We start from the raw sequence: 135,984 nt of genomic DNA, 5'->3' as shown, positions 1-135,984 counted from the left end.
ACACATGGCCCCTGGTCCCCATCAGTCCCAGTACTCTTGACTCGTCATGCCACGTGAATTGCCAATGAGATAGCTCTTAGGATGAAAACATAATGATAATAACCAGCCCTTTTCCCTAAATGAAATGCAGCTGGATTTCTTTGCCATCTTTCACCTCAGAGTCAAAATCAAAGTCTCTGGATATAGAGTTGGGGGGACTGGAAATAGGAAACAGCATATCATTTCAAACGGTTTCAGAAGGCAGGAGGCTGGAAAGGTGTTGGACCTGGGAGGACGGGGGCTGGAGGGAAAAATCACAGAACGAGGCCCTAGTTCCAGTCCTGCCAGTGACTTGCTAAGTGATCCAAGGGAGTCATCTGTTCTCTGAGCTTCAGTTTCCTCATCTGCCAAACAGAGGTTTTAGCTATTTCCTCCTAGTCATCTCTAGAAAGCTGTTACTAAAACACGTTAGAAATGGTCAGGCCAATAGTTTAATGTTGGTAACACAATGTGAAATATCCTTATCAATAAATGAAATAATACTGGTCAGGGCTTACTGCTATGTCCGAATTTATTGCTCTGTCTGAATTTAGAGGCTCAGGTGGGGAAAGGTGTTACCAGATTGATAAAATTCATATTTGAGTCATCGTCCATGACATGCGCTAGCACCTAATGGGTTCTGGGCTCTCTTTTTGATACTTGGGGATCCAGAGTTCGTTCCTCATGAAACTTACACCTTGAAAAAACACACTTTAAACGTACGGAGTCATCAAGTAACTCAACAGTCAAGTAACTACAGGAATAGAAGGAAACCAAGAGATGAAGTGGTCAGCTCTGTAAGGAAAGTCAACATAGCCTACCTCCTTAATCATGACTTACCATATTCAAGACTGTGTCCCTCAGAATCGTTGCTGCTTCAATAGGAAGGAATAGAAAAGAAACTTGGAAAAATAAAACATTTTTGAGTGAGATAAAAAGCAGAAGGAAACCCACAGTTAATTTAACTCAAAGTACTGGGTTCAGTGAGTGTGAGCATAGTAGGTTCCTTTACTCAAGACAAATGTCTGTTCAGAGTTAAAGCAGGAGCTGGAAAACCTTAAGGCAAACAGAAGTCAAATTTTCAGAGAGGTACAAACAAAGGTCATGGATACAGAGGGAAAGGAGCAATTAACATGGGATGGGGGGCAGATGGGAATCAGTGAAAAGTTTACAGAGGAGATGGCATTTTAGTGAAGCTTTGCAGGATTCGTATTTCAGCCGATAGAGGAGGAGAGAGACTGGAGAGCCATCTAGCCAAAACTCAGGCATGAAAATACATTGGGTGTGGGGAAATGCAGTGGGGAATGAGGCTGGAAAGATAAGCTATGATGAGATGACAAGCCCAGTCTAGGATGACACACGTGAGGTGCCTGGGGTGCACAATTTAAGGAGGCATTCACTCTCAGGGTCGGACAAGCAGGGCTGGCACAGTGGCTTTGGTCATTAAGTAGAGGGTTGATGTCAAAGTCTCCCACATGAGAGACTTCTGCTTCTGGTAAGATGGAGTAGATGGACCTTTCCCTATGCTTCCCACTAACTGCAGCTAAAAACCCTGAACATATAAAACAAACGTAAGACTCTGACAGATGGAGAGATGAAAACAGACAAGCTTAGTCATCTTGAGATCCAAGGAAACATGGTGGTGGGTCCCCTGGATTTTGTTTTCACTTCATATTTCCAGACTTGGAGCCGAAGAAGCTGGCAACCTGGAAACACCAGTGTGTGCAGACAGAAAAAGCCCAACAAAAGCCTGCTGTTTCTAGCCAAAGGACCAGGAAACAGGCAGCCTAGAAAGAAGGAAATAACAGCTGTGTTCCAGCCAAATGCCACAGAAAAAACTGTGGTCCCACTTCTCCTCCCCTTCCTGTCCCCCACAGCAGAGACTACATGCAGAAACTAGACTTCCATTTTCACCAGGCTCTAAAGAGGTGTCCCAACCCCCTCTCTCAGGTTAGTGCCCGAGAAGCCTGAGTAGAGCTGAGACCTGCATCCCTTCCCAGCCCCTGTGGTGTCAGTGGAGACCTTGGGAAGTCTGGACTTCCACCCTCATCTGGTGGAGATGAGGCACTGTTCCACCTAACTGACGTGGTGATACTAGAAGAAGCCTAGTGGAAATTCAGGACTTTATCTCCCAGCAGTAACAAAGCCACCTCCAATGTGGTGTCATTGGAGACCAAAGCACGAGGGGTTTTTTCTAAAGTCTTTACCATAAGAACCTAATTGAGTTCCTATAGGTAACAATCATGAAAGTGTGCCCCCCACCACCAAAAACAAAACAAAACAAAACTCAGCCTCCAGGAGGATTTTGGTTTTGTTTTGTTTTGTTTTGTTTGTTTGTTTTCTCTCTCAAGCTAGTCCTCATTCAGCCTCCAGCAATTCATCAATTACTATTTAATTGTTCCTACCCATTGCTGGCTCCAGCAGTGACTTCTTCTCCTGGTGTACTGTATGCCATGATTCTCTGTATTCACCTGTCTCAACTTTTGGGGGTGGCTATTTTCCATGTGACTTCAATTCTCTTGTTAACTTAAGAAGACTTGTTGATTTTGTTTGTTCCAATTTTTTTTTCTTGTTTTGAGGATGACAGTTCCCGAGCTGTTTACATTTTGGAGTGGAAATTGGAAGGTCTGTGTTCATTTTTATTTACTTTTTCTTTCGGTTCCTTAGACTGGATAATCTCAATTGACCTGTCTTCACTTTCCTCTCCCTGCTCAAATCTGTTGTTAAGCCCCTCCAGTGAATTTTTTTTTTCATTTATTGTACTTTCGAACTCTAGAATTTCCATTTGGTTCTTTTAAAAATAATTTCTCTCTCTATTGATCTTCTCTATTGGAGACATTATTCTCATACTTCCCTTTAGTTCTTTAGAAGTGGTTTACTTTGGGAATTTCCCTGGTTGTCCAGTGGTTAAGATTCTGTGCTCCCAATGCAGGGGTCCTGGGTTTGATCCCTGGTCAGGGAATTAGCTCCCGCATGCCTCAACTAAGAGCCCACATGCTACAACTAAAAGATCCTGCACGTGGCAGTGAAGATCCCATGTGCTGCAATTAAGACCCAGTGCAGCCAAATAAATAAATAAATAAATATTAAAATAAAAAGAAGTGGTTTACTTTGGACATGTTTAAAATAGCTGATTTAAAGTCTGTCTAGTAGAGCCAACATCTGGGCTTCTTCAGGGAAAGGTTTTTTTAAAATTTTTATTGGAGTATAGTTGATTTACAATGTTGTGTTTCAGGTATACAGCAAAGTGAATCAGTTAGACATATACATATATCCACTCTTTTTTCTTTTCTTTTCTTTTTTTTTAGATTTCTTTTCCCATATAGGCCATTACAGAGTACTGAGTACAGTTCCCTGTGCTATACCACAGGCTCTTAATAGTTATCTATTTTATATAAGGTAGTGTATATATATCAGTCCCAATCTCCCAATTTATCCCCCCCCCCAGGGAAAGTTTTTATTGACTGCTTCCCTCCTCCCCCTTTTTATGGGCCATGCTTTCTTGTTCCTTTGCATATCTTTCATTCTTTTGTTGAGAACTGCACATTTAAAATAATATAGATAATATAGAGTTCCCTGGTGGCCTAGTGGTTAGGATTCCGGGCTTTTACTGTCATAGCCTGGGTTCAGTCCCTGGTTGGGGAGCTGAGATCCTGCAAGTCACACACCATGGCCAAAAAAAAGCAAGAAAAAATAATATAGCAACTCTAGAAATCAGGTTCTCCCCATTCTCCAGGGTTTGTTGTTATTGTTTGTTTAGTGACTTTTCTCAACTAATTCATTGTAAAGCCTGTATTCTTTATTGTGTGTGGACACTGAAGTCTCTGTTGATTAGCTTAGTAGTCAGCTAATGATTGGCTACTAAGCATTTAAGATTACCTTAAATGCCTGGACCCAGTATACCTCCCAGTCTTTCATGAGGGGTTCTGTGTGCCTACTGGGGCATGCCTTCAACAGTATCAGCCAAGCAGTTGAAAACTCTCCCTTTGCCTTCACTTCCTGCTTGGGAAAAGCTTCAAGGTCAGCCAGGGTTGAATGCATAGGGCCATCTCATGTCTTCCTTGAGCATGCTCACAACCCTGCATGCACACAGCTCTATACATGTGCATGGACTTCTAGACTCCCACAGATATGTCAGAGCTGTTCAAAACCCCTATGAACATCTAATTTACCAGCTTTTCCTTTAAGCGTTTTGGCTAGTCTGTCAGTTGCCCCAAATAATCCAATGCCTCAAAGAGCCAGGAAGTTAAAACATTTTGTCAAAAGTTCTGTGAGGAGAAGACTTTTTGCACTGAGTGGACTCCAAGTTAGGTCAAATGCAAATAGCTTTGCAAGCAAGTGACGTCTTCCAGAAAACCAGCAGATGAGTCAGATAATGACAGTTCTTTGGGAATGAGACTCTGAAAGGGCTCTACCTCTGTTCTGCTCCCTCTGGTGACTGCGTTGGAATCTAGGCTATTGAAAATAAGGCTACCATAGAGCTGGAGAGTGAATGATGGAACAGTGCCACAAAGCATGCTGTTCAATACTGAGATTCAGTTCTTAAATAAATGTTTCCTGAGCTGCTGAAAGCTTATAGTTAGTATCCAGAGTCAGAAAAACCTGATTCTGACAATTTCTTTTTTTGCCAGATTTTTCATTGCTTTTACAGAGGAGAGAATTTTCAGAGATCTTATGTCACCATTTTGGGTTATATCTCCCCTGCAGTTTGTAACCTCACCCAGGGTTTGGCCAGAGCAGCAAGGAATAACCCTTTGTAGTTAAAGTAATTCCCTCATTTAATGGAACCAGCTTTGCTGGTGTGAGTACCTTGAAATCACAGAAACCCGATTTAGAACAGATATCCTCTTCAAATTGCTTTTTGAAATCTTTTTGTCTTAACTATAAATTATGATAATATTCTGAAGTCAGTGAACCTATATCCAAATCCTGTTCAAAGCTACAAGTATATACTATTTCATTGTGTTGCTAAAACATAAAGTCTAACCAGTCTTCTATGACTGTACTTTTAGATATGGGTATTTTCAGATATTAGCCTCCCCACATCACTGTCTTTTTATTTTATTGAAATCCCAAATTCGCTTTCCCACCCCCCAAATTTGCTTTTGATTAACAGTCAAACCTTAAATGGTCCTCTGAGAGAAACAAAATCTGAAAAGGTGAGATTGAAATTAAATGATTTAAAATAGTATTGGGGCATTCACATTTCCATTGGTGCTAAAATATATCTGAACATGGAATGGAATTCAGAACTCCATGAAAGAGAGCTGGTGACAAAAGAGGTGATGTCACACAGCCTAAGGCCTGATAGGCATACAAGTTGGAGATGGACGGTGGTTGTCCATTCTGGTCGCACTGGTGGAGACTGTGCTTCTAAAAGCGAGCTCTTCAAACTTACATCTCAATTACTCCTAACAGGATAATTAGAATTTTCTTTCTCAAATTAAGGGTTTGAGAAATTCCTGATAAGATGCACTGTTCCCTGAAGTTGATTTTAATTGTAATTTTTTTAAACTGTCAGCATTTATCCAGCATTGATGGCTTAGATGCTCGTAAGTATGCTTTGGCAGTTCGATTGTTTATTCCTCTCTTCTGGCTCACTTTTCCCCAGTTTCAGGGAGTCAGATTAAACAAATTGCTTCTTCCACACAAATGGGACTTCCTAGAAAGATTTAGCGTTTAGGAGGAAAAATGGCAGTTGTCAGAGGGAGAATTGAAAGCTTCCTTTTCCTGAAACACATATCACTTACAAAATAGATTAGTATATTCTTAGTATTTTTGAACATAACATTTAAAAAAAGTCATTCCCTTAATAATTGCCATAGAAGATTTTTAAGCCTGATGTACAGGCAAGGGTTTAATTCTGACTCTGAAAGGGAACATATTTCAGGAGGCCCAGGTGTTCGGGAATAAAACCATTTGCTCAAGCGCAGGCTGGTTATTTACAGCTGCACTTTACTGCATGTGAAAGAGAGAAAAAGATTCTTCCCACTTTCTTTCCTTCCTTCTCTCTGGACTTTGCATTTCAGTCCCATCTCATTTAGAAATGAACCCTTTCCCCCCGTCTCTGGGCCAGCTTAGAGTCCTGGACCCCCCCAAGAAGACACATTTGTGTTTTACACGCATAAGGATCTGTGGTTTGGGTTCATTCTTCCTCCACTGAAGGAAGCATATTGAGGTTGCTACGTGTCTGTGGGGAGGGAAACCACATTCACTGCTTGCCTGCACTTCTCTGCCTAGGTAAAACTTCCCAAGTTAACACAATTATGTTCTGCATTTGTGGCGGTATCTTTTGGCTGTGCTTGTGCTGACGGCTGCTGTTTTCTGTCTTTACTACAAAGTAGCCAATGCATTGAAGTGAGTGATGTGGGTAAGAGTGGCTAACACTCCCTCAGATGGGATCCTGGGGTTCTGTGCTTGAGTAGGGTCATTCCTTGCCCCATGGCCGCACCCTGGGTGAGGTCAGGAACTGCGGGAGGGTTTTCTTCGCCTTCCTGTTTGGGGCTGTGAGCTCATAAGTAGAATGTTCTCAGCCAGGTGGCTCTGTGTTGCTTTGCTGTCACTTGGCCTCATTGAGTTTACCCTCTGCTGGCTAATTCCACAGCACTGCAGACTGAAGACTGTGTGAATGAGTCTCTCTGCCTGTGTTCACTCAGAGGACGGGCTGAGTTGATCTTCTCTTGCCTGAGTTGGGGAGCTCTCAGTGTGTCCTTGGCCTTGGGGACAGTGAGGTGGGCCTATAGGACTTTGGGGAAGCTGAGTTGTGTGAAGATCCTGGGGTTTGCCTAACAAGGGAGTGTAGATCAGAAAAGTGAGCATTAGATTTTGGGGAAAGGAACCTTCAAATATGGGAGAGATTGGTTGTCAGAAGCAGTGGTGTTCCCATTCATTAACGTTCCAAGGAGGCAGCATAAGTTGTTGAACAGAGTCCTGCATCAAGCTTTCAATGACCTGCCTTTTATTTACAGCTCCTCCTCTGCTTGTATGTGTTTGATCAAGGCACTGTGTTTCTCCATGTCTCAGATTCCTTATCTAATAATGGGGAGAAAAAACAAACAAAAAAGAAGCAGTGGTGTTCCCATTCTAGGGAAGTTAGGCCTGTGTGCTGGAAGGTGAATCCCAGCACCCAGGGGACGGCTGACTTTGGCACCTGTCATGCTCTGCACTTGGAGGACGTGCCGTGATCATCTCGTGACCCACACTTGCAATTCACTCTCCCTTATTTGCTGTAACCTGATTTTACATTTCTGGCAATGTTAGGAGAGAAAGGGATCAGACAGGACCTTGGGACGGGGGCGGAGCACTTTAGTCTTGGGCTGGTGTCATGTGTCTGATTGGCTCCAGCCCCAAACTTTCCAGATACCCCTGACAATTGTAACAGATGGACTGACATGAAAAATTCTAATCCTATGCTCTGTGTATGTCTTTTCTTAAGAGTTCCAAAGGAACCTACTTGTTCAGCCTTAGAAAATGATCCAGCCATGGTCACCCAGGACAAGGTCACTGTGGCCATCACCAATGGGCCTTATCCCAACCTCCGATGCTGTGATGAATGTAACTTGTATGCTGGCTTTGATCCCCTGCCGCGGTGCTTCTGTGATGCATACGAGGGAATCTGACTTGGGTGGGTACATATATCTTTGTGAGCAGTATTTCTTTCTTAGTAGAATGTTTTATTATTCAAGTCAAGTTCTGTCTCTTTGGTTTACATTATATGATGTACTATGTAACATATTTATGTACTTTTGAATAAATGAAATATTGAAAATAATCCTCCCTGCCTCCAGTATTGCTGTTGTTTGTTATAAAAGTACTTAAATTTGTGTAGTACCCACTTTGGGACTTGGGGCAGCTAGCTTATAAAGTTATACTGCAATATAAGGAGAGTTAGAGTAGAAAATACACCTATATATCCAACCCCAGAAAAAGAATATTGATCTTAGAGTGTTTCTAGTTTCAGACCCTGCTAAACTTCCCACACTCAGCCCTCCTCCTTCTAAGGGTTTCATTCACTCTCATCCAGCTACTCTACCATGGGCAGTTGTTACACTGCCCTGGAGGGAAACTCCATTCATCCCAGAGGGAGAACAGCCAGATGGGCTACCTCTGGGTTGAGGTTGCCTGATCTGTGCAGTCATGGGGTTGAGCTCTGTGGTGTCAAAAGGACATTTTAAAAACCTGAGATTCCTCCTCCTGCTATCCTCCAAATCTTCAGAAGCAGATTTTTTTCTTCTTTTTGGATCACTGTAACACTGATTATTGCTGACTCAGCTGTCAGTGTCTTTAACTGCAAACAGGAGCCTCCCGCCGAATGGTGCAGCCCAGATCCTCCTGGTCTCAGCAGTCGGCAGGAGGGTTGCGCCCCTTGTCACTCCTGCTCGTCCGCTCCCTTCTGTTCCTGCTCTTTCCTCTGAGCCTCTGGAACCCCCTTCTAACCATAGACTCTCCATTTGTAACCACAATTTGTTCTGTTTTTAAAAAAAAATTTTGAGATGTTGATAGCACATATTTAATTTTTTTTTTTTTTTTTTTTTTTTGGTGGTACGTGGGCGTCTCACTGTTGTGGCCTCTCCCGTTGCGGAGCACAGGCTCGGGACGCGCGGGCTCAGCGGCCATGGCTCACGGGCCCAGCCGCTCCGCGGCACGTGAGATCTTCCTGGACCGGGACACGAACCTGCGTCCCCTGCGTCGGCAGGCGGACTCTCAACCACTGTGCCACCAGGGAAGCCCCTATGCGGAATTTTTTATCCACGTGGATCTCCCAAACACACTGGATGTCTGTTGGGTAGTCTCCTGGATGCAGCGGACTGGAAAATGAGCCAGAGAGACTAGAAATGACCCCTCCACAAGAGTTACTTCCTCCTGAAATGACAGGAAAACGGACGCCAGGATGTGCCTCCATGGCATCACTTATGTGATCCCACTCACGACTGCCTCACAGCCAGCAGCCTGGTGGAGTCAGGCTGCCGTCGGATGGATCTTTAGCCTAAACGTCTCCTGGGAAGGAGAGTCCATTCAATCTAATTCTTATGGGTCAAAAAGTATGAATGCATGAGCGCTCCCTGCCTTCCCCCCTCTATCCTCTGATGAAGAAGCTATTATCTTTGTCCTGTGTGTTCCCTCTCTCCTCGCTCTTCCTAAAGTGGACGGGCTCTCGCTTGCTGGGAGAGAGGCAGAGCGGATGGACAGGAGGGTTTGGGAAAGAGAGACAGAGACCGAGGCCGGATGTGCCTGGGGGAGGGGCGAGTCGGATGAGGCTTGGCTCTGAGGAATCGGAGGTGGAGGAAATGGGGCTGGGATGGACTGTTTGGGGAGGTTATGACTGGGACCGCCCTTTAACTACTTTTTCATCACTTTTTCTGGGTAGATTGTGTTTCCTTCAACTCAATAGCTACTGCAACTGGAACTTACAGGTTTTGGATTTGTAAGAATTAAACAAGGGGCTTTCCTGTTGGCGCAGTGGTTAAGAATCCGCCTGCCGATGCAGGGGACACGCGTTCGAGCCCTGGTCCAGGAAGATCCCACATGCCGTGGAGCAACTAAGCCCATGCGCCACAACTACTGAGCCTGCACTCTAGAGCCCGCGAGCCACAACTCCTGAGCCCACGTGCCACAACTACTGAAGCCTGCGCGCCTAGAGCCTGCGCTCCGCAACAAGAGAAGCCACCGCAATGAGATGCCCATGCACTGGAACAAAGAGTAGTCTCCGCTCACCGCAACTAGAGAAAGCCCGCGTGCAGCAACGAAGACCCAACGCAACCAAAAATAAATAAATAAATAAATAAATTTTATTTTAAAAGAAAAGTAAAATCTAATTCTTCCATACTAGTCATATTAATATCAGTTGATACACACAAACATACATATGTAAAGCAGCATGCCACACAAAAAAGTAGAAAACTTAGAATTGTCAAATTATTTCAGAGGAAATTTGAAAACATAATGTTTTATTGACCTTGTGGCCAAATTATGAAGATGCTTAACTTTCTTCTTTCTGTTCTCCCGTGACTACCTTGTAATCCTCCCAGAATCGCACAGATTCCTGGCCTTTCCCGTGATGGATGGTGGGAAGTGGTGACGGGCACAGAGCGCTAGTGTTGACTGCGCTTGTAGGTTACAATAACTCGGCCTCGTCACGCTGACGCTGAAATCCCGAGGAGCTGGCAGGGGGTGATGAGCTGGTGCCCATCGTGGGGGTCCACTGCTGGATGGTGCCCAGAGGAGGCAGGCTGAGAACAGCCAGACGGACCGAGCCACATTCCCTTCAAGTCCCTTGTCACCCTCCTGCCTGCTCTGACCTGGGCAAATCCACATGCCCCCTTCCCAGCCTGAGAGTCAGCATTTACAATTTTATACAAAACTTATTGTTCCCCTTCATTATATATGGATGTCGGCCAATATTTCATAATAACTATAAATGGAGTATAACCTTTAAAAATTGTAAATCACTCTATCATATACCTGTATCATAATATTGTGCATCAACTAAACTTTAACAATTTTTTTTTAAACATAAAACAACAAGAAGTCAGCATTTACAGGCATTAGAAGTACTAATGCCACGCCCCTCGGCAAGGCTGTAGTGAGGACAGGGACGCTCCTCCGATTGAGTCCTGGCTGCCCTGCCTTCTCGTGGAAAGGGCTGCAGCAGGATGGGCTTGAGCAGCAGAGAAGCAGCCCCTCAGCCACGCTGCACCAGCCTCTCTGTGCCTTGTCCTGAGCACACCGCCTGGCATCTCCTATGATGGTTCTCTTGGCATGGAGTTATTACCATGTCCATTTAAAACAAGCGGCTACCTGTTACGTGATCCTGAGAAGCTGTGGAAAGACCCAGAAGGAAAAAAAGAGATAGTGATGACCTCCAGGGGAAAATAGTCTCATCTACTAGGTTAGCAAAATGTAAAGGGTCTCCTTAGAAATGTCCATGTACTTAGTGCAAACTGAGAAAAGTCTGAAGGTGCTGAGAGAATTCCTGTGGTAGGTTAAAGAAGGCCACAGATTCTCGGACATGCGTCTCGTCACGAGGTGGGTCCCCTCCCTTGAACCTGGGTGGGTTCTGTGACAGCTCTGACCAGCAGAGTATGGCAGAAGCGATGCTGTGCCTTAAGACACTGGCAGCTTCCACTTCCTGTCTCTGGGAACCGTGGCTTGCTTGTGGCACCCTGAGCCACCCCGTAAGATGTCTAATTACCTGGAGAGACCTTGGGAATATGAAGAGGCCCCGAGACCGCCTGGAAAGGAAGAGGGCCCTTGGCTGAGCCCATCCATCCAGCTGTCTCCACCAGGACCCCAGGCATGTGAGTACAGCTGTCCTGGACTCTCCAAACCAGCCACTAGGTGACCCTGCTCAGTGCTATGTGAAGTGGAAGACTCTCCCAGCCAAGCCCTGCCCCACAAAACCGTGACAGACAACTAAGTGGTTGTTGTTTTCAACCACTACGTTTTGGAGCAGCAGCATACGACCAGGATGGCTCCTTTCATGCAGTATGGTCTTTCTCGTTTCCCCATCATCCAGGTAATTTTCAGCTTAGCTGAGTTACATTAAGTGAGAAAACTACAGATGAGCCTTTATTTGAATATTCACTGCCCTTGACCCCAATGCTGGCCCTTTAACTTTAGATGATCTTTCCCCTCTCACTCATGACCCTAACACATAAGGCTGGCCGTCCCCCCAGGAACGCTCAGAACACATCAAGGTCTTCTCCAGGCAAGTGACCGACACAGGTGCTTCTGCAAATGACTTGTGACGTGTGGTGTTTTCTGAGGTTGTGTGGGGACAGCCAGATGCATTCAAAGGGTGAGAGATGGGGTTTGAAGATTCCTGTTCTATTACTTTCTACTAACTGAGTTATCCTGGACAGGCTTCTTGATCTCCCTAATCCTCAACTGTAAGGATTAAATAAATTAACTTATGCAGAAACCATAGCATCATGCCTGCTGCTGTGCAGATGCTTAGAAGTGTCTGTTGCAATGAAACAAAATGCCTTTTCATTTACCTTCAGCATCATTTCAGAATTTACATCATGTGCTGTCTGATTTTTCTAATCTTTGGTTTTTATTACAGAGGAATATTGTTCAATCATTAACTTAAAAGATCTTTGAAAACAGGCAAAAGATTCCCAAGAGTATGTACTCTGAGGTCAAACTGATTAGTGTCAAAGCTTGGTTCCACCATTAACTGGCTGAGTGATCCCAGGAAAGTTACTTAACCTCTCTGCATCTCAAATTACTCTTTCTGTAAAATACAAGATGCCTTTTTGCAGCATTGTCCTGAAGATTAGCAATAACCTGAGCTAAACGTCTCCCCTTCTTTGTGTTAGTTTTGCCTGGTCTTTGTGTAGTTAGGGCCAATGAACAGGTGTGGTAAGTGAGATTGGTGGTCAAGGGGCCTGACAGCTTTGGTTCAAATCCACTGGCTACCCCTGGGTATGTTACTAACCTTCTATATCTCAGTTTACCCATCTGGAAAATGGGAATAATCAAAGTACTTTAAGAGGTTATTGTGGGGATTAAATGAGTTATATATGTCTTGATATATAAGGGCTTAGAACAGTACCTGAAAGCATCTATAAGTATTTGATGTTATTATTATTATAAAGTTGTCAGGACTAGAAAAAATATGGCCATACCTGGAGGTGTGGGAGGAGGCAGGTCCTCTGAATCTGAATGCATAAAGAAAGGCAACAGGTCACTTCTTTAGTGAATCCAAAGTGTGGAGGAGGTGGGGTAACGGGTGCAGGTGGGGATGAAGAGGAGAGGATCATGGCCTTTCTGGGCACAGGGCTCAGAGCGCTGCATCCTGAGTAACTCTAGCCCTCCTCCGGCAGGGTCCTTGGCCTCAGCGGGTCGGGTAGAGCAGCTGGGTCAACTCTGCCCCAGGGTCGCCAGGGCTGACTTACCCACGGCCCCTCTTATGCAGGATCACCTGGACTACTTGTTAAGAATGCAGATTCCAGAGCCCCTTCCCAAACCTAGTTCATCGTAATCTCTGGGGGTGGGCCCTGGATTCTGCATGGCGAGGCCCTGGGGGTGCTGTTTCACACCAGCATTCGAGACCTCCCATGGGCAACCCATGTGCAACTGGGGGCTGCCCGCGGCAGGGCTTGTGCCTGAGCCCAGGGCCTGGCGCGGAGTAGACACTCGAGGATTGGTTGACGACAGAATGAGCAGACGGATGGACAGATGGATGGGTGGATGAAAATTCCATCTGGGATGCATAGTGTCAAAATGTCTTCAACCACGACATCTGAAATTACTGCCTGAGAGGAGAGAGGATACCTGAGCAGATGACACTAGCGTCCTCGTGGTGGCCGCTGTTGTGCTCCGACCAGCCCGAGTGGGTGCACTGGCCCAGGGAGCGCTCCACCCGGCGCACTGCAGCTTATCCAGGAAAGTGGCCCCGGAGCCCGGGCCGAAGTGGGCCTTCCCGAGGGCGGACACAGCCCGACCGCACCCCAGCTGTCGGCACGCGACCTTGGCTTCGTTCAGGTCCCACAGGTCGTCGCACACGGTGCCCCAGGCCCCCCGGTGCAGGACCTCCACGCGTCCTGAGCACCATCCGGAGTCGCCCGCCAGCCGCAGCTCCCGCCAGTCCCCTGCAGACAGAGAGCTGGTGACCGTGGACTCTGGGCGCGCCGCTCACGTCCCTTGAGCTGGCCGAGCTCCCTACCCCACACTGCTGTTAGGGCAGGAGAACTTGGTAAAAGGTCAGGCAAGTAGTCAGCCTCCTAGCTGGAGGTTGCTAAGTCATGAAAATCGTCCAAACAACATTTAGCCTAAAACGTCCATTAATATCTATTGGGCCAGAGCTGTATGCCAATCTCTGTTGGCTAAATGCAGAAAAATGTAGTAGGTAACTTGTACAGTTTTTTGTGATTCTGTGAAGTGCTTTCGTGTGTGTGTGTGTGTGTGTGTGTGTGTGTGTGTCCACCTTCACCTTCATAATAACTCAGGAAGGTAAGCAGAAGAGTATCAGTGTACCAGTTTTATCTATGAGGACACTGATAGTTGGAGAAGCAAAGTGACTTACCCCAAATCCCACATCTGGTAAGTAGCTGATCTAAATTCAGTCCCCCATTTTTGTTCTTATTTCTAGAAAGGTGATGTACTTGTAAACTTGAATATATAGAATATAAAGTTTTGTTGTAAACTCAAAAACGTTGTATTTTTTATACCTATTGGTGTTTCCTCTTCCCTAGAGGTGATGGGGGTAATCGTTATTTCAGCAGCTACAGTAAAAAGAAAACATCAGTTAGTGGTGAATATACAAAACACATAAATAGAAACAAAACTAAATCTGAGTAAAGGGAGAGCTTATCTAGCCCTCCAAACCAATGTCTAGTATCTCTTTGTGAAATATAAGAAGCCAGTTCTAAAGGGCTTGGTGAATTTCCAGCTTAAAGACGTGTTTGCTCTAATCTGGAATCTAACTCTGGTTCACCACACATTACGTACAAATGAACATCAATTTCCTGATCCATAAAACTGGAAATCAGATTTGACAAAGAAGAGGAATGAGGTTTACTAAGAAGTGAATAAATTTTAAAAATTACCATAATTTTCCCAATTCAATAAATACTTCATCATTTTGGGAAAAATTAACTCGCCACAAAAAATATTGAAATAGGAAAAAATTTAAATGCCTTTTATAATAGCATCAAAAACCATGGAATTCTTATGGATAAGTCTGATAAGTATGTGCAAAATTTGTACATGGAAAAATCCAAACTACTGATGAGATAAATGAAAGACCTCAGTAAATGAAGGGATACATTATGTTGATGTACCAGAAGACTTGATATTGTTAAGATGCCAATTTCCTCCAACTTTATATGAGTCAATCCAAATCAAAAATCCTAGCAGACATTTTTTTGTAGAAATTGATAAATTGATTCTAAAATATTATATTTCTGAAAGGCAAAAAGCCTAGGTTAGCCAAAACGATTTTGAAAAAGTAGAAAAAAGAACAAAGTTGGAGCACTTACACTACCCGATTTCAAGAATAACTCTAAAGCTACAGTAATCAAGCCAATGTGTTATGGGCATAACAACGGTCACATAAATCAGTGCAACAAAAGAGGAAGTTTAGAAATAGACCATGTATTAATGGTTAGTTTATTTTTGACAAAGGTGCCAAGGTATTTCAGTGGAGTTAGAAGAGACTTCTCAAAGGAATAAAGACACAGACGTAGAAAATGGACTTGAGGACATGGGGAGGGGGAAGGGAAAGCTGGGACAAAGTGAGAGAGTAGCAGTGATATATATACACTACCGAATGTAAAAATAGATAGCTAGTGGGAAGCAGCTGTACAGGGAGATCAGCTCAATGCTTTGTGACCACCTAGAGGGGTGGGATAGGGAGGGTGGAAGGGAGACGCAAGAGGGAGGGGATATGGGGATATATGTATACATATTCACTTTGTTATACAGCAGAAACTAACACACCATTGTAAAGCAATTATACTCCAATAAAGATGTTAAAAAAAACAACAACTGGTGCTGCAACACAATTGAACATCAAAATGTAACAAACCAAACAAAAACCAGAACAAAAACGCTTCACCCTTACCTCTACCTTATCCAGAATTAACTTGAAGTGGAGCATAGACCTAAAAAGAAATAAAATGAGGGCGTAGAATTTCTTGTACTACTTAAGTGATTATTTTTTATCTCTTTTCACTGAGTGTCAAAATCTAAATTCACATAAATTGTGTACCTGATGTATGTATGCATACTTTTTAAAAAGCCTGTTTCTATTTTCCACTTCTCTCCAAATGTCACATTGTTTATATGCCACCTTGAAAGATGCCATCTGAGTGATGTGCATATGAAAAGACCCATTTAAAATATTACCATCACCTTGAGTCACAGAGACAAAGAACAAGAGTCCTGCCAGAAAGACATGTTAGCAATGTTTGCATTGAGAGGGGCTGAAGGCGCCTTCTACCTTCCTTGTCTGTTGTCTCAGACCTGCTGGACCCTAACCCTCACCTTAAGCCAAGAACAGTTCTCAAATATTTCCTGTTGTAACAAAGAATCTGCACTTTCCAGGTCTGAGTGCCAGTGCTGTAGATGAGCACCACTTTTCATGTTCAAAATGATCCTTTTATTAAAGGTGATCCTGACACATCCCCACTCAGATACATTAAATTCCAGAGTAACGCAAGATTAGCAAATTCTGACATAGAGACAGTGCAGAGCTCTTCCTTCAGAGTTCTCCCTTCATCTGGTTCCACGGGACCCTGGATCTACCCAAATTCTGTCTCTTTAGGTTCCTGGCATAAAGTGACATACTGGATACAAAGGTGAGATTGCTCCTTCTCCACGTCAGGCTGGGAACTGGGAAGTTCAACTGTGAATCCCCCTGGGGTTACAGCACTGGCCCCAGGGACTCTTCTGGAGGGACAGGGCAGAGAGGAGCTGAGCGGCCAGACCTGGCGTCTCCAGCTGAGACTGTCTGCTGCTGGGGTCCGACAGTGGTGAGTGCTGAAGAGAGGCCACCGAGCAGATGCAAGACTCTGGGATTCCAGGATGAAGGAAACCCCCGTGGGACAATGGCAAATTTTACTTCCTTCCTCCTGTTGGAAAATCTCATTCCTACTTCTGTTCCACTGCAGAAGGGAGAGGCACGTGTGAGAGATCAACACTCCCCTGTATATGCCTCAGCAGCCGGGCAGAGACCTCTCGCCAACACTGAGTCACCCCACTCAGCAAATGCCCTCAACCTGCTTCTCTTCACCCATCTCTTCTACCGCTCCAGGCCCACTGCAGTTTGTAGAGTCTATTCCGGGCCAAAAATTAATAGAAAGCCAGGGAGGTGGATAAACTTGCATAGCCTTTCCCCAAATTCTCATGCACCTTATCTCTGAACACCCATAGTTTGCCCCATGGGAAGTTTCTCTGAGCCCCTGGCTGTTAAGAATCTTCCCAATGTTGCCAGAATACCACCTTTCTTGCACCAGTTATAATGTGGATTATATTCTACACTGACCTTCTATATACCTGTCTCACCCCATTTTGTGAGATCTTCTGCAAGAGACAGACCCTGTCCTGTCTTGTTCATCTGTGTTTCCTCAACATCTAGCAGAGTTGAGCTCATGGCGTGCTTGAGTGGAGGCATGCGTGCACACATGAACATATGTATGAATGTGTGAGTACCAAAGAAAGCATATCCAGAGAAAAATGTTCTCCCTTACAGAGTATTACATTTAAGTAGACATTTAAGTAGACTAAATATCCTGCTTTGATACCCCTATAACATGCATCTATAACGGGCAGTAATGTCAATACTTGCAAAATATACAGAGCAAACATTTAATGGTTAATCCACTCTCTAGGGTGCTTCTGTGGATAAGAGAAAAAAAAAAGTGAAAAGTTTGTCCACCCACCAGTCAAATGCCAGTCTCCTGCCATCACTATATCCCGACCCTACATGTGCCAAGTCTTTGCCTCTGTATTTGGTGGCTCCTCCTTGCCCTGGGGACTCAGCTCCGCCACTAGATCACATGACCTTGAGTAACTCCTCTTCATCCCTTTTTTTTTTTTTAAACTCTCCACAGGTCGAATGAGCGCCCTGGCAAGCCCTGCATCTGGTGAGCTAGTTGGGATGTACCTCCCAGACATGGCCAGCTCCTTTTCTCTCACATTCTCTATTTGGTTGTTTACTTCTCAGATAGAGTATGTAGCAACCCGGACAGGGGACAGAGCTGAATAAGATGTCAGGGGGCCATGGGCACAAGACAGGAATGGAGCCCGGACTCTGCCTAGTCATACCCTTCCCCAACCTAACCCATCTCCTTTCCCATTCCTTCCCATCATGGAGGGAGAGTAACACCACAGTCCTGCAATCTTGACTTGGTGTCAAGTCAAGAAAGGACGGTCTTTTCTCCTATTTTATCTGTGTCCAGATTTCACAAGGAGTGACTGGCAGGAAGGAGCGTTCCAAATACAGGAAGCTGTCCATCCCCTTGTCTCCTGCTTTGTCTGGTTGCAGTGGGACCAGCAGAATCGTGGTCTGGTTTGCCTGACACCATCTTCACGCCAGACTAATACAGGAAGTTGTTATTTAAAGATAAGGGAAACCGCAATTAACGCCCTCCCTCCATAATCTGATAGAGTCTTGGAAAGGCTAAGTCATTTCTGCATTAGCCTATGGAAAGGTAAGATGATCTTCAGCCTGATTCTCCACATGAGTTCAGGCATTATCGCAGCTACAAGCATAGGCAGGTACTTCCAGCTTCATGGGAAGAGGGCAGGTTTCATGAGCACAGATTTAGCAGTGACTCTAGCGGTGACAGAGGGACAACAAAGAAACCCAATGCACCCTACAGCAGAAAGCCAAGGAGGCGAGGGTAATTTGAAGCTAGAAAGGGGTCATTTTAAAAAGAAAACACTTGAATGCAAATCTGTAGAGATAGAAAGTAGACTAGTGGTTGCCAGGGGATTAACTATAAATGAGCATGAGAGATCTTTGGGGGGAAATATTCCAAAACTGAATTGTGAATTATACAATTCAGCAAGTTTATTAAAAATCATTGAATTGCATGTCTAAAACAGGAAAATTTTTTATGGTAGGTAAAGTATATCCTATGGCCCAGGGCTTCTTGGTTCACTTACAGCTCTATCTTAGCTATTTTTTTTTTCATTCCACAAATATTTATTGAGTGCCTCCTATGTGTCACAGACCATGCTGGGACTGCAAAAATAGCAATAAATAAGATTTTTAAAGTTCCTGGTCTCTTGGAGCTTACATTCTAATGGGAGGAGTGAGATAGTAATAAAGATAACTACAGATCGCTATAAGACAGTAATTCTTAACCCACATGGTAGGACCTCCTGGAGGGCATCCAAACATCCCAGTGCCCAGGCCACACCCTATCAGACTCTCTTGGGTAGGATCTTAATAGCAAGACAGGCAGCCAAAGGAGAATTCTCAAAGCCTCCTTTCAGACTGAGAATGTGGTGTTGCACAGTGGTCTCCATTAATCGGTGAGGAAAGGGCTAGGGAAGACCCTCCTTCTTGTGCCCTGGTGTCTGTTACCTCAGCTCACCTCCGTGGGGCAGATTCCACTGGGGAGGGGGAGTCCTCCTTGGTGGGCCTGAAATTCTGGTGGGAAAAAATAAAAAACACATGCAGGCAGGAAAATCATCATCCTGGCCTAGATTCTGAGGTCTGATTAGATCACCCTTTTGGGACTTGACCTTCCCCAGATAATAATCTGTTCCCCCTCAGTCAGAAAAAAAAGAATTAGAGACCCTGCTTCTGACACCTCCATGTGACCAAGCATTCCCCAGAGGTCTAAATGGAAACAGGCCTCGCCTTATCCATAGGTTCCACTGTTCTGGGTGGACCTTCCAAAGAGGCTCCCAAAGTGGACCTATTCCTAAGTAACTATTTGTAACAACTCTGCTTGAGCCAGCATCTCCTCAATCCTTATGCCAAGAGGAAGCAGACAGGGAGCTGGAAACTGGATTTATTTTTTAATTTTAATTTTATTGGAGTATAATTGATTTACAATATTGTGTTAGTTTCAGGTGTACAGCAAAGTGGTCCAGTTATACATATACATAAAATTGTTCTTTTTTAGATTCTTTTCTCATATAGGTTATCCCAGAATATTGAGTAGAGTTCCCTGTGCTATACAGTAGGTCCTTGTTGGTTATCTATCTTATATATGGTAGTGTGTGTATGTTCATCCCAAGCTCCTGATTTATCCCTTTCCCTCATGCTCCCGCTTTGGTAAACATGTTTGTTTTCAATATCTGTAAGTCTGGGAAACTGGATTTTAGAAACAGGTTGGTGCACAGCAGGTGAATCCTGACCACAAGTCCTCTGGGCTGACTCCATGGGGGTCCCTGTGGAGGTTGTGTGTCATCTGATTCCTCACAGGGCCAACCAGCTGCCTTTCACACTTTTCTGTGTGTGGGATTCACCTGGGGAGCTTGTTGAATTGCAGATTGTGACTCAGTTGATCTGGGACAAGGCCTGAAATTCTTCATTTCTAACCTGCTCCCGGGTTATACCACTGCTGCTGGTCCCCTAGCCACACTTTGAGTAGCACCCCGTGCTGAGTAGTCCCACACATTGAGTTGCAACTTTGTTCCTCTTGGACCAGCAGCACTGGCATCCCCTGGGAAGTTGTTAGAGATGCAGATCTTTAGGTTCCACCCCAGACCTACCGAATCTCTGCATTTTAATAAGATCTCCCCGGAGGGTTATATGCACATTAATGTTGGAGAAGCACTGACCTAGAAGACCTGTCCAGGAGGCTGGTCTGCCTAGAGCCAACGGCTTTGTAATGGGGACTATGATTTTAAGGCACACAGCTTCTCATATAAAGTCTGGATATAATGCAATGTTAGAAAGGAGCACCATTCTCATAAGCCAAGGGGGCTATCTCCATAGGGAATCTTAGCCCCGGAGTAGGGGGATGGCTGGTGGGTCTTTGCAGAGCCATCTTTCAGTGAGTGGCAAGATCCACCAGAAGGAGCCAGAGCCTAGGAGGTGACTGAAGGGACAGATGTGGCAAGGGAGGAGGAGAAGCCCGGACGTTTTGTGTATGACTTGCACACACAAACACACACACACACAACCACACACATGTACACATACTCCTTGATAGCCATTATAATAAATTGGAAAATATACTTAAAGAAAAAGAGGTAGAAAATGAACATTAAAGTTAATAAGATGAGGGTAGGAAGTTAAAGTTCAAAAGAAAACCGTTTTTAGAGAATAATATAAGAGAAATCATAAATATATATGCAATATAATATAGGAGAGTATCATGCCTACCTAGGATAGGAAGTGATTTCTTAAACAAGACATGAAAAGCACTAACCATCAAGGAGAAGACTCATAAACTGGAGTGCAGCTGGCATAAAAGAAATCTTTAAGAAAGGAGAGAGGCCAGTCAAGAATAGGAGCAGATATTTGCAACATAGGTTACTGGCAAAGGGCTTATATCAAGAATATGTAAAGAAGTTGTACATATCAATAAGAAAAAAATTATTAGAAAAAATTGACGAAAGACTTGTTGAATAGACATTTCACTAAGGGTAATCTCAATGGGCAATAGAAAAAGTGTTCAACCTCATCTGTAATCAGAAAGTGTAAATTAAAGCCACAGTGAGAGATCACAAGATACCCATTAGTGTTGGCAAGAGGGAATTCTCATACTTTACTGGTGGAATGGTGAATTGTAGAGACAATTTGGAATAGAGTTGAAAATTCTCTAGGAAATCAAAGCACACATATCCTAGGGCTCAGCAGTTCCACTCTTAGGTATGCACCTGACAGAATAAGTGAAAGGAAACATGACAAGAATGCGCCCCAAATTTAAAAAAAACCAACCCAAATGTAAACAACAGAAGACTGATTAATAAATGACTCTTCTCTTTGAAGAGAAGGTGGCTTCTCTTTGTTGCAGAGCACAGGCTCTAGTTGCTCGGGCTTCAGTAGTTATGGCACGTGGGCTCAGTAGTTTTGGCTCGCGGGCTCTAGAGTGCAGGCTCAGTAGTTGTGGTGCATGGGCCTAGCTGCTCCACAGCATGTGGGATTTTCCCAGACCAGGGCTCGAACCCGTGTCCCCTTCATTGGCAGGCGGATTCTTAACCTCTGTGCCACCAGGGAAATCCTATTCTGTGAAGGTGTTTTTGGATGAGATTAACATTTAAATCAGCAAACTCTGAGTAAAGCAGATTGCCCATTGCTCCATAATGGGGGTGGGTCTCATCCAATCAGCTGAAGGCCTGAAGAGAACAAAGACTTATGTCCCCTGAACAAGAGGAAATTCCGCCAGTGGACTTGAATTTCGACATGGGCTCTCCCTGGGTCTCCAGCCTGCTGGACCACCCCTGCAGATTTTGGATATTCCAGCCCACACTCATGTAAGTTAATTCCTTAAAATAAATTTCTCTCTGTCTCCAGATCCCACCCCAAACCTATCATTGCCATGGTGACATCACTTCTGTGCAGAGTGGCAGGGTGCCCTTTCTCACTCTCCTTTTCCCTGATGCCTGGAGGAGCTGAGTCCTGACAGTGCTACCCTTTTCTACCTGGACCTGCTGGGACAAGGCCATAGCTTCTCCATCTCAATACCTGGAGGTAACCAGGCTGCTGGTACATGGCCATCCCTAGAATATCCCCCATCAGCCCACAGTCCACTGCTGATGTCTCTGTGTATTTCCTTCTAGTCTTTTTTCCTCCTGCATATTTGTATATTGACAGCATCCAGATCATACTCTATATAAGTTTTGTATTCTATCTTTTTAAAATATCACATTACATCATAAGCATATTATTGGAAATTTGACAAAGACTTGATTTTTTGATAGGCCCATAATATTCTATCATGTATCATCCATTGGTTGTTCCACAAATATCTGTTGAGTGCTCGCAATGTGCCAGGTGTTGTGTGGCTTGTGCAAGCAGTTGACTGTAGGACAAATGTGTGAGTCAATGAATACAGGGCAGGAGGCTCAGAGGCACTTGTTGCTATTTCCAGGTTCACAGCTGTTCCAGGTAACTGAACTTGCCCAGGTAAGAGGAGCACCAATGTATTTTAGGTGGCTGACATCGGTATGAGCACTGGACCGAGCTCTAAATATCCCCATTTGGGGATGTTTCCTGGTAGAAGCAAAGGAAAGCTTTAGGACCAGTACTTGCCAGAGACAACTTCTTCCATAAGCTGCTTCTTTACTTTTTAAACTTATGTTTTCAATAGGTAATATGCTTACATTGTTCTAAAATTCAAGACGAAATAATAATGTACACAATGAAAAGGCTCATTCCCACCTCTTCCTCATCTGCCAGGTACCCACCTCTGGTAACCATTTTTATCATTTTTTTGGTAGGTATTATTCTAGAGTTTCTTTATGCAAATACAAGTTTCCTTTCCAACACAAAAAAGTAGTCTACAGTTTATATACTTTTGCACCTTGCTTTTTGCATGAACAAAATTTCTCAGTGATATTTCCAAATAAAGATCTTTTTATTACTTCTATAGTCCTATTACTCCTATATAGTATCCCCTTGTATGGTCAACCATAACTCTCTAGCCAGTCACCTGTTAATGGACATTTGAGTTTCCCATTAGATTTGTCATCTCAAACAAGGCTGCACTGACAAACTTGTGTGTATTTTATTTTATACATGTAATTGCTGGGTCAAAGGGTAAACATACTTGTAACTTTTGGTATATATTGCCTAATTACTTTCTACAGGATTGTGCCAATATACATTCCCACCAGCAACACTCTTGACCCTACTTTTGGGCAGGAACCCAAGATGATTGCTTATTAGGTCAACAGGCTGAACATCTGCTCTATACTAGATCCCATGATAAACAACCCCAGTGCAAAGAACGAGTTGCTATTGGCACCTGCTTTTGAGCAGAGGGAGAGACAGACCTATTGGACAACCAAGTCAATATGTGAGAAAGCACTATAGCATGATACAGGAAGTGCTGTGAGAATGTGGACAAAGGGATAATTTATTCTGCAAGGAACGCTTCAGAGGAAGCAATGGTTAAGCTGGGCCCTAAAAGACAAGCAAGTTGTCTAGGGGGAGAGAAGTATTTGAGACAGGGGGGAGCATGTCTAGAAGCTGATTCCAAGAACCATAGATAGAGTTCATGGATGGAGCATGAGGAACTAAGATTGGAGCTAAGATTGGAGAGGCAAGCCAACACCAGGGAGAGACTTTAGCTGATGAGCCTTCATCCTGAAAGAAATGAGCAGTCTTTATGGGCATATAAGTGGCAGTGACGTGGTCAGATCATCTCCCAGCCACACTCTCTGCCCACTCTATTCCTCTAGACTCCAGGAGCATGGTAGTGTGTGTCCATTTCACCCCAGGGGGTCATTGTTGCCTAAACTCAGACCTCACAATAGCTCCACATAGGCCAGTTATGATGCAAGAAGTTTATGACTGTCCCTTGGGTTCCCACTAAAACTGTCTTACAAAGAAACTCCAGGCACTGACACCTCCCATCTTAGCCTATTGCTAGAGTATGATCAGAGAATGGGAGAATGGCTGTCAGAAGACTGGAAAACAGAGGGCTAGAGATTCAAGGGCCCAAGAAAGGATGACTACAGAGGGGAAGTCAAATAAGAATGGAACACCAGTCCAAGTATTCAATATAAGCGATTCCTTTCAGGATAAAGACTCCCTGTGCTGCCAGGGGGATCTATGTTCTGCTTCACCATTGGAGTGAGTATGACCTGTGCTTCTGGTCTATTCCTTCCCACCCATGTCAGAACGAGGCCAAGTGGAGGAGCCCACTCTAAGGCTGTAGAAACCCTGCTCACAGTGACACTACCCTGACTAATGTAGAATCACCCTTTGTGAGATTTCCCATTCCAAAGGGAAAACTAGGAGGACCTTTCCAAGTTCTAATACACCTCTCTGCCTTCCAGGATATGGACCAAATTCTACAAATCAGACCCACGCATTGCCCTCGGAAAATACTCCCCCTTGGAAAAAGAGACCCTAGTAAGTGCTGTGAAATTTATACACAGAGAAGCCCCATGGAAGCCAGGCAGTTAGGCTAGGGGAGCCAGAGGTTCAAAAACCACCAGCAATAGAGATGTAAGTCTCCCAAACAGCAGACTGGAGTTGGCCACTGTTTGGCCGTTGTGAGCTAGTGGCTTCCACACTTGCATAACAAAAGCAAAATACTCTCTTATTTCGAAGTCCCAAGTAGGAATATAATTACAAGTGATAACAAATCATGGAAGCTGCCTTTTCTCAAGCCCTTATCTTGCACTAGTTGCTTTCATATATGTTATCTTATGGAGACCTCACAGGGGCCTGTAAGATCAATAAAATTCTTTCAAATTCATAGTAGGTAAGAAGGAGAGTCAGGAGTTGAACCCAGGCTCGTCTGACCCCAAAGATCTGCCCTCTTTCTCACTACACAGGGGCTCGGGCACCCTCAGCGATGGAGGGTGAAGGTGTCACTAGGTAATTGTTCCTGTGGGTGCCCCCTGCTCCTGTCCCGTTGAGATTTTAACCATCCCTTTCCCGTTGTCAGCGTCTAGGTGGTGTTCACACCATAGCAGCCAGGAGGTTTCTGACTTATAAACAAGAGGAAGAACGGAAAATGCTCAAGGAACTACAGGTGCTGTCTTCAGACTATAAACGGGCGGTAGAATATAGAAAGCAACTCAGCCCTCCTTGTGCCCCCTTAGAAAAAATATGGACGGCGAAGGTGACAGTGCCCCCCGAAGAATTCAAAATGCCACAACGGGAGAGGCTGAACATCAGCAAGCACATAGAACGAATGCAGCTCGCTCGAGCCCTGAGGAATAAGCAGCTTTCACCCTACATTGAAAGATTTAGGAGCTCTTCGCTTCTGTCTGGAGGAGGCCTGGGCCTCCCGGCAAGAGGCAAAACTGGGGAAGGCAAGGATGACCGAGACGACGATCACTGCGACGACGCCCATCAAGAGAAGAGAGATGAGGCAGAGAGCAAAACCACGGAAAGGAAATAAAAACGTAATTTTCAAGTCAGAAGAACCAAAAAAATGTGTAACGTACCATCCAAATGACCTAAAACCATTCCTCCCCCGCAAAAAAGCAGAACGATCCATCGCTGGCTTAACAAACAGAAATCTTTTGCACCTGGCCAAATTCCCTGGAGACCTAATGCTGATGAATCAGGATTTTATATCACGGGGAATCCACTCCAGTGATGTGTCAAAGGCCAGCTGCCTGGAAGAAGGCAGTGCCTGGAAAGAGTACATGCACAAAGCTGCTACCCACCATTATTAAAGGTTTATTTATTCCCCATGGAAACCGAGTGTCCTGGTCCTTATTACTCCTGCAGCTCTGCCCCAGGTGGCTTCCCTCTTTCTCTTTTTTCTTTCTTTTCTTTTTTTAGCTTTAAAAAATTTATTTAAAAATTATTTTATTTATTTATTTTTAATTTATTTATTTTATTTACTTATTTTTGGCTATGTTGGGTCTTCGTTGCTGTGCACGGGCTTTCTCTAGTTGTGGCGAGCGGGGGCTACTCTTCGTTGAGGTGCACAGGCTTCTCATTGCAGTGGCTTCTCTTGTTGCTGAGCACGGGCTCTAGGCGCACGGGCTCTAGGCGCACGGGCTTCAGTAGTTGTGGCACGTGGGTTCAGTTACTGTGCCTTGTGGGCTCTAGAGCGCAGGCTCAGTAGTTGTGGCGCATGGGCTTTGTTGCTCCGCGGCATGTGGGATCTTCCCAGACCAGGGCTCCAACCCGTGTCCCCTGCATTGGCAGGCGGATTCTTAACCACTGCGCCACCAGGGAAGCCCCCAAATTTTTATTTTATGTTGGAGTAGAGTTGATTAACAAGGTTGTGTTAGTTTCAGGTGTGCAGCAGAGTGATTCAGTTATACGTATACATGTATCTATTCTTTTTCAAATTCTTTTCCCACTTAGGTTATTACAGAGTATTGAGCAGAGTTCCCTGTGCTATACAGTAGGTCCTTGTTGGCTATCTATTTTAAATATAGGAGTGTGTACATGTCAGTCTCAAACTCCTTAACTATCCATCCCCCCACCCTTCCCCCCTGGTAACCATAAGTTCGTTCTCTCAGTCTGAGTCTATTCCTGTTTGGTGGCTTCCCTCCTTTTCTCCTTACAGGACCCGATCTCCAGGGTGTCCTTAAGGTAAGACCTAGCTGCTGAGGCTTCCTGGTGTCAGGCAACTGTTGGCTCTCAGCTGCTCCCCCTCCCCCAGCAGCCCAGGCCTTCCCAGGATGCAGGCTCCTCCTTTTCACCTACTCCCATGGGGCCTGTATCAGTTACCTGCTTCTGTGAAGCAAGTCGCCCCCAAATTTAGCAGCTTACACCAACTTTCATTAATTTAAGTTATAATTCTAATTGTGGGTCAGCAATTTGGGCTGGTCTCAGCTGAGTTTCTCCTGTGTCTGCAGTCAACGGCAGGTCATTTGGGTGGCCCTCTTTCTTGGGGGAGAGCTATCAGCTGGGTCGGTGGGAGTGAGGGGTTACATCTTTCCTCTTCCAGCAGCTGTAGCAGGCCAGCCCCAGGCTTGTTCACGAGGCCACTGCAGGAGCCGAGAGGGCAAGCAAAAGTCTGCAAGGACTCTTGAAGCCAAGACCAGAACCGGCACACCACCACTTTGCCACATTCTGTTGGCCAAAGCAAGATACACGGCCAGGTCCAGATGCAAGGGTGCATAGATGGACTTCACCTCTTGTTGGGAGGAGGTGCAAAGTCATACTGCAAAAGGGCATGAGCTCAGGGAGGCTGGTGCAGACAGGACTGTGGCTGCAGTCAGTCTGCCCCAGAGCCCCTGGGGCTGGAGCTGGGACCAGCCTGTAGCCCAGATGAGGGGAAAGAACCCTGCTCAGGAAAGAGGCTGCCCAGGCCTAAAGGCTAGAGGTCTGTCCCGTGCTCCCCACTTCTTGCCTAGACATGCAGCTTCTACCTTGGAAGGCAGAGCCTGCCTGTTCCCGGCCTGATCTCTGCCGCCTTCCTCTTCTGTGCAGCCAGGTGACTTACACCCTCCCATCAAGTCAAGTGCAGGCACAGGACACGCAAGGCTGTAGCGGGCACAATTCCTTTGGATGTGTCAGGAGGACGGTCGGTCCAATGTCCCTGCGGTCAGTTATTGCTACTCCCATGAAGGCCCTGCCTCGGCCCAAAGGTGGCAGATCTGGGAGATATTTCAGCGTTTGAGAAGATGACACACTCGTTTCTTGTCTGCATCTGAAACCCAGAAGGATCCCCGGTTAATCACACCCTGTCCTCAGCAACTCTGCACACAGTTGGAAAGACACTGAGCTTGTCCACAGGTACAGCTTCCGGGGACAAGGCCAGCATTCTTTCTAGATCGTTCCTCTCCGTGGATTTTTCGCAATTGGCTCTTTCAGAACCACAGCTCTCCTCCAAGCAGAGGGGGAGTCATGGGCGGGAGGCCGACCCCCTCTCATTTTCCAGGAGAACTCCACTGGCCATAGCCACAGGTTAAGAGAAAGTATTGTATCGGTAGCTGCTATTGCCAAGACAGCGATTTAGGGAGAGGTAACATAATTCCAAAGTCATCAGTGGAAGAATCAGTATAAACCAAAGGAATGCTCTAACTTTTCAACTGGGGCAAAGTTGGAAATTGGGGAGAAGGAAAATATTATTTCCAATATTGATATAACTTCTCCAATGGCTATAAAATTGTGAATATCAAAGCAACACATGAAAACTCAAACCAGTTTGAAAACATTTTAAAGCTATTTAGCTGGATCCTAAACATTGCTCAAGATCAGCTCTGCAATGTGGTAGAAAGTTCTTTGCATGAGAAGCGAGACCAGTGCTCTTCTCAGAGATCTACCACCAACCAGCTGGGAAGTGTGGGTAAACCACAAGGTTCTCTGTGACTCAACTTCCTCAGCAGTTAAATGAGCTCAACAACTAGAGCATCACCAAGGTCCAGTTCTGGGATTCATTGAACTAGCTGTTTGCAGTGGAGTTTGCATTGCTCACCATCTGCTTAGTGTCACAACCTAAGAACTGTGTTACAGCACCAGGTGGTGCTGGTCTGGAGACATTTTCACCGAGGCCAGTAGTCACCTCTGAGAATAAATCAGGGAAGGTGTTAACAGAATGCAAGGGGTTGCTCTACTAGCTGTTGGCAGTAACAACCTTGTTGATAGTGTCATTTTAATTACAATAAACATTAATTACTTGGAGCCATCCAGAAATAACCCACAGTTAACCATACAGGTTTGTGTATCTGTGTGCCATCTTCTAGGAAGTATATACGAAAATAAACTTAGATTTATTTATTATTAAAGGTTTCTGAAAAATCTCTGAATGAAGTATGTATTCCTTCCACCTGCTTACCTGGAGTTATATAAACACACCCAGATGATAATATTTGATAAAAAGATAAGTGACCTAAAGAGCCCTGCAAGAGCCTTAGGCTATGGTGGAATTTAATTAAAATTTTATTTTTTATTTTTTTAACTAAAACAAATTTTATTGAAGTATAGTCGATTTACAGTGTTTCAGGTATACAGCAAAGTGATTCAGTTATATATTTACATATAGGTATATATATGTGTATATATATTTATACTCTTTTTCAGATTCTTTTCCATTATAGGTTCTTACAAGATATTGGATATAGTTTCCTGTGCTATACAGTAGGTCCTTGTTTATCTGTTATATATATATCAGTATGTATCTGTTAAACCCAAGTTCCCAATTTATCCCTCCCCCCGCTTCCCCTTTGGTGACCATAAGTTTGTTTTCTATGTCTGGGAGTCTGTTTCTGTTTTGTAAGTAAGTACATTTGTATCATTTTTTATTTAGATTCCACATATAAGTGATATCATATGATATTTGTCTTTGTCTGACTCACTTCACTTAGTATGATAATTTCTAGGTCCATTCATGTTGCTGCAATGGTAATATTTCATTCTTCTTTTTAGCTCAGTAGTATTCCATTATATATTTGTACCACATCTTCTTTATCCATTTGTCCATTGATGGACACCTAGGTTGCTTCCATATCTTGTTTATTATAAATAGCGCTGCTATGAACATTGGGGTGCATGTATCTTTTTGAGTTAGAGTTTTCATCTTTTCCAGATATACACCCAGGAGCGGGATTGCTGGATCACATGGTAACTCTATTTTTACTTTTTAAAGAACCGTGGTGGAACTTAGAAAGCCTTTGGGCATCAGCCCAGAGAGACTTCTGATAAGGAGTAATTTAATCTGAAATTTGTAACAATTCTTTATTCCTTGAGAACTCTGATACAAAGTAGCCTTGTGGGACAAGTGATAGATTAAATTTTTCCCAAAAGTCCAGTATTGGTTATTCAATATACAGAGGCAAAAAGAGATAGATGACAGATAGATAGATATATAGATGATTGATAGATAGATAGATGATAGATAGATAGATAGATGATAGATAGATAGATGACAGATAGATATTTCAGACGAAAAAAGAATCTGATAGTTGATTTTCACATAAGCTTAATGTTGTCATTACTGGAAAAAGTCAGAACTTCTTTGGACTTCCTTACACTTACAGTTTAGTAACAGTTTTATTTTGAATTACTTATGGAAACAGACCTCATTGTCTTTTCCATTCTTAGAACCAGTACAGATTTTAATCTGTTCTTGCCCGAGACCCACAGGAGCCCTATGGTGTCAAGAGAGGGCTCATTTACGAGGATGGTATCTGAAGAAGGTGATCAAATGCGCTGGAAGATTCTGGGATGAAACATCTGGCTAGCACTTTGGACATGGCCAGACCTTCAGCTCCATTTCCTGAAGAGACACTGGGTGTTTCCTGCTATAGTTCACCCCTAGACTGGGTCTGTTGCCCCCCTTTGGGATCCCATAGCAATCTGACTTTGCTCCCTCCACCTTCCCTGTTTCATCTTTCCTCATGTATAACCCGCTGGGTGATAAGCCATTTGTGTGACCCCAGTGCCTAGGTTCAACTTAATCATTCTGGCAGCCCTAGCATCTAGCACACCTTCTGTACTCCATAAATCATTACATCATTGTAATGAGGTGACATTTACATTCCTTAAGAGCTGGTACCAGGATGTGTCTTAGGGTAAATTGTCTTTCTTGGGGAAAAATACCTTACAATCCATTTTGAGCTGGAACGGGATACTTGAGGAGCCCCGCAAACAAAACAAAAGAATGGTTAAGCCTTCTTCATGGGGAAGTGAGAGGAATTTTCAAGTTTTTCTTGAAAAAGGGAGAAAGAAGGGAGAGAGAAGAGGGAGGGACTAGTGAGATGGAGTAAGGCAGAGTGCATGAGTAGAGGGACCACATACAACCCCCAGGTGGCGATGAAGAGGAAGACTTGGACTCCACCCTAAACAAGCTTATGAACTGGTTAAAGAATGAGATGAATATTCAAAAATGTTAATACCATGGAGCCCCACCTATCCAGGTTTATTTTCCTCTCTGCACCATGAATCTCCAGTTTCAGCAAACAGGCCTTCAGATTCTGCCCTGAAGGAGATGCTGAGAGTTCAAGGACCACATGGGCTATGGCGGTGGGCACACCTGGGTGCAAGTCCTTGTTCCATTATGAGGTGAGCTGCGGGATCTCGGTCAAGTTCCAGACATCTCTCAGCTTCAGGCTCCTTACCTGTAAGTGGGAGCAATAATGTGTCTCCCTCACAGGGACGTTGGAGGATTAAATGAGGAAATGTGTGGGAAACACTAAGAACAGTTAATTCAGCATGAGGCTTGGTAACTACTTCATATCAGCTGAGAGTTTATAATATCTAAATCTCTATTATTATTATTGGGTTCAATCTGGTTGAAGCCCCCCATGTAAAAATTCAATAAAATGTATATGCTTTTCTCCTGTTAATCTGTCAGTTTAATTTTTAGACCCAACCAGGGATCCTAAGAAAGTCAAAGAAAATTTTTCTTCCCCTACAATATGCATGTCTGCTACTTCAGTTCGGTGTTTCATCAAAGTCTCCAAAAGCCAGCAAAGCTATCAGAAAAGACAACCTGATAAATATCAAGAATAATCAGAGGGAAATATGCAAAATATAATGCTTGGAAACATCCATCCTAAAGGTTTACCTAAAATGATTCTTATGTGAAACGATTCTTAAACTTTTTGACTGGAAAAATCAAATCATGGAAACTGTGACACCATTAGAGCAATGGCTCCCATACTGCTACCCTGAGCTACATTGTCATATTCACATTGAATAAAAGAGCCTCAATATCAGTTTGAGTAATTATTGCTCATCTTTGGTACAAACTCAGAATTCTTCATATGAAAAAACCTAGGAAGTTCAAAAAGCTTGATTTTTAGTGCAAATACCCAAATTCCTAGATAGATTAAATCATGCTCTGATTGCATCTCTCTTTTTCTTTTGTATTCTGTGGTAATTGCCTCCTGAGAGATTAAGCACAAAAGATTTAAAATCCACAAAAGTACCCTAATGCACCAGTGAATGTTCGAGACATTCCACTTAGGTTCATTACTTACCGTTTGGTAAGCGCTCTTATTGGTGAATAGTATAGCTTTTAGCTTCTAAGCCATACATTACCCTGACAATTCAACTCGTCACCCATATCAGGTGTTATTTTAGCAATTTTTGAAATAGAGGATATAAGATATTCTTTCCTGTTTAGGGGAGAAAATTTTCCATTTAAACCTGAAACACTATTGCTTTTAAAGAGACATATGGCATTCTTAGTTCCAAAATCATGGTGGTATTCAAGGGCTTGAAATATGAGGGGGGGAAGTGTTACTTAATTTTATTTTCATCCTAATGAGTACCAGGTTTATAAGCATCAAATGGTAAATATTATAACAATAGAAACTATTCCTCTAATAGCTGAAGGAGGGAAGGACTCATACACCTGTTTTTCACTTGCCCCTACATCCCAGCTGTCTGTGCACATAGTATGGGAGAGGAAAAATGTCCCCCTTTACGCCTTCTAGATTCTGTGCCTGCTCTAAGAATTAAACTGACATAAGACAGATTAACCACTGCGGGGAAAAACAAGTTTAATTATGGATGTATTTATGGAGCCCCATAAAGATATGGGACTCAAAATACGGCCAGATGATTGGGACTTACAAACCATTCTGAGCTAAGGGAAAGGATAGGAATTGTAGGTGAAGAGAAGGCAATTTCAAGAACAGGTGGGAAGAGAAAATGTATGGGAAACAAAAGTTCTTGCCCTTCCAGGCAGGTAAACCTCAGGTGAAAAAAAAGTGATCTCAAAAGTGATCTCTGGGAGTAGCTCTCCTCCCTTGTAAATACTCTTTCTAATGGAAATTTCCTTTATGAATGTAGATTTCCCTTACAGAAGGGTACCTTCTCCTGCATCTACAGTTTCTCAGAAATAACCGGCTCAAAATAATCCTTATGCCAAAGGGGCATATTTGGGGTGGCCTATTCTGCTACCCTTCATAGATTTTCTGATTTTTTAATTATCCTTGTATACTTGGAATAAATACTATATTTTCATGATTATTTTTTACATTGCTAAATTCGATTTCTTAACATTCTATCCTATTTTATCTTATCTTTGCATCTAAGTTAATAAATTAGTTTCCTTCCTGAATTGTCCTTGCTCATTATGTTATCAGATTATAGTTATATCAGATTTCTCTAAAGTTGTTAAATGAGCTGGTAGACCTTTCACCTTCTCTAAGGATAAGATAAGGATTTTTGAAGAGTTTATTTTTATTTTTTTATTTTTTTTGGTAAAACTATCTGAACTTAGGGTCGTTTGGAGTAGAAAACTTCTGATTATTTACTCCATGTTAAATGATTATTTGTCAATATTTTTATTTCTTCTTGGATAAACTTGTATTTTCTGATTTATATTTTCTTCAAAACTCTCTATTTTTTCTAATGTTTTACATTATTTAGTATACAGTTGTTTATATATTCACTCTATTTTTAAAATAGCATCTGTAATTTTTGTTCATAGTATAAGTTCCCCATACTCCACTCCACTTTTTGTTCCTGGTCAGTCTTCCTAGAGGATTTTCTTTCTTTCTTTCTTTCTTTCTTTTTTTTTTTTTGCATTACGCGGGCCTCTCACTGCTGTGGCCTCTCCCGTTGCGGAGCACAGGCTCCGGACGTGCAGGCCCAGCGGCCATGGCTCACCGGCCCAGCCACTCTGCGGCATGTGGGATCTTCCCGGACCGGGGCACGAACCCGCGTCCCCTGCATCTGTAGGCGAACTCTCAACCACTGCGCCACCAGAGAAGCCCAGAGGTTTTTCTTTTTTACTAGCTTAAAAAATAAAACAGATTTTGGTTTTGTTGGTGCTCTCAATTCTATTTCCTTAGATTTATTTAACTAAAATTTTAACAGAACTCACTTTTTAATTTTGTGTTTTAAATAAATGTATTTTAAGGTTCTATGTTTGCCTTTAAATGCCAAATAGCTGCATCTAACAAAATTTGATGTCAGCTACATTCATCATCATTATATTCTAAACATTTAATAATTTCTATTACCATTTTACTTCCCTCTCAAGAATTATTTTATTTTGGAGTTCATTTTCAAGTTTACAAATAATTTAATACTTTTATTTTACTATTTACTACTTAATTGCCTTGAAGTTATAAACATGGTCTATATGACATCTTTAATTACTGGATTTAAAAATTAATCTATGACACGATTAATTTTTGTGAATGTTCAACACGTCCTTGAAAAGACAGTTCATAATTTCTAGGGTATGAGTCCTATATTCATCTTTTAGATCAAAATTTTAAATATTCACACTTTGTGGTAAAATCACCCACCACATTCATTTCTCCTTCTACCATGATCAGTTTTTGCTTTGCAGTTATGTTAAATGTGCAATTTGTGATTGTTGTATCTTCTTAGTGGACTTTTTCCCACTATTTTTAGTACTACTTTAATTTTTATCCTTATTATTGATTCGTGCATTAAATATCTCATTTGATATGAATATTTCAAATCATCATATTTTGGGAGGGATGGGATATTATATTTCACAACTTTCATGGATTGTTGTGCTGTTCTGACGGCAATCACATGGCTTCCACTGTTGATGTGCCCTATGGTTTATCCTCACAGTGTGATGAGTGGGCACAGCACAGCTCAGGAATTAGACGGCCCTGATCATAGTCCTGTGGGCATGAGAGCTGGATGGCTTTATACAAGTTATTTACTCTCCCTAAGCCTCAGTCCATTCATCTGTAAGATGGGAATTTAATAGTAATGGCTTCCTTGGGTTCTGGAGGATAATCCACACATACCTGGCTCAGTGCCCAGCCCAGGGAGCCTCTCCAGTACATTACCTGCCACTGTCAACATCCTATGACAACCACTTCCTTTCCCAACTAAATACTTCTTTCCTCAGTAAATAGAAATCAACAAATGCTCTGGAAACTATTTGACCATAAATGTCAACCTGAACACTGGGAGTCCATCTCCAGCTGCCCTTCCTGGGCCCTGAGGTGGCATTGGATTGGGGGGCACAAAAGAAACCTCCCCACCCTGGGGTGTCCACCACGTCTGCTCTGGAAAATATAAATGAAGGTTTGCCTGAAAGCAGGTGTTAAGTGCAGAACCAGAAATTATCCCTGTCACTTCAGGTGGCGTCTCTAGACTGGACCCACATCTACAGTGAACGCCTCTGATCTAGAATCTGAGGTCCCGGCTTTGAAGCAGAGGGAACATGCAGCCCCTTGTAGGAGTTCAAGACATGTCACCCTGAAACATGCCATCTTGGCATATTGATGATTTGAACTGAAAGCACTTGAGAAACAGCAGATGCAGGAAGGGCTCTGATGGATGCATTTCTACCTACCAGCTGCCCACAAAATGTCCCAGCAGAATGGCGCCCCCCCTGGACCAGGCAGACAGGAAGGTCCTCCTCACAGCAGCCTGGGACGGATGCTGACAGGGGTCTGTGATCACACACTGACCGCACTGACCTGTCCTTCCACTTGCCACCATCTACATCTCCGAGTCCCGACCCGCATTGCCTGAAGGAGATGAGAGCTGTGAGGAGGAGAGCGGAGGGGAGAGCCTAGTGATGGGGGCCGCCCTGCCCTGAAGTGTGAGGGGCAAAGGTGAGCAGGGGAGGAACCACAGGGCGAGGGCAGGGAAGCCGAGTGAGGAGAGCTGAAAAGAGGGGCTGGAGCAGAACGGGGGACAGAAGGGGGAAGCACAGGCGACAGAGGTCCAGAATGAGGGAGAAGAAGACGGGGGTCTCCCTGAAGACATGACGGCTTCTTTTTCCCTCCCCGCATCGGGAATCAGCGTTACCCTCCCTCCTGCGGTCAAGGGCCGTCCCAGCAGCAGGGCTAGGCTCTCCCTGTCAGGACATCCTCAGCCCCTAGGGGGAGCTGCTGTTCCTGCTGTTCGTTCCCGAACTTGGGTTGCTGCCACATCTCAATCCCCGGGGGCAGGCGCGGAGCACGCCCACCTGTCCTGGGGCTTCCGCAGGGGCCCCCGTTTCCCCATCGGTCCCCCCCTCCAGCACCCACACGGTCACAGCTCCAAGAACGCCTCCAAAACGAAAGCACGTCTGGTTCCCCTCATGCAGGTCTGGGCTGAGCCCTGGCTGCCCCGCAGTGCATCCCAGGGACATTGGCTTAAGGCAGGAGGGAGGGGGCAGGCAGGGAGACCCAAGAAAACATCTCAGAACAGAGACAGGGGAGCCCAGAGAATGTTTAAAAATCAAGGTGGTCTCAGCCCAGGGTCATGGCCATCCTGTTGGACCCCTTCCTCCTCCAGCCCGGGGGGAGGGAGACATCTCCTTGGAGGAGAGTATCTTGCAAACCCTCTTCGCTGGCCACAAGCAAACTGCATAGAATCTCTAGGTTGAACAGGAAGCAGAGAGAGAGGCCCAGGAGTAAGGGGCTCGGGGCCAGGCTTTAACTGTGCTGCGCAGCAAGGCCCAAGGGATGGCGCTGGACAGCTTCATCTTAGCGGGCCTGGCAGCAGCCTCAGGAATGAGCCTGGCCCTGGAGGCCTGGGGCTATAGAGACACAGCCGCTGACACCTGATCTCCTCCCTCCCTCTGGAGGCCAGGCCAGCAGGGCTGCAGGAGCCTCGGGTTCTCTAGAGGGAGGGAGGCTGCCTGCTACTTACCCCTTGTCTTTCTCAGACACTTCTGTGTCCTTTCTCACCCAGACTGGGAAATAATGGCCAGTTCCTTCTCTTCCTTTCCTCTTTCTGCGGTCCTGGATGAAGGGTGACAAGCTGACCACCTGCCACATGGAACTCTTGTTTGGGGAGCACCTCCTGCCTGGGGTTAAGTGACAGCACTTTCACCTCTAGTAACTTGCAGAAGCCTCGCAACACTTTGGACAGGATGGGAACTGAGACCCAGAGAGATCAAGGGACTTGCCCAACATCACAAGGTGACAGTGGCAGAAGCAGGATGAGGTCTGACCTCCTGGCTGCCTGGTCTCTCTAAGAGCCCTCCTTTGTCACTCAGGGCAAAGGCACATAAACAGCCCCCAGTCTGCTCCAGGTGTGGGTCAGGATTGGTGGGGCAGCTGTAGTACATACCAGCCCATGTGTGGTGTCTCCACAAGGATGACATGGGTACACACGTCGGAGTTCCTTCTATATTTATAACACCAATACCACATGGCTCGGTCCAAGGAGTGTCACAGTTATAAGAACACAGGAAAACTTCCTGTGGAAGACAGTCTAGCAGGTTCTCACCAGATTCCACAGGAGTTTCCATATGGCCCAGATTTCCACTAGGTATTTACCCGAGAAATGAAAATGTATGTCCACACAGAAAATTATGCATGAATATTCGTAGCAGGATTATTGTAAGAGACAAAGTGTGGAAACAACCCAAATGTCCAACCACTGATGAATGGGTAAATGAAACGTGGTCTGTCCATACAATAGAAGTCATTCAGCCATAAAGAGAAATGGCAGCTCAACTGCCTTCGAAGGAGTATTAGCAACTACAAACCAAACAGGAAGATGAGAGTCCAGTTTCCTGAAAAATAAACATCTCTGGATTTTACCAAATCTTTCAAAATTTCTTGTTGATCAAAAATCCTATAATTAATATCTAATTTTTTAAATTGTTATTTCTCCATTGCCAGGGGAGTTGGTCTCTTTTTTTGTTTCTAATGCAACTGCAGCTCTTTGGTGAAATACCTGTTCATACATGTCTTTGGGCCAGTTTTCTATTACTATTGCATCACTCATCTTTTTCTTATGGATTGTAGAAACTTCCTGTCCTTTCCAATCCTTATCTCTTTTCATAGAGGCCCTAATGGGTTCACAGTGTGGAGAAACGTTCCACCCCAAGCAGAACCCAGGGAAGCTGCCTTGAGCCATCTGGTCACTCAAGCTCTCCTGGCTGATGAATGGGGGAAGAAGCATACTGGACAGCTTCTCCCCCTCAGGATACAATGAGAATTCTGCTTCAGTCGTTAAGTTCCCTGGTTATTACTAATATAAAATATAACATTTCCTAACAGTTCTCCTTCTGTCTAGAATCTCCCTTTCCTAATCTTTCCCTGTTACCCCTCACAGCCACCTTTACTCAGAATACTACCCGGCCCTGGTCTGTGGAGAGGACAGATGAGCTCCCCAATGGATATAAATGCAAGAATTGAGCCAACACGGGAACCCTGGGGAAAAGGTAGTTCCTCATCTTACGTCCCAGCCAAGCATCTGCCTTCAACTCCAAAGTGTCAGGCCGGCTGTCCTCCCAGCAGTGTCCAAGCACGGCTGTGGCTGCCTGGGGAGAAAAAGTAAGCACGGTCCCTTTTCCAGGGAAATTCAAAGTTCCTAAAATCACAATGTCCTCTGGAGGAAATTTATGGGTTAACAGCAGTTTTTGAGGGTTTTTGCCCCTCGGATTCTGTCCCCAAAGGTCACACCCGGTTTCTGAACAAGACTGGTCTCCCCGCTTCTAAGCTCCTTCCCTGTGGACTGCTCCACAGCACATCTTTCCTCTCCTTCTCCATGAGATGTGCTAGTTGTCTCCACCTGGCTCACAGACCCCCTACGTGCCTTCCACCCCATCAGAACTTTCCATCTACTCTCTTTCTAGATGGGCGTCATCTCCTGCTGAGCACCCAGGCTTTATTCTCACGGAAGAGTTCAAGGGTCTCTTGGGCATTTTGTAAGCTGCCTCCCCAGCATGGATTCCCTCCTCGTTGACAGAGAACCACAGGTTTATTCACTTTCTCTTCCCCCCTGAATGCCCCATGGGCTTTGGGAGAGGTTGACCCCAGACCCAGCTCTGAGAACTGGCCTCAGTGGTGGAAGAGGTGGTGTGAGTGTCACCAGGAGGCTCTCCGTCCTGGCTGGTGATGGTGCAGGAATGAGCATGTCCCCCAAATGGGCCACTGAAGTGAAAGGAAAGGTCTGGCTGCAGGGAAGGTGGGAGAGGTCTGCTCTCCACTTCCTCCCAACTGAGAGTGAAGCCAAGTCACAAGGCAAGAGGAGGGCAGGGCTGCCAGTCCAGAGCCACTGGGCAACCTCAGCTCCAAAGCCTCCACTCTTCCAGTCCCAGGAGTCATCCCCGTCCTTGTTGTTGAAGGCATTTGAGATGGGGCTTCAATCACACGCAGCAGGAAACATCCTTACCCATTTAAGGTCTCATGAATTCGAGGACAGAAAGTGCTTCTAAGGTTCCTTAGAGACTCAGAAGAACAAGAGCTGTCTTCTGTTTGAGCCCCCCAAGCTGAGCAGACCTGCTCCATCTCACTTTTCTTTAGAGGAAAGGCTATATTGGCTATACTGGAGGAAAGCCTCCAATCCAATGTTGACTAAACTTGATGACAGTCATTCTGTAGTGTTCTTAACTTTACTAGACTTGCTCCTGATGTCTCAGTTACAAATTATGTGTTTTGCTGGATGTTCTTTCTTGTTGTGAGTTATGAACTTAAACTTGTTTCCTTCAATGACTAGTTTCTAAGCGTTTTGTTACAACATTAATAGCTATTCAATTTTGTTGAATTTGTTTCTGTATCCACTGAGGTGTTAATATGGATTTTAGTGTTAATTCTATTAATGTGAGAAATTTCATTAATAGATTTTTTGATTTCAAATTATATTTGCATTCTTAGGATAAAACCTTACTTTTTTCCCCCTTGTTTACTAATTTTATTCAAATTTAGTCCTTGCACACACAAAAAATAAAACTTTAAAAACCAACAAAGAAGGAAATTATCTCATCTACTGATAAATTTTAATAAATTTAAATAAGAAGTGGTTAGTAGCAGTATCCAATTATAACTATGTAAAACCTTACTTTTTAAGAATATTTTATAAACTACTAAATTCAGCTCCCTAAAGTTCTATCCTATTCCATTTTCTTTTACCTTATATTTGCATCTATGTTCATAACTTTGCCTAGTTTCCTCTGCTGTACTGTCCTTGCCTATTACTCACACCAGATCATAGTTTTATGAGATTATTCTAAATTTAAAACGATTTAGGTAGCCTTTTTACTTCCTCTAAGATATTTTGAATAAGATAAAGATGATTGAAAACAGTGATATTTCCTTGTAAAATTGCCTGAAACTATGGCCTTTGAGCAGAAAACTTTTTTTTTTCACTCTGGATAATTTCAGGGCATCCGTCATCATATTTTATTAAATAATCTCTGAATTCCTATTTTTTCTTCCACTTTTATTGAGATATAATTAACATACAGCACTGTATAAGTTTAAGGTGTATAGCATAATGATTTACCTTACATACATCATGAAATGTTTATCATAATAAGTTTAGTGAACATCCATAATCTCATATAGATATAAACTAAAGATATAGAAAAAAATTTTTTCCATGTGATGAAATCTCTAAGGATTTTCTTTCTTAGCAACTTTAATGTATAACACACAGTGTTGATTGTATTTCTCATGTTGTACATTACATGCCTAGTACTAATTTTTCTTATGACTGGAAGTTTGTCCCTTTTGACTGACTTCATTCAATTCTCCCTCCCTCACCCACCTCTTCTGGTAACCATTAATCTGATATCTTATTCTGTGAGTTTGTTTGTTTGTTTGTTTTTGAAGTACAACAACCTTAAACACTATGTTAGTTCCTGGTATGTAACATAGTGAAGAGATACTCCTGTACATTTCAAAGTTTTGTTACGATGTCACCATAGAAAGATATTACTTAGTTATTGATGGTATTCCTCACACTGTACATTTCATACTTGTGGCTCATTTATTTTGTAACTGAAAGTATCTACCTCTTAATCTCTGTCACCTATTTCTTTCCTCCTCCTACCCATTTCCTTTCTGGCAATCACCTGTTTTTTCTCTATGTCTGTAATTCTGTTTGTTTCATCATGTTTGTTCATTTGTTTTTTTTTTAGATTCCACCTATAAGCAAAATTATACAGTATTTGTCTTTCTCTGTCTGACTTATTTCACTTATCATAAAACCATCTGGGTCTATCATGTTGTTGCAAATGACAAAATTTCATTCTTTTCTATGGCTTAGTAACATCGCACTCTATGTATATACCACCTCTTCTTTGTCCATTCATCTATTGATGGGCCCTTAAGTTGCTTCCATATCTTGGCTATTGTAAATAATGCTTCTCTGATCATTGGAGTGCATATATCTTTTCATTTTCTTCAGATAAATACCCAGGAGTGGAACTGCTGGTTAATATTGTAGCTGTATTTTTAATTTTTTTACAAATCTGCATTGTGTTTTCCATAGTGGCTGCACCAACTTATACTCCGACCAACAGTGCACGAGGATTCCCTTTTCTGCACGTCCATGCCAACACTTGTTATTTTTTTCCTTTTGGAAACAGTTGTTCTGACAGGTGTGGGTGATATCTCAGTGTGGTTTTGATTTGCATTTCCCTGGTGATTAGTGATGTTAAGCATCTTTTCATGTTCCTCTTGGCCATCTGTATGTCTTCTCTGGAAAATATCTATTCAGACCCTCTTTTTTAATCAGATTGTTTATTTTTCACGTTGAGTTGTATGAGTTCTTTGTACATTTTGGATATTAATCCCTTTTAGGACACGAAATAGAACAGGACCCTATAGGGCTTTCCTGGGAACAGACGCCCCCCTGTTTCCCTCTTCTTGTTTGGAGAGAAGATTTAGCATCCTAGGCCTTCCCTGAGTTCCAAAGAGCAAATTTAATCATAGAAGTGAGAACATGCAGAAACAAAGGAAAGCAATCAAGCAAGACAACATAATAAGAGTTTAACCATAAAACAAAGTCAAGGACCTTTAGTTCCTCCTTAAGGGCTAAAGAGAATATCCTGAGCCATATCCTTGAGTTGTTTTGCAGATCCTAAAACCCCGACCAGGTGAAGAAAGTTAACTGTATGCTGACCACCAGTATGTAGACCCCAGACCTTTTGGAACCAGAAGGTTGATGATTGAGATTCCTGAAACATCACACTGTTACCTCACCATCAACCAACCAGAGAACTGTGCATGAGCTGAAACACATCCTGTGACCTTTTCCCTCACACTGTCTTTAAAAACCCTCCCCTGAAAATCATCCAAGATTTCAGGCCATATGAACATAAGTCGCCCATTGTCTTCTCTTAGCACCCAACAATAAATGCTGTACTTTCCTTGACCACAACTCAGTGTCAATATATTGGCTTTGCTGCACATCAGGCAAGTGGACCCAAGTTCAGTTCAGTAGCAGATATATCATTTGCAAATATCTTTCTTATTTCATTCAGTAGGTGGTCTTTTTGTTTTGTTGATAGTTTCCTTCCCTGTGTGAAAGATTTTTACTTTGAAGTAGTCTTACTTATTTTTACTTTTGTTTCCCTTGCCCAAGGAGACATATCCAAAAAAATATTACTGGGCTTCCCTGGTGGCGCAGTGGTTGAGAGTCTGCCTGCTGATGCAGGGGACACGGGTTCGTGCCCCGATCCGGGAAGATCCCACATGCCGTGGAGCGGCTGGGCCCATGAGCCATGGCTGCTGAGCCTGCGCGTCCGGAGCCTGTGCTCCGCAACGGGAGAGGCCACAACAGTGAGAGGCCCACGTACCGCAAAAAAATATATATATATTACTAAGACCAATGTCAAAGAGCTTATGTTTTCTTCTAGAAGTTTTATGGTTTCTGGTCTTACATTTAGGTCTTTAATCCATTTTGAATTTATTTTTGTGACCAATAAAAGAGGGTAGTTTAGTTTCATTCTTTTGCTGGACAAGTAACTGTCCAGTTTTCCCAACACAGTTTATTGAAGAGGCTGTCTTTTCCCCATTGTATATTCTTGCCTCCTTTATCTTATGTTAATTGCCCATATATGTGTGAGTTAACTTCTGGGCTTTCCATTCTGTTCCATTGATCTATGTGTCTGTTTCTCTGCTGGTACCAGACTGTTTTGATTACTGTAGCTTTATAACATAGATTGAAATCAGGCAGCAGAGAGATAGCTCCAACTTTGTTCTTCATTTTCAAGATTACTTTGACTATTCAGGGTATTTTGTGTTTCCATACAAATTTTAGAATTATTTGTTCCAGTTCTGTGAAGAATGCTATTGGTATTTTGATAGGGATTGCTTTGATTCTGTAGATTGCCATGGATATTACAGTCATTTTACTAATATTAATTCTTCCAATTCATGAACATGGTATATCTTTTCATCTGATAGTGTCATCTTCAGTTTCTTTCATTAGTGTTTTATAGTTTTCTTAGTACAGGTCTTTTACCACCCTAGGTTTATTCCTAGGTATTTTATTCTTTTTGATGTGATTGTGAATGGGATTGTTTTTTTAATTTCATTTTCTGATAGTTTGTTTTTAGTGTATAGAAGTGAAACAGATTTCTTTTTTTAAAAAAATAAATTTATTTATTTATTTTTGGCTGTGTTGGGTCTTCGTTTCTGTGCAAGGGCTTTCTCTAGTTGTGGCGAGCGGGGGCCACTCTTCATCGCGGTGCGCGGGCCTCTCACTATCTCGGCCTCTCTTGTTGTGGAGCACAGGCTCCAGATGCGCAGGCTCAGTAGTTGTGGCTCACAGGCCCAGTTGCTCCACGGCATGTGGGATCTTCCCAGACCAGGGCTCGAACCCGTGTCCCCTGCATTGGCAGGCAGATTCTCAACCACTGCGCCACCAGGGAAGCCCCTGAAACAGATTTCTTTATATTAATTTTGTATCCTGCCACTTTACCAAGTTCATTGATGTGTTCCAGTAGTTCTTGGGTTTTATCTTTAGGATTTTCTATGTATACTATGATGTCATCTGCAACCAGTGACATTTAACTTCTACCTTTCCAATTTGGACTCTTTTTATTTCTTTTTCTTTTCTGATTGCTGTGGCTAGGAATTCCAATACTGTGTTGAATAAAAGTGGCAAGAGTGGGCTTCCCTGGTGGCGCAGTGGTTGGGGGTCCGCCTGCCGATGCAGGGGACGCGGGTTCGTGCCCCGGTCTGGGAGGATCCCACATGCCGCGGAGCGGCTTGGCCCGTGAGCCATGGCCATTGAGCCTGCGTGTCCGGAGCCTGTGCTCCGCAGCGGGAGAGGCCACAACAGTGAGAGGCCCACATACCGCAAAAAAAAAAAAAAAAAAAAAAAAAAAAAAAAAAAAAAAAAAAGTGGCAAGAGTGAGCCTCCTTGTCTTGTTCCTGATGTTAGAGGAAATGTTTTCAGCTTTTCACCATTGAGTATGGTATTAGCTGTGGGCTTGTCATATATGGCTTTTATTATGTTGAGGTGTGTTCCCTCTATACCCATTTTGTTGAGAGTTATATTTCTTTAAAAAACTATCAGGAGCTATGGTTTCTTGATGCAGGACACTTTGAATTACTAATACCATTTTTTTGGCAAACAATAAACATTTATTGAATCAAAGAATTAATGAATGGATGAATGGATAAAATAGTTATTTTAAAAATCTGTCTCATTACCCTTGTTTTCATGAGACCTTTTTTTTGGCCATGCCATGCAGCTTGTGGGATCTTAGTTCCCCAACCAGGGATCGAACACAGGCCCCAGCAGTGGAAGTTCGGAGTCCTAACCACTGGACCACCAGGGAATTCCTGTCATAAGACTACTTTTTAAAGCAGTTTTAGGTTCAGAGTAAAATTGTGACGGAGGCACAGAGATTTTCCACATATCCCAAGCCCCACACATGCATAGCCTCCTTTATTATCATCATAACTCATCAGGGTGGTACATTTGTCACAACTGATGAATAAAAATTGAAGCATCATAATCATCTGAAGTCCGTGGTTTACATTAGACTTCACTCTTGGTATTCAGACATTCTATGGGTTTGGACAAATGTATAATGACATATATGCATCATTATAATATCACACAGAGTATTTTCATTGCCCTCAAAATCCTCTGTGCTCCACATGTTCATCACTACTCCCTAAGCCCTGCAAACCACTGACCTTTTTACTGTTTTCATAGTTTTACGTTTTCTAGAATGTCAAATAGCTGGAATGGTAAAATATGTAGCTTTATCAGATTGGCATCTTTCACGTATCAATATGCCTTTAAGTTTCTTCCATTTGTCTTTTCATTTGTTTGTTTGTTTGTTTGTTTGTTTTCGGCTGTGTTGGATCTTCGTTGTTGTGTGTGGGCTTTCTCTAGTTGCGGTGAGCAGGGGTTACTCTCCATTGCAGTGCGTGGGCTTCTCATTGTGGTAGCTTCTCTTGTTGTGGAGCACGGGCTCTAGGTGCACAGGCTTCAGTAGTTGCAGCACATGGGCTCAGTAGTTGCGGCATGCGAGCTTCAGTAGTTGTGGCTCATGGACTCTAGAGCACAGGCTCAGCAATTGTGGTGCATGGGCTTAGTTGCTCCATATCATGTGGAATCTTCCCAGACCAGGGATTGAACCCATGTCCCCTGCATTAGCAGGTGAATTCTTAGCCTCTGCACTACCAGGGAAGTCCCTTTTCATGGTTTGATAGCTCATTTCTTTTTAGTGCTGGATAATGTTCCATTCCTGGATGTACTACATTTTATTGACTCATTCACCTACCAAAGGACGTCTTGGCTGCTTCTGAGTTTTGACAATTATTAATAAAGCTGCATAACATTCGAGTGCAGATTTTTGTGTGAACATAAGTTTTCAATTCTTTTGTATAAATACCAAGATACATGATTAGATTCCACATATAAGTGATATCATATGATATTTGTCTTTCTCTGTCTGACTTACTTCACTTAATGTGATAATCTCTGGGTCCATCCACATTACTGCAAATGACACTATTTCATTTCTTTTTTATGGCTGAGTAGTATTCCATTGTATATATATATATATATATATATATATATATATATATATATATATATATATACACCACATCTTCTTTATCCATTCATCAGTCAATGGGCATTTAGGTTGCTTCCATGTCTTGGCTATTGTAAACAGTGCTGCTATGAACATTGGGGTGCATGTATCTTTTTGAATTAGAGTTTTCTCCAGATTTATTCCTAGGAGTGGGATTTCTGGATCATATGTTAACACTATTTTTGGTTTTTAAGTAACTTCCATTCAGCTCTCCATAGTGGCAGCACCAATTTACATTCCCACCAACAGTGTAGGTGGGTTCCCTTTTCTCCACACCCTCTCCAGCATTTGCTATTTGTAGGCTTTTAAACTATGGCCATTCTGACTGGTGTGAGGTGATACCTCATTGTGGTTTTGATTTGCATTTCTCTAATAATTAGTGATATTGATTATCTTTTCATGTGCCTGTTGGCCATCTGTGTGTCTTCTTTGGAGAAATTTCGGTCTTCTGCCCATTTTCTGATTGAGCTTTTTTTTTTTTATATTAAGCTGTATGAGTTGTTCATGCTGCCTTGATAACTGTAGCATTATAGAAATTTTGAAGTCAGATAGTGTCAGTCTTCCAATTTTGTTCTTCTCCTTCAATATTTTTTTGTCTATTTTGTGTCATTTGCCTCCACATATAAAGTTTTCAGTCAGCTTGTCCATACCTACAAAATAACTTGCTTGGATTTTGAATGGGATTGCATTGAATTTATAGATAAATTTGGGAAGAACTAAAATCTTGACAATATTGAGTCTTCCTGCCCATGAACATGGATTATCTCTCCATTCACTTAGCTATCCTTTGATTTAATTCAAAACAGTTTTGTAGTTTTTCTCATGTAGATCACATAAAAATTTTGTTTGATTAAAACCTAAGCATTTCACTTTTGGGGTGCTAATGTAAATTATATTGTGTTTTTTACTCCAAATTTTGTTTGTTCATTGCTAATATATAGGCAAGCAATTGACTTTTGTATATTAACCTTTTTATTCTGCAGCCTTGGTATAATCATGTATTACTTCCAAGAGATTTTTTATTTCTGAACAGTTCTTTCATATTCTCTAAGAGATGATCATGTCATCTGTGAACAAAGTTTATCTCTTCCTTACCAATCTGAATACTTTTTACTTACTTTCTTCGCCTTATTGCATACTGGAAGCAAAACTTTCCAGTATGATGTTGAAAAGGAGTGGTGAGAGGGAATATACTTGCCCTGTACCAGATATTCATGGGAAGATTTGAATTTCTCAACAGTAGGTATGATGCCTGCTATGGGGTTTTTATGCATATTCTTTATGAAGTTGAGGAAGTTTCCCTCTATTCCTATTTTACCCTGAATATTGATGATGAATGAGTTGAATTTTGTCAAATGTTTTCATGCATATATTGTTATGATCATGTGGTTTTTCTTTTTCACCCTATTGATGTGCTGGATTACAATAATTGACTTTTGCATGTTCAACCAGCCTTACGTACCCATAAGAAATTCCACATGGTTGTGTGTATACACTGTTGGATTCAATATACTAACATTTTGTTGAAGATTCTTGCCCATATGGCTTTGAAATTATTTCAAAATAAATTATTATTTTTTAAATATCAGAAGCTATGCCTTCAATGATACCATTGATCTCCTTCAAGATTCCTATTACAGTCTTTGCAGGAGTGTTCTTAAAAATTAATCTGGAGTGATGAAGTAAATCCATAGAGACAGAAGCAGACGGATGGTTGCAAGGTAGTGTCAGTCTTCCAACAGGATGGAGGGGAAAAGAGATGACCATTTATGTTGTGGGCTTCATTTAGGGCTGATGCAAATGCGTTGGAACTAGATAGACTTGGTGGCTGTACAACACGGTGATTATACCAAACTCCACTGAAGTACCCTTGAAATGGTTCATTTTATGTTATGTAAATTTCACATAATTAAAAATAATCTCAATCTCCCAGTTTATTGGGATTGACGTATATACACCAATATGTATAAAATGGATAATTAATAAGAACCTGCTGTTTAAAAAAATAAATAAAATTATTAAAAAAAACATAAAAGAGCCAAATGGCTTTTAGAACACCTTTGAGGAAACTTGTCACTGATTAAATGAAGTTGGTCATTTAGACACATGAGGCAAAACAAAAAACAATCTCCCCAAACACACTAATCCAGAGTAAACTTCTGTGCCAATTGTTGATTTCCTTGGCCAACATGCTTAGCATTTCCTTCAATAAATGTGTTGTCATTTGGTTTTGAAGGTCCATTTGGAGTGGGATATCTTCATGATCTCAGAGCCCTCTCCCCATCCTCTGTCCCCACACTCTCCTCTCCTGGTCCTAGTGGTTTCACAGTCACCTCCCCACAGCTCTTTCCTGGGCCAGCTGGATCTCCTGCAGAGATACTGCAGATCTAGTTGGAGATCTAGTCAGAGATCCAGGAGTGCCTGCACTGTGTCCACCTTCCATCTCCCACAGCAGGGCCCCAGGTCCAGCAGAAGATCTTCATCAGCCTCCCTTAGCTGGTGGTCGTTGGGTGGGTGGGTGCATGCACGTCAGTCCCCATGTGGTTGGCCAGCTCCTGGCCCTCCCAGCAGGTCATGTCAGTGGAGGCCATGGCGGCTCCTAGCTCTCAGTTGACCCTGAGCTTCAACCTATTGGCCATTTTTGTGTCATCAGTGTTTCCAGATCTTAGAAACATTACTTTTCTATTTGAACCCATGTGAGCTTTTGATTTTTCCCTATGTTATCCATATAGTCATGTGCTGAATTTCAGGGAGGTTTTTACCCAAAGGCAAAGGGACATTTCTCCAAGTGACTGGTGAGTCAACTCTGTAAGAATCACAGTTGGGAGTGGGAGGACTGTAGATCACTGCCCTGCACCAGCTCAACCAGAGAGTCTCCTGAGTGACTCTAAAGTTTGAAATGACTTAGCTTTAAAACAATTGAGCCTATTTAAAATCTTGAACCTGTTTTCATGTTTACCCTGAAGGAATTCAGAACTTGCCACCAGAAAGCATGCTGATATGGCATATTGACTGTTTTGACTTAAAGACACTTGAAAAAAGACAAATCCAAAACAACAACACACTCAGCGCACTCTGACCTTCTTTCATTTTCTTAAAAACAGGAGACAAGTTGCCATTGAAATGCATCCTCCTTATGCCAGAAGGAAATAACATTCTTTTTTTTTTTTTTTTTTTTTTTTTTTTTGCGGTACGCGGGCCTCTCACTGTTGTGGCCTCTCCTGTTGCGGAGCACAGGCTCCGGACACGCAGGCTCAGCGGCCATGGCTCACGGGCCTAGCCGCTCCACGGCATGTGGGATCTTCCCGGACCGGGACACGAACCCGTGTCCCCTGCATCGGCAGGCGGACTCTCAACCACTGCGCCACCAGGGAAGCCCCAGAAATAACATTCTTATCATCAGGACATAAAGTTGAGTCCAGAGAATTCTATACACAGAGACCTTGATAAAATAATTCTAATTATCTTGTCTTCCTCACATAGTGTAATTACTTTTCCACCATTGTTTCTCTTTGTTGAAACACATATAAAAGCAAGTAGGTTTCCCAATTTGGGAGGTTTTCATTTCTTATGAAGTCTCTCCCCATGTCATGTAAAACTTGCATTAAATAAACTTGTATGCTTTCCTCCTGTTGAGTTGTCTTCTGTCAACTGAAGCCGCAGCCCTGCCGCATAAAACCCGAAGAGGGTAACGATAAGCTTTTGCCCCCCAACCACTACAAGCCAAACCTAATTCCAGTTCAGCAGCCTTTGTCTCCAGGGGTGACGTCAATCTGCTTCCCTGTGTTAGAGAAAAGAGTCAGGCACATTACAGATGCAGTTACAAACTGAGAACAAGTCCAAGGAAAAGCCCTGGGCCTCATCTGACTGCTCTCCGTTCCCACAAAGTGCAGCCCCAGGGTGGGCTCCGTGCCCGCGGCTTTGCAGAGGCAGCCCGTTTGCAGTTTCCAGCTGGTCCTCCTGAAAAGGGCAGACAACACCCAAATGGCTTCTTCTCTCTCTGAGCTAGACCCTCCCTCCACAGAGAATTCAAAGCAGGACTAGCCTCCCTTCCAGGAATCTCTTCCTGAAACGGACATCCTGTTAGAACGGGGTCCTGTGACTCCAGCCACCAGGGACCCTTCCCCACTAGACACTTTCCCTTTTCCACTTCTCCTGCAGGTAGAGATGTCACTGTGCTCACATGCTGGAGAGTGACCATGAGTGGTGCTGACCTAGCTCCTCACATGGTGCTGGAAGACGTTACCCAGTCCACCCCAGGTGTGTGCGTGCGTGCACACACACACACACACGTCATGAAGGCCCATATGCTTTTGTAACTCAGGGTCTTGAGCCAGTCCTGAGTAAAACCTGAGGTCTTCTCACCCAGCTGGTCTTGGTCCCTAGAGACCAGAAAAGAAAAAAAAAAAAAAAAAAAAAAAAAAAAAAAGACCAGACACTAACCTGAGCTAACGGGCAGTCTCCCAAATCCTGTGTCCGGGGGATCAAGGCAGGTAGCAGCCACCTTGGCTGCTGCACTTTGGCCTGGTCTCCTGCCTGCTTCTCCATCCTGTCTGCTACATGGCGTGGCTGTCATGGGAACCTAGACCCCAGCTCCCCGCTAGCCCTGCTGCCCAAAGTTTAGGTTGACCAACCCTCCTGGTTAGTCGGGGAACAGAGGGGATTCTCAGGACAAGGAGCAGCAGTGTCAAACCAAGAAGGTCCCAGGAAAATAAGGGTGAGTGGTCCCCTCCCAAACCAGGGTGATATAAATGAGGCTCCAGTGGCCAAAGGACAGGGGACAGAGGTTTTAGTGGTCAGATGGCCAACCGCATGCAGCAGTGTCAAGCAGGTCCCCTGTCAACCTAGCGGGAGATGCTTTCACACAGATGTTAAAGGCTCCAGCTTCTGTACTTCCTGACCCTCCACCAAGTCTACTCCACACTTCACACCTCACGGGAGGCCATGTGGGAGGGAGCTGACATGTCAAGGGTCATTGCAGGTCTCTGTCGAGAGTTTTCTGTCCTGTTTCCCCCATGAGCTCCTGACATTTCACCCTCTCAGCCCACACCCCAAGCTCGACACCACCCCAGGACCCTCGGGCCAACCTCAGCCCTCCTACCTGCTCCATCGAGGACACGTACAAGAAGAGAATGTGCCCAACTTTGCCTCCCATGCCCTGCGTACAGAGGCTGTAATGGGTCCAGGGAGGGGAAGCAGGTTGATGTGGGCATGGCTGTCTGCCCATCACAGCCGCCTTGCCCGTGAAGACCCCCAGGGGCTGTGTGTGGAGGATGCGGTGAAGCTGTCTCACCCCCATCTGTCCACTGCTCACTCCACACTCTCCTCTGCCTCAGGGGCATGACAGGGCAGGGCCCCATGGCCTATCTCACTCCTTGTGGGCGCCCACATTACCTGTCTACCTAACATGAAGGGATCAGTGCTTAGATGTGACACTGGAAACAGTGACCAAACCGACACTTGCTTTGAAAATTTCTTTATTTGGCTTGTCCTATAATAAGAAAAGGCTAAGATATACACTACAGGCCAAAGAAGCTGGTTCATAAAGAGTCAGAAAAGAAATTCTATCTAGAACAAGCGCTGCTGCTTCTAGTGTGTGGCTCACTGCCTCACGTGGGATTTTAGGTTCCAGCACCTGCTTGCCTGACATTTTGTCCCAGCACCAAGTCTGCGTCTCTGGGAAAACCTGCTCCCATCTTTCTCACCACCCCCTCCACCACCCACCACTGTGCACCTGGGCCAGAGTTGGGTGCTCTGTGTGCCAAGCTCTGGACGCTGGTTTCTTCCCTCCTCTTACGGGCTCCAGGGCATGGGGGCCTGTGTCTGAGCACCGTGCATGTCCTCCTGCTTCACATCCTAGAGCTCAGACGCTGGCCATGGGCAGCACGGGTGCTTCTCCCCAGTGTGAAGGCTGCTACAGCCAAGAGCACGACCAGGAAGACCCCAGCAAAGATGGTGGCACTGTGGTAGCTCCCCTGGGCGCTGGCCTCCTCTTCCAGGTCAACCTCTGGCCGGTCTGGGAAGGAGAGGAGAGAGCTGTAAGGACGGGGGTCCCCGGGCAGGGTGATGGCAATCAGAACTGTTGGGTGGGCGGGGAAGAGAAGGGAGAAAAGAGTGCCTTTCAGGAAACTGAGGTCAGACCCCAAAGAGCAGCTGAGTGTCAGCCCTGGCAGATTTCACAGTGTCTTGTTGGCCAACAGGAGCAAAGAAGGTGTGTGAACAGGAAGTCAGAGCTGGGCTTTGGCATAAGATATCTGGCTGAAGGCTACCGATGGATGGGAGGAGAGTGCGTTGGGGCATTTGAGCCCATTTGGGAAATGGGCACAAAGGTCCCAGCAAGAGGGACACCGGCCTTAAGCTACCACAGTGTCGGTGGGAAGAGAAGGGAAAGGAGAGACGTGAGCAGTGTCATCATCGGCCGCCTTTGCCCCTCCCCCTGCCCTGCCTTCCTTCTCTCTTGTAGCTCCAGCCCCCGTGGTGGGTACCATGCAGGTGACTTATGGCCGCACTGTGTCCCCTCCCGCTGGAATGGAAGCTCCTCCGGGCAAGGATTTTGATGTATTTAGTTCTCTGTCTCCTGGCACATAATAGGTCTTCCAAAGATGCCTGGAATGTTGCACATGGGAGGAAAGACCCTGGGAGCAGCCAGACGTCCGGGGCACGGCCTGAATCTGGGCCCTGAGGGGAGCGAGCTGTCAGAGATCCTCTGTGGGGTGAAGCCCTGTGACTGCGGGAGGATTTGTGACCAGTGCTGCTCCGCATCTGCTCCTGTCACCAACGCCGCCACCACATTTGTCGACCTGGCCCGGTCTGGACCAGAAATCATGGGAATCCCTCGGCAAACATTTCCTCACCCACGTGCACAGCAGAACAGCACAGTGGGAAATCTGCTCCCCGTTCTAGATGGGGAAAATGAAATGGCTTTTCCAGGATCAACCCCTGGGAGCCGTGAGAATAAACCAGTCCTGCCTGGACCCACACGGCCCTGCCCAGACCCTGACTGTGCTTCTCCAGGGCTACAGTTTGTCACCATCATTATAAGTAATAATGTGATGATTACTGTTAACATTGGTGACAGTAACGATAGTAACAAAATCACCGTTCTTTGCAGCCAGTGACTTACACCAGGCAGGGGCCAGAGCAGTGTAACTAACAGTGTTTTGTGTAACGCCCTCAACAGTCCTAAGAGGTAAGTATTAACATTTTTGTTTTACAGAAGAGGAGTGTGAGGTTGGGTATTCAGAACCCAGAGGGTAAAACCGTCAGGTGTTCTGTGTCCCACATGAGAACTGTCTTGACCACACCCTACACGCGCATCCCCCATAGACCAGAAGCTCTTGGAAGAAGGTGAGAACCAGGTCTAGCTCCACTTCATATCGCCCAGGGTAGCACAGGAGCCCTATTCGAGGGGAAACGGGACACCCACGGAAGCATCCCAAGTCCCCACGGTTCATGGGCCTGGACTCCGGCAGATGGCGGGGTGGGGAGATGGCCACCTACCCAGGCTCCTCTTCTCAGCATGCGGGACCTGCAGCTGGATGGGTCCCAGGGCGACATCCACCTTCTCCTGGTAGGAGCCCACGCCCCTCTTGGCCCTCACGATGCAGCCTCTGCTGCAGCGGGAAGAGGCGTCGTACGCCCTGCACACGACCATCTTGCACTGCAGGTACACGGAGGGGAAGCGGCTCAGGAAGTGGAAGGAACTGAACTTGAAGCGGAGGACGTTGGGTGAGGGCTGGCGGTAGGACCGGTAGGTTTCATCCTTCACACACCTGCAGGAGGAGAGGGGTCACCGTCAGCCCTCAGCAAGGCGCCGCCCTCCTCACGCCACCCACCCCGTGGGCTAGGCATCCTCCTCAGAGGGTGGCGGTCAGGGGACCGCCTGCTGCCTTCACAGCCTTCCTTGTGGACCACCTGCTGGGCATGCTCTTTGTGCGGCACCCCACCTCCTCCTCCTTGTTTAATCCTTCCAACAGGCTGTGATATGGGCTTCACTGCGCTCATTTGATGGCTGCAGAAACTGGCTCAGAGAGACGCTCTTGCCTGTCCAGAGTGATGCAGCTGGGACGGGGCAGAGCTGGCATCCCAACCTCCATCTGCTTCAAAATCAATGTTTTCCCACTACAGGCATGTCTTCTTAATATTAAGGCTTGCCTGGAGTTTAGTCACTCGGTCTAATTTTACTTTATAGTTAACCTGCTTGATGGCCACTCAGTTCTCCAGATGCCCAGAGATGACAGCCTGGCTGGTTAAGCTGGAGCTATTGGGAGCCCAATCTGCCTTCCTTGAGCTCTGGGCTGGCTGTGTGTGAGTTATCAGGTAGAGGCTGAAGTCCACCCCATGAAGACACTCCTTACCCGCTCCGGATGAGATCATAAGTCAAAGATGTAAAGTCATTGGGAGATGGTGACGCCACACAGGTGTCCACAAATAAGGCCAGGGAGGCGTTAGAATGGAGGATTTCAGCCTGAAGGTACAAATCCTGGTTCAGGTCCACATAGTATGGGCTGCTGGTCACGGGATATAAGAATGAAGAGGATGTATAAAAGGAAATGTTCACGTCAAAATTGCTGTATTGTATGTTCTTGACCTCGAGGGTGTCATTAACAATGTACATCGTGTTAACCCAGGTGTTCTGGAGCATTTTGCAGCTGATGTGAATGTGGAGGTCTTTCCTCCTGCTGATAATGCCACTCGAAACAGCTGCTTTGAGGAAGTTGGAGTAGGTGATGGTATCATTATCCACCTGGGGAGACAGGCAGGCGAGCAGAGTCAGGCAAACGTCACCCACTAAGGGAATCTCGTTGCTGCTTTGGGTGAGAATGAGACTGAAGAGATGCTGCAAGATTTCAAAACCCTCCCAGAACCACACAGAGACGGCACATCATGCCTATCACCATGGCTACCATTCCCTGGGATGGATACACTTCACCAGCAAGACTCCCTCCTTTCACACATCCCCTTTCCTCTGCCACGTGATGGGGACCACAGTGTGTTGGTGCCTCCCAGGAGCTGCTGCTTATGGGAAGATGGGGGTGTCTGGATGACTCCCTACCCCTGCTGTATGACTAAGCTGAGTTTGGTCTCCATGGCTCAGGGCCCTTCTGGCTTGTTCTATTTCATTCTCACTCTTGCTGGGAGAAATCAGGGGAGGCAGTCGTGGGAGGGGCTAGTGGGATTCGTTTTCACTGTGCTGTTTGGATGGGTCAGTAGTTATTGCAGTTTGGTGTCTGAAGCTGCCGGAGCCTGAAGCACCAGAGATCCAGAGTTATGGCTGCGGCAGGTCTCTGACCTCTGGGGCAGGAAGTTCCCCAGAGGCTCATATGGACCACAAGGTGGTGGTGTGTGGGGGGGATTGGAGTGGGGGCCATGGCAATGCTGGAGCGCTTCCTGTCATGCTTTGCTTCTCCACTCCCCAAACCACAGGACCATTTCCTGCTGTGCCTTTCATGAAGCAGCAAATTCATAAGAATGTTGGTCTCTCATGCTGTTTGATGTGCCTACCGTCTCATAAGAGTGACCTTTCCAGAGACAAGAGTCTCACACCTGGTGGTCTGTAAGCATTTCAAGGAAAGGGTGGTGTCTAAGCATCTCTCTTTTCCCAGGGCTTGGTGTAGTGTTAACTATAGCATCAGTAGCATCAGTAAAGATCCATGGAATGGAGGAAAGGTCCAGGGGACAGAAGTCCAACAAAAGTACTTGTGATGAAAGAAGGATGGTGCCAGGAGCAACCAGCCCAAATGGCCAAGAGAACACAGGTGAGCAAGCGCCCCTGGAAGCCCCATGGTCATGATCATCTGGCCGCAGGTGAGGTGAGCACAAGAGCAGCGTCCCCAGGTGGAGACTGGGGGTGGCGCACTCCTTCCCTCCCAAATGCTCTGATGGTTGTAAGCAAACTTGTCCTTGCCTGGTACGAGTTCCCACCAGCCGTGGGTGCTTCTGCAAGAACAGGCACAAAAATAACACCATAGTGGCCTAAATAGAAGCCCTAAAATGTAAGACAACCTTACTCTTAAAAAAAAAAAAAAATAGGGGCTTCCCTGGTAGCTCAGCTGTTGAGAGTCCGCCTGCCAATACAGGGGACACGGGTTCGTGTCCCGGTCCGGGAAGATCCCACATGCCGCGGAGCGGCTGGGCCCGTGAGCCATGGCCGCTGAGCCTGCGCGTCCGGAGGCTGTGCTCCGCAACGGGAGAGGCCACAACAGTGAGAGGCCCGCGTACCGAAAAAAAAAAAAAAACAAAGCAAGTTTGTCACAGCAAGTTAGTCATATACGCTGTCAGGAGCAAAAGTTCATTCCTGGCCATTTGGGAGATTAGACAAGTTCCCTTCTGAAGCCAGCACTTGTACAACGTAAATATAATTATTCTTTAGAGCAGCATGTGTCGGGGAGGCTTTCACTTCATGTCTGAAGCTGCAAAATTCAGCTCTGAGTTTGTCCTTTCCAGAAAGACATGTGAAAAGAGAAAAGTTTAAAAACTATCTAAAGTGGTCTTGCCACCCTGGGACCCTTGCCTACTCTCTGACCGTGGGTTTCCCTTTTCTCCCGTCAGAGGGAGGCTCTGGCCTGCAGGGGGCGCCAGAGCCCGCACTTTGGACTCAGGTCTGGCAAAGGGCCTAGGATGGGCTCTATGCCTTCCAGTCCTTCATGGGAAGTACACTGTGTTTTCTGCCTTTATATTTTCTTAAAAAAGGTGGGGGGGCTTTATATTGGAGTGCCAATGGTTATTGCAAGAAACCATATAAATGTTGCCACTTTGTTACTCCTTCAAAGACCAGCTGAGGTGCCTTCAGCTGAACTCTGTACAGTCACATGAAAGTGTTCTTGAATCCACATTTGCCTGTGGTTTCCATGGTCAAGCTAGATTCTGAATGCATGCCAAACAATGAAAGTGGGGTGCAGGTTTATTTCTTGATCATCAGAAGCTGTTCTGATTTTAAATTAAAATTCATTATTAGACGTCTGCTCAGTGTGCAAGGCACTTGGGATGGAGTGGGAGTCTGGCAGACATGTCCACGGCTTTCCCATAGAGACTTGGCCCCTTCCGCCTGGCATCCCACTCCTGTGGTGGGGAGACCTTGCCTGTTCAGACACATGATCCAACGTTTGTCAGACACACACTAAACGGGGCACCTGGAGGAGATGCAGAAAGTACCAGCTACGGTTCATGCCGTCCTGCCTTTGAATGCCGGCTCCACAGTTCATGTTCATGTGGCCTTGGGCAAGTGGCTTAACCTCTGCAAGCTTCCGTTTCCTCACAATTAAATGGGAATAGAAGTTGTCTCGAGAATTTTGAGTCTCGTGGAACTCTTCGTTCAGTGCCTGGCACGCATACTAGCCCTTAATAATCTGATTATAAAGGCTTAGGCTCCACACCAGGGGCACTGGCAGTTGCAAAGATGACTGAAACACTGGCCTGCCCTGGAGGCACGGTTTGCTAGGGGATACAGGTATTTAAATAGCAGAGGAATCAGAATGTAGCCTGTGCTGCTCATGACCAGCCAGGTTGGAAGACCAGGGCTGGCCCGTGGATTTGGCAGCTCCTATTGGAGATGAAGGAACACAGATAGGATGGATCGGATGTCAGAGGCTCCAGGCTGCATGTTTGGAACTGGGAGGGCTGGGTCACCTTTGGTAGACTGATTCCCCCTGACTAAACTCAGGACAAACCAGAATCCAACACGACTGATTGACAGCGCGAAATGTAAAAGCCAGGTCGACTAGAACGTTTGCAGGGCGTGACCCATCTGTACCCTTCTCTGCGTGTAAGCCTCCCTGAACCACTCGGCTCCTATCAGAAGGAGATCTGGTGTCTGCAGGGACTGTCCAGAGGGAGCTGGCGGGCCACAGCGGCAACTGCAGACCCTTGGGCGCAGCCACCCACCTGTGGCCGACAGGCCCATGTGTTTAGCTAAACCAGTGTCCCCTCCTACTCTCACGGTTCCTTATGACCTTGCCAGATAATGAACAGCACGCTCATAGCACCTAGCCTGGCACGCGGCAAAGGTACGGTACGTCTTTGGTGATGGGCAAACCCTCTGATCGCGTGTGTCACACATATGGTGCATATTTGAGCCTTTTGTGCTGTATATTTATACTGCGGTCCTAAACCTAATAAAAGTATTTGCACTGTGTCTGCTGCCTGACAGACAAAACCTTGAAGTGATTACTTAGGTGTCAGCCGAAAATTCAGAACTTAGAGTGCAGAGTTTAAAATGAATTTACATAAAATTAAATGCAACAACTCTAAGTTTACCATTCGGTGGGGTTTGACAGTAAAAGACTCAACACTCTCATTAATTCAAACAGCTCCATCCTGCCCCTTTGCAGGCAGTCCCCTCCCGCCAGGTCGGCTTACTATGTACACAAATTTCATAGAAATGACGTCACAGGGTGGGTAATCTTTCGTGCCTGGCTTCTTTCACTCAGTGCCACATTTTTGAGATTCTCAGAGTCTGGCATTGGCCCTACCGCTTCCTGGCTAAGTAGCTTTAAGCAGCCTGCTTGACCCCTCAAAGCCCAGTCTCCCTGTTTTTCAAGTAGGATGACAATGAGGGGAGACTTGCATCATCTTGCTGGGGATTTGGGGGAGTTGGACACAGACTAATCTCAGTGTCTGCCACTTGTAGGGGGACAGGATTAAGGAGTTTCCTGAGACATAAGACTTCTCCATGCTAAAATCTGCAAAGTCCCAGGTCAACCAAGACAACTGGTCACCCCAGGTGGTGACAGCTCAACAAATGATAGCTGCAGAGGCCAATTTACTGTGAAGCTAATGAAGCTTAAGCTTCAGGGCCCGCCTGCACAGGCTCTTCCGGGGCTCAGCAATGCACTGGCACAGCCATGTGTTTTTGTAAGATTTCTAAAACTAAGATATGCTTGCATTCTTTCCATGAATGAGGCACCTGCCTCTCTTGCCCACCCCAACACCAACCTGTATAAGCTCCAGGCCCTTTAGAACCTGGAGCTGCCCCTGGGAGCTGCTATCGCTGTTGCCGAAGTGATAGCAGCCTGCCAGGCACCCTCTCTGATGGACAATGTGGGAAAAACTCCCCACTGACTTTCCTTCCTTCTATTTGGACATGGCTGCAGCTACGTCATGGCACCAAGGGATGGATTTATATCTTCAGCCCGATTACGTCCTGGTTATATCATAATCATGTTTTCTGGGTCCCCAGAATTCAAAAAGCACAGCACAGGGCACTGTAAGAAAGCTGGCCCAGCAGGAGGGAAAGGAAGAAGCTCCAGGCTTACCTGCTGGATGGTGCCACAGCCAGAGTAGGGAACTGTGAAGGTCACCTGGCTCGAAGTCATCTGGGGCTGACACCAATAGTTCCTGTTCCAGCCGGGAATGACAAGGTTTCTGGCAGAGTAGCCCAGGGACTGGAGGTAGCTCACGCTCACACTGGCTCGCATGTGATTCTGCAGGCAAAGCAGCTCTGGGGGCCAAGGGCAGACAGTGCGGTCAGTGTCAGCGCCCCCCGCAAGCCCACAGAAAGGAGCAGAGATTGAGATGGTTGGCAGATGGTCTGCGTGCGGACACAGCTCACCACCACGCCCGGTGCCCTGGAGCCCAAGTCAGTTTCACTCTCGTGAGATCCCTTGAGGGCACAGGGACTAGGATTCCTCTGATGGAGAAGTGAAGGCAGGGTGTGAAACAAGCAAAATGTTTTGCCAAGTTGCCGCTTATCCATATAGTAAAGTAACGCTCGGGTTGAATTGCGGGGATGTCGGAAAATCAACATCCTTAGCTATGGACCTAAACATACGTCCTTTAGCTAAGGGGCAGGTCGGTGCTTAAAATCCTGACCTCAAAGGGAGCCAGTACCTCACCTTGCCTGGCCCCTGGCCAATCTGTACATCAGTCCACTTAACAGCTCAAACCGTGGCCATCAGCCTCTGCTGGACGTGGCTGAGTGACCAGCTCAGACCATCTTCAGGCAGCAGCCGAATGTGCTAGGTCTCAGGACAAGGTCACGGTGTCCCACACTCTGGGAAGGTCACAGGGCCTCAGCCAGGTGATCCCCTCCGCCCTTGACACTGACATCTCACTATCTGTTGACAGCAACACCTTGCCCTTCTACTTCATCTCTGCTGACCACAGAAAGGCCAACGCACCACCCATCGGCCATGTCTGGGAGCCAGAGTCCCAAGACCCACTGCTCTTGGCCCCTTTCTGCACCAGATTGAGCCTTGGTGACCTGAAAAGGCGGCTATCATTTCTCATTTCACAGCCATGGGATGGCTGAGCAGCAGAAGTCACTCCGAGGGGCCCCACCCAGACAGACGGGGACTTACTTGTGCTCCCAGTGGAAAGTCTGGAGTAGTATTCAGCCTGGAACCCTCTCATATTGACGCTGCCATCGCTGACGAAGCGAATGGACATGAAGTTGGATGACGAGGTGAAGGAGTCCCTTGCCCCATCACAAACCCGGGCGAGCAGAGGGGAACTGTGGTGAGGGCCGTCGAACACTTCAATATAATCGTAGTTACAGCCGCCTTCAAGCCTGCAGAGACACAGCGCACAGTTCTGGCTTCACTTTTTTTTTTTTTTTTTTTTTTTTGCGGTACGCGGGCCTCTCACTGTTGTGGCCTCTCCCGTTGCGGAGCACAGGCTCCGGACGCACAGGCTCAGCGGCCATGGCTCACGGGCCCAGCCGCTCCGCGGCATGTGGGATCTTCCCGGACCGGGACACAAACCCGTGTCCCCTGCATTGGCAGGCGGACTCTCAACCACTGAGCCACCAGGGATCTGGCTTCGCTTTTAACCAGGATTTGATGCAGGGGGTCAGATCTCCGTGAGAGGCATCACACCGCTAAGCCAGAAACTCTGACAAAATTAATAATTGAAAGTAATAGATTTCCTTTTTTATTGAAGTATAGTTGATGTACAATATTATACAAGTTACGGGTGCACAATATAGTGATTCACAATGTTTAAAGGTTATACTCCATTTATAGTCATTATAAAATATTGGCTACATTCCCTGCGTTGTATTGATACAATGTATCCTTGTAGCTTATTTTATACATAATAGTTTCTACCTCTTACTCCCCTACCCCTGTACTGTCGCTCCTCCAATCCCTCTCCCCACTGGTAACCACCAGGTTGTGAGACTTTCTTAAATCGGGCAGAGATTCATCTTCCCATGACCTCCATACATGGTTTTAGTCCTGCCTTTTGGGGTCACACATATGAGATCTACAGCCCCTCTCCTGACAGCCTTTTGCATCACATGAGAAAGGATCACATCCTACCTTAGACTTTTTCTTTGATCAAAAAGACCCCAGTTTCCCATAGAATTTTTTAAAATCCATGAATTCATAGTGATAGAAACAAATAATTGAACAAAAAAATACTGGGCAAGTCAAATAGCCTCTCTGCAGCTTAGGTTTCTTATTTACGAAGGTGAAATCTCCCTACCCATGTATACTGAAGAAAGCCGTCGTGAGGCTCAAACAATGTAATATATGGAAAAGTGCTTCATAAAGTGTCACAAATGATGGTCATTGTTATTAAGATGCTGACTCAGAACCAGTCACGGTCAACCTTCCTCTAAAGGATTTCATACAGTCCCCAAAATCCAGTAGGAATTGTAATGATGAAGAGATTAAAATAATATTGTACTTTTCACAAAACCCCACACAAATTTCCAAGGCAGAGACTCCCAAGGCCACTGCAACCGGAAATCAAGAGAGAAAACTGCTTTGTTCAGTGGTGGCTGTTAGAGGAGAAATTATGGTACCCCCTTCCCAGGACTCTAGAAACTACTGGTGACTCGCTGTGGTCACCCCCCTCCTTGAACCAATCATGTATCACTGTCGTTCTGATGAAGGCTCCTCCACTTAAAACAAGGATTCCAACTCTTCATTGGATGAGGAACAGATAACCTAACCTCTGCTGCAGGGATTTCTCCTCCTCTGCCCGAAACTCACCCCAAAAACGGAGGGGGTAGAGTGAAAAGGGTTCAGAAAAACGGGTGCGGTTTTTAATAGGATTCTTGTTATTATTACTCCTAACAATGAGTATTATTACTATTATAATAAATATTGTAATAGTAATAATTATTATTACTCCTAACTATAATCCCTCCCACTGGATAACGTTGTCCAAGTATTTTCATATATTTCTCTCTTGTGACCCTCCCAGTAACCAGCAAGGGTAGGAAAGCAGTTATTTTATTCTCCTCTCTTGAGACTAAGGTGAATTAAGTGATTTCCCGTGGTCACACAGGAAATTAGTGACATAGGTGCAACTTGAAACCAGGGCTCTGGTCCTGGTGCCACCTCTGTGCTCGGTCGAAAATGGAACCCATAAGAAAAAATGTCAACGGGGCAAACATTTCTCCTGAAGTGCTAGGTGCCATTTATCCCCTTCTGAAGTATCTGCAAGGTCCCTCACACACACTTACTGGACGTCTCTGAAGACCACAGTCACATGGTAGTTGTTTTGAACTTCAATGTCCCACACACACTTGGCATTGTTCGGATAGTTCCCAGGGTAGAATGGGCTGAAAAAACTCCCTGAAGGTTGAGACAGGAAGCCTCCGCAGGAATAATTTGCTGTTGGGATAAAATTGAAATACTGATGACCTAAAATGCACGCTGCACAGTCACCTGGGGGAGATGTTTTTTAACAATTCCCAAGACAGAAACCCACCAGGAGGTGCCTAGACCCAAACTGAACTCTGATGGTCAGTGGGGTGCCCCTCCACAGAGACTGTACTTAGGGAAAACATCTCCTCATCATTCTCCTCATCCCTCCCCAGTGTCACTGTCACTGAGCAGAAGGGAAGGGGGACTTGTCAGGGAGCTCAGAACTTACTGGCTGGGCGGGTGAGGTTGTAAACAGGATCTGTTGACAAAAAGAAAACACAATGATCACTTTCTTGGTACCCTTGACACAACTGTTGAATCCTTGCTGGCTCTGTGCCTGGAAATGTGCCAACCCTGGGTTCACAGAGAATGCTGGATACAGGCCTTGCCCTCAGGGACCACACAGCCTGGAGGAGAGGATGGAAAAGAGCAAATCCCAGCGTCATGGGCTGGGCCTGTGATGGAGCAAAGCCCAGGAGGTGGTGGGAGCCTGGAGCTTTGGCTCCTGACCCAGACTGAGCAGGGAAAGCGGGGTGGATAATCAGGGAGGCGAGGCAAAAAGGGAGAAATGGTGTTCCAGGCAGAGAGGACAGTGTGTGCGAAGGAACCCAGGTGTACCGGGCACATCTGGGGAACCTCAGTGTGCACGCAGCAGGGACAGGAGGGATGGCGGGAACTAACCCGATGACAGGAGAGAATTGTGCAGAGCCCTAGAGGTTGTCCTGAGCAGTGAGGATCTGTGACCAGAAGGCCTTGAGGAATCAGTCCCCAAGGCTGGGACGGACCTTGGCATCTCGTGAAGATGCCCCTAGCTGCACTGCAGAGAATGCATCAGAGGGGAGGGGCAGCCGGAAGCTGCTGCTGCTTCAGGAAGCCAGGTGGTGAGGAGGGCAGGGTGGGGACGGAGAGGAAAGGTCTCAGGGGTGGGGGGCAGAGGGGGAGTTCAGCAGCAGCTCAAGAGCAGCCAGTCAGGAGCTCTTGCTGATTACACACCGAGCTCGGAGATGAAGCAGGCTCCAGCCAGCCAGCACTGGCCGGGGTCTGGTGTCCAAGGGGAGGGGTGGGGTCTTCACGGGGGAGGAGGGCAGCCTCGCCTAGGGACTGACCAGAGATCCGAACCTTAGGCTGGCCAAGCTACTAAAGGGCAAAGAGGAGCCTAAAGAGAGGCCCAGCCCTCCTGGGGCTGGGACATCAGCTGCAGGCGATGCCACGTGCCAGGAAAGGCAGAAGAGGCAAACTCTTTGGAGAACGAGCACCATGACTGCAGCTCGGGGACCAGCAGCCAAGGCTGGGGAGAAGAAATCCACGCCCTCTCGGTCAGGTGGAAAAATATGATAGTTACTCTGAGTGGTTGGAGTGGATGGGTGCCACCGATCAAGAAAGAAAATGAAGTGATTTTAGGATACTGCTGGATCATTTTTTAATTCCATGGTCATCAGTTTGATGGAGAAAATAAATCCTTTTCCTTGCTGCAGGACTTCTCAGAGCCTTGACTATTCCAATTTACACTGTGGCTGGCCAGAAAGGGTCGGAGTATGGAGCATTCCCAACATATTTAGCACCAGATATTTTCTCTGTATCATAAAGATATTTGAGGGATTGCTCTCAACGTGAAGCATTCTTTAACAGACAAACGTTTGTAGGAGTGTTCCTTGGCCATGTTTCTAGCACGGTCACAGTTCTCTATGGAATGACTAGGAGTTATTTTCATTGGAAACAACGAGAAAACCAAACCTCTTCCCCCACAGCGTCTCTGAACGAGCACTGGCAGCAAGCGGTGGCAGGAGACCAGAGGGGCCCTCCAGCCAGAGGTGAGTAACAGCCATAGTTTGGGGGACTCAGCTTATCACTAAAACAGCTTCCAGAGTCCTCAGAGGGAAAGCACTCCATAGGAGGAGGCTGCACTTCTCCTCCTTCTGGACACCTGAGAGGGGAGAATTCTGGAGAGGAGTCTTGGGTTGGGCTGCAGTGACTCACCTGGGGTAGTGTAGTTGATTTCTGCGCCTGCAAGAAAGAGGAAACATGATCAGCCTCAGCACCCAGTATGTGCTGAAACACACCCATCAGGTTCCTGAGAGAGAGATGCTGAGTGCCTGGCCCCTACCCTCCAGGGCGTGAGAAGGGCACCATGGGAGTTGTCCAGGAGAGCTGAAGAGCAAACCTCAAAATCATACATCAGGCTCCACAATGAAAATGGTTTGTAGGGAATTTGTTTTTGCAACCTGTATTCACCCTTCTCTGCCCTGGTGGTCCACTAAGGAAGGTGCTACACCAGACCCAAGACATTCAGGGACCAAGGTATATGGGTGATACATTCAGGGAAACTGCCCATCCTTCAGGGAAGTTCAGAGTGAGGGGATCCCAGCACAAACAGCCCTTTTCTGGAAAAAAACGCACTAAAATAGAAGCTCAATGACTTGGAAGCCAAGCTGAGAAGATAAAACTGGCAGCCGAGTGGTGCCCACAGTTGTGAGAGTTCAAACTGCTGTGGAACTGCTCTACAGTCAGCCAGACCGAAGGGTCCAGGCAGCCCAACATCGCTTATTTCCAACGTCACGGTCATCAGCTCTGTGTCTAGAGGACTGACTGGACCCAAACCAGTCAAAAGCCTCACAGCATTTATGGACGCACTGAGGGAGCAAGAATGAGGTGTCCAGTTACAGGTCCAAATCCCGTGTGACATCTGTCCGGCTCGACCATAGGTGATGAGAAGGCTGTGCCTGGCAGGCCACACAGGGGCCACAGTCCTGCACACGGCAGACCTGGCACCCAGACAGTGCATCCCAGTTCCCTGGAGGGGCTACTGTCCAGGACTCAGGAACCAAACCCTCGGCCACCTGCACTCCTAGGCCATGACCTCCATTCACAGGCCTCGTGACCGAACTAGCCTCTTTTGCCTCTGCCTTGTACTGTGGCATGGAGAAAAAAGGCTTCAAGTCACTTTCAGTTTGGTTCTTTGTTCTCATTCACCAGCTACATGGCTGGCAACTTGGCATAAAGCTCATACTAATTCTTAGCAGAGAGACAAGGTGATTTAAGGAATCGAGAAATGTAGAAAATGCTCTGAGAGGAGATCAGAGTGTCAGAAGGAAACCACAGCCCCAGAGAGGGACACCCAGCTTATTTGAGACCAACCTGAGCAGACAACACTGGCGTCCTCGCTATGTCCACAGTTGTGTGTGTTCCAGCCACTGTGAGGGCAGCTCCACAGGTATCTCTCATGCCCCGAGCAGCCCACGTCATCCAGGACGATCGGCCCTGAGCCCTGACCATACCGGGCACTTCCTGGGGCCGACGTGGCCCGGCCACAGCCCAGCTGCCTGCAGACCACGTCGGCGTCGTTGATGTCCCAGCTGTCGTCACACACGGTGCCCCAGGAGCCTCGGTACAGGACTTCCACCCGGCCCTGACACCTGTCACCTCCATTCACCAGCCTCAGGGCCAATCCTGATTCAGGTCCTGGAAGGAGACAGGAAAATGCACTCTCCTGTGTCTTCCGAAGGAACAGGTCGTGTGGACTGAACGAGATTGAGAATCCTTCCAGGGAAAGACTTCTGAGTTCAAGGTAATGTTCTCCTTCCGGAGGACCTGACTGAGCCTGGTCATCATCATTTATCCCCATGGGGCTGTTTGATAGAACCCTTGGCTGTAGACTGAGCTACGCATGTTCTCTGGTGGGTTCCCCACAAGGCCCAGCAATTGAGTGGCTGATCCCATCCTTGAGAAGGAGGTGGGAAGAAGCGAAGCCCATAGCCTGAATCCCCAGGGACCACTGGGATGAACTTGAGCCCCTGCAGCAGGAGCCCACCAGAAACAGCTTCCCAGACCCCGCCAAGGAGCCACCTGCAGATGTTCACTCCCACCTGGGAACCACCCCCCCATGAGGCCCAAGGTTATTCTGAAGACTACTTTTCTGCTGAGCACTCACTCATGTCATTCTCAAACCCCAAACTTATGCTGAGTCTTGAACAAGCCATGCACCCCCTGAAAATCATCAGAGCACATGGACATGTCTAGGGACAAGGCGTCTATTGGTAGCAGGCTGTTCAGAGTCCCTCTAGGGCTCGTGGGGCTCCTGGTTGGTGTCTGTGCAGGTGAGTGGGGAGGGAGGGGACACCCCGGAGTCAAGAGGCAGCAGGCCTCACCTGGCAGGAGCGTGGACTGAGGCCCGGAAGCTGGGAGAGAGAGAAGGCAGATCAGACACCTTGCACAGAAGGGGCACCACAGGGGCAAAGGGGGAAGACGCTGAGCAGGTGAGACGCTCAGTCCATGCCTGCGCCCTGCCACGCGGGGTGGGACCTCTGCCGTCCTCACCCCCCAAAGATGCTCCTCCTGAGAGGTCCAGGCAGCCCAGCATCCCTTATTTCCAATGTCAAGGGGGATTAGCTCTGTGTCTAGATGACCAAGTGGACCCAAACCGGTCATCAGCGTCACAGGATTTATGGGCTCACTGAGGCAGCAAGACTGAGGGGTCCAGGTCAAAGTCCAAATCCCGTGTGAGATCTGTCCAGCCCGACTGTAGGTGAAGACAAGTTTGTGACCGGCAGCAACCCAGGGACGACTGCCCTACACATGGCAGACCTGGTGCCCAGACAGTGTATCCTAGTTCCCTGGAGGGGCTACCGATCAGGACTCAGGAACCAAACTCTGGGCCACCCACACTCCTAGGCCATGACCTCCATTCAGAGACCTCATGACAGAACTAGTCTCTTTTCCCTCTGCCTTGCACTGTGGCATGGAGAAAAAAGGCTTCAAGTCACTTTCAGTTTGGTTCTTTGCTCCAATTCACCAGCTACATACCTGGCAGCTTGTCAAAAAGCTCATACTAACTCTTAGCAGAGAGACAAGGTGATTTAAGGAAGCGAGAAATTAAAAATGCTATAAAAGGGAATGAGAATGTCAAAAGGAAACGACACCCACAGAGATGAACACCTATGTTATTTTAGACCAACCTGCGCAGATGACACTGGCGTCCTCACTGTGTCTACAGTTGTGTGTGTTCCAGGGGCTGTGAGGGCAGCTCCACAGGTATCTCTCGTGCCCCGAGCAGCCCACGTCATCCAGGACGATCGGCCCTGAGCCCTGACCGTACTGGGCATTTCCTGGGGCCGACATGGCCCAGCCACAGCCCAGCTGCCTGCAAACCACATTGGCGTCATTGGTGTCCCAGCTGTCGTCACACACGGTGCCCCAGGAACCTTGGTACAGGACCTCCACTCGGCCCTGACACCTGTCACCTCCATTCACCAGCCTCAGGGCCAATCCTGATTCAGTTCCTGGAAGGAGACGGGAAAATGCACTCTCCTGTGTCTTCCAAAAGAACAGGTCCTGAGGACCGAACGAGATTCAGAATCCTTCCAGGGAAAGACTTCTGAGTTCAAGGTAATGTTTTCCTTATGGACGACCTGACTGAGCCTGGTCATCATCATTTATCCCCACGGGGCTGTTTGATACAACCCTTGGCTGTGGACTGAGCTACGCATGTTCTCTGATGGGTTCCCCACAAGGCCCAGCTATTCAGTGGCTGATCCCAGCCTTGGGAAGGAGGTGGGAAGAGGGGAAGCCCACAGCCTGAATCCCCAGGGACCACTGAGATGAACTTGAGCCCCTGCAGCAGGAGCCCACCAGAGACAGCTTCCCAGACCCCGCCACGGAGCCACCTTCAGATATTCACTCACACATGGGAACCCCCTCCATCAGGCCCAAGTTTATTCTAAAAATTACTTTTCACTGAGCACTCACTCATGTCATTCTCAAACCCCAAACTTATGCTGAGTCTTGAACAAGCCATGCACCCCCTGAAAATCATCAGAGCACATGGACATGCTTAGGGACAAAGTGTCTATTGGTAGCAGGCTGTTCAGAGTCCCTCCAGGGCTCCTGGGGCTCCTGGATGGTGTCTGTGCAGGTGAGTGGGGAGGGAGGGGACACCCCAGAGTCAAGAGGCAGCAGGACTCACCTGGCAGGAGCGTGGACTGCGGCCTGGCACCTGGGAGACAGAGAAGGCAGATCAGAGACCTTGCACAGAAGGGGCACCACAGGGGCAAAGGGGGAAGACGCTGAGCAGGTGAGACGCTCAGTCCATGCCTGTGCCCTGCCACGCGGGGTGGGACCTCTGCCATCCTCACCCCCCAAAGATGCTCCTCCTGAGAGGTCCAGGCACCCAAGCATCCGTTATTTCCAATGTCAAGGTGAATACCTCTGTGTCTAGATGACCAAGTGGACCCAAACCAGTCATCAGCCTCACAGCATTTATGGGCTCACTGAGGAAGCAAGACTGAGGGGTCCAGCTCCAGGTCCGAATCTCGTGTGAGGTTTGTCAGCCTCGGCTGTAGGTGGTGACAAGGCTGTGCCTGGCAGGCCACACAGGGGTCACTGCCCTGCACACGACAGCCCTGGTGCCCAGACAGTGCATCCCAGTTCCCTGGAGTGGCTACCGTCCAGGCCTCAGGAACCAAACCCTGGGCCACCTGCAGTCCTAGACCATGACCTCCATTCACAGACCTCGTGACAGAACTAGCCTGTTTTTTTTTTTCTTTGGCAGCATGTGGGCCTCTCAGTACTGTGGCCTCCTCCGTTGCGGAGCAACAGGCTCTGGACGCGCAGGCTCAGCGGCCATGGGTCACGGGCCCAGACGCTCCGTGGCATGTGGGATCTTCCCGGACTGGGACACGAACCCAGGTCCCCTGCATCGGCAGGCAGACTCCCAACCACTGCGCCACTGGGGAAGCTCAGAACTAGCCTCTTTTGCCTCTGGCTTGCACTGTGACACGGAGAAAAAAGGCTTCAAGTCACTTTCAGTTTGGTTCTTTGTTCTCATTCACCAGCTACACGCCTGACAGCTTGTCAAAAAGCTCACACTAATTCTTAGCAAAGAGACAAGGTGATTTAAGGAAGCGAGAAATGTAGAAAATGCTCTGAGAGGGGATCAGAGTGTCAGAAGGAAACCACACCCCCAGAGAGGGACACCCAGCTTATTTGAGACCAACCTGAGCAGACGACACTGGCGTCCTCGCTATGTCCACAGTTGTGTGTGTTCCAGCCACTGTGAGGGCAGCTCCACAGGTAGCTCTCGTGCCCCATGCAGCGCACATCGTCCAGGACGATCGGCCCAGAGCCCTGACCGTACTGGGCACTTCCTGGTGCTGACGTGGCCCAGCCACAGCCCAGCTGCCTGCAGACCACGTCGGCGTCATTGGTGTCCCAGCTGTCGTCACACACGGTGCCCCAGGAGCCTCGGTACAGGACTTCCACCCGGCCCTGACACCTGTGACTTCCATTCACCAGCCTCAGGGCCAATCCTGATTCAGTTCCTGGAAGGAGACGGGAAAATGCACTCTCCTGTGTTTTCCGAAGGAACAGGTCCTGAGGACCGAACGAGATTCAGAATCCTTCCAGGGGAAAGACTTCTGAGTTCAAGGTAATGTCTTCCTTACGGATGACCTGACTGAGCCTGGTAATCATCATTTATCCTCACGGGGATGTTTGATACAACCCTCGGCTGTGGACTGAGCTATGCTTGTTCTCTGATGGGTTCCCCACAAGGCCCAGCAATTCAGTGGCTGATCCCAGCCTTGGGAAGGAGGTGGGAAGAGGGGAAGCCTGAATCCCCAGGGACCACTGGGATGAACTTGAGCTCCTGCAGCATGAGCCCACCAGAGACAGCTTCCCAGACCCCGCCAAGGAGCCTCCTTCGGAAGTTCATTCCCACATGGGCACCCACTCATCCAGGACAAAAGTTATACTAAAAACTACTTTTCGGTGCGCACTAACTCATGTCATTTTCAAACCCCAAACTTATGCTGACTCTTGAACAAGGCGTGCACCCACTGAAAATCATCAGAGCACATGGACATGCTTAGGGACAAGGCATCTATTGGTAGCAGGCTGTTCAGAGTCCTTCCACGGCTTGCTGGCTGAAGAGCTAGAAAAAAACCAGACTCTCTCCCCTCCTGGGCTGTAGACCTGTGGCTAACAACTGCCCCTTGGCAGGAAGCAAGCTGACAGTGAAGTTTATAAACATTAGAAAATAGAGGTAATAAAAGTGCAGGGGAGAAGCTGTACTGGAACTTCTGGATCCAACTCTACCTGAAGACCATCCTACCACTGACCTATGGAAGTCATTGCGTCCCCCACCCCCACCCCCAACTCAAGAGAGTGTCAGTTGGGATCCTATCACTTGGCAACAAAAGCATTCTGAGTAACGTATGCCACAAGTGGGAGGTGAAGGTTCTCCATAACTCTGGCACGCGAAAGGAACCCTCCACAGTAGATGAGGCGCTGAGCTCAGAGGCTCAAACCAAGAGTCAGGAATTGCACCCAGGCCTGAGGAGTGGAGTGTTTTGCAGGACCCAAGCCATGCTTACCGTCGGCAGGAGTTGTGGGCGTCCACCAGCCTGAAGGGAAAACACAGCAGGATTAGAGAGAAGGTGTCTACAGTCAGGGTTGCTCTAGTGACCTGTCACTCACATCAGGGAAAGTGGGGTCTGAGAACCTCCACTGCCTGGGGGAGGAAGAGGCCTTTTCTGAGAGCTGGCCGTGAGCCAGATCAGGCCCTCAACTGTCCACGGCATGGCGATGAGGCGCAACACTCCAGAGGAGCGATTAGCACGCTCTCCTGACTGAGGGCTCCCTGGTGAAAGTATCCCTTTTGGACTCCGCGCGGGGTGGGGGTGGGACCTGAAACAGCCCGGTTCTCCCCGCACACATAACTCTCGGTCTAGACAATGCTTTCAAGCATTGTTGAGCGCAGGACAGGCCTCCTTGTCACCCAAAGCTCTGGGGAGACACTGTGTAGCCACAATGTCCTTAAATCTCTGAGCCAGACCCGAGGATCCTTGTGCTATGGCTCCTCTGGGAGCGTCTGCTCCCTCTAAAGTGACCAGGGCAGGTACTGAGAGGTGGCAAACGTCCACTCGCCCCCCCTGGGGCTCCTGGTTGGAGTCTGTGGAGGTGAGTGGGGAGGGAGGGATCACCCCGGAGTCGAGAGGCAGCAGGACTCACCTGGCAGGAGCGTGGACTGGGGCCTGGCAGCTGGGAGAGAGAGAAGGCAGATCAGACACCTTGCACAGAAGGGGCACCACAGGGGCAAAGGGGGTCGACGCTGAGCAGGTGAGACGCTCAGTCCATGCCTGCGCCCTGCCACGCGGGGTGGGACCTCTGCCGTCCTCAGCCCCCCAGAGATGCTCCTCCTGAGAGGTCCAGGCAGCCCAGCATCCCTTATTTCCAATGTCAAGGGGATTAGCTCTGTGTCTAGATGACCGAGTGGACCCAAACCAGTCATCAGCGTCACAGGATTTATGGGCTCACTGAGGCAGCAAGACTGAGGGGTCCAGTTCAAAGTCCAAATCCCGTGTGAGATCTGTCAGGCTCAACTCTAGGTGGTGACAAGGCTGTGCCTGGCAGGCCACACAGGGGTCACTGCCCTGCACACGGCCGATCTGGTACCCAGACAGTGTATCCCAGTTCCCTGGAGGGGCTACTGTCCAGGACTCGGGAACCAGACCCTGGGCCACCTGCAGTCCTCTGCCATGACCTCCATTCACAGACATCGTGACCGAACTAGCCTCTTTTGCCTCTGGCTTGCACTGTGGCATGGAGAAAAAGGCTTTAAGTCACTTTCAGTTTGGTTCTTTGTTCTTATTCACCAGCTACATGCCTGGCAGCTTGTCAAAAGCTCATACTAATTCTTAGCAGACAGACAAGGTGATTTAAGGAAGCGAGGAATGTAAAAATGCTATAAAAGTGATTCAGAATGTCAGAAGGAAACGACACCCCCAGAGAGGGACACCCAGCTTATGTGAGACCAACCTGAGCAGACGACACTGGCGTCCTCGCTATGTCCACAGTTGTGTGTGTTCCAGGGGCTGTGAGGGCAGCTCCACAGGTAGCTCTCATGCCCCGAGCAGCCCACGTCATCCAGGACGATCGGCCCTGAGCCCTGACCGTACCGGGCATTTCCTGGGGCCGATATGGCCCATCCACAGCTCAGCTGCCTGCAGACCACGTTGGCGTCGTTGGTGTCCCAGCTGTCGTCACACACGGTGCCCCAGGAACCTTGGTACAGGACCTCCACCCGGCCCTGACACCTGTCACCTCCATTCACCAGCCTCAGGGCCAATCCTGATTCAGTTCCTGGAAGGAGACGGGAAAATGCACTCTCCTGTGTCTTCCAGAGGAAGAGGTCCCGAGGACCGAACGAGATTCAGAATCCTTCCAGGGAAAGACTTCTGAGTTCAAGGTAATGTTCTCCTTCCGGAGGACCTGACTGAGCCTGGTCATCATCATTTATCCCCACGGGGCTGTTTGATACAACCCTTGGCTGTGGACTGAGCTACACTTTTTCTCTGATGGGTTCCCCACAAGGCCCAGCAATTCGGTGGCTGATCCCAGCCTTGGGAAGGAGGTGGGAAGAGGGGAAGCCCACAGCCTGAATCCCCAGGGACCACTGGGATGAACTTGAGCCCCTGCAGCAGGAGCCCACCAGAGACAGCTTCCCAGACCCCACCAAGGAGCCACCTTCAGATGTTCACTCCCACATGGGCACCCACTCCATCAGGACCAAGGTTATACTAAAAACTACTTTTCGGTGCGCACTAACTCATGTCATTTTCAAACCCCACACTTATGCTGACTCTTGAAGAAGCCGTGCACCCACTGAAAATCATCAGAGCAAACGGACATGCTTAGGGACAAGGCATCTATTGGTAGCAGGCTGTTCAGAGTCCTTCCACGGCTTGCTGGCTGAAGAGCTAGAAAAAAACCAGACTCTCTCCCCTCCTGGGGTGTAGACCTGTGGCTAACAACTGCCCCCTGGCAGGAAGCAAGCTGACAGTGAAGTTTATAAACATTAGAAAATAGAGGTAATAAAAGTGCGGGGGAGAAGCTGTACTGGAACTTCTGGATCCAGCTCTACCTGAAGACCATCCTACCACTGACCTATGGAAGTCATTGCGTCCCCCACCCCCACCCCCAACTCAAGAGAGTGTCAGTTGGGATCCTATCGCTTGGCAACAAAAGCATTCTGAGTAACGTATGCCACAAGTGGGAGGTGAAGGTTCTCCATAACTCTGGCACGCGAAAGGAACCCTCCACAGCAGATGAGGCGCTGAGCTCAGAGGCTCAAACCAAGAGTCAGGAATTGCACCCAGGCCTGAGGAGTGGAGTGTTTTGCAGGACCCAAGCCATGCTTACCGTCGGCAGGAGTTGTGGGCGTCCACCAGCCTGAAGGGAAAACACAGCAGGATTAGAGAGAAGGTGTCTACAGTCAGGGTTGCTCTAGTGACCTGTCACTCACATCAGGGAAAGTGGGGTCTGAGAACCTCCACTGCCTGGGGGAGGAAGAGGCCTTTTCTGAGAGCTGGCCGTGAGCCAGATCAGGCCCTCAACTGTCCACGGCATGGTGATGAGGCGCAACACTCCAGAGGAGCGATTAGCACGCTCTCCTGACTGAGGGCTCCCTGGTGAAAGTATCCCTTTTGGACTCCGCGCGGGGTGGGGGTGGGACCTGAAACAGCCCGGTTCTCCCCGCACACATAACTCTCGGTCTAGACAATGCTTTCAAGCATTGTTGAGCGCAGGACAGGCCTCCTTGTCACCCAAAGCTCTGGGGAGACACTGTGTAGTAGCCACAATGTCCTTAAATCTCTGAGCCAGACCCAAGGATCCTTCTGCTATGGCTCCTCTGGAAGTGTCTGCTCGCTCTAAAGTGACCAGGGCAGGTACTGAGAGGTGGCAAACGTCCACTCGCCCCCCCTGGGGCTCCTGGTTGGAGTCTGTGGAGGTGAGTGGGGAGGGAGGGATCACCCCGGAGTCGAGAGGCAGCAGGACTCACCTGGCAGGAGCGTGGACTGGGGCCTGGCAGCTGGGAGAGAGAGAAGGCAGATCAGACACCTTGCACAGAAGGGGCACCACAGGGGCAAAGGGGGTCGACGCTGAGCAGGTGAGACGCTCAGTCCATGCCTGCGCCCTGCCACGCGGGGTGGGACCTCTGCCGTCCTCAGCCCCCCAGAGATGCTCCTCCTGAGAGGTCCAGGCAGCCCAGCATCCCTTATTTCCAATGTCAAGGGGATTAGCTCTGTGTCTAGATGACCGAGTGGACCCAAACCAGTCATCAGCGTCACAGGATTTATGGGCTCACTGAGGCAGCAAGACTGAGGGGTCCAGTTCAAAGTCCAAATCCCGTGTGAGATCTGTCAGGCTCAACTCTAGGTGGTGACAAGGCTGTGCCTGGCAGGCCACACAGGGGTCACTGCCCTGCACACGGCCGATCTGGTACCCAGACAGTGTATCCCAGTTCCCTGGAGGGGCTACTGTCCAGGACTCGGGAACCAAACCCTGGGCCACCTGCAGTCCTCTGCCATGACCTCCATTCACAGACATCGTGACCGAACTAGCCTCTTTTGCCTCTGGCTTGCACTGTGGCATGGAGAAAAAGGCTTTAAGTCACTTTCAGTTTGGTTCTTTGTTCTTATTCACCAGCTACATGCCTGGCAGCTTGTCAAAAGCTCATACTAATTCTTAGCAGACAGACAAGGTGATTTAAGGAAGCGAGGAATGTAAAAATGCTATAAAAGTGATTCAGAATGTCAGAAGGAAACGACACCCCCAGAGAGGGACACCCAGCTTATGTGAGACCAACCTGAGCAGACGACACTGGCGTCCTCGCTATGTCCACAGTTGTGTGTGTTCCAGGGGCTGTGAGGGCAGCTCCACAGGTAGCTCTCATGCCCCGAGCAGCCCACGTCATCCAGGACGATCGGCCCTGAGCCCTGACCGTACCGGGCATTTCCTGGGGCCGATATGGCCCATCCACAGCTCAGCTGCCTGCAGACCACGTTGGCGTCGTTGGTGTCCCAGCTGTCGTCACACACGGTGCCCCAGGAACCTTGGTACAGGACCTCCACCCGGCCCTGACACCTGTCACCTCCATTCACCAGCCTCAGGGCCAATCCTGATTCAGTTCCTGGAAGGAGACGGGAAAATGCACTCTCCTGTGTCTTCCAGAGGAAGAGGTCCTGAGGACCGAACGAGATTCAGAATCCTTCCAGGGAAAGACTTCTGAGTTCAAGGTAATGTTCTCCTTCCGGCAGGCATGACTGAGCCTGGTCATCATCATTTAGCCCCACGGGGCTCTTTGATACGACCCTTGGCTGTGGACTGAGCTACACTTTTTCTCTGATGGGTTCCCCACAAGGCCCAGCAATTCGGTGGCTGATCCCAGCCTTGGGAAGGAGGTGGGAAGAGGGGAAGCCCACAGCCTGAATCCCCAGGGACCACTGGGATGAACTCGAGCCCCTGCAGCAGGAGCCCACCAGAGACAGCTTCCCAGACCCCGCCAAGGAGCCACCTTCAGATGTTCACTCCCACATGGGCACCCACTCCATCAGGACCAAGGTTATACTAAAAACTACTTTTCGGTGCGCACTAACTCATGTCATTTTAAAACCCCAAACTTATGCTGACTCTTGAAGAAGCCGTGCACCTCCTGAAAATCATCAGAGCACATGGACATGCTTAGGGGCAAGGCATCTATTGGTAGCAGGCTGTTCAGAGTCCTTCCACGGCTTGCTGGCTGAAGAGCTAGAAAAAAACCAGACTCTCTCCCCTCCTGGGCTGTAGACCTGTGGCTAACAACTGCCCCTTGGCAGGAAGCAAGCTGACAGTGAAGTTTATAAACATTAGAAAATAGAGGTAATAAAAGTGCAGGGGAGAAGCTGTACTGGAACTTCTGGATCCAACTCTACCTGAAGACCATCCTACCACTGACCTATGGAAGTCATTGCGTCCCCCACCCCCACCCCCAACTCAAGAGAGTGTCAGTTGGGATCCTATCGCTTGGCAACAAAAGCATTCTGAGTAACGTATGCCACAAGTGGGAGGTGAAGGTTCTCCATAACTCTGGCACGCGAAAGGAACCCTCCACAGTAGATGAGGCGCTGAGCTCAGAGGCTCAAACCAAGAGTCAGGAATTGCACCCAGGCCTGAGGAGTGGAGTGTTTTGCAGGACCCAAGCCATGCTTACCGTCGGCAGGAGTTGTGGGCGTCCACCAGCCTGAAGGGAAAACACAGCAGGATTAGAGAGAAGGTGTCTACAGTCAGGGTTGCTCTAGTGACCTGTCACTCACATCAGGGAAAGTGGGGTCTGAGAACCTCCACTGCCTGGGGGAGGAAGAGGCCTTTTCTGAGAGCTGGCCGTGAGCCAGATCAGGCCCTCAACCGTCCACGACATGGCGATGAGGCGCAACAACACTCCAGAGGAGCGATTAGCACGCTCTCCTGACTGAGGGCTCCCTGGTGAAAGTATCCCTTTTGGACTCCGCGCGGGGTGGGGGTGGGACCTGAAACAGCCCGGTTCTCCCCGCACACATAACTCTCGGTCTAGACAATGCTTTCAAGCATTGTTGAGCGCAGGACAGGCCTCCTTGTCACCCAAAGCTCTGGGGAGACACTGTGTAGTAGCCACAATGTCCTTAAATCTCTGAGCCAGACCCAAGGATCCTTCTGCTATGGCTCCTCTGGAAGTGTCTGCTCCCTCTAAAGTGACCAGGGCAGGTACTGAGAGGTGGCAAACGTCCACTTGCCCCGCCTCGGGCTCCTGGTTGGAGTCTGTGGAGGTGAGTGGGGAGGGAGGGATCACCCCGGAGTCGAGAGGCAGCAGGACTCACCTGGCAGGAGCGTGGACTGGGGCCTGGCAGCTGGGAGAGAGAGAAGGCAGATCAGACACCTTGCACAGAAGGGGCACCACAGGGGCAAAGGGGGTCGACGCTGAGCAGGTGAGACGCTCAGTCCATGCCTGCGCCCTGCCACGCGGGGTGGGACCTCTGCCGTCCTCAGCCCCCCAGAGATGCTCCTCCTGAGAGGTCCAGGCAGCCCAGCATCCCTTATTTCCAATGTCAAGGGGATTAGCTCTGTGTCTAGATGACCGAGTGGACCCAAACCAGTCATCAGCGTCACAGGATTTATGGGCTCACTGAGGCAGCAAGACTGAGGGGTCCAGTTCAAAGTCCAAATCCCGTGTGAGATCTGTCAGGCTCAACTCTAGGTGGTGACAAGGCTGTGCCTGGCAGGCCACACAGGGGTCACTGCCCTGCACACGGCCGATCTGGTACCCAGACAGTGTATCCCAGTTCCCTGGAGGGGCTACTGTCCAGGACTCGGGAACCAGACCCTGGGCCACCTGCAGTCCTCTGCCATGACCTCCATTCACAGACATCGTGACCGAACTAGCCTCTTTTGCCTCTGGCTTGCACTGTGGCATGGAGAAAAAGGCTTTAAGTCACTTTCAGTTTGGTTCTTTGTTCTTATTCACCAGCTACATGCCTGGCAGCTTGTCAAAAGCTCATACTAATTCTTAGCAGACAGACAAGGTGATTTAAGGAAGCGAGGAATGTAAAAATGCTATAAAAGTGATTCAGAATGTCAGAAGGAAACGACACCCCCAGAGAGGGACACCCAGCTTATGTGAGACCAACCTGAGCAGACGACACTGGCGTCCTCGCTATGTCCACAGTTGTGTGTGTTCCAGGGGCTGTGAGGGCAGCTCCACAGGTAGCTCTCATGCCCCGAGCAGCCCACGTCATCCAGGACGATCGGCCCTGAGCCCTGACCGTACCGGGCATTTCCTGGGGCCGATATGGCCCATCCACAGCTCAGCTGCCTGCAGACCACGTTGGCGTCGTTGGTGTCCCAGCTGTCGTCACACACGGTGCCCCAGGAACCTTGGTACAGGACCTCCACCCGGCCCTGACACCTGTCACCTCCATTCACCAGCCTCAGGGCCAATCCTGATTCAGTTCCTGGAAGGAGACGGGAAAATGCACTCTCCTGTGTCTTCCAGAGGAAGAGGTCCTGAGGACCGAACGAGATTCAGAATCCTTCCAGGGAAAGACTTCTGAGTTCAAGGTAATGTTCTCCTTCCGGCAGGCATGACTGAGCCTGGTCATCATCATTTAGCCCCACGGGGCTGTTTGATACGACCCTTGGCTGTGGACTGAGTTACACTTTTTCTCTGATGGGTTCCCCACAAGGCCCAGCAATTCGGTGGCTGATCCCAGCCTTGGGAAGGAGGTGGGAAGAGGGGAAGCCCACAGCCTGAATCCCCAGGGACCACTGGGATGAACTCGAGCCCCTGCAGCAGGAGCCCACCAGAGACAGCTTCCCAGACCCCGCCAAGGAGCCACCTTCAGATGTTCACTCCCACATGGGCACCCACTCCATCAGGACCAAGGTTATACTAAAAACTACTTTTCGGTGCGCACTAACTCATGTCATTTTAAAACCCCAAACTTATGCTGACTCTTGAAGAAGCCGTGCACCTCCTGAAAATCATCAGAGCACATGGACATGCTTAGGGGCAAGGCATCTATTGGTAGCAGGCTGTTCAGAGTCCTTCCACGGCTTGCTGGCTGAAGAGCTAGAAAAAAACCAGACTCTCTCCCCTCCTGGGCTGTAGACCTGTGGCTAACAACTGCCCCTTGGCAGGAAGCAAGCTGACAGTGAAGTTTATAAACATTAGAAAATAGAGGTAATAAAAGTGCAGGGGAGAAGCTGTACTGGAACTTCTGGATCCAACTCTACCTGAAGACCATCCTACCACTGACCTATGGAAGTCATTGCGTCCCCCACCCCCACCCCCAACTCAAGAGAGTGTCAGTTGGGATCCTATCGCTTGGCAACAAAAGCATTCTGAGTAACGTATGCCACAAGTGGGAGGTGAAGGTTCTCCATAACTCTGGCACGCGAAAGGAACCCTCCACAGTAGATGAGGCGCTGAGCTCAGAGGCTCAAACCAAGAGTCAGGAATTGCACCCAGGCCTGAGGAGTGGAGTGTTTTGCAGGACCCAAGCCATGCTTACCGTCGGCAGGAGTTGTGGGCGTCCACCAGCCTGAAGGGAAAACACAGCAGGATTAGAGAGAAGGTGTCTACAGTCAGGGTTGCTCTAGTGACCTGTCACTCACATCAGGGAAAGTGGGGTCTGAGAACCTCCACTGCCTGGGGGAGGAAGAGGCCTTTTCTGAGAGCTGGCCGTGAGCCAGATCAGGCCCTCAACTGTCCACGGCATGGCGATGAGGCGCAACAACACTCCAGAGGAGCGATTAGCACGCTCTCCTGACTGAGGGCTCCCTGGTGAAAGTATCCCTTTTGGACTCCGCGCGGGGTGGGGGTGGGACCTGAAACAGCCCGGTTCTCCCCGCACACATAACTCTCGGTCTAGACAATGCTTTCAAGCATTGTTGAGCGCAGGACAGGCCTCCTTGTCACCCAAAGCTCTGGGGAGACACTGTGTAGTAGCCACAGTGTCCTTAAATCTCTGAGCCAGACCCAAGGATCCTTCTGCTATGGCTCCTCTGGAAGTGTCTGCTCGCTCTAAAGTGACCAGGGCAGGTACTGAGAGGTGGCAAACGTCCACTCGCCCCCCCTGGGGCTCCTGGTTGGAGTCTGTGGAGGTGAGTGGGGAGGGAGGGATCACCCCGGAGTCGAGAGGCAGCAGGACTCACCTGGCAGGAGCGTGGACTGGGGCCTGGCAGCTGGGAGAGAGAGAAGGCAGATCAGACACCTTGCACAGAAGGGGCACCACAGGGGCAAAGGGGGTCGACGCTGAGCAGGTGAGACGCTCAGTCCATGCCTGCGCCCTGCCACGCGGGGTGGGACCTCTGCCGTCCTCAGCCCCCCAGAGATGCTCCTCCTGAGAGGTCCAGGCAGCCCAGCATCCCTTATTTCCAATGTCAAGGGGATTAGCTCTGTGTCTAGATGACCGAGTGGACCCAAACCAGTCATCAGCGTCACAGGATTTATGGGCTCACTGAGGCAGCAAGACTGAGGGGTCCAGTTCAAAGTCCAAATCCCGTGTGAGATCTGTCAGGCTCAACTCTAGGTGGTGACAAGGCTGTGCCTGGCAGGCCACACAGGGGTCACTGCCCTGCACACGGCCGATCTGGTACCCAGACAGTGTATCCCAGTTCCCTGGAGGGGCTACTGTCCAGGACTCGGGAACCAGACCCTGGGCCACCTGCAGTCCTCTGCCATGACCTCCATTCACAGACATCGTGACCGAACTAGCCTCTTTTGCCTCTGGCTTGCACTGTGGCATGGAGAAAAAGGCTTTAAGTCACTTTCAGTTTGGTTCTTTGTTCTTATTCACCAGCTACATGCCTGGCAGCTTGTCAAAAGCTCATACTAATTCTTAGCAGACAGACAAGGTGATTTAAGGAAGCGAGGAATGTAAAAATGCTATAAAAGTGATTCAGAATGTCAGAAGGAAACGACACCCCCAGAGAGGGACACCCAGCTTATGTGAGACCAACCTGAGCAGACGACACTGGCGTCCTCGCTATGTCCACAGTTGTGTGTGTTCCAGGGGCTGTGAGGGCAGCTCCACAGGTAGCTCTCATGCCCCGAGCAGCCCACGTCATCCAGGACGATCGGCCCTGAGCCCTGACCGTACCGGGCATTTCCTGGGGCCGATATGGCCCATCCACAGCTCAGCTGCCTGCAGACCACGTTGGCGTCGTTGGTGTCCCAGCTGTCGTCACACACGGTGCCCCAGGAACCTTGGTACAGGACCTCCACCCGGCCCTGACACCTGTCACCTCCATTCACCAGCCTCAGGGCCAATCCTGATTCAGTTCCTGGAAGGAGACGGGAAAATGCACTCTCCTGTGTCTTCCAGAGGAAGAGGTCCTGAGGACCGAACGAGATTCAGAATCCTTCCAGGGAAAGACTTCTGAGTTCAAGGTAATGTTCTCCTTCCGGCAGGCATGACTGAGCCTGGTCATCATCATTTAGCCCCACGGGGCTGTTTGATACGACCCTTGGCTGTGGACTGAGCTACACTTTTTCTCTGATGGGTTCCCCACAAGGCCCAGCAATTCGGTGGCTGATCCCAGCCTTGGGAAGGAGGTGGGAAGAGGGGAAGCCCACAGCCTGAATCCCCAGGGACCACTGGGATGAACTCGAGCCCCTGCAGCAGGAGCCCACCAGAGACAGCTTCCCAGACCCCGCCAAGGAGCCACCTTCAGATGTTCACTCCCACATGGGCACCCACTCCATCAGGACCAAGGTTATACTAAAAACTACTTTTCGGTGCGCACTAACTCATGTCATTTTAAAACCCCAAACTTATGCTGACTCTTGAAGAAGCCGTGCACCTCCTGAAAATCATCAGAGCACATGGACATGCTTAGGGGCAAGGCATCTATTGGTAGCAGGCTGTTCAGAGTCCTTCCACGGCTTGCTGGCTGAAGAGCTAGAAAAAAACCAGACTCTCTCCCCTCCTGGGCTGTAGACCTGTGGCTAACAACTGCCCCTTGGCAGGAAGCAAGCTGACAGTGAAGTTTATAAACATTAGAAAATAGAGGTAATAAAAGTGCAGGGGAGAAGCTGTACTGGAACTTCTGGATCCAACTCTACCTGAAGACCATCCTACCACTGACCTATGGAAGTCATTGCGTCCCCCACCCCCACCCCCAACTCAAGAGAGTGTCAGTTGGGATCCTATCGCTTGGCAACAAAAGCATTCTGAGTAACGTATGCCACAAGTGGGAGGTGAAGGTTCTCCATAACTCTGGCACGCGAAAGGAACCCTCCACAGTAGATGAGGCGCTGAGCTCAGAGGCTCAAACCAAGAGTCAGGAATTGCACCCAGGCCTGAGGAGTGGAGTGTTTTGCAGGACCCAAGCCATGCTTACCGTCGGCAGGAGTTGTGGGCGTCCACCAGCCTGAAGGGAAAACACAGCAGGATTAGAGAGAAGGTGTCTACAGTCAGGGTTGCTCTAGTGACCTGTCACTCACATCAGGGAAAGTGGGGTCTGAGAACCTCCACTGCCTGGGGGAGGAAGAGGCCTTTTCTGAGAGCTGGCCGTGAGCCAGATCAGGCCCTCAACCGTCCACGGCATGGCGATGAGGCGCAACAACACTCCAGAGGAGCGATTAGCACGCTCTCCTGACTGAGGGCTCCCTGGTGAAAGTATCCCTTTTGGACTCCGCGCGGGGTGGGGGTGGGACCTGAAACAGCCCGGTTCTCCCCGCACACATAACTCTCGGTCTAGACAATGCTTTCAAGCATTGTTGAGCGCAGGACAGGCCTCCTTGTCACCCAAAGCTCTGGGGAGACACTGTGTAGTAGCCACAATGTCCTTAAATCTCTGAGCCAGACCCAAGGATCCTTCTGCTATGGCTCCTCTGGAAGTGTCTGCTCCCTCTAAAGTGACCAGGGCAGGTACTGAGAGGTGGCAAACGTCCACTTGCCCCGCCTCGGGCTCCTGGTTGGAGTCTGTGGAGGTGAGTGGGGAGGGAGGGATCACCCCGGAGTCGAGAGGCAGCAGGACTCACCTGGCAGGAGCGTGGACTGGGGCCTGGCAGCTGGGAGAGAGAGAAGGCAGATCAGACACCTTGCACAGAAGGGGCACCACAGGGGCAAAGGGGGTCGACGCTGAGCAGGTGAGACGCTCAGTCCATGCCTGCGCCCTGCCACGCGGGGTGGGACCTCTGCCGTCCTCAGCCCCCCAGAGATGCTCCTCCTGAGAGGTCCAGGCAGCCCAGCATCCCTTATTTCCAATGTCAAGGGGATTAGCTCTGTGTCTAGATGACCGAGTGGACCCAAACCAGTCATCAGCGTCACAGGATTTATGGGCTCACTGAGGCAGCAAGACTGAGGGGTCCAGTTCAAAGTCCAAATCCCGTGTGAGATCTGTCAGGCTCAACTCTAGGTGGTGACAAGGCTGTGCCTGGCAGGCCACACAGGGGTCACTGCCCTGCACACGGCCGATCTGGTACCCAGACAGTGTATCCCAGTTCCCTGGAGGGGCTACTGTCCAGGACTCGGGAACCAGACCCTGGGCCACCTGCAGTCCTCTGCCATGACCTCCATTCACAGACATCGTGACCGAACTAGCCTCTTTTGCCTCTGGCTTGCACTGTGGCATGGAGAAAAAGGCTTTAAGTCACTTTCAGTTTGGTTCTTTGTTCTTATTCACCAGCTACATGCCTGGCAGCTTGTCAAAAGCTCATACTAATTCTTAGCAGACAGACAAGGTGATTTAAGGAAGCGAGGAATGTAAAAATGCTATAAAAGTGATTCAGAATGTCAGAAGGAAACGACACCCCCAGAGAGGGACACCCAGCTTATGTGAGACCAACCTGAGCAGACGACACTGGCGTCCTCGCTATGTCCACAGTTGTGTGTGTTCCAGGGGCTGTGAGGGCAGCTCCACAGGTAGCTCTCATGCCCCGAGCAGCCCACGTCATCCAGGACGATCGGCCCTGAGCCCTGACCGTACCGGGCATTTCCTGGGGCCGATATGGCCCATCCACAGCTCAGCTGCCTGCAGACCACGTTGGCGTCGTTGGTGTCCCAGCTGTCGTCACACACGGTGCCCCAGGAACCTTGGTACAGGACCTCCACCCGGCCCTGACACCTGTCACCTCCATTCACCAGCCTCAGGGCCAATCCTGATTCAGTTCCTGGAAGGAGACGGGAAAATGCACTCTCCTGTGTCTTCCAGAGGAAGAGGTCCTGAGGACCGAACGAGATTCAGAATCCTTCCAGGGAAAGACTTCTGAGTTCAAGGTAATGTTCTCCTTCCGGCAGGCATGACTGAGCCTGGTCATCATCATTTAGCCCCACGGGGCTGTTTGATACGACCCTTGGCTGTGGACTGAGTTACACTTTTTCTCTGATGGGTTCCCCACAAGGCCCAGCAATTCGGTGGCTGATCCCAGCCTTGGGAAGGAGGTGGGAAGAGGGGAAGCCCACAGCCTGAATCCCCAGGGACCACTGGGATGAACTCGAGCCCCTGCAGCAGGAGCCCACCAGAGACAGCTTCCCAGACCCCGCCAAGGAGCCACCTTCAGATGTTCACTCCCACATGGGCACCCACTCCATCAGGACCAAGGTTATACTAAAAACTACTTTTCGGTGCGCACTAACTCATGTCATTTTAAAACCCCAAACTTATGCTGACTCTTGAAGAAGCCGTGCACCTCCTGAAAATCATCAGAGCACATGGACATGCTTAGGGGCAAGGCATCTATTGGTAGCAGGCTGTTCAGAGTCCTTCCACGGCTTGCTGGCTGAAGAGCTAGAAAAAAACCAGACTCTCTCCCCTCCTGGGCTGTAGACCTGTGGCTAACAACTGCCCCTTGGCAGGAAGCAAGCTGACAGTGAAGTTTATAAACATTAGAAAATAGAGGTAATAAAAGTGCAGGGGAGAAGCTGTACTGGAACTTCTGGATCCAACTCTACCTGAAGACCATCCTACCACTGACCTATGGAAGTCATTGCGTCCCCCACCCCCACCCCCAACTCAAGAGAGTGTCAGTTGGGATCCTATCGCTTGGCAACAAAAGCATTCTGAGTAACGTATGCCACAAGTGGGAGGTGAAGGTTCTCCATAACTCTGGCACGCGAAAGGAACCCTCCACAGTAGATGAGGCGCTGAGCTCAGAGGCTCAAACCAAGAGTCAGGAATTGCACCCAGGCCTGAGGAGTGGAGTGTTTTGCAGGACCCAAGCCATGCTTACCGTCGGCAGGAGTTGTGGGCGTCCACCAGCCTGAAGGGAAAACACAGCAGGATTAGAGAGAAGGTGTCTACAGTCAGGGTTGCTCTAGTGACCTGTCACTCACATCAGGGAAAGTGGGGTCTGAGAACCTCCACTGCCTGGGGGAGGAAGAGGCCTTTTCTGAGAGCTGGCCGTGAGCCAGATCAGGCCCTCAACCGTCCACGGCATGGCGATGAGGCGCAACAACACTCCAGAGGAGCGATTAGCACGCTCTCCTGACTGAGGGCTCCCTGGTGAAAGTATCCCTTTTGGACTCCGCGCGGGGTGGGGGTGGGACCTGAAACAGCCCGGTTCTCCCCGCACACATAACTCTCGGTCTAGACAATGCTTTCAAGCATTGTTGAGCGCAGGACAGGCCTCCTTGTCACCCAAAGCTCTGGGGAGACACTGTGTAGTAGCCACAATGTCCTTAAATCTCTGAGCCAGACCCAAGGATCCTTCTGCTATGGCTCCTCTGGAAGTGTCTGCTCGCTCTAAAGTGACCAGGGCAGGTACTGAGAGGTGGCAAACGTCCACTTGCCCCGCCTCGGGCTCCTGGTTGGAGTCTGTGGAGGTGAGTGGGGAGGGAGGGATCACCCCGGAGTCGAGAGGCAGCAGGACTCACCTGGCAGGAGCGTGGACTGGGGCCTGGCAGCTGGGAGAGAGAGAAGGCAGATCAGACACCTTGCACAGAAGGGGCACCACAGGGGCAAAGGGGGTCGACGCTGAGCAGGTGAGACGCTCAGTCCATGCCTGCGCCCTGCCACGCGGGGTGGGACCTCTGCCGTCCTCAGCCCCCCAGAGATGCTCCTCCTGAGAGGTCCAGGCAGCCCAGCATCCCTTATTTCCAATGTCAAGGGGATTAGCTCTGTGTCTAGATGACCGAGTGGACCCAAACCAGTCATCAGCGTCACAGGATTTATGGGCTCACTGAGGCAGCAAGACTGAGGGGTCCAGTTCAAAGTCCAAATCCCGTGTGAGATCTGTCAGGCTCAACTCTAGGTGGTGACAAGGCTGTGCCTGGCAGGCCACACAGGGGTCACTGCCCTGCACACGGCCGATCTGGTACCCAGACAGTGTATCCCAGTTCCCTGGAGGGGCTACTGTCCAGGACTCGGGAACCAGACCCTGGGCCACCTGCAGTCCTCTGCCATGACCTCCATTCACAGACATCGTGACCGAACTAGCCTCTTTTGCCTCTGGCTTGCACTGTGGCATGGAGAAAAAGGCTTTAAGTCACTTTCAGTTTGGTTCTTTGTTCTTATTCACCAGCTACATGCCTGGCAGCTTGTCAAAAGCTCATACTAATTCTTAGCAGACAGACAAGGTGATTTAAGGAAGCGAGGAATGTAAAAATGCTATAAAAGTGATTCAGAATGTCAGAAGGAAACGACACCCCCAGAGAGGGACACCCAGCTTATGTGAGACCAACCTGAGCAGACGACACTGGCGTCCTCGCTATGTCCACAGTTGTGTGTGTTCCAGGGGCTGTGAGGGCAGCTCCACAGGTAGCTCTCATGCCCCGAGCAGCCCACGTCATCCAGGACGATCGGCCCTGAGCCCTGACCGTACCGGGCATTTCCTGGGGCCGATATGGCCCATCCACAGCTCAGCTGCCTGCAGACCACGTTGGCGTCGTTGGTGTCCCAGCTGTCGTCACACACGGTGCCCCAGGAACCTTGGTACAGGACCTCCACCCGGCCCTGACACCTGTCACCTCCATTCACCAGCCTCAGGGCCAATCCTGATTCAGTTCCTGGAAGGAGACGGGAAAATGCACTCTCCTGTGTCTTCCAGAGGAAGAGGTCCTGAGGACCGAACGAGATTCAGAATCCTTCCAGGGAAAGACTTCTGAGTTCAAGGTAATGTTCTCCTTCCGGCAGGCATGACTGAGCCTGGTCATCATCATTTAGCCCCACGGGGCTGTTTGATACAACCCTTGGCTGTGGACTGAGCTACACTTTTTCTCTGATGGGTTCCCCACAAGGCCCAGCAATTCGGTGGCTGATCCCAGCCTTGGGAAGGAGGTGGGAAGAGGGGAAGCCCACAGCCTGAATCCCCAGGGACCACTGGGATGAACTCGAGCCCCTGCAGCAGGAGCCCACCAGAGACAGCTTCCCAGACCCCGCCAAGGAGCCACCTTCAGATGTTCACTCCCACATGGGCACCCACTCCATCAGGACCAAGGTTATACTAAAAACTACTTTTCGGTGCGCACTAACTCATGTCATTTTAAAACCCCAAACTTATGCTGACTCTTGAAGAAGCCGTGCACCTCCTGAAAATCATCAGAGCACATGGACATGCTTAGGGGCAAGGCATCTATTGGTAGCAGGCTGTTCAGAGTCCTTCCACGGCTTGCTGGCTGAAGAGCTAGAAAAAAACCAGACTCTCTCCCCTCCTGGGCTGTAGACCTGTGGCTAACAACTGCCCCTTGGCAGGAAGCAAGCTGACAGTGAAGTTTATAAACATTAGAAAATAGAGGTAATAAAAGTGCAGGGGAGAAGCTGTACTGGAACTTCTGGATCCAACTCTACCTGAAGACCATCCTACCACTGACCTATGGAAGTCATTGCGTCCCCCACCCCCACCCCCAACTCAAGAGAGTGTCAGTTGGGATCCTATCGCTTGGCAACAAAAGCATTCTGAGTCACGTATGCCACAAGTGGGAGGTGAAGGTTCTCCATAACTCTGGCACGCGAAAGGAACCCTCCACAGTAGATGAGGCGCTGAGCTCAGAGGCTCAAACCAAGAGTCAGGAATTGCACCCAGGCCTGAGGAGTGGAGTGTTTTGCAGGACCCAAGCCATGCTTACCGTCGGCAGGAGTTGTGGGCGTCCACCAGCCTGAAGGGAAAACACAGCAGGATTAGAGAGAAGGTGTCTACAGTCAGGGTTGCTCTAGTGACCTGTCACTCACATCAGGGAAAGTGGGGTCTGAGAACCTCCACTGCCTGGGGGAGGAAGAGGCCTTTTCTGAGAGCTGGCCGTGAGCCAGATCAGGCCCTCAACCGTCCACGGCATGGCGATGAGGCGCAACAACACTCCAGAGGAGCGATTAGCACGCTCTCCTGACTGAGGGCTCCCTGGTGAAAGTATCCCTTTTGGACTCCGCGCGGGGTGGGGGTGGGACCTGAAACAGCCCGGTTCTCCCCGCACACATAACTCTCGGTCTAGACAATGCTTTCAAGCATTGTTGAGCGCAGGACAGGCCTCCTTGTCACCCAAAGCTCTGGGGAGACACTGTGTAGTAGCCACAATGTCCTTAAATCTCTGAGCCAGACCCAAGGATCCTTCTGCTATGGCTCCTCTGGGAGCGTCTGCTCGCTCTAGAGTGACCTGGGCAGGTACTGAGAGGTGGCAAACGTCCACTCGCCCCCCCTGGGGCTCCTGGTTGGAGTCTGTGGAGGTGAGTGGGGAGGGAGGGATCACCCCGGAGTCGAGAGGCAGCAGGACTCACCTGGCAGGAGCGTGGACTGGGGCCTGGCAGCTGGGAGAGAGAGAAGGCAGATCAGACACCTTGCACAGAAGGGGCACCACAGGGGCAAAGGGGGTCGACGCTGAGCAGGTGAGACGCTCAGTCCATGCCTGCGCCCTGCCACGCGGGGTGGGACCTCTGCCGTCCTCAGCCCCCCAGAGATGCTCCTCCTGAGAGGTCCAGGCAGCCCAGCATCCCTTATTTCCAATGTCAAGGGGATTAGCTCTGTGTCTAGATGACCGAGTGGACCCAAACCAGTCATCAGCGTCACAGGATTTATGGGCTCACTGAGGCAGCAAGACTGAGGGGTCCAGTTCAAAGTCCAAATCCCGTGTGAGATCTGTCAGGCTCAACTCTAGGTGGTGACAAGGCTGTGCCTGGCAGGCCACACAGGGGTCACTGCCCTGCACACGGCCGATCTGGTACCCAGACAGTGTATCCCAGTTCCCTGGAGGGGCTACTGTCCAGGACTCGGGAACCAGACCCTGGGCCACCTGCAGTCCTCTGCCATGACCTCCATTCACAGACATCGTGACTGAACTAGCCTCTTTTGCCTCTGGCTTGCACTGTGGCATGGAGAAAAAGGCTTTAAGTCACTTTCAGTTTGGTTCTTTGTTCTTATTCACCAGCTACATGCCTGGCAGCTTGTCAAAAGCTCATACTAATTCTTAGCAGACAGACAAGGTGATTTAAGGAAGCGAGGAATGTAAAAATGCTATAAAAGTGATTCAGAATGTCAGAAGGAAACGACACCCCCAGAGAGGGACACCCAGCTTATGTGAGACCAACCTGAGCAGACGACACTGGCGTCCTCGCTATGTCCACAGTTGTGTGTGTTCCAGGGGCTGTGAGGGCAGCTCCACAGGTAGCTCTCATGCCCCGAGCAGCCCACGTCATCCAGGACGATCGGCCCTGAGCCCTGACCGTACCGGGCATTTCCTGGGGCCGATATGGCCCATCCACAGCTCAGCTGCCTGCAGACCACGTTGGCGTCGTTGGTGTCCCAGCTGTCGTCACACACGGTGCCCCAGGAACCTTGGTACAGGACCTCCACCCGGCCCTGACACCTGTCACCTCCATTCACCAGCCTCAGGGCCAATCCTGATTCAGTTCCTGGAAGGAGACGGGAAAATGCACTCTCCTGTGTCTTCCAGAGGAAGAGGTCCTGAGGACCGAACGAGATTCAGAATCCTTCCAGGGAAAGACTTCTGAGTTCAAGGTAATGTTCTCCTTCCGGCAGGCATGACTGAGCCTGGTCATCATCATTTAGCCCCACGGGGCTGTTTGATACGACCCTTGGCTGTGGACTGAGCTACACTTTTTCTCTGATGGGTTCCCCACAAGGCCCAGCAATTCGGTGGCTGATCCCAGCCTTGGGAAGGAGGTGGGAAGAGGGGAAGCCCACAGCCTGAATCCCCAGGGACCACTGGGATGAACTCGAGCCCCTGCAGCAGGAGCCCACCAGAGACAGCTTCCCAGACCCTGCCAAGGAGCCACCTTCAGATGTTCACTCCCACATGGGCACCCACTCCATCAGGACCAAGGTTATACTAAAAACTACTTTTCGGTGCGCACTAACTCATGTCATTTTAAAACCCCAAACTTATGCTGACTCTTGAAGAAGCCGTGCACCTCCTGAAAATCATCAGAGCACATGGACATGCTTAGGGACAAGGCATCTATTGGTAGCAGGCTGTTCAGAGTCAGAAAGAATTACTTCTTTTTTCCTATGAATTGTCATTATTTAACTAAATCATGGTATATCCATACAGTCGAAAACTGTGCAGCCATTAAACTTTATGATGTAGAAATAATTTCAGTGCCATAAAAATCCTAACTTTAAGACCATCAAAAAAGTGTTTATTATATACTCAAGTGAAAAAGGATGTTATAAAACAGGGTAAAAACCATACTGTACGTTGTGTGTGTGTGTGCGTGCGCCCATATATATATATGGACTATACATCAGAATGCCAATGGCAATTACACATTCATCCACCCATTCATGTGTTCACTATTCTTTCTACTTATGGAATGCTGGACACAATGCTAGATAATAAGGATGCAATAATGAAAATAGTAGACATAATTCCCGCCCTCGGGAAGTGCAGTTTGGCAGAAAAGATACGTGTGATCTTCTGCAAACACACTTCTGATTGTGGAATTCCCTAGCTTAAAACATTTCAGCAGCTCCCACTGCCCTTAGCATAAAGGCAGGAGTTTTAATCTGCACACAAGCTCTGAAGGTTCTGGCCCTCCCTCACCCAGCTCTCCCACAATCCCTCCTGTTGCCACCTGTCACTCATTTGAAAAGCCAAGATCCTTTCCACGTAGACCATCAAAGCATTCTTTCTGGCTGGAAGGCATTTTATCAATGAACCTGCTTCTCCTGTAAGCCTCAGCAAAAGTGTCACTTCGTAAAGAACTTCCCTTAATCCCTTGAGCAAGTAAAGACTCTGCTAATATGCCTCCCTGCACACTGAACTTTCCCTGTGAAGCACCTGTCGCTGTAATTATATCATTAATTCGGTATTTGATATTTAATACCTGAGTGAGGAGATTAATATATCCTTTTCATTCTTCTGTAATTGTACAAACATTCTTAATGGTGATTTGACCATACACAAAGCAAAGATGGTAAAATGTTTAACGTAATAAGAGTTAGTATTTCTTCAGTACATTCTATGTACAAGGCACTATATTAAATTTAGCCAGTAAATCTATCTCTGTCCTAAAAAATATTGAGGAGGTATGCAAAATTTATTTATGAAAATATTCTTCATCACAGGGGCATTTATTTAAAATGATGGTAAGAGAAGACAATGACAAGGAAAAGTAGCCATATCATTTCTTAAGAACAATGGAAACCTACTGAACTACATCCATATCAGGAGGTAAAAAATACTTGTAAAAGCATGATTATTTGTGAAACTATCCGTTTATTCTTTATCCCCCTTCTTTCTCCCAAAGCTTTGGAGATACTCCAAGAAATAAAAGCCATGAGGTCTATGTTTTTGAGAATCACTTATCTCATTCAGAAAAAAGAAGGGGAAGGTGATCTCCTTAGTTAAAACAGAAGTCATCTACCGAGCAGGGGAGAGTGAGGTTGAGAGTGTGCAGGCTGCACGCTGGCTGTGGGTGAGGGCCGGGGCAGGACGTGGTGGGGCAGCCTGGGTGGGCTGTGTGTGCAGGTTGAGGTGGGCTATGCATGTGTCGGCATTAGCTGCATAGACAGCCACGCCTGGGGACAGGAAACCCATGCCCGGGGGGTCAGGTGGAAAAATGTGACACTTACTTTCCGTGATTAGAGCTGATGGACGCCACCAATCTAGAAAGAAAATGAAGTGATTTTAGGATATTGCTGGATAATTCTTTAATTCCAGGTTGTCAGTTTGATGGAGAAAGTCAATCCTTTTCCTTACTGCAGGACTTCTCAGAGCCTTGACCATCCCACCTGCACTGAGACTGGCCAAATGGGCTGGAGTACATAGCACTTCCCACCTTCTTGGGCACCAGATATTATCACTATGGCAATGAGGCAGGAGAAAGATGGGCTCCAGGCTAGACATTTACAACTGGCCTCCTGTTCACACTTCCTGCGGTGAGAAGAAGATGGACTCCAGGCCAGACATTCATTACCAGCTCCCTGTTTACATTTCCTGAGGCAAGAGACAAACGGGCTCTGGACTACATATTTATGACCAGACTCCTATCTATATTTCGAGATCTGCACTTCAATATAAGAAACAACAACAGGAATGGGGTAGATAACTGAACACTGGACACTTTTATGGCAGGGACAAAGAGGGGCTAAACCCTGTTAAAAGATCAAGAGGTCATACATTGCCCATCCTTGGGGCAAGGGAAACATTGCACATGCACAGAAAGGCTCTTTGGGGGTCAAAAAGGAGGGGGCGCCACCCCATAATAGGTGATGCTAAGGCCGTCCCATAGGCCTCTGGGCTGGAATGCATCTTGGAAAAAAGTTGCGCAACCATGTGGGGAGGGTCCTAGGGCAGGTCAGGTGTGGAAAAAGAAACCAGATAATTGGCCAGAGGTAAACAGAGACCCGGAAGAACTGCCCTGTATAAATGACTTACCTGCCGCTTCACTGCGTTCCTCCCCATTAGGGGGACGCCCACACCCTTGCTCTCCGGGTGTGCATCTCTGCCCTGCTTCTCTCTTAACAGTTTCTCTGTGTGCTCTCCCACTTGTTGTTCTGCTATGTCTCTACTAATAAACTTTGTGCCTGTTTTTACAGTTTTTGCCTCCGTGAGAAATGCGTTTCACTGGGGGCAAAAGCCAGGGGGTGTGGTGCCTAGGATTCCTGGTTTTCATCCAGGCTCCCCATGTTCAATTCCTGGGCAGGGAATCAAGATCTCGCTTCATGCCACTACTCACTGCTGCATCTGTGAGATCAGCAAGAAGATCATTTGGGGGATTGCTCTCAACGTGAAGGATTCTTTAACAGACAAACATTTGTAAGACTGCTACTTGGCCATGCTTCTAACATGGTCACAGTTGTCCATGGGATGACTGGGACAGTTATTTTCATCCAAAATGACCAGAGGAAACAATCTTTTTCTTCCACAGTCTCTCTGAACGAGCACTGGCAGCAAGCGGTGGCAGGAGACCAGAGGGGCCTTCCAGCCCGAGATGAGTGACAGCCATGGTCTTGGAAATTCGGCTGGTCACTGAAACGGATTCCAGAGTCCTCAGAGGGTAATCACTCCCCAGGAGGAGCATGCTTTTCTCCTTCTATTTCTGGAAACCTGAGAGGGCAGAATTCCAGAGAGGAGCCTTGCTGGGTTAGGCTGCAATGACTCACCTGGGGTAGTAGAGGTGATTTCTGGGCCTGCAAGAAAGAGGAAACACGATCAGCCTCAGCACCCAGAAGGCACTGCAAGAAACCCATCAGGTTCCTGAGAGAGAGATGCTGAATGCCCAGCCCCTCTGTGGCCTGAGAAAGGCGGCCTGGGAGTTGTCCAGGAGAGCTGAATAGGAAACTTCAACCTCAGATATCAGTCTACACACAAAAAAATGTTTGGGGGAATTTGTTCTTACAACCTTGGTGTCCATTTCCTGAGGAATGAGCCCGTCCCCGAGACTGGGACTGACCTTGGCATCTCGTGAAGATGCCCCTAGCTGCACCGCAGAGAATGCATCAGAGGGGAGGGGCAGCCGGAAGCTGCTGCTGCTTCAGGAAGCCAGGTGGTGAGGAGGGCAGGGTGGGGACGGAGAGGAAAGGTCTCAGGGGTGGGGGGCAGAGGGGGAGTTCAGCAGCAGCTCAAGAGCAGCCAGTCAGGAGCTCTTGCTGATTACACACCGAGCTCGGAGATGAAGCAGGCTCCAGCCAGCCAGCACTGGCCGGGGTCTGGTGTCCAAGGGGAGGGGTGGGGTCTTCACGGGGGAGGAGGGCAGCCTCGCCTAGGGACTGACCAGAGATCCGAATCTTAGGCTGGCCAAGCTACTAAAGGGCAAAGAGGAGCCTAAAGAGAGGCCCAGCCCTCCAGGGGCTGGGACATCAGCTGCAGGCGATGCCACGTGCCAGGAAAGGCAGGAGAGGCAAACTCTTTGGAGAACGAGCACCATGACTGCAGCTCGGGGACCAGCAGCCAAGGCTGGGGAGAAGAAATCCACGCCCTCTCGGTCAGGTGGAAAAATATGATAGTTACTCTGAGTGGTTGGAGTGGATGGGTGCCACCGATTTAAGAAAGAAAATGAAGTGATTTTAGGATACTGCTGGATCATTTTTTAATTCCATGGTCATCAGTTTGATGGAGAAAATAAATCCTTTTCCTTGCTGCAGGACTTCTCAGAGCCTTGACTATTCCAATTTACACTGTGGCTGGCCAGAAAGGGTCGGAGTATGGAGCACTTCCCAACATATTTAGCACCAGATATTTTCTCTGTATCATAAAGATATTTGAGGGATTGCTCTCAACGTGAAGCATTCTTTAACAGACAAACGTTTGTAGGAGTGTTCCTTGGCCATGTTTCTAGCATGGTCACAGTTCTCTATGGAATGACTAGGAGTTATTTTCATTGGAAACAACGAGAAAACCAAACCTCTTCCCCCACAGCGTCTCTGAACGAGCACTGGCAGCAAGCGGTGGCCGGAGACCAGAGGGGCCCTCCAGCCAGAGGTGAGTAACAGCCATAGTTTGGGGGACTCAGCTTATCACTGAAACAGACTCCAGAGTCCTCAGAGGGAAAGCACTCCATAGGAGGAGGCTGCACTTCTCCTCCTTCTGGACACCTGAGAGGGGAGAATTCTGGAGAGGAGTCTTGGGTTGGGCCGCAGTGACTCACCTGGGGTAGTGTAGTTGATTTCTGCGCCTGCAAGAAAGAGGAAACATGATCAGCCTCAGCACCCAGTATGTGCTGAAACACACCCATCAGGTTTCTGAGAGAGAGATGCTGAGTGCCTGGCCCCTACCCTCCAGGGCGTGAGAAGGGCACCATGGGAGTTGTCCAGGAGAGCTGAAGAGCAAACCTCAAACTCATACATCAGGCTCCACAATAAAAATGGTTTTTAGGGAATTTGTTTTTGCAACCTGTATTCACCCTTCTCTGCCCTGGTGGTCCACTAAGGAAGGTGCTACACCAGACCCAAGACATTCAGGGACCAAGGTATATGGGTGATACATTCAGGGAAACTGCCCATCCTTCAGGGAAGTTCAGAGTGAGGGGAGCCCAGCACAAAGAGCCCTTTTCTGGAAAAAAAACGCACTAAAATAGAAGCTCAATGACTTGGAAGCCAAGCTAAGCAGATAAAACTGGCGGCCGTGTGGTGCCCACAGTTGTGGGAGTTCAAACTGCTGCAAAACTGCTCTACAGTCAGCCAGACCGAAGGGTCCAGGCAGCCCAACATCATGTATTTCCAACGCCACGGTCATCAGCTCTGTGTCTAGAGGACTGAGTGGACCCAAACCAGTCAAAAGCCTCACAGCATTTATGGGTGCACTGAGGAAACAAGACTGAGGGGTCCAGTTACAGGTCCAAATCCTGAGTGAGATCTGTCCGGCCCGACCGTAGGTGATGAGAAGGCTGTGCCTGGCAGGCCACACAGGGGCCACAGTCCTGCACACGGCAGACCTGGCACCCAGACAGTGCATCCCAGTTCCCTGGAGGGGCTACCATCCAGGAATCAGGAACCAAACCCTCGGCCACCTGCACTCCTAGGCCATGACCTCCATTCACAGACCTCGTGACTGAACTAGCCTCTTTTGCCTCTGCCTTATAGTGTGGCATGGAGAAAAAAGGCTTCAAGTCACTTTCAGTTTGGTTCTTTGTTCTCATTCACCAGCTACATGGCTGGCAGCTTGGCATAAAGCTCATACTAATTCTTAGCAGAGAGACAAGGTGATTTAAGGAAGCGAGAAATGTAGAAAATGCTCTGAGAGGAGATCAGAGTGTCAGAAGGAAACCACACCCCCAGAGAGGGTCACCCAGCTTATCTGAGACCAACCTAAGCAGACGACACTGGCGTCCTCGCTATGTCCGCAGTTGTGTGTGTTCCAGCCACTGTGAGGGCAGTTCCACAGGTAGCTCTCGCGCCCCGAGCAGCCCACGTCATCCAGGACGATCGGCCCTGAGCCCTGACCATACCGGGCACTTCCTGGGGCCGATGTGGCCTGGCCACAGCCCAGCTGCCTGCAGACCACATTGGCGTCATTGATGTCCCAGCTGTCGTCACACACGGTGCCCCAGGAGCCTCGGTACAGGACTTCCACCCGGCCCTGACACCTGTCACCTCCATTCACCAGCCTCAGGGCCAATCCTGATTCAGGTCCTGGAAGGAGACGGGAAAATGCACTCTCCTGTGTCTTCCGAAGGAACAGGTCGTGTGGACCGAACGAGATTGAGAATCCTTCCAGGGAAAGACTTCTGAGTTCAAGGTAATGTTCTCCTTCCGGAGGACCTGACTGAGCCTGGTCATCATCATTTATCCCCACGGGGCTGTTTGATAGAACCCTTGGCTGTAGACTGAGCTATGCATGTTCTCTGGTGGGTTCCCCACAAGGCCCAGCAATTGAGTGGCTGATCCCATCCTTGAGAAGGAGGTGGGAAGAAGCGAAGCCCATAGCCTGAATCCCCAGGGACCACTGGGATGAACTTGAGCCCCTGCAGCAGGAGCCCACCTGAGACAGCTTCCCAGACCCCGCCAAGGAGCCACTTTCAGATGTTCCCTCCCACATGGGAACCCATTCCATCAGGTCCAAGTTTATTCTAAAAACTACTTTTCTGCTGAGCACTAACTCATGTCATTTTCAAACCACAAACTTATGCTGAGTCTTGAACAAGCCATGCACCCCCTGAAAATCATCAGAGCACATGGACATGCTTAGGGACAAGGCGTCTATTGGTAGCAGGCTGTTCAGAGTCTCTCTAGGGCTCGTGGGGCTCCTGGTTGGTGTCTGTGCAGGTGAGTGGGGAGGGAGGGGACACCCCGGAGTCAAGAGGCAGCAGGCCTCACCTGGCAGGAGCGTGGACTGGGGCCCGGAAGCTGGGAGAGAGAGAAGGCAGATCAGACACCTTGCACAGAAGGGGCACCACAGGGGCAAAGGGGGACGACGCTGAGCACGTTAGACGCTCAGTCCATGCCTGTGTCCTGCCACGCGGGGTGGGACCTCTGCCGTCCACACTCCCTAATGATGCTCCTCCTGAGAGGTCCAGGCAGCCCAGGATCCCTTATTTCCAATGTCAAGGGGATTAGCTCTGTGTCTAGATGACCGAGTGGACCCAAACCGGTCATCAGCCTCATGGCATTTATGGGCTCACTGAGGAAGCAAGACTGAGGGGTCCAGCTCCAGGTCCGAATCTCGTGTGAGGTTTGTCAGCCTCGGCTGTAGGTGGTGACAAGGCTGTGCCTGGCAGGCCACACAAGGGCCACTGCCCTGCACACGACAGCCCTGGTGCCCAGACAGTGCACCCCAGTTCCCTGGAGTGGCTACCGTCCAGGCCTCAGGAACCAAACCCTGGGCCACCTGCACTCCTAGGTCATGACCTCCATTCACAGACCTTGTGACAGAACTAGCCTGTTTTTGTTTTGTTTTGTTTTTTTCTTTGGCAGCATGTGGGCCTCTCAGTACTGTGGCCTCCTCCGTTGCAGAGCAACAGGCTCCGGACGCGCAGGCTCAGCGGCCATGGGTCACGGGCCCAGACGCTCCGCGGCATGTGGGATCTTCCTGGACTGGGACACGAACCCATGTCCCCTGCATCGGCAGGCAGACTCCCAACCACTGCGCCACTGGGGAATATCAGAACTAGCCTCTTTTGCCTCTGGCTTGCACTGTGACATGGAGAAAAAAGGCTTCATGTCATTTTCAGTTTGGTTCTTTGTTCTCATTCACCAGCTACACACCTGACAGCTTGTCAAAAAGCTCACACTAACTCTTAGCAAAGAGACAAGGTGATTTAAGGAAGCAAGAAATGTAGAAAATGCTCTGAGAGGGGATCAGAGTGTCAGAAGGAAACCACACCCCCAGAGAGGGACACCCAGCTTATTTGAGACCAACCTGAGCAGACGACACTGGCGTCCTCGCCGTGTCCACAGTTGTGTGTGTTCCAGCCACTGTGAGGGCAGCTCCACAGGTAGCTCTCGTGCCCCATGCAGCGCACATCGTCCAGGACGATCGGCCCAGAGCCCTGACCGTACTGGGCACTTCCTGGTGCCGACGTGGCCCAGCCACAGCCCAGCTGCCTGCAGACCACGTCGGCGTCATTGGTGTCCCAGCTGTCGTCACACACGGTGCCCCAGGAGCCTCGGTACAGGACCTCCACCCGGCCCTGACACCTGTGACTTCCATTCACCAGCCTCAGGGCCAAACCTGATTCAGTTCCTGGAAGGAGATGGGAAAATGCACTCTCCTGTGTTTTCCGAAGGAACAGGTCCTGAGGACCGAACGAGATTCAGAATCCTTCCAGGGGAAAGACTTCTGAGTTCAAGGTAATGTTTTCCTTATGGATGACCTGACTGAGCCTGGTTATCATCATTTATCCTCACGGGGATGTTTGATACAACCCTCGGCTGTGGACTGAGCTATGCTTGTTCTCTGATGGGTTCCCCAAAAGGCCCAGCAATTCAGTGGCTGATCCCAGCCTTGGGAAGGAGGTGGGAAGAGGGGAAGCCCACAGCCTGAATCCCCAGGGACCACTGGGATGAACTTGAGCTCCTGCAGCATGAGCCCACCAGAGACAGCTTCCCAGACCCCGCCAAGGAGCCTCCTTCGGAAGTTCATTCCCACATGGGCACCCACTCATTCAGGACAAAAGTTATATTAAAAACGACTTTTCGGTGCGCACTAACTCATGTCATTTGCAAACCCCAAACTTATGCTGACTCTTGAACAAGGCGTGCACCCACTGAAAATCATCAGAGCAAACGGACATGCTTAGGGACAAGGCATCTATTGGTAGCAGGCTGTTCAGAGTCCTTCCACGGCTTGCTGGCTGAAGAGCTAGAAAAAAACCAGACTCTCTCCCCTCCTGGGGTGTAGACCTGTGGCTAACAACTGCCCCTTGGCAGCAAGCAAGCTGACAGTGAAGTTTATTAGAAAACAGAGGTAATAAAAGTGCAGGGGAGAAGCTGTACTGGAACTTCTGGATCCAGCTCTACCTGAAGACCATCCTACCACTGACCTATGGAAGTCATTGCGTCCCCCACCCCCACCCCCAACTCAAGAGAGTGTCAGTTGGGATCCTATCGCTTGGCAACAAAAGCATTCTGAGTAACGTATGCCACAAGTGGGAGGTGAAGGTTCTCCATAACTCTGGCACGCGAAAGGAACCCTCCACAGCAGATGAGGCGCTGAGCTCAGAGGCTCAAACCAAGAGTCAGGAATTGCACCCAGGCCTGAGGAGTGGAGTGTTTTGCAGGACCCAAGCCATGCTTACCGTCGGCAGGAGTTGTGGGCGTCCACCAGCCTGAAGGGAAAACACAGCAGGATTAGAGAGAAGGTGTCTACAGTCAGGGTTGCTCTAGTGACCTGTCACTCACATCAGGGAAAGTGGGGTCTGAGAACCTCCACTGCCTGGGGGAGGAAGAGGCCTTTTCTGAGAGCTGGCCGTGAGCCAGATCAGGCCCTCAACTGTCCACGGCATGGCGATGAGGCGCAACACTCCAGAGGAGCGATTAGCACGCTCTCCTGACTGAGGGCTCCCTGGTGAAAGTATCCCTTTTGGACTCCGCGCGGGGTGGGGGTGGGACCTGAAACAGCCCGGTTCTCCCCGCACACATAACTCTCGGTCTAGACAATGCTTTCAAGCATTGTTGAGCGCAGGACAGGCCTCCTTGTCACCCCAAGCTCTGGGGAGACACTGTGTAGTAGCCACAATGTCCTTAAATCTCTGAGCCAGACCCAAGGATCCTTCTGCTATGGCTCCTCTGGAAGTGTCTGCTCCCTCTAAAGTGACCAGGGCAGGTACTGAGAGGTGGCAAACGTCCACTCGCCCCCCCTGGGGCTCCTGGTTGGAGTCTGTGGAGGTGAGTGGGGAGGGAGGGATCACCCCGGAGTCGAGAGGCAGCAGGACTCACCTGGCAGGAGCGTGGACTGGGGCCTGGCAGCTGGGAGAGAGAGAAGGCAGATCAGACACCTTGCACAGAAGGGGCACCACAGGGGCAAAGGGGGTCGACGCTGAGCAGGTGAGACGCTCAGTCCATGCCTGCGCCCTGCCACGCGGGGTGGGACCTCTGCCATCCTCAGCCCCCCAGAGATGCTCCTCCTGAGAGGTCCAGGCAGCCCAGCATCCCTTATTTCCAATGTCAAGGGGATTAGCTCTGTGTCTAGATGACCGAGTGGACCCAAACCAGTCATCAGCGTCACAGGATTTATGGGCTCACTGAGGCAGCAAGACTGAGGGGTCCAGTTCAAAGTCCAAATCCCGTGTGAGATCTGTCAGGCTCAACTCTAGGTGGTGACAAGGCTGTGCCTGGCAGGCCACACAGGGGTCACTGCCCTGCACACGGCCGATCTGGTACCCAGACAGTGTATCCCAGTTCCCTGGAGGGGCTACTGTCCAGGACTCGGGAACCAGACCCTGGGCCACCTGCAGTCCTCTGCCATGACCTCCATTCACAGACATCGTGACCGAACTAGCCTCTTTTGCCTCTGGCTTGCACTGTGGCATGGAGAAAAAGGCTTTAAGTCACTTTCAGTTTGGTTCTTTGTTCTTATTCACCAGCTACATGCCTGGCAGCTTGTCAAAAGCTCATACTAATTCTTAGCAGACAGACAAGGTGATTTAAGGAAGCGAGGAATGTAAAAATGCTATAAAAGTGATTCAGAATGTCAGAAGGAAACGACACCCCCAGAGAGGGACACCCAGCTTATGTGAGACCAACCTGAGCAGACGACACTGGCGTCCTCGCTATGTCCACAGTTGTGTGTGTTCCAGGGGCTGTGAGGGCAGCTCCACAGGTAGCTCTCATGCCCCGAGCAGCCCACGTCATCCAGGACGATCGGCCCTGAGCCCTGACCGTACCGGGCATTTCCTGGGGCCGATATGGCCCATCCACAGCTCAGCTGCCTGCAGACCACGTTGGCGTCGTTGGTGTCCCAGCTGTCGTCACACACGGTGCCCCAGGAACCTTGGTACAGGACCTCCACCCGGCCCTGACACCTGTCACCTCCATTCACCAGCCTCAGGGCCAATCCTGATTCAGTTCCTGGAAGGAGACGGGAAAATGCACTCTCCTGTGTCTTCCAGAGGAAGAGGTCCCGAGGACCGAACGAGATTCAGAATCCTTCCAGGGAAAGACTTCTGAGTTCAAGGTAATGTTCTCCTTCCGGAGGACCTGACTGAGCCTGGTCATCATCATTTATCCCCACGGGGCTGTTTGATACAACCCTTGGCTGTGGACTGAGCTACACTTTTTCTCTGATGGGTTCCCCACAAGGCCCAGCAATTCGGTGGCTGATCCCAGCCTTGGGAAGGAGGTGGGAAGAGGGGAAGCCCACAGCCTGAATCCCCAGGGACCACTGGGATGAACTTGAGCCCCTGCAGCAGGAGCCCACCAGAGACAGCTTCCCAGACCCCACCAAGGAGCCACCTTCAGATGTTCACTCCCACATGGGCACCCACTCCATCAGGACCAAGGTTATACTAAAAACTACTTTTCGGTGCGCACTAACTCATGTCATTTTCAAACCCCACACTTATGCTGACTCTTGAAGAAGCCGTGCACCCACTGAAAATCATCAGAGCAAACGGACATGCTTAGGGACAAGGCATCTATTGGTAGCAGGCTGTTCAGAGTCCTTCCACGGCTTGCTGGCTGAAGAGCTAGAAAAAAACCAGACTCTCTCCCCTCCTGGGGTGTAGACCTGTGGCTAACAACTGCCCCCTGGCAGGAAGCAAGCTGACAGTGAAGTTTATAAACATTAGAAAATAGAGGTAATAAAAGTGCGGGGGAGAAGCTGTACTGGAACTTCTGGATCCAGCTCTACCTGAAGACCATCCTACCACTGACCTATGGAAGTCATTGCGTCCCCCACCCCCACCCCCAACTCAAGAGAGTGTCAGTTGGGATCCTATCGCTTGGCAACAAAAGCATTCTGAGTAACGTATGCCACAAGTGGGAGGTGAAGGTTCTCCATAACTCTGGCACGCGAAAGGAACCCTCCACAGCAGATGAGGCGCTGAGCTCAGAGGCTCAAACCAAGAGTCAGGAATTGCACCCAGGCCTGAGGAGTGGAGTGTTTTGCAGGACCCAAGCCATGCTTACCGTCGGCAGGAGTTGTGGGCGTCCACCAGCCTGAAGGGAAAACACAGCAGGATTAGAGAGAAGGTGTCTACAGTCAGGGTTGCTCTAGTGACCTGTCACTCACATCAGGGAAAGTGGGGTCTGAGAACCTCCACTGCCTGGGGGAGGAAGAGGCCTTTTCTGAGAGCTGGCCGTGAGCCAGATCAGGCCCTCAACTGTCCACGGCATGGTGATGAGGCGCAACACTCCAGAGGAGCGATTAGCACGCTCTCCTGACTGAGGGCTCCCTGGTGAAAGTATCCCTTTTGGACTCCGCGCGGGGTGGGGGTGGGACCTGAAACAGCCCGGTTCTCCCCGCACACATAACTCTCGGTCTAGACAATGCTTTCAAGCATTGTTGAGCGCAGGACAGGCCTCCTTGTCACCCAAAGCTCTGGGGAGACACTGTGTAGTAGCCACAATGTCCTTAAATCTCTGAGCCAGACCCAAGGATCCTTCTGCTATGGCTCCTCTGGAAGTGTCTGCTCCCTCTAAAGTGACCAGGGCAGGTACTGAGAGGTGGCAAACGTCCACTTGCCCCGCCTCGGGCTCCTGGTTGGAGTCTGTGGAGGTGAGTGGGGAGGGAGGGATCACCCCGGAGTCGAGAGGCAGCAGGACTCACCTGGCAGGAGCGTGGACTGGGGCCTGGCAGCTGGGAGAGAGAGAAGGCAGATCAGACACCTTGCACAGAAGGGGCACCACAGGGGCAAAGGGGGTCGACGCTGAGCAGGTGAGACGCTCAGTCCATGCCTGCGCCCTGCCACGCGGGGTGGGACCTCTGCCATCCTCAGCCCCCCAGAGATGCTCCTCCTGAGAGGTCCAGGCAGCCCAGCATCCCTTATTTCCAATGTCAAGGGGATTAGCTCTGTGTCTAGATGACCGAGTGGACCCAAACCAGTCATCAGCGTCACAGGATTTATGGGCTCACTGAGGCAGCAAGACTGAGGGGTCCAGTTCAAAGTCCAAATCCCGTGTGAGATCTGTCAGGCTCAACTCTAGGTGGTGACAAGGCTGTGCCTGGCAGGCCACACAGGGGTCACTGCCCTGCACACGGCCGATCTGGTACCCAGACAGTGTATCCCAGTTCCCTGGAGGGGCTACTGTCCAGGACTCGGGAACCAGACCCTGGGCCACCTGCAGTCCTCTGCCATGACCTCCATTCACAGACATCGTGACTGAACTAGCCTCTTTTGCCTCTGGCTTGCACTGTGGCATGGAGAAAAAGGCTTTAAGTCACTTTCAGTTTGGTTCTTTGTTCTTATTCACCAGCTACATGCCTGGCAGCTTGTCAAAAGCTCATACTAATTCTTAGCAGACAGACAAGGTGATTTAAGGAAGCGAGGAATGTAAAAATGCTATAAAAGTGATTCAGAATGTCAGAAGGAAACGACACCCCCAGAGAGGGACACCCAGCTTATGTGAGACCAACCTGAGCAGACGACACTGGCGTCCTCGCTATGTCCACAGTTGTGTGTGTTCCAGGGGCTGTGAGGGCAGCTCCACAGGTAGCTCTCATGCCCCGAGCAGCCCACGTCATCCAGGACGATCGGCCCTGAGCCCTGACCGTACCGGGCATTTCCTGGGGCCGATATGGCCCATCCACAGCTCAGCTGCCTGCAGACCACGTTGGCGTCGTTGGTGTCCCAGCTGTCGTCACACACGGTGCCCCAGGAACCTTGGTACAGGACCTCCACCCGGCCCTGACACCTGTCACCTCCATTCACCAGCCTCAGGGCCAATCCTGATTCAGTTCCTGGAAGGAGACGGGAAAATGCACTCTCCTGTGTCTTCCAGAGGAAGAGGTCCTGAGGACCGAACGAGATTCAGAATCCTTCCAGGGAAAGACTTCTGAGTTCAAGGTAATGTTCTCCTTCCGGCAGGCATGACTGAGCCTGGTCATCATCATTTAGCCCCACGGGGCTGTTTGATACGACCCTTGGCTGTGGACTGAGCTACACTTTTTCTCTGATGGGTTCCCCACAAGGCCCAGCAATTCGGTGGCTGATCCCAGCCTTGGGAAGGAGGTGGGAAGAGGGGAAGCCCACAGCCTGAATCCCCAGGGACCACTGGGATGAACTCGAGCCCCTGCAGCAGGAGCCCACCAGAGACAGCTTCCCAGACCCTGCCAAGGAGCCACCTTCAGATGTTCACTCCCACATGGGCACCCACTCCATCAGGACCAAGGTTATACTAAAAACTACTTTTCGGTGCGCACTAACTCATGTCATTTTAAAACCCCAAACTTATGCTGACTCTTGAAGAAGCCGTGCACCTCCTGAAAATCATCAGAGCACATGGACATGCTTAGGGACAAGGCATCTATTGGTAGCAGGCTGTTCAGAGTCAGAAAGAATTACTTCTTTTTTCCTATGAATTGTCATTATTTAACTAAATCATGGTATATCCATACAGTCGAAAACTGTGCAGCCATTAAACTTTATGATGTAGAAATAATTTCAGTGCCATAAAAATCCTAACTTTAAGACCATCAAAAAAGTGTTTATTATATACTCAAGTGAAAAAGGATGTTATAAAACAGGGTAAAAACCATACTGTACGTTGTGTGTGTGTGTGCGTGCGCCCATATATATATATGGACTATACATCAGAATGCCAATGGCAATTACACATTCATCCACCCATTCATGTGTTCACTATTCTTTCTACTTATGGAATGCTGGACACAATGCTAGATAATAAGGATGCAATAATGAAAATAGTAGACATAATTCCCGCCCTCGGGAAGTGCAGTTTGGCAGAAAAGATACGTGTGATCTTCTGCAAACACACTTCTGATTGTGGAATTCCCTAGCTTAAAACATTTCAGCAGCTCCCACTGCCCTTAGCATAAAGGCAGGAGTTTTAATCTGCACACAAGCTCTGAAGGTTCTGGCCCTCCCTCACCCAGCTCTCCCACAATCCCTCCTGTTGCCACCTGTCACTCATTTGAAAAGCCAAGATCCTTTCCACGTAGACCATCAAAGCATTCTTTCTGGCTGGAAGGCATTTTATCAATGAACCTGCTTCTCCTGTAAGCCTCAGCAAAAGTGTCACTTCGTAAAGAACTTCCCTTAATCCCTTGAGCAAGTAAAGACTCTGCTAATATGCCTCCCTGCACACTGAACTTTCCCTGTGAAGCACCTGTCGCTGTAATTATATCATTAATTCGGTATTTGATATTTAATACCTGAGTGAGGAGATTAATATATCCTTTTCATTCTTCTGTAATTGTACAAACATTCTTAATGGTGATTTGACCATACACAAAGCAAAGATGGTAAAATGTTTAACGTAATAAGAGTTAGTATTTCTTCAGTACATTCTATGTACAAGGCACTATATTAAATTTAGCCAGTAAATCTATCTCTGTCCTAAAAAATATTGAGGAGGTATGCAAAATTTATTTATGAAAATATTCTTCATCACAGGGGCATTTATTTAAAATGATGGTAAGAGAAGACAATGACAAGGAAAAGTAGCCATATCATTTCTTAAGAACAATGGAAACCTACTGAACTACATCCATATCAGGAGGTAAAAAATACTTGTAAAAGCATGATTATTTGTGAAACTATCCGTTTATTCTTTATCCCCCTTCTTTCTCCCAAAGCTTTGGAGATACTCCAAGAAATAAAAGCCATGAGGTCTATGTTTTTGAGAATCACTTATCTCATTCAGAAAAAAGAAGGGGAAGGTGATCTCCTTAGTTAAAACAGAAGTCATCTACCGAGCAGGGGAGAGTGAGGTTGAGAGTGTGCAGGCTGCACGCTGGCTGTGGGTGAGGGCCGGGGCAGGACGTGGTGGGGCAGCCTGGGTGGGCTGTGTGTGCAGGTTGAGGTGGGCTATGCATGTGTCGGCATTAGCTGCATAGACAGCCACGCCTGGGGACAGGAAACCCATGCCCGGGGGGTCAGGTGGAAAAATGTGACACTTACTTTCCGTGATTAGAGCTGATGGACGCCACCAATCTAGAAAGAAAATGAAGTGATTTTAGGATATTGCTGGATAATTCTTTAATTCCAGGTTGTCAGTTTGATGGAGAAAGTCAATCCTTTTCCTTACTGCAGGACTTCTCAGAGCCTTGACCATCCCACCTGCACTGAGACTGGCCAAATGGGCTGGAGTACATAGCACTTCCCACCTTCTTGGGCACCAGATATTATCACTATGGCAATGAGGCAGGAGAAAGATGGGCTCCAGGCTAGACATTTACAACTGGCCTCCTGTTCACACTTCCTGCGGTGAGAAGAAGATGGACTCCAGGCCAGACATTCATTACCAGCTCCCTGTTTACATTTCCTGAGGCAAGAGACAAACGGGCTCTGGACTACATATTTATGACCAGACTCCTATCTATATTTCGAGATCTGCACTTCAATATAAGAAACAACAACAGGAATGGGGTAGATAACTGAACACTGGACACTTTTATGGCAGGGACAAAGAGGGGCTAAACCCTGTTAAAAGATCAAGAGGTCATACATTGCCCATCCTTGGGGCAAGGGAAACATTGCACATGCACAGAAAGGCTCTTTGGGGGTCAAAAAGGAGGGGGCGCCACCCCATAATAGGTGATGCTAAGGCCGTCCCATAGGCCTCTGGGCTGGAATGCATCTTGGAAAAAAGTTGCGCAACCATGTGGGGAGGGTCCTAGGGCAGGTCAGGTGTGGAAAAAGAAACCAGATAATTGGCCAGAGGTAAACAGAGACCCGGAAGAACTGCCCTGTATAAATGACTTACCTGCCGCTTCACTGCGTTCCTCCCCATTAGGGGGACGCCCACACCCTTGCTCTCCGGGTGTGCATCTCTGCCCTGCTTCTCTCTTAACAGTTTCTCTGTGTGCTCTCCCACTTGTTGTTCTGCTATGTCTCTACTAATAAACTTTGTGCCTGTTTTTACAGTTTTTGCCTCCGTGAGAAATGCGTTTCACTGGGGGCAAAAGCCAGGGGGTGTGGTGCCTAGGATTCCTGGTTTTCATCCAGGCTCCCCATGTTCAATTCCTGGGCAGGGAATCAAGATCTCGCTTCATGCCACTACTCACTGCTGCATCTGTGAGATCAGCAAGAAGATCATTTGGGGGATTGCTCTCAACGTGAAGGATTCTTTAACAGACAAACATTTGTAAGACTGCTACTTGGCCATGCTTCTAACATGGTCACAGTTGTCCATGGGATGACTGGGACAGTTATTTTCATCCAAAATGACCAGAGGAAACAATCTTTTTCTTCCACAGTCTCTCTGAACGAGCACTGGCAGCAAGCGGTGGCAGGAGACCAGAGGGGCCTTCCAGCCCGAGATGAGTGACAGCCATGGTCTTGGAAATTCGGCTGGTCACTGAAACGGATTCCAGAGTCCTCAGAGGGTAATCACTCCCCAGGAGGAGCATGCTTTTCTCCTTCTATTTCTGGAAACCTGAGAGGGCAGAATTCCAGAGAGGAGCCTTGCTGGGTTAGGCTGCAATGACTCACCTGGGGTAGTAGAGGTGATTTCTGGGCCTGCAAGAAAGAGGAAACACGATCAGCCTCAGCACCCAGAAGGCACTGCAAGAAACCCATCAGGTTCCTGAGAGAGAGATGCTGAATGCCCAGCCCCTCTGTGGCCTGAGAAAGGCGGCCTGGGAGTTGTCCAGGAGAGCTGAATAGGAAACTTCAACCTCAGATATCAGTCTACACACAAAAAAATGTTTGGGGGAATTTGTTCTTACAACCTTGGTGTCCATTTCCTGAGGAATGAGCCCGTCCCCGAGACTGGGACTGACCTTGGCATCTCGTGAAGATGCCCCTAGCTGCACCGCAGAGAATGCATCAGAGGGGAGGGGCAGCCGGAAGCTGCTGCTGCTTCAGGAAGCCAGGTGGTGAGGAGGGCAGGGTGGGGACGGAGAGGAAAGGTCTCAGGGGTGGGGGGCAGAGGGGGAGTTCAGCAGCAGCTCAAGAGCAGCCAGTCAGGAGCTCTTGCTGATTACACACCGAGCTCGGAGATGAAGCAGGCTCCAGCCAGCCAGCACTGGCCGGGGTCTGGTGTCCAAGGGGAGGGGTGGGGTCTTCACGGGGGAGGAGGGCAGCCTCGCCTAGGGACTGACCAGAGATCCGAATCTTAGGCTGGCCAAGCTACTAAAGGGCAAAGAGGAGCCTAAAGAGAGGCCCAGCCCTCCAGGGGCTGGGACATCAGCTGCAGGCGATGCCACGTGCCAGGAAAGGCAGGAGAGGCAAACTCTTTGGAGAACGAGCACCATGACTGCAGCTCGGGGACCAGCAGCCAAGGCTGGGGAGAAGAAATCCACGCCCTCTCGGTCAGGTGGAAAAATATGATAGTTACTCTGAGTGGTTGGAGTGGATGGGTGCCACCGATTTAAGAAAGAAAATGAAGTGATTTTAGGATACTGCTGGATCATTTTTTAATTCCATGGTCATCAGTTTGATGGAGAAAATAAATCCTTTTCCTTGCTGCAGGACTTCTCAGAGCCTTGACTATTCCAATTTACACTGTGGCTGGCCAGAAAGGGTCGGAGTATGGAGCACTTCCCAACATATTTAGCACCAGATATTTTCTCTGTATCATAAAGATATTTGAGGGATTGCTCTCAACGTGAAGCATTCTTTAACAGACAAACGTTTGTAGGAGTGTTCCTTGGCCATGTTTCTAGCATGGTCACAGTTCTCTATGGAATGACTAGGAGTTATTTTCATTGGAAACAACGAGAAAACCAAACCTCTTCCCCCACAGCGTCTCTGAACGAGCACTGGCAGCAAGCGGTGGCCGGAGACCAGAGGGGCCCTCCAGCCAGAGGTGAGTAACAGCCATAGTTTGGGGGACTCAGCTTATCACTGAAACAGACTCCAGAGTCCTCAGAGGGAAAGCACTCCATAGGAGGAGGCTGCACTTCTCCTCCTTCTGGACACCTGAGAGGGGAGAATTCTGGAGAGGAGTCTTGGGTTGGGCCGCAGTGACTCACCTGGGGTAGTGTAGTTGATTTCTGCGCCTGCAAGAAAGAGGAAACATGATCAGCCTCAGCACCCAGTATGTGCTGAAACACACCCATCAGGTTTCTGAGAGAGAGATGCTGAGTGCCTGGCCCCTACCCTCCAGGGCGTGAGAAGGGCACCATGGGAGTTGTCCAGGAGAGCTGAAGAGCAAACCTCAAACTCATACATCAGGCTCCACAATAAAAATGGTTTTTAGGGAATTTGTTTTTGCAACCTGTATTCACCCTTCTCTGCCCTGGTGGTCCACTAAGGAAGGTGCTACACCAGACCCAAGACATTCAGGGACCAAGGTATATGGGTGATACATTCAGGGAAACTGCCCATCCTTCAGGGAAGTTCAGAGTGAGGGGAGCCCAGCACAAAGAGCCCTTTTCTGGAAAAAAAACGCACTAAAATAGAAGCTCAATGACTTGGAAGCCAAGCTAAGCAGATAAAACTGGCGGCCGTGTGGTGCCCACAGTTGTGGGAGTTCAAACTGCTGCAAAACTGCTCTACAGTCAGCCAGACCGAAGGGTCCAGGCAGCCCAACATCATGTATTTCCAACGCCACGGTCATCAGCTCTGTGTCTAGAGGACTGAGTGGACCCAAACCAGTCAAAAGCCTCACAGCATTTATGGGTGCACTGAGGAAACAAGACTGAGGGGTCCAGTTACAGGTCCAAATCCTGAGTGAGATCTGTCCGGCCCGACCGTAGGTGATGAGAAGGCTGTGCCTGGCAGGCCACACAGGGGCCACAGTCCTGCACACGGCAGACCTGGCACCCAGACAGTGCATCCCAGTTCCCTGGAGGGGCTACCATCCAGGAATCAGGAACCAAACCCTCGGCCACCTGCACTCCTAGGCCATGACCTCCATTCACAGACCTCGTGACTGAACTAGCCTCTTTTGCCTCTGCCTTATAGTGTGGCATGGAGAAAAAAGGCTTCAAGTCACTTTCAGTTTGGTTCTTTGTTCTCATTCACCAGCTACATGGCTGGCAGCTTGGCATAAAGCTCATACTAATTCTTAGCAGAGAGACAAGGTGATTTAAGGAAGCGAGAAATGTAGAAAATGCTCTGAGAGGAGATCAGAGTGTCAGAAGGAAACCACACCCCCAGAGAGGGTCACCCAGCTTATCTGAGACCAACCTAAGCAGACGACACTGGCGTCCTCGCTATGTCCGCAGTTGTGTGTGTTCCAGCCACTGTGAGGGCAGTTCCACAGGTAGCTCTCGCGCCCCGAGCAGCCCACGTCATCCAGGACGATCGGCCCTGAGCCCTGACCATACCGGGCACTTCCTGGGGCCGATGTGGCCTGGCCACAGCCCAGCTGCCTGCAGACCACATTGGCGTCATTGATGTCCCAGCTGTCGTCACACACGGTGCCCCAGGAGCCTCGGTACAGGACTTCCACCCGGCCCTGACACCTGTCACCTCCATTCACCAGCCTCAGGGCCAATCCTGATTCAGGTCCTGGAAGGAGACGGGAAAATGCACTCTCCTGTGTCTTCCGAAGGAACAGGTCGTGTGGACCGAACGAGATTGAGAATCCTTCCAGGGAAAGACTTCTGAGTTCAAGGTAATGTTCTCCTTCCGGAGGACCTGACTGAGCCTGGTCATCATCATTTATCCCCACGGGGCTGTTTGATAGAACCCTTGGCTGTAGACTGAGCTATGCATGTTCTCTGGTGGGTTCCCCACAAGGCCCAGCAATTGAGTGGCTGATCCCATCCTTGAGAAGGAGGTGGGAAGAAGCGAAGCCCATAGCCTGAATCCCCAGGGACCACTGGGATGAACTTGAGCCCCTGCAGCAGGAGCCCACCTGAGACAGCTTCCCAGACCCCGCCAAGGAGCCACTTTCAGATGTTCCCTCCCACATGGGAACCCATTCCATCAGGTCCAAGTTTATTCTAAAAACTACTTTTCTGCTGAGCACTAACTCATGTCATTTTCAAACCACAAACTTATGCTGAGTCTTGAACAAGCCATGCACCCCCTGAAAATCATCAGAGCACATGGACATGCTTAGGGACAAGGCGTCTATTGGTAGCAGGCTGTTCAGAGTCTCTCTAGGGCTCGTGGGGCTCCTGGTTGGTGTCTGTGCAGGTGAGTGGGGAGGGAGGGGACACCCCGGAGTCAAGAGGCAGCAGGCCTCACCTGGCAGGAGCGTGGACTGGGGCCCGGAAGCTGGGAGAGAGAGAAGGCAGATCAGACACCTTGCACAGAAGGGGCACCACAGGGGCAAAGGGGGACGACGCTGAGCAGGTGAGACGCTCAGTCCATGCCTGTGTCCTGCCACGCGGGGTGGGACCTCTGCCGTCCACACTCCCTAATGATGCTCCTCCTGAGAGGTCCAGGCAGCCCAGGATCCCTTATTTCCAATGTCAAGGGGATTAGCTCTGTGTCTAGATGACCGAGTGGACCCAAACCGGTCATCAGCCTCATGGCATTTATGGGCTCACTGAGGAAGCAAGACTGAGGGGTCCAGCTCCAGGTCCGAATCTCGTGTGAGGTTTGTCAGCCTCGGCTGTAGGTGGTGACAAGGCTGTGCCTGGCAGGCCACACAAGGGCCACTGCCCTGCACACGACAGCCCTGGTGCCCAGACAGTGCACCCCAGTTCCCTGGAGTGGCTACCGTCCAGGCCTCAGGAACCAAACCCTGGGCCACCTGCACTCCTAGGTCATGACCTCCATTCACAGACCTTGTGACAGAACTAGCCTGTTTTTGTTTTGTTTTGTTTTTTTCTTTGGCAGCATGTGGGCCTCTCAGTACTGTGGCCTCCTCCGTTGCAGAGCAACAGGCTCCGGACGCGCAGGCTCAGCGGCCATGGGTCACGGGCCCAGACGCTCCGCGGCATGTGGGATCTTCCTGGACTGGGACACGAACCCATGTCCCCTGCATCGGCAGGCAGACTCCCAACCACTGCGCCACTGGGGAATATCAGAACTAGCCTCTTTTGCCTCTGGCTTGCACTGTGACATGGAGAAAAAAGGCTTCATGTCATTTTCAGTTTGGTTCTTTGTTCTCATTCACCAGCTACACACCTGACAGCTTGTCAAAAAGCTCACACTAACTCTTAGCAAAGAGACAAGGTGATTTAAGGAAGCAAGAAATGTAGAAAATGCTCTGAGAGGGGATCAGAGTGTCAGAAGGAAACCACACCCCCAGAGAGGGACACCCAGCTTATTTGAGACCAACCTGAGCAGACGACACTGGCGTCCTCGCCGTGTCCACAGTTGTGTGTGTTCCAGCCACTGTGAGGGCAGCTCCACAGGTAGCTCTCGTGCCCCATGCAGCGCACATCGTCCAGGACGATCGGCCCAGAGCCCTGACCGTACTGGGCACTTCCTGGTGCCGACGTGGCCCAGCCACAGCCCAGCTGCCTGCAGACCACGTCGGCGTCATTGGTGTCCCAGCTGTCGTCACACACGGTGCCCCAGGAGCCTCGGTACAGGACCTCCACCCGGCCCTGACACCTGTGACTTCCATTCACCAGCCTCAGGGCCAAACCTGATTCAGTTCCTGGAAGGAGATGGGAAAATGCACTCTCCTGTGTTTTCCGAAGGAACAGGTCCTGAGGACCGAACGAGATTCAGAATCCTTCCAGGGGAAAGACTTCTGAGTTCAAGGTAATGTTTTCCTTATGGATGACCTGACTGAGCCTGGTTATCATCATTTATCCTCACGGGGATGTTTGATACAACCCTCGGCTGTGGACTGAGCTATGCTTGTTCTCTGATGGGTTCCCCAAAAGGCCCAGCAATTCAGTGGCTGATCCCAGCCTTGGGAAGGAGGTGGGAAGAGGGGAAGCCCACAGCCTGAATCCCCAGGGACCACTGGGATGAACTTGAGCTCCTGCAGCATGAGCCCACCAGAGACAGCTTCCCAGACCCCGCCAAGGAGCCTCCTTCGGAAGTTCATTCCCACATGGGCACCCACTCATTCAGGACAAAAGTTATATTAAAAACGACTTTTCGGTGCGCACTAACTCATGTCATTTGCAAACCCCAAACTTATGCTGACTCTTGAACAAGGCGTGCACCCACTGAAAATCATCAGAGCAAACGGACATGCTTAGGGACAAGGCATCTATTGGTAGCAGGCTGTTCAGAGTCCTTCCACGGCTTGCTGGCTGAAGAGCTAGAAAAAAACCAGACTCTCTCCCCTCCTGGGGTGTAGACCTGTGGCTAACAACTGCCCCTTGGCAGCAAGCAAGCTGACAGTGAAGTTTATTAGAAAACAGAGGTAATAAAAGTGCAGGGGAGAAGCTGTACTGGAACTTCTGGATCCAGCTCTACCTGAAGACCATCCTACCACTGACCTATGGAAGTCATTGCGTCCCCCACCCCCACCCCCAACTCAAGAGAGTGTCAGTTGGGATCCTATCGCTTGGCAACAAAAGCATTCTGAGTAACGTATGCCACAAGTGGGAGGTGAAGGTTCTCCATAACTCTGGCACGCGAAAGGAACCCTCCACAGCAGATGAGGCGCTGAGCTCAGAGGCTCAAACCAAGAGTCAGGAATTGCACCCAGGCCTGAGGAGTGGAGTGTTTTGCAGGACCCAAGCCATGCTTACCGTCGGCAGGAGTTGTGGGCGTCCACCAGCCTGAAGGGAAAACACAGCAGGATTAGAGAGAAGGTGTCTACAGTCAGGGTTGCTCTAGTGACCTGTCACTCACATCAGGGAAAGTGGGGTCTGAGAACCTCCACTGCCTGGGGGAGGAAGAGGCCTTTTCTGAGAGCTGGCCGTGAGCCAGATCAGGCCCTCAACTGTCCACGGCATGGCGATGAGGCGCAACACTCCAGAGGAGCGATTAGCACGCTCTCCTGACTGAGGGCTCCCTGGTGAAAGTATCCCTTTTGGACTCCGCGCGGGGTGGGGGTGGGACCTGAAACAGCCCGGTTCTCCCCGCACACATAACTCTCGGTCTAGACAATGCTTTCAAGCATTGTTGAGCGCAGGACAGGCCTCCTTGTCACCCCAAGCTCTGGGGAGACACTGTGTAGTAGCCACAATGTCCTTAAATCTCTGAGCCAGACCCAAGGATCCTTCTGCTATGGCTCCTCTGGAAGTGTCTGCTCCCTCTAAAGTGACCAGGGCAGGTACTGAGAGGTGGCAAACGTCCACTCGCCCCCCCTGGGGCTCCTGGTTGGAGTCTGTGGAGGTGAGTGGGGAGGGAGGGATCACCCCGGAGTCGAGAGGCAGCAGGACTCACCTGGCAGGAGCGTGGACTGGGGCCTGGCAGCTGGGAGAGAGAGAAGGCAGATCAGACACCTTGCACAGAAGGGGCACCACAGGGGCAAAGGGGGTCGACGCTGAGCAGGTGAGACGCTCAGTCCATGCCTGCGCCCTGCCACGCGGGGTGGGACCTCTGCCGTCCTCAGCCCCCCAGAGATGCTCCTCCTGAGAGGTCCAGGCAGCCCAGCATCCCTTATTTCCAATGTCAAGGGGATTAGCTCTGTGTCTAGATGACCGAGTGGACCCAAACCAGTCATCAGCGTCACAGGATTTATGGGCTCACTGAGGCAGCAAGACTGAGGGGTCCAGTTCAAAGTCCAAATCCCGTGTGAGATCTGTCAGGCTCAACTCTAGGTGGTGACAAGGCTGTGCCTGGCAGGCCACACAGGGGTCACTGCCCTGCACACGGCCGATCTGGTACCCAGACAGTGTATCCCAGTTCCCTGGAGGGGCTACTGTCCAGGACTCGGGAACCAGACCCTGGGCCACCTGCAGTCCTCTGCCATGACCTCCATTCACAGACATCGTGACCGAACTAGCCTCTTTTGCCTCTGGCTTGCACTGTGGCATGGAGAAAAAGGCTTTAAGTCACTTTCAGTTTGGTTCTTTGTTCTTATTCACCAGCTACATGCCTGGCAGCTTGTCAAAAGCTCATACTAATTCTTAGCAGACAGACAAGGTGATTTAAGGAAGCGAGGAATGTAAAAATGCTATAAAAGTGATTCAGAATGTCAGAAGGAAACGACACCCCCAGAGAGGGACACCCAGCTTATGTGAGACCAACCTGAGCAGACGACACTGGCGTCCTCGCTATGTCCACAGTTGTGTGTGTTCCAGGGGCTGTGAGGGCAGCTCCACAGGTAGCTCTCATGCCCCGAGCAGCCCACGTCATCCAGGACGATCGGCCCTGAGCCCTGACCGTACCGGGCATTTCCTGGGGCCGATATGGCCCATCCACAGCTCAGCTGCCTGCAGACCACGTTGGCGTCGTTGGTGTCCCAGCTGTCGTCACACACGGTGCCCCAGGAACCTTGGTACAGGACCTCCACCCGGCCCTGACACCTGTCACCTCCATTCACCAGCCTCAGGGCCAATCCTGATTCAGTTCCTGGAAGGAGACGGGAAAATGCACTCTCCTGTGTCTTCCAGAGGAAGAGGTCCCGAGGACCGAACGAGATTCAGAATCCTTCCAGGGAAAGACTTCTGAGTTCAAGGTAATGTTCTCCTTCCGGAGGACCTGACTGAGCCTGGTCATCATCATTTATCCCCACGGGGCTGTTTGATACAACCCTTGGCTGTGGACTGAGCTACACTTTTTCTCTGATGGGTTCCCCACAAGGCCCAGCAATTCGGTGGCTGATCCCAGCCTTGGGAAGGAGGTGGGAAGAGGGGAAGCCCACAGCCTGAATCCCCAGGGACCACTGGGATGAACTTGAGCCCCTGCAGCAGGAGCCCACCAGAGACAGCTTCCCAGACCCCACCAAGGAGCCACCTTCAGATGTTCACTCCCACATGGGCACCCACTCCATCAGGACCAAGGTTATACTAAAAACTACTTTTCGGTGCGCACTAACTCATGTCATTTTCAAACCCCACACTTATGCTGACTCTTGAAGAAGCCGTGCACCCACTGAAAATCATCAGAGCAAACGGACATGCTTAGGGACAAGGCATCTATTGGTAGCAGGCTGTTCAGAGTCCTTCCACGGCTTGCTGGCTGAAGAGCTAGAAAAAAACCAGACTCTCTCCCCTCCTGGGGTGTAGACCTGTGGCTAACAACTGCCCCCTGGCAGGAAGCAAGCTGACAGTGAAGTTTATAAACATTAGAAAATAGAGGTAATAAAAGTGCGGGGGAGAAGCTGTACTGGAACTTCTGGATCCAGCTCTACCTGAAGACCATCCTACCACTGACCTATGGAAGTCATTGCGTCCCCCACCCCCACCCCCAACTCAAGAGAGTGTCAGTTGGGATCCTATCGCTTGGCAACAAAAGCATTCTGAGTAACGTATGCCACAAGTGGGAGGTGAAGGTTCTCCATAACTCTGGCACGCGAAAGGAACCCTCCACAGCAGATGAGGCGCTGAGCTCAGAGGCTCAAACCAAGAGTCAGGAATTGCACCCAGGCCTGAGGAGTGGAGTGTTTTGCAGGACCCAAGCCATGCTTACCGTCGGCAGGAGTTGTGGGCGTCCACCAGCCTGAAGGGAAAACACAGCAGGATTAGAGAGAAGGTGTCTACAGTCAGGGTTGCTCTAGTGACCTGTCACTCACATCAGGGAAAGTGGGGTCTGAGAACCTCCACTGCCTGGGGGAGGAAGAGGCCTTTTCTGAGAGCTGGCCGTGAGCCAGATCAGGCCCTCAACTGTCCACGGCATGGTGATGAGGCGCAACACTCCAGAGGAGCGATTAGCACGCTCTCCTGACTGAGGGCTCCCTGGTGAAAGTATCCCTTTTGGACTCCGCGCGGGGTGGGGGTGGGACCTGAAACAGCCCGGTTCTCCCCGCACACATAACTCTCGGTCTAGACAATGCTTTCAAGCATTGTTGAGCGCAGGACAGGCCTCCTTGTCACCCAAAGCTCTGGGGAGACACTGTGTAGTAGCCACAATGTCCTTAAATCTCTGAGCCAGACCCAAGGATCCTTCTGCTATGGCTCCTCTGGAAGTGTCTGCTCCCTCTAAAGTGACCAGGGCAGGTACTGAGAGGTGGCAAACGTCCACTTGCCCCGCCTCGGGCTCCTGGTTGGAGTCTGTGGAGGTGAGTGGGGAGGGAGGGATCACCCCGGAGTCGAGAGGCAGCAGGACTCACCTGGCAGGAGCGTGGACTGGGGCCTGGCAGCTGGGAGAGAGAGAAGGCAGATCAGACACCTTGCACAGAAGGGGCACCACAGGGGCAAAGGGGGTCGACGCTGAGCAGGTGAGACGCTCAGTCCATGCCTGCGCCCTGCCACGCGGGGTGGGACCTCTGCCATCCTCAGCCCCCCAGAGATGCTCCTCCTGAGAGGTCCAGGCAGCCCAGCATCCCTTATTTCCAATGTCAAGGGGATTAGCTCTGTGTCTAGATGACCGAGTGGACCCAAACCAGTCATCAGCGTCACAGGATTTATGGGCTCACTGAGGCAGCAAGACTGAGGGGTCCAGTTCAAAGTCCAAATCCCGTGTGAGATCTGTCAGGCTCAACTCTAGGTGGTGACAAGGCTGTGCCTGGCAGGCCACACAGGGGTCACTGCCCTGCACACGGCCGATCTGGTACCCAGACAGTGTATCCCAGTTCCCTGGAGGGGCTACTGTCCAGGACTCGGGAACCAGACCCTGGGCCACCTGCAGTCCTCTGCCATGACCTCCATTCACAGACATCGTGACTGAACTAGCCTCTTTTGCCTCTGGCTTGCACTGTGGCATGGAGAAAAAGGCTTTAAGTCACTTTCAGTTTGGTTCTTTGTTCTTATTCACCAGCTACATGCCTGGCAGCTTGTCAAAAGCTCATACTAATTCTTAGCAGACAGACAAGGTGATTTAAGGAAGCGAGGAATGTAAAAATGCTATAAAAGTGATTCAGAATGTCAGAAGGAAACGACACCCCCAGAGAGGGACACCCAGCTTATGTGAGACCAACCTGAGCAGACGACACTGGCGTCCTCGCTATGTCCACAGTTGTGTGTGTTCCAGGGGCTGTGAGGGCAGCTCCACAGGTAGCTCTCATGCCCCGAGCAGCCCACGTCATCCAGGACGATCGGCCCTGAGCCCTGACCGTACCGGGCATTTCCTGGGGCCGATATGGCCCATCCACAGCTCAGCTGCCTGCAGACCACGTTGGCGTCGTTGGTGTCCCAGCTGTCGTCACACACGGTGCCCCAGGAACCTTGGTACAGGACCTCCACCCGGCCCTGACACCTGTCACCTCCATTCACCAGCCTCAGGGCCAATCCTGATTCAGTTCCTGGAAGGAGACGGGAAAATGCACTCTCCTGTGTCTTCCAGAGGAAGAGGTCCTGAGGACCGAACGAGATTCAGAATCCTTCCAGGGAAAGACTTCTGAGTTCAAGGTAATGTTCTCCTTCCGGCAGGCATGACTGAGCCTGGTCATCATCATTTAGCCCCACGGGGCTGTTTGATACGACCCTTGGCTGTGGACTGAGCTACACTTTTTCTCTGATGGGTTCCCCACAAGGCCCAGCAATTCGGTGGCTGATCCCAGCCTTGGGAAGGAGGTGGGAAGAGGGGAAGCCCACAGCCTGAATCCCCAGGGACCACTGGGATGAACTCGAGCCCCTGCAGCAGGAGCCCACCAGAGACAGCTTCCCAGACCCTGCCAAGGAGCCACCTTCAGATGTTCACTCCCACATGGGCACCCACTCCATCAGGACCAAGGTTATACTAAAAACTACTTTTCGGTGCGCACTAACTCATGTCATTTTAAAACCCCAAACTTATGCTGACTCTTGAAGAAGCCGTGCACCTCCTGAAAATCATCAGAGCACATGGACATGCTTAGGGACAAGGCATCTATTGGTAGCAGGCTGTTCAGAGTCAGAAAGAATTACTTCTTTTTTCCTATGAATTGTCATTATTTAACTAAATCATGGTATATCCATACAGTCGAAAACTGTGCAGCCATTAAACTTTATGATGTAGAAATAATTTCAGTGCCATAAAAATCCTAACTTTAAGACCATCAAAAAAGTGTTTATTATATACTCAAGTGAAAAAGGATGTTATAAAACAGGGTAAAAACCATACTGTACGTTGTGTGTGTGTGTGCGTGCGCCCATATATATATATGGACTATACATCAGAATGCCAATGGCAATTACACATTCATCCACCCATTCATGTGTTCACTATTCTTTCTACTTATGGAATGCTGGACACAATGCTAGATAATAAGGATGCAATAATGAAAATAGTAGACATAATTCCCGCCCTCGGGAAGTGCAGTTTGGCAGAAAAGATACGTGTGATCTTCTGCAAACACACTTCTGATTGTGGAATTCCCTAGCTTAAAACATTTCAGCAGCTCCCACTGCCCTTAGCATAAAGGCAGGAGTTTTAATCTGCACACAAGCTCTGAAGGTTCTGGCCCTCCCTCACCCAGCTCTCCCACAATCCCTCCTGTTGCCACCTGTCACTCATTTGAAAAGCCAAGATCCTTTCCACGTAGACCATCAAAGCATTCTTTCTGGCTGGAAGGCATTTTATCAATGAACCTGCTTCTCCTGTAAGCCTCAGCAAAAGTGTCACTTCGTAAAGAACTTCCCTTAATCCCTTGAGCAAGTAAAGACTCTGCTAATATGCCTCCCTGCACACTGAACTTTCCCTGTGAAGCACCTGTCGCTGTAATTATATCATTAATTCGGTATTTGATATTTAATACCTGAGTGAGGAGATTAATATATCCTTTTCATTCTTCTGTAATTGTACAAACATTCTTAATGGTGATTTGACCATACACAAAGCAAAGATGGTAAAATGTTTAACGTAATAAGAGTTAGTATTTCTTCAGTACATTCTATGTACAAGGCACTATATTAAATTTAGCCAGTAAATCTATCTCTGTCCTAAAAAATATTGAGGAGGTATGCAAAATTTATTTATGAAAATATTCTTCATCACAGGGGCATTTATTTAAAATGATGGTAAGAGAAGACAATGACAAGGAAAAGTAGCCATATCATTTCTTAAGAACAATGGAAACCTACTGAACTACATCCATATCAGGAGGTAAAAAATACTTGTAAAAGCATGATTATTTGTGAAACTATCCGTTTATTCTTTATCCCCCTTCTTTCTCCCAAAGCTTTGGAGATACTCCAAGAAATAAAAGCCATGAGGTCTATGTTTTTGAGAATCACTTATCTCATTCAGAAAAAAGAAGGGGAAGGTGATCTCCTTAGTTAAAACAGAAGTCATCTACCGAGCAGGGGAGAGTGAGGTTGAGAGTGTGCAGGCTGCACGCTGGCTGTGGGTGAGGGCCGGGGCAGGACGTGGTGGGGCAGCCTGGGTGGGCTGTGTGTGCAGGTTGAGGTGGGCTATGCATGTGTCGGCATTAGCTGCATAGACAGCCACGCCTGGGGACAGGAAACCCATGCCCGGGGGGTCAGGTGGAAAAATGTGACACTTACTTTCCGTGATTAGAGCTGATGGACGCCACCAATCTAGAAAGAAAATGAAGTGATTTTAGGATATTGCTGGATAATTCTTTAATTCCAGGTTGTCAGTTTGATGGAGAAAGTCAATCCTTTTCCTTACTGCAGGACTTCTCAGAGCCTTGACCATCCCACCTGCACTGAGACTGGCCAAATGGGCTGGAGTACATAGCACTTCCCACCTTCTTGGGCACCAGATATTATCACTATGGCAATGAGGCAGGAGAAAGATGGGCTCCAGGCTAGACATTTACAACTGGCCTCCTGTTCACACTTCCTGCGGTGAGAAGAAGATGGACTCCAGGCCAGACATTCATTACCAGCTCCCTGTTTACATTTCCTGAGGCAAGAGACAAACGGGCTCTGGACTACATATTTATGACCAGACTCCTATCTATATTTCGAGATCTGCACTTCAATATAAGAAACAACAACAGGAATGGGGTAGATAACTGAACACTGGACACTTTTATGGCAGGGACAAAGAGGGGCTAAACCCTGTTAAAAGATCAAGAGGTCATACATTGCCCATCCTTGGGGCAAGGGAAACATTGCACATGCACAGAAAGGCTCTTTGGGGGTCAAAAAGGAGGGGGCGCCACCCCATAATAGGTGATGCTAAGGCCGTCCCATAGGCCTCTGGGCTGGAATGCATCTTGGAAAAAAGTTGCGCAACCATGTGGGGAGGGTCCTAGGGCAGGTCAGGTGTGGAAAAAGAAACCAGATAATTGGCCAGAGGTAAACAGAGACCCGGAAGAACTGCCCTGTATAAATGACTTACCTGCCGCTTCACTGCGTTCCTCCCCATTAGGGGGACGCCCACACCCTTGCTCTCCGGGTGTGCATCTCTGCCCTGCTTCTCTCTTAACAGTTTCTCTGTGTGCTCTCCCACTTGTTGTTCTGCTATGTCTCTACTAATAAACTTTGTGCCTGTTTTTACAGTTTTTGCCTCCGTGAGAAATGCGTTTCACTGGGGGCAAAAGCCAGGGGGTGTGGTGCCTAGGATTCCTGGTTTTCATCCAGGCTCCCCATGTTCAATTCCTGGGCAGGGAATCAAGATCTCGCTTCATGCCACTACTCACTGCTGCATCTGTGAGATCAGCAAGAAGATCATTTGGGGGATTGCTCTCAACGTGAAGGATTCTTTAACAGACAAACATTTGTAAGACTGCTACTTGGCCATGCTTCTAACATGGTCACAGTTGTCCATGGGATGACTGGGACAGTTATTTTCATCCAAAATGACCAGAGGAAACAATCTTTTTCTTCCACAGTCTCTCTGAACGAGCACTGGCAGCAAGCGGTGGCAGGAGACCAGAGGGGCCTTCCAGCCCGAGATGAGTGACAGCCATGGTCTTGGAAATTCGGCTGGTCACTGAAACGGATTCCAGAGTCCTCAGAGGGTAATCACTCCCCAGGAGGAGCATGCTTTTCTCCTTCTATTTCTGGAAACCTGAGAGGGCAGAATTCCAGAGAGGAGCCTTGCTGGGTTAGGCTGCAATGACTCACCTGGGGTAGTAGAGGTGATTTCTGGGCCTGCAAGAAAGAGGAAACACGATCAGCCTCAGCACCCAGAAGGCACTGCAAGAAACCCATCAGGTTCCTGAGAGAGAGATGCTGAATGCCCAGCCCCTCTGTGGCCTGAGAAAGGCGGCCTGGGAGTTGTCCAGGAGAGCTGAATAGGAAACTTCAACCTCAGATATCAGTCTACACACAAAAAAATGTTTGGGGGAATTTGTTCTTACAACCTTGGTGTCCATTTCCTGAGGAATGAGCCCGTCCCCGAGACTGGGACTGACCTTGGCATCTCGTGAAGATGCCCCTAGCTGCACCGCAGAGAATGCATCAGAGGGGAGGGGCAGCCGGAAGCTGCTGCTGCTTCAGGAAGCCAGGTGGTGAGGAGGGCAGGGTGGGGACGGAGAGGAAAGGTCTCAGGGGTGGGGGGCAGAGGGGGAGTTCAGCAGCAGCTCAAGAGCAGCCAGTCAGGAGCTCTTGCTGATTACACACCGAGCTCGGAGATGAAGCAGGCTCCAGCCAGCCAGCACTGGCCGGGGTCTGGTGTCCAAGGGGAGGGGTGGGGTCTTCACGGGGGAGGAGGGCAGCCTCGCCTAGGGACTGACCAGAGATCCGAATCTTAGGCTGGCCAAGCTACTAAAGGGCAAAGAGGAGCCTAAAGAGAGGCCCAGCCCTCCAGGGGCTGGGACATCAGCTGCAGGCGATGCCACGTGCCAGGAAAGGCAGGAGAGGCAAACTCTTTGGAGAACGAGCACCATGACTGCAGCTCGGGGACCAGCAGCCAAGGCTGGGGAGAAGAAATCCACGCCCTCTCGGTCAGGTGGAAAAATATGATAGTTACTCTGAGTGGTTGGAGTGGATGGGTGCCACCGATCAAGAAAGAAAATGAAGTGATTTTAGGATACTGCTGGATCATTTTTTAATTCCATGGTCATCAGTTTGATGGAGAAAATAAATCCTTTTCCTTGCTGCAGGACTTCTCAGAGCCTTGACTATTCCAATTTACACTGTGGCTGGCCAGAAAGGGTCGGAGTATGGAGCACTTCCCAACATATTTAGCACCAGATATTTTCTCTGTATCATAAAGATATTTGAGGGATTGCTCTCAACGTGAAGCATTCTTTAACAGACAAACGTTTGTAGGAGTGTTCCTTGGCCATGTTTCTAGCATGGTCACAGTTCTCTATGGAATGACTAGGAGTTATTTTCATTGGAAACAACGAGAAAACCAAACCTCTTCCCCCACAGCGTCTCTGAACGAGCACTGGCAGCAAGCGGTGGCCGGAGACCAGAGGGGCCCTCCAGCCAGAGGTGAGTAACAGCCATAGTTTGGGGGACTCAGCTTATCACTGAAACAGACTCCAGAGTCCTCAGAGGGAAAGCACTCCATAGGAGGAGGCTGCACTTCTCCTCCTTCTGGACACCTGAGAGGGGAGAATTCTGGAGAGGAGTCTTGGGTTGGGCCGCAGTGACTCACCTGGGGTAGTGTAGTTGATTTCTGCACCTGCAAGAAAGAGGAAACATGATCAGCCTCAGCACCCAGTATGTGCTGAAACACACCCATCACGTTCCTGAGAGAGAGATGCTGAGTGCCTGGCCCCTACCCTCCAGGGCGTGAGAAGGGCACCATGGGAGTTGTCCAGGAGAGCTGAAGAGCAAACCTCAAACTCATACATCAGGCTCCACAATGAAAATGGTTTGTAGGGAATTTGTTTTTGCAACCTGTATTCACCCTTCTCTGCCCTGGTGGTCCACTAAGGAAGGTGCTACACCAGACCCAAGACATTCAGGGACCAAGGTATATGGGTGATACATTCAGGGAAACTGCCCATCCTTCAGGGAAGTTCAGAGTGAGGGGAGCCCAGCACAAAGAGCCCTTTTCTGGAAAAAAACACACTAAAATAGAAGCTCAATGACTTGGAAGCCAAGCTGAGCAGATAAAACTGGCAGCCGTGTGGTGCCCACAGTTGTGAGAGTTCAAACTACTGTGGAACTGCTCTACAGTCAGCCAGACCGAAGGGTCCAGGCAGCCCAACATCGCTTATTTCCAACGTCACGGTCATCAGCTCTGTGTCTAGAGGACTGAGTGGACCCAAACCAGTCAAAAGCCTCACAGCATTTATGGGCGCATTGAGGGAGCAAGACTGAGGTGTCCAGTTACAGGTCCAAATCCCGAGTGAGATCTGTCCGGCCCGACCGTAGGTGATGAGAAGGCTGTGCCTGGCAGGCCACACAGGGGCCACAGTCCTGCACATGGCAGACTTGGCACCCAGACAGTGCATCCCAGTTCCCTGGAGGGGCTACCATCCAGGACTCAGGAACCAAACCCTCGGCCACCTGCACTCCTAGGCCATGACCTCCATTCACAGACCTCGTGACCGAACTAGCCTCTTTTGCCTCTGCCTTGTACTGTGGCATGGAGAAAAAAGGCTTCAAGTCACTTTCAGTTTGGTTCTTTGTTCTCATTCACCAGCTACATGGCTGGCAGCTTGGCATAAAGCTCATACTAATTCTTAGCAGAGAGACAAGGTGATTTAAGGAAGCGAGAAATGTAGAAAATGCTCTGAGAGGAGATCAGAGTGTCAGAAGGAAACCACACCCCCAGAGAGGGACACCCAGCTTATTTGAGACCAACCTGAGCAGACGACACTGGCGTCCTCGCCGTGTCCGCAGTTGTGTGTGTTCCAGCCCCTGTGAGGGCAGCTCCACAGGTAGCTCTCGTGCCCCGAGCAGCGCACGTCATCCAGGACGATCGGCCCTGAGCCCTGACCATACCGGGCACTTCCTGGGGCCGACGTGGCCCGGCCACAGCCCAGCTGCCTGCAGACCACATCGGCGTCATTGATGTCCCAGCTGTCGTCACACACGGTGCCCCAGGAGCCTCGGTACAGGACTTCCACCCGGCCCTGACACCTGTCACCTCCATTCACCAGCCTCAGGGCCAATCCTGATTCAGGTCCTGGAAGGAGACGGGAAAATGCACTCTCCTGTGTCTTCCGAAGGAACAGGTCGTGTGGACCGAACGAGATTCAGAATCCTTCCAGGGAAAGACTTCTGAGTTCAAGGTAATGTTCTCCTTCCGGAGGACCTGACTGAGCCTGGTCATCATCATGTATCCCCACGGGGCTGTTTGATAGAACCCTCGGCTGTGGACTGAGCTACGCATGTTCTCTGATGGGTTCCCCACAAGGCCCAGCAATTCAGTGGCTGATCCCAGCCTTGGGAAGGAGGTGGGAAGAGGGGAAGCCCACAGCCTGTAGCCCCAGGGACCACTGGGATGAACTTGAGCCCCTGCAGCAGGAGCCCACCTGAGACAGCTTCCCAGACCCCGCCAAGGAGCCACCTGCAGATGTTCCCTCCCACATGGGCACCCACTCCATCTGGCCCAAGGTTATTCTGAAGACTACTTTTCTGCTTAGCACTTACTCATGTCATTTTCAAACCCCAAACTTATGCTGAGTCTTGAACAAGCCATGCACCCCCTGAAAATCATCAGAGCACATGGACATGCTTAGGGACAAGGCGTCTATTGGTAGCAGGCTGTTCAGAGTCCCTCTAGGGCTCGTGGGGCTCCTGGTTGGTGTCTGTGCAGGTGAGTGGGGAGGGAGTGGACACCCCAGAGTCAAGAGGCAGCAGGCCTCACCTGGCAGGAGCGTGGACTGGGGCCCGGAAGCTGGGAGAGAGAGAAGGCAGATCAGACACCTTGCACAGAAGGGGCACCACAGGGGCAAAGGGGGACGACGCTGAGCACGTGAGACTCTCAGTCCAGACTGTGCCCCGCCACATGGGGTGGGACCTCTGCCGTCCACACCCCCCAGTGCTGCTTCTCCTGAGACGTCCAGGCAGCCCAGGATCCCTTATTTCCAATGTCAAGGTGATTAGCTCTGTGTCTAGATGACTGAGTGGACCCAAACCTGTCATCAGCCTCATGGCATTTATGGGCTCACTGAGGAAGCAAGACTGAGGGGTCCAGCTCCACGTCCAAATCCCGTGTGAGATCTGTCAGGCTCGACTGTAGGTGGTGACAAGGCTGTGCCTGGCAGGCCACACAGGGGTCACTGCCCTGCACACGACAGCACTGGTGCCCAGAGAGTGCATCCCAGTTCCCTGGAGGGGCTACTGTCCAGGACTCAGGAACCAAACCCTGGGCCACCTGCAGTCCTAGGCCATGACCCCCCTCAGAGATCTCATGACAGAACTAGCCTCTTTTGCCTCTGCCTTGCACTGTGGCATGGAGAAAAAAGGCTTCAAGTCACTTTCAGTTTGGTTCTTTGTTCTCATTCATCAGCTACATGCCTGGGAGCTTGTCAAAAAGCTCATACTGGGCTTCCCTGGTGGCGCAGTGTTTGGGAGTCCACCTGCCGATGCAGGGGACACGGGTTTGTGCCCCGGTCCGGGAAGTACCCACGTGCCGCGGAGCGGCTGGGCCCGTGAGCCATGGCCGCTGAGCCTGTGCGACCAGAACGTGCGCTCCGCAATGGGAGAGGCCACAGCAGTGAGGGGCCCGCGTACCGGAAAAAAAAAAAAAAAAACACACACACAATAACATGCACATACTAATTCTCAGCAGAGAGACATGGTGATTTAAGGAAGCGAGAAATGTAGAAAATGCTCTGAGAGGAGATCAGAGTGTCAGATGGGAACCACACCCCCAGAGAGGGACACCCAGCTTATCTGAGACCAACCTGAGCAGACGACACTGGCGTCCTCGCCGTGTCCACAGTTGTGTGTGTTCCAGCCCCTGTGAGGGCAGCTCCACAGGTAGCTCTCGTGCCCCGAGCAGCCCACGTCATCCAGGACGATCGGCCCTGAGCCCTGACCATACCGGGCACTTCCTGGGGCTGACGTGGCCCGACCACAGCCCAGCTGCCTGCAGACCACATCGGCGTCGTTGATGTCCCAGCTGTCGTCACACACGGTGCCCCAGGAGCCTCGGTACAGGACCTCCACTCGGCCCTGACACCTGTCACCTCCATTCACCAGCCTCAGGGCCAAACCTGATTCAGTTCCTGGAAGGAGACGAGAAAATGCACTCTCCTGTGTCTTCCAGAGGAAGAGGTCCTGAGGACCGAACGAGATTCAGAATCCTTCCAGGGAAAGACTTCTGAGTTCAAGGTAATGTTCTCCTTCCGAAGGACCTGACTGAGCCTGGTCATCATCATTTAGCCCCACGGGGCTCTTTTTTTTTTTTTTTTTTTTTTTTTTTTTTTTTTTTTTTTTGTGGTACGCGGGCCTCTCACTGCTGTGGCCTCTCCCGTTGCGGAGCACAGGCTCCGGACGCACAGGCTCAGCAGCCATGGCTCACGGGCCCAGCCGCTCCGCGGCACATGGGATCCTCCCAGACCGGGGCACGAACCCGTATCCCCTGCACCGGCAGGCAGACTCTCAACCACTGCGCCACCAGGGAGGCCCCCCACGGGGCTCTTTGATAGAACCTTCTGCTTTGGACTGAGCTACGCTTTTTCTCTCAGTCCATTCAGTCCCTAGAGGGCAGCACAAGGACAGCGCCTCATGTCTCTCCTGAGGTCACAGGCCTAAGGCCGGTTCCAGACTCAGGGGACTTCCGGACTGTGACTCTCTCCTGGGCAGCAATCAACTTTCTTTTATGCCCAGGAGTTAATCTTCATCACAGGGAAGGGAGCAGAGATTCCTATTCTGCCCAAGTCTGAAGATGCTCAAATGCAGAGGCATAGCCCATCACTCCAAGAGGAGGCAAGCACAAAGGTAACCCCAACCCACCCAGGATACAACCAGGCTAGAGCGTCATGGTCGCAGGAAGAAGGCCAAGACCATCCCCGTTTTGGTAGCTTCTTGGCTCCCGGGTGGTTCTCCCTGGGTTCTGGCCGCGCCCCTGGAGATGACGGGACCGGGCCACACAGAAGCAGTTCAGGCACTTTACACCCAACCCCTCGGGCTGGACAGCCATCCATGGCCTGAGAGACCGGGAGAGGTACCAGCAGGATGGAGAGGCATCCAGAGCCCACACTGACCACCTGGAGGAAAAGCTTTCCTGAGCATCTGGACCTGATCCCACAGGACACAGCTCACCAGTCCACTAAGATCGGACCTCAGACCTGGCCTCCAGAGACTCTTGCTTCACTCACAGGCACAAGGATATGGACGGCCACACCCTGAACCTCCTCCTGTCACATCCAAACCCCCAGTTTATCCAGAAGCAGAAAATAAGCCCCAGGGAGGTGGATAGGAATATTTACCTGTTGATGACGGAGCACGTGTGGATAAAGGCTGCCAGGAGGCTGGAAGTGGCAACAAAGGGAAAGGTCAGAGTTAGACAGCACAGGAAGGAAGACTTGGCAAAACTTTGACCCAGCATGATGACACCAGTTCCACATCTGGAACCTGCCGCTTGCTCCCTGTGTTTGCTGAGCAAGCCTCCTGCTCAGCTAGCTCCTCTGGGACAACGGCCCTGTCTGAGGTCAGCCGGCTCCCTCCACCTCTCTAAGCCTGGCATGTTCTCCTTCCCGTGAGAAAACCTTTGCCACCTCCCTTCCATGAGCCTTGTCCGCACTGGCACATCTGTGGGGTTGTCCAGAGGCAGAAGTGGACAGAAAAGTCAGGGGGTGAAGCTGGAGCCAATCACGGTCCCTGGCACCCAGAGCACTGCAGTCCCTTATGACCCTCCATCTCCTGGGCACTGTCCCTGCCACGTCCGGTTGCAGGTGTGGCCCTGTTGGATCTGAGGTGTGGCCCGGAGTGAGGGATGCAGGCACTCCTCCCTGCTCTCATGTCCCATCAACAGAAGGTCAGTGATTATCAACCTTCCTTCTCCCACAAAACTCTCCTCAGCTGGGATGTAGCAGGGCCTAGAGTGGTGGAACTCATTCTTGGTTCTCTGAACCTGCAGGTGACAATCTCTGAGACAGTATCAAGGACAGGACGTGACAACTCAGATGGATCAATGGGAAGGCGGGAGTGTTGGAAACCCCATGTCTAGTTAAGAAGAATCAGCTGGGAGACTGAGCAGGGGAGGGGCAAGGATGTGTCCCTCCAGGTTCTGCAAAGTACAGCGATTCCCCCAGAGGGGAGAAGAATGGGGGATGGGCAGGGAGTAAAGGGACATCCAGAGGAAGGTCGCCGGAGCCTCACTGGGCCAGGCGGTGGACTGGGGCCAAGCAGCTGCGAGAAAGACAAGGAAAGTCAGACACAAAGCACACAGGGGTCCCACTGGGATCCCAGGTGGAAGAAGCTCAGCCTTCGCACGTTGCTGAGGCTTTTCTTAGGGCCTCCGCGTGGAGAGTGTGTGCCCACCATCGACGACTCAGTCCACTGGGGCTCCTCGTTGTGTCTCACTGCCTGTGCCTGACCGCCTGGACCTGAGGGCTTACTTTCCTGGTTATGAAAGTCCCTGGTATGCCTACGACCGGCCACCAGTGCGACTGGCCGCCGGAGCTTCCGCCTTAACTCCCTGTGGGAACAGCAAGGATGAGCCCCAGCGGTTAGGGTAGGACCCCAAGTCCACCAGCCCAGCTGCAATGAGGGTGAGGCTCATCCAGGCACCCCAGAGTTTCTGCCTGGGGTCCAGCTCCTGCCCCAGTATCCTAGCAGGCTCGTTACCAATCCACACAGCCACCCCCTCCCGTACGCCTCCGCCTTCTCAACTGTGTGCACCGCACTCACACGTGCACCTTTTACACTGGAACTCTGTTGACTGAGTCGGCTATGAGAGGACCCCAGTCTGTAAGCCATCAAGGGCACCTTTCCCTTTTGGTAATAGCATCCCCTAGACTCCGCCAGGGGCGTGGGACATGAAACAGCCCTGTTCTCCCGGCACACATAACTCTTGGTCTAGACAATGCTTTCGAGCAGAAATGACCCCAGGACAGGTCTCCTTGTCACCCAAAGCTCTGGGGAGACACTGTGTAGCCACAATGTCCTTAAATCTCTGAGCCAGACCCAAGGATCCTTCTGCTATGGCTCCTCTGGCAGCGTCTGCTCACTCTAGAGTGACCAGGGCAGGTACTGAGAGGTGGCAAACGTCCACTCGCCCCCCCTGGGGCTCCTGGTTGGAGTCTGTGGAGGTGAGTGGGGAGGGAGGGATCACCCCAGAGTCAAGAGGCAGCAGGACTCACTTGGCAGGGACGTGGCCTGGGTCCAGGAAGCTGGGAGAGAGAGAAGGCAGATCAGACACCTTGCACAGAAGGGGCACCACAGGGGCAAAGGGGGATGAGGACGGCACAAGAACACCGCCTCGTGTCTCTCTTGAGGTCACAGGCCTAAGGCCGGTTCCAGACTCACACCATTTTTAATGGCTACCATTCCCTGGGCAGTGGGTCACTTTGAACATGGCCATGAGTTAACCTTCATCACAGGGAAATGAACAGAGACTTTCCTTCCCCAAGCCCAGGCTGCCAGAATCTCATGCTCTACTGACTGACCTCCCAGCTCTCCTCCTTGGGGTATCCCCAGGGGGGTTTACAGGACCTCTGATGTCCACAGGCTGAAGGGTCATTGTTCTTGTATAGTGAAAAGAAATAAATGTGGCCTCATATGGGCTCAGGAAAGGGCACAGAAGATGTGGCCCCCTCAGCAGGTATGCACCTGCCTCTGCAGGCTGTGCAGCCAGGGACCCAGGACCCTAGCCTGACCAGAGGTCAACATGCATTAGTGAGGACCCCACGGTAGGCTCTGAGCATGGGCACTAAGGCCCTCTTGGAGACAGAACACCAAGCTCCATCTTGGAGCTCCTTGGAGATACCTCTGCAGGTTGATTCCTCCCATCTCTCAGAGTCAAGGTCCATGGAAGAGACACCTTTTCAGGCCTGAGGCCTTGTTCAGAAGTCCCCACCCTTGAAAGCTGAGCACCCCCATCTCTTACAGCATGTGCACCTCTTCTGGATCAGAGATGGACCTCTGGGTGCAGGAAGGTAATGAGCCCACAGGGATCCCACATAACAAACTTTACCTTCTGCTGCACTTGCTGTTGAGGGTTCCTCCGTGACAAACAAAGCTACAGAGTGGAGAGAAGGAAAGGTCATTCGATGTTGGCTCTCCTCCAGGTGGGTTGACCCCCTGCACCTTGGCTCAGAAAAGGGGCTGGATGCAAAGATCTGGAAGCCCTGCCCACTGCCCAAAGGCTGTCTTCCTTCTGAAGCAGAACCCATCTCTCTGTCACTCTGTCAGCCCTCATTCAATGCTGGAGGCCACCAGGGACCTTCTTGGCTCCGGACATTCACCACCTCCTATGCTTCCGCAATGTCCATCCAAAATATCACCCTTTGATGAACAGCCCAAATCTATCCACAAGATTAAACTTCAAATACCAACTGCCTATTTCTATGGCTCAAATGTAGTCTCGAATGACAATACCTACCATCACTGAGATATTCCTCAATGTGGTCCCAGCTAGGAGGAAAGGCAGGTTCCAAAGATGGAGCCCCAAATGTCAAAATAACCTGCTCCCAAGTGACTGCTTGGACAGACATGCTCTCTTGGGGAGCACACTCTCATGTGACAGCTGGATTATCATGGTCACATCCTGTGCATAGTGACATGTATGTACACACAGCAGTCCACATAGTAAATGCCAGAGGTTGCTCTAAAGATGGATAATTTGACTAGAAACACCCCTTTGGGGCACACAAGACGAGTGACATCCTTAGAGGCTTCTTTGTGGATTAAAGGACCCATTGGTGCTAGAAGACCCACCAGCACTCTGAGCTTAAAGGAGAAACGTTGGGATTTGCTAGGTTAAGTCAGGGAGAATTTCTCTTCTTCACTGAGGCTGTAAATAACCTTCATTTGTCATTTAATCACCGATAAAGAGAACATATTGGTTACTGCTTAGTTTGCTTTTGGTAGAGATTTAAGTTTTAAAGACCGAAAGTCCCCAATCCTTCTTCCTTGCATTTAAAAGGATGAGAAGGTACCACTTAGGAAGGTGTTTGGTCATCCCAGGCCAGGGATGGCTGTGATGCTGTGCACAGGATCGTGCACCCCAGGGGACGGCACCAGCAAGCTCTGGGAGTGCCGAGACTAAAACCCACCTCCACCACGTCAGACGACTTGCCTGAAGCTTTAGGACTTCAGGCAAGTCGCCTGCCCTCTCTGAAACTCCATTTCTTTATCTGTGAGAAGGGACAGTGACACCTGCCCCCTAACATCAAATAAGAGTAGAACAGGTAAACTGCAGAGTGTTCCGGGTATGCGTCACGACACTGAGGACCTCGGGAGCCCTGTCCTCAGGGTGGCACAGGTGACAGTGCCAGTGACGTCTGCGCTACCTGAGCGCCCGACTCCAGCGTGCTCCCCGTGGCCACGTTCACGGTCACACCACCTGCTGTGGGGCAACTGGGCGGGGCAGGGGATGCTCCCTTCCCAAGCAGTGCACGGTGCCCGTGAGAACGTCCCCTGAGCCCTGACCAGGGTGGGTCCCACCAGGTGGGTCCCGGTGCGTCCCACTCATGGCCGGCAGTGAACGGCCACAGCCGAGCTGTGGGCAAACAACGTCTGCATCCCAGGCGTCCCAGCTGTCGTCACACACGGTGCCCCAGCAGCCTTGGTACAGGAGCTCCACCTGGCCCTGACACTGGTCACCTCCATTCCCCGGCCACCCTGCGTGGACACGGTGGAAAGCCCTTGCCGTCACACTCTCTGCTGCCCCGGCTTTCACCAGCCGGCACCCTTGGCCCTCCGTCCTCTGACCACTGTCCCCTCTCCTGGACCGACGTTTCTCCTCTCTCAGGACCCTATATATGGCGGCTCCCCCAGCGCCATCTCAGCCCTCTTTTCTTCCCCACCTGGAGGGCCTCATGTACTCAGAGAGCTTTCCAGGAAGAAGACCCCCAATTCCACCTCTCCAGCCCTGAGCAGCCCTGAGCAGCCCAGCCCCGAGCTCTGGACCAACGTTTTCAAATGGCCTCCTAGATCCCATCCCTTCCCCCGGCCGACCCCGGCCACACTGAGCACAGGCTCTTTCCTCCACCTGAACCAGCAGTGTCATCACGCTCCACATTAACTGTGTCAGAAATGTGGGCGTAATATTTGATCCCTCCTTCTCCCCATCCCTTATACCCAGCCTGTCTCCAAGGTCGTGTTTCTGTTTTTACACCGCCATTTTGCGAGGTTAGGTCTTCCGTCCCTTGAGCTTGGCCTTCCCCAGGGGCCGGCCTATTCGTCTCCCTGCCCCTGCCCTTCCTGTCTCGAATCCATCCACACCCACAGACTTAACCAGCATTCCTGAGGTGCTTACTCTGTGCCAGTTCCTGTGCTGAGCTGATTCATCTGTCTCCCCCAGACAGGGCACCGTGTTCCTGCCTGCCATGGTCCTGTGCAATCACCCATGCTGATGACACAAGGAAAACAGGCAGCAGGTTTTGAGGGATCCAGCCCAGCGTCCTGACAACAGGAGCCTTGTCAGCGGTTAGTCTGAGGTTATGAGAAATTTTGGGTCGGGGAGTGATCAGAGAGGTTAGAATGGGATGGAAGAGAAAGGGGCAGGTGGCGCTCATGGCTGTTATCAGGGTAGGGGTCGGGGAAAGAGAGAGGAAAGGCCAAATGGACTATCTGTTGGGTTTTCCCAAGGTGCATTCTGGGCTCCCTTAGCCCCTCCTGCTGTCCCCTTCTGGTCACTCCTGTGAAAAGTCCCTGCAGAAGAGATCTCAGCCTCGGCCTGTGCCTTGCTGGAGGTCAATCACCAGAAAGCTGTCCCTCAAGTCCCTTCCAGGCCATTTCTGGACTCTCAGGGCATGCTCTGAAAGGGCAGGGATTGGCCTCAAAACAGCTAAGACCCAATGGCAGGGTCAGCTGCCCTAAGTGAGCACATGAAAGACCCTGACGTATCAAATTTGGTGCAAAGTGTGCATATTCTCACTGAGCAGAGGAGAAGAGATGATACATTTAGAAAGAATCCTGGACAGAGGCAAAGGCACCTGTTCTGGGTTCAAATCTCTGCCCGGCCACTGACCCACCATGTGACCTTAGACAAAGAACTTGAGAAGTTACCTAACAATGCCCCGGTTTCCCCATCTGCACAAGGAAGGTGATGATACTACTTCCCTCAAAGTGTTGTTGGAAAGACTTCATGATAATAGCACTTACTATGTGCATTAGGTGAGCACTTATTATGCATCAGCCAGTCTTTTAAATGCTTTTTTATACATTAACTCATTTGGTGTATGAAAATAATTTTGTGCAGGGTACAAAGCAAATGCTTGGGAGATGTTAGCTATCTTTGATAGAACTGACAGTCATGGTGAGAAGAGGCACTGATTTTGTTTTCACCTCTGTCTCCTGACACCAAGCTGAAGGTAATCTCATGCAATGAATGACTGAGAGGCAGACAGAAGAAGGAAGGTGAATAACAGACAAAACTGGCTGAGCGTGTGTCTGGGACACGCAGAGGATCTCTGGACCCTTGACCCCTCCCTCTCCATCCCTGCGTTCTAAAGGGCAGGCACTTGCTCTGTGGCCAAGATAGCACTCAGCCTCAAGTAACCCTGGCCGACCCAGCCAGCGAGCAAAACCCCGGGGAAGACAAATAAAGAAAAAATATCTTACCATCATCTGTGGTGTGGAGAACCCACAGATCTAGAAAGAAATCAAATTCATCTTAGGCGATTCTGCTGTTTGTAAATGATCTACAGTCACAGAAACTGGCTTGAAGTTCACCTCACAATCATGCCATGGGGTGCTGTGGTTCAATGTTGGGTTTCTGTGCCTGCAGCATTCTTGCTGAAAGTGTTTGGGGTTTTGCCATAGACCTTTAAAACAAGTGGGTTGGATCTGGGGTGTTCAGTAATATTAGATGTAATACAGTACATGTCTCCTTACCAGGCCCTCTAACACTAGTTACAGTCCCAGGATGTGATCTATGCTCAGGAAGCACCCAGCTTATTTCACGCTCTCAGGTACTATCTTTTCTGCCATACAGAACGCATCTATCTCAGTGAAGTTGAAGGACTCTGTGGATGGGAGCCTTGTCTGGGCCCTCTCCATGGACGAAGGGGAGGATGTCTGGCCTAAGGGGATGGTACGGAGGGACAGAGGAGCACAAAGTGGAGACTGTGCCCGACTGCTCACTGCTTGATGCGTCGGTGTGAGACATGACCAAGGATGAGCATCCGGCAGATGTGCTCATGGATACATCTCTGGATTTGCCTCCATCATCTCCATGCAGATTTAGACGAGGACTTGGAAAGCAGACAAGGACCGAGTCTGACTGCAGCTGCCCACACACCAGCTCTTCACCCATTTGCCCCAAAAGACAAACGGTGTTCTACCACCAATGGCAGATGACACTTCTAAACTTTGTTGATCAGAAGCCTTTTTTTTCTACAGCTTCAGAAAATGTATCAAAGGCACAGTTTGGGGAATGGGACCTAGAGATAACCTCCCATCAGCACACTACGCTGGTTAGCTACATGATATAAGGATGACTAAGCATGGGGAGGGGGGAGTATCTGACTGCAGGGGGAGGGTGGCTACTGTCAACCTAAGTCTGTATCTGTTCCCTCAAGTTCCTGGCAACAGTGCCAATGAATAACAGAATAACACTCTTCCTTCCTCCTCTGTCTGGCTAACTCCACCATCAGCCCCAGACCTCAGTTCACCTGTGACTTCCTCGGGGCTGCTCTCTCTGATGGCTTGACAATGTCTCTCTTGCTCTGGACCTCTTGCTGCAGCACCCATCACAGCTGTAGTTGTAACTGTGTGCTCAGAGATTAATGTCTATCTTTCCATTGGACCCTGAGTCCCTGCAGGGACTTCTCCTGTTTAGAAGGATCCCTGGTAGGACCTCTTCTGGCCAAATGAGGTGGCATGGATGTCGAAGCCATGGTGAAAGATGTGTAAAAGTTCAATGTCAGCAATTCACTTATGGAAAAGTCTTTACATCAACAAGTCAGACTTATGATGTAGCCAATAACCATTTGGGAAAATGTTAAAAAACCTGCATTTACTTGACATTAAGCAAAATACAGACATTAAGAAAAAATAAGTTTAAAAGGGTAGCCCTTAAAATATATACACGTATCTTCTGTCGCTTGC

General features: G+C 49.6%; 3 protein-coding genes across 3 annotated transcripts; 1 reads left to right on the top strand and 2 right to left on the bottom strand.

Moving 5' to 3' along the window:
- Positions 1 to 24,029: 24,029 nt before the first annotated feature.
- Positions 24,030 to 25,791, top strand: LOC307052100 (uncharacterized protein C10orf120 homolog; the record flags this gene model as incomplete). The annotated part of the gene is given in 4 exon segments (XM_079702880.1): positions 24,030 to 24,229; positions 24,436 to 24,511; positions 25,053 to 25,508; positions 25,510 to 25,791. Coding segments are annotated over 4 exon segments (1,014 nt in total).
- A 25,819-nt stretch (positions 25,792 to 51,610) lies between these two features.
- On the bottom strand, positions 51,611 to 100,459 carry LOC307058602 (scavenger receptor cysteine-rich domain-containing protein DMBT1-like; the record flags this gene model as incomplete). The annotated part of the gene is made up of 23 exons (XM_079712130.1): positions 51,611 to 51,840; positions 53,071 to 53,160; positions 53,262 to 53,533; positions 54,119 to 54,507; positions 59,015 to 59,199; positions 60,059 to 60,267; positions 62,173 to 62,323; positions 64,334 to 64,360; positions 65,492 to 65,893; positions 67,309 to 67,684; positions 69,326 to 69,697; positions 72,147 to 72,518; positions 74,977 to 75,348; positions 77,810 to 78,205; positions 80,643 to 81,020; positions 83,476 to 83,819; positions 86,329 to 86,652; positions 89,126 to 89,537; positions 95,824 to 96,195; positions 97,874 to 98,217; positions 99,272 to 99,301; positions 99,912 to 99,970; positions 100,218 to 100,459. The coding sequence occupies 23 exons, from the start codon at positions 100,457 to 100,459 to the stop codon at positions 51,611 to 51,613; spliced, it is 6,348 nt and encodes a 2,115-aa protein (XP_079568256.1).
- Positions 100,460 to 100,665: 206 nt separating this feature from the next.
- Positions 100,666 to 134,934, bottom strand: LOC307058593 (scavenger receptor cysteine-rich domain-containing protein DMBT1-like; the record flags this gene model as incomplete). Its single annotated transcript, XM_079712117.1, has 17 exons — positions 100,666 to 101,076; positions 103,529 to 103,900; positions 110,211 to 110,582; positions 112,261 to 112,604; positions 113,659 to 113,688; positions 114,299 to 114,328; positions 115,106 to 115,429; positions 117,936 to 118,259; positions 124,580 to 124,967; positions 126,646 to 126,989; positions 127,771 to 127,913; positions 128,196 to 128,237; positions 129,088 to 129,117; positions 130,071 to 130,129; positions 132,222 to 132,277; positions 132,361 to 132,552; positions 134,868 to 134,934. The coding sequence occupies 17 exons, from the start codon at positions 134,932 to 134,934 to the stop codon at positions 100,666 to 100,668; spliced, it is 3,528 nt and encodes a 1,175-aa protein (XP_079568243.1).
- Between the last annotated feature and the right edge of the window lie 1,050 nt (positions 134,935 to 135,984).

This window comes from Hyperoodon ampullatus (assembly GCF_949752795.1).
Source record: "Hyperoodon ampullatus genome assembly, chromosome: 1".
NCBI lineage: Eukaryota > Metazoa > Chordata > Mammalia > Artiodactyla > Ziphiidae > Hyperoodon > Hyperoodon ampullatus.
Note: the sequence above shows the minus strand (reverse complement) of the source record. Positions and strands in the feature narration are given on the sequence as shown.